General features: G+C 36.7%; 1 protein-coding gene across 1 annotated transcript; it reads right to left on the reverse strand.

Moving 5' to 3' along the window:
* Nucleotides 1-20,461: 20,461 nt before the first annotated feature.
* Nucleotides 20,462-108,891, reverse strand: LOC100346147 (sodium/hydrogen exchanger 2-like). Its single transcript, XM_070066351.1, has 12 exons — nucleotides 108,488-108,891; nucleotides 104,079-104,542; nucleotides 103,340-103,590; nucleotides 87,083-87,300; nucleotides 82,764-82,960; nucleotides 69,169-69,258; nucleotides 64,695-64,765; nucleotides 61,909-62,073; nucleotides 55,519-55,630; nucleotides 49,699-49,830; nucleotides 26,280-26,346; nucleotides 20,462-22,505 (listed from the first exon to the last, which is right to left on the reverse strand). Exons 1-12 carry the CDS (start codon nucleotides 108,741-108,743, stop codon nucleotides 22,378-22,380), a joined length of 2,151 nt encoding a protein of 716 aa, XP_069922452.1. The 5' UTR covers nucleotides 108,744-108,891; the 3' UTR covers nucleotides 20,462-22,377.
* Between the last annotated feature and the right edge of the window lie 35,288 nt (nucleotides 108,892-144,179).

Consider the following 144,179-nt stretch of genomic DNA (forward strand, 5'->3'; position numbering starts at 1 on the left):
CAGACAAACCGTGTTGTATGTAAAGAGAGAAGGTTAATATACAGACAAACCTAATTCCGTTCTCCATTATCTTCATGGAAAATAGATATGTTATTTATTAGTGCAGGTAGAGACAAGAAGCGTATTTTAAAAATAAAATCCTTTTCTTGAGTTAGTTTTCTCTTCAAAAGCAACTTATCAGCAATCATAAATCATTTACCAAAAGCTGCTAGGTCAATTCTTTAGCCAGCTAGAAATCTGATTCCCAAAATGCAATAAAAATGGCTATAGAGGTGATAAAAGTTCATTTTCTGGTTATAACCAAATGGACAAAGGGATCTGGGCTATGGAATCAAGCTTAAGACAAAATTATCAAAATTAAATTAAGATAAAGTATTTTGGAAAATGGTAGGTATTAGTTGACACGTTATATTTATATTACTTAAGAATAATATTGCTTTTTATCATAAGAAGTGTCATGATTTAAATGTATTAAATTATTTAAAAGCAAAAATAGTAATCAGGTTAAGTCCAGTAAGTTTATCTACAGTAATCTCCAGCAGGAAACATGAATTAGAAAAGCAATGAAGCCAAGGCTCAGAACAGTTCTTTCTTTCCAACTAAGCGAGTTTATGGATGAGCTGCACTAATGCGATGAGCTCAAGATAAAACTGACAATCTCATGCTCCACATACAATCACACTGTGTTCCACACACATAGACTATATTAACAACAGTCAAGAATCTGTAACTGTAGACATAATAATGATTTTTTACCTTCAAAGGATAATATTAATATTTTAATACAGCAAACAAATCGTATACACAGCTACAGAACAGCAATTTTTTATAGACATTGTGTCCTTTTGAAGCATCATAAATCATTTCAGCTGAGTGTGATGTTTTGGCATGAACAGACCCATTTCCTTAACATTATAAATATAAACAAAGAAATCTCCCCAGCCACCAATTTATTTTGAGCTTTTTATATTCTTCACAATTTTTTAAGATTCAGGCATTGAAAATGTTCCAAATAAAGCATTATCTTTCTAAATAAGCTTCTGATAAACACTAGCATATGATTTGACTACATGATACCAAAGTACAGAAATTCAGGCTCACATTTAAGCTGAATTAATTATACACTCCTGGTGATGAGAGGCAGTGTCTTATTTTAAATCGTAAAGAATACCCAATAATGATAGCCAATTATTATTTATTCAATAAGTACTCACAGCTAAAGCACCATATGAAATGATTTACAACTGTTTATCTTTTGACACAAGCATAAAATTCATGAAAGGTGAGCCAACAACAGCAAAATACACATTCATCTGAAACATACATAGAATGCTCTCTAATATTGACCATATGGTAGGAGGTAAAACATATCTCAATACATTATTTAACTTTTATTTAATGAATATAAATTTCCAAAGTACGGCTTATGGATTACAATGGCTTCCCCCCCATACCGTCCCTCCCACCCGCAACCCTCCCCTTTCCCACTCCCTCTCCCCTTCCATTCACATCAAGATTCATTTTCGATTCTCTTTATATACAGAAGATCAGTTTAGCATACATTAAGTAAAGATTTCAACAGTTTGCTCCCACACAGAAACATAAAGTGAAAAATAATAGATGATTTTTTAAATGATGATGAAATCAGATCAGACCTATTGTCATGTTTAATCCCAGTGAGAGTCAAGTTGGGAATTGATAATTTCTTCTTCTTCTTTTTTTTTTTTTACAGAAGATCAGTTTAGTATACATTAAGTAAAGATTTCAACAGTTTGCACCCCCATAGAAACACAAAGTGAAATATATTGTTTGAGTACTCGTGATAGCATTAAATCTCAATGCACAGCACATTAAGGACAGAGATCCTACATGAGGAGTAAGTGCACAGTGATTCCTGTTGTTGACTTTACAAATTGACACTCCTGTTTATGGCATCAGTAATCACCCTATGCACCAGTCATGAGTTTCCAAGGCTATGGAAGCCTTTTGAGTTCTCCGACTCTTATCTTGTTTAGACAAGGTCATAGTCAAAGTGGAGGTTCTCTCCTCCCTTCAGAGAAAGGTACCTCCTTCTTTGAAGACCTGTTCTTTCCACTGGGATCTCACTCACAGAGATCTTTCATTTAGGTTTTTGTTTTTTGTTTTTTGGTTTTTGGTTTTTTTTGCCAGAGTGTCTTGGCTTTCCATGCCTGAAATACTCTAAATCATACAAAGTATCTTTGCCAAGCTAAATGGTGGGAAATATTCAACAGAAATGAAACTGGGAAATTTGCAAATGCAGAAATTAAACAATACAATGTTTTTAAAAATTTATTTATTTATTTGTCTGTTTATTTATTTTGAGAGAGAGAGAGCAAGTGAGCACTTCCAACATCTTATTCACTCCTCAAATGACTGGGAGCCAGAACTCACTTCAGATCTTCTACGTGGGTAGCACTGTTGCCTCCCAGGATGCACATTAGTCAAAACTGGGATCAGCAGCAGATCCAGGACTTGACCTGAAGTACTTCAATATGGGATGTGACATCCTAACTGGTGTCTTAATCAGTGAACAGAACACCCACCCACAAAACAACATAATGCTTATTTACCTTTGTAAATTTTATGGTTTTATTTTTAAATTAATAAATATATAAAATTATTTAAGGGGTGATACATATATGTTGCATAACATCAAATATATATATATTTTTTAAACATTTCACATTTCTTTATTTCAAAACATCTAAAATCCTACCTTTCAATTTATTTTCCATACAGAGATATATACTACATTAACATGATCTATATCACCCTACTATGTAATAAAACTGTAGAACTTCTTTCTCACTCCTATTTATAACCTAGTACTTGTTAACCTTTCCCCATCTTTAAATTCTATGACATCACTTTTTTTTCTTAGACTCCACATATAAGTGACATCACATGACACTTATCTTTCTGTGCCAGGTTTATTTCAGTTAACATGATGACCACAAGTTCCATCCATGTTGTTGCAAATGAAAAGGTTTCATCCTTTTTTACAGCTGAGTAGTATTGCACTGTGTATACGTATCACAATTTCTTTATCAATTCATTAATGGGTAAACTCTTCAGCTTTTTCTATCACATGACTATTGTAAATAGAATAACAATAAGCATGGGAGTTCATGTCTTTATGGCAGATGGGTTTAATTTCTCTAGGATATATACCCAGTAGTGGGATTGCTGGATCATATGGTAGTGTTTTAAGGGAACTTCGTACTGTGTTCTGCAACACCATACTAATTTACATTTCACCTAGAAAATGCAAAGATTCCCTTTTCTCCACATCCTTGCAAACACTTGTTATATTTTGTCTTTTTTTTAAGTTTTATTTTATCTATTTGAAAGACAGTTACAGAGAGTGGTAGAGACAAAGAGAGATCTTCCATATGCTGTTTGACTCCCCAAGTAGCCGCAATGGCCAGAGCTGAGCTGATCCGAAGCCAGGAGCCAGGAGCTTCTTCTGAGTCTCCCATGTGGGTGCAGGGGCCCAAGGACTTGGGCCATCTTCTGCTGCTCTCCCAGGCCATAGCAGAGAGCTGGATAGGAAGTGGAGCAGCCAGGATTCGAACTGGTGCCCACATGGGATGATGGCGCTGCAGACCAAGTCTTTAACCAGCTGCACCACAGTGCTGGCCCTTATTTTGTCTTTTTGATAATAACCAATCTATCTGGAGTGGGGTGCAAGCTCATTATAGTTTTTGAATTCATTTCCCTGGTGATTAGTGCTGTTGAACCTTTTTTTTCATGTACCTATTGGTAATTTGTGTGTCTTCGAGAAATGTTTTACTTGATCATTTTTAAAGCTTTATTTACTTATTTGTTTATTGATGTGAAAGGCAGGGGAAGCAAAAGAGAAAGAGAAGAGAGAAAGAGAGATCTTCCACTCTCTGCTTCACTCTTCAACTGGCCACAATGGCCAAATTTGGACCAGGCTGAAACCAGGAGCCAGGAAGTGCATCTGGGTCTCCCATAAGGATGACAGAACTCAAGCACTTGAGCCATCATCTGCTGCTTCCCAGACACATGAGCAGGAACCTAGATCAGAAGATGAGTAGCCAGGAGGAGGAGGGGTAGAAGGCTTGATGCTGTGGTAGAGTGGGTTCAGTCACTGCCTCTGACACCAGCATTCTATATCAGAGTGGCAGTTTGAGTCTTGGCTTATCTTGTGTGTGTGTGTGTGTGTGTGTGTGTGTGTAGGTGGGAGTTCTTGCATTCCTTTTTGGGGGACACTGGTAGTTCATGCATTCCTTATATGTTCTGGGTATTAATTCCTAGTCAAATGTACAGTTTGCAAATATTTTCTCCCACTCTGTAGGCTGTCACTTCTTTCTGTTGATTGCCTCCTATGCTGCACAGAAGCACTTTGGTTTAATGAAATCCCATTTGTCTCCACTTGCTTTTGTTTCTTGTACATTTGGGGTCTGCTGCAGAAAAATTTTCTATTCCTATGTCCCAAAATATTTTCCCTATATTTTCTTGCAGTAGTTTGAAAGGTTTAGTTCTTATATTTAGGTATTTAACCCATTCATTTTGAGTTGAATTTTGTGCATGGTGAGAAATAGGGGTCTTGTTTCATTCTTCTGAACATGGATATCCAATTTTCCCATCACCATTGGTTGAAGAGTATGCTCTTCGCAGTGCATGCTTTAGCACTTTTGTCAAAGATCAGAAGATGCATGTCTGTAGACATATGGGATTATTTATTGGTCTTCATTCTGTTCTGTTGATCAACTGAACTGTTATTATGCCAAAACTATGCTCATTCAAGTACTGCAGATATTTTTAAGTTAGGTAATATAAAGTCTTCTGCTTTGTTTATTTTACTCAAGATCACCTGTGCTATTCAGGGTCATTTGTGGTTCCATACAAATTCCAGTACTGTTTTCTTCTAATTCTCTAAAAAGTCATTGGAATTTTGATACTGATTTAACTGACTATAAACAGCTTTGAATACTATAAACAGTTTTGAACAGTTTTTGACTTCTTCAGAGTCACCCATGTGGATGCAGGGACTCAAGCGCTTGGGCCATCTTCCACTGCTTTCTCAGGACATTAGCACAGCTGGATCAGAAGTGGAACAGCCAGGACTCGAACCAGTGCCCATATGGGATGCCAGTGCTGCAGACCGGGGCTTTAACCCGCTGTATCACAGCACAGGCCCCATTGTTCTATATTCTTTCTACCCCTTTGGAGTTCTCAGACACTTCTTGGAGCCCAATAACTTGGAGACTTGCTTTCTTTCATGCTGTCCAAAATTTCCCATAACTTTTCTTCATTTTTTATTTTTTCTTCCTCAAATGGTGCATTTTCAAATGATATGTCTTTGAATTTACTAATTCTTTCTTCTGTTTGATCTGCTCTGCTCTTGATGCCTTATATAATGATTTTAATTTCACCTAGTGCACTTGGCAGTTGAGGGTTCCTGCCTGATTCTGTTTAATTACTTTATCTATCAAATATCTCTATTAGAATATTCAATTGTTTCTCTGTGTTCTCTTGAAGTTCATTGAGTTTCCTTTAAACAGCTTTTTTCTTGGCTTGGCAAAGTCTAATGCTGGCAAGTATTTATTGATTCATTTCTACAATACTTCCCAAACTCAAATTCCTTCTAAATCTGCAGTTCCTCTCTTGTTCATAATGAATTAGGTAAGTGCCTATTAAATGGCAAACTATCCCTACAAGTCTCTTCCTGGGTCTGTCTGTAGTAGTCTTTGGCTCCCTGTTCTGGGTCTACTGATGTTAAGGTGCTAAATCATACCCAGAGCCCACAGAACACCTAAACTACTTGCAGCCTGTGCATCCGAGCAAAACATGCAGACTCTGCTGCTGAGGTGAGCTCACTGCTTGTTGCCACACCTATCAGCAACTTGTGATGTCGGTTGGGGTATAAGACTGATCAACTGAGACCGAAGAATTCTTTTTGGCACTGCAGCAGATCCAGAACCTCTTTCTGTAGGCACTGTCTTGGACAATTAGGGTCTTCTAATCTGGGGGATTTACAAGTCTGGCACTGATTCTGAAAACAGTCCTTTGTTTTCTTCCTGCTTGCCAAAGGTTGTAGAAGATGCAGAGGATGCTTATAGTACCAGTTCCTCAGCTATGCCAACAGGAGCATTGTGATTCACACCTGGGTCTCACAGTCACCAGGCCCTATGCAATCTTGGGGGTGTACACCAGGCCTACATGAGGCTGGTATTGATACATGCCAAAAGAAGTATACGCTACCAGGTTTCAGGTCTCCCCTGATACTGAGGCAAGTCATGAGACTCCATCCATATATGCATGGCTATGTGAGGAAACTATTAGGACTGTCCAGTGTTGGACTTTACCAGCCCAGCACTGAGTTTCCAGTTAGGGTCTTGTGACTCCTTGATATCTGCTTAAGGTTGGTTGATGGTGACAAGGGCAGTACCATAGCTTTCCAGACTGACACTAGACCAGGGAATATGTGGGTCTCACAGTCACTGGGTTTCACAATGTCCTGGAGGTGTCTTTCAGGACATCCTGAGGCCAGTGGTACCACACACCAAATTCATCCCACTGTAATTTAGGTCTCTTCCTCGCTCCATGTTAGTCTGGATGCATGTTCTGCCAGTGGTAGGGTAGAGGTCTTTGGGCATTATCAGGTACTTAGTCTCAACATTATGGGCCAAGATCTTAGCTCTAAGGCAAGCTCTTAAGCTCCCTCTCCTGGCTTCTTTGCAGGGCTCATATTTTGTTCAAACTTTTATCATTGGCTGGGGGTGGGAGAGAAGCAGACGCTGCCTGGTAATGCGGTTACAAGTATTTAGTCTGCAAATACTGGTCTGGTGGTAGGGTTCGTGAAGCTCAGTCCAACTCTGATTTTGTTCATAATCATCCTGGCACTGAGATTCCATTCCCTATGTGTCTTTCAAGTGGGAAGCATTTTTTTCCAAGTCAGGCTCCTTGGGGCTAAGGAAGGGCTGACATAGACAACCCATTCCATCCTGCTTTCTTTAATGAAACTTTTCTTATTACTATACTAAAAGGCACAGTAAACTTTCACCTGGCTCCCAAAGCTCTTGTAAAGGTGACTTGGTGTGTTCAGATTGATATCTTTGTGGGGACATGGTCACTGGAGTCTCTTACTCAGCCACCATCTTGGCTCCTATACTCAACACGGTCTTTAAAAATAATCAACGATCAAAACAGAATAAAACAGGAGGTACTAGAAAATCATTGAAGAAAAACAAAAACACAACATACCAAAACTTAGGGGAGTTACTGAAGGCAGTTCTAAAAAAGACATTTATATCTGTAAATTCCGGTGTTTAAAAAAGGAGATAGCGGTGAGTTTTGTTAGGAAGATAGTTCTCTAGGAAGTTACAGGCCCACGCTCCCCTTGAAGGCACCAAATAAACACAGCTTTTCAAAGTACTTTAATGGAAACTCTATAACTCTCTGAATGCTCTACAGCAACCAAGTGAACACCCAAAGAAAAACTCATACACAACACGGCAGGATATTCCATGGCAGTTTTGCTTACCCTTTCCTTTATAGCTTTGTGAGATCAGGAAAAATCCATTCAATTTCTAGTTCCTTTTCAGGTGGACAGGAAAAGCAGAACTCGTTGGCGAACTTTGCCATTTTAGGGGAATGCTTTAAGGGGCTGAATTCCATCTCACCTGCTTTGGAGCACTGATGGAACTGGACACGAAGCTGGAAGTCACTGCAAGCAATGGAAGAAAGTGTGGCATGTGAGAACTGCAGGGGACTCTAGGCCGGTGAGGGCCTTAAGGCAGAGACTGGGGACACAGAAATACCGCAGAACATTCAATGCCTTGAGAAGCAGCACAAGCAAGACTATCAGGGAAATCGAGAAATTTAAAATCATCCCTGTGTTTGAAGTAATTGAGGAAAAAATGCACACAAGCCAACTGAAGGTACATTCTGAAGGAGAGCTATAGAAAATATTAAGGCTTCACATTAGCCCGAAAAAAAAGTCTTTTTCAGGTAGAGAGCCAGTACACAAAGTTAATGAGATAGATTTTTCTTCAAATTTCCAGTTTTCAATAAATATCACAAAGTGTATAAAGAAGTAAATACAACCAAGGTGTCCATCATTAGATGAATGGCTAAAGAAACTATGGCATATATACACAATGGAATAATATTCAACTATAAAAAGGAATGAAATTCTACCATTTGCAGCAAAATAGACACAACTGGAGGACATCATGCTGACTGAAATAAGCCAGACACAGAAAGATAAATACCGCATGTTCTCCCTTATATGTGGGACCTAATATTTTAAAAAGCAAATAAAAGAAGAAGAAAGAAAAAATAAATGTCCGTGTATCAGTATTGCTACAAATATTGCTTTGTAAAACTTTGTTTCATACCTTCTTCAAATCAATGGTTAAGAATGATGTATGTACCACTAGAGTTTTAATGATCTGTGATTATTGTAAAATTTACTGTGTCTGAGTGCAATGGTCATTTTCCTATTCAATTGTTGTTTATAACCATTGCCTATATTCCCAATAAACTAGGGTCTTTTTGCCTTTCTACTGTTAAACTTCTTATTCACTGAAATATTAAGCCTTTATACTGTAATGTAAATTTTTTAACTTTTATTTAATAAATATAAATTTCCAAAATACCGCTATTGGATTACAGTGGTTTCCCCCCTCCCATAACTTCCCTCCCACCCATAACCCTCCCATCTCCCACTCCCTCTCCCATTCCATTCACATCAAGATTCATTTTCAATTATCTTTATATACAGATAAATTTCTTATATACTAAGTAAAGATTTCAACAGTTTGCACCCACACACAAACACTAAGTGTAAAGTACTGTTTGAGTACTAGTTATACCGTTAATTCACATAGTACAACACATTAAGGACAGAGATCCTACATGGGCAATAAGTGCACAGTGACTCCTGTTGTTGACTTAACAAATTGACACTCTTGTTTATGGCATCAGTAATCACCCTAGGCTCTTGTCATGAGTTGCCAAGGCTATGGAAGCCTTTTGAGTTTGCCAATTTTGATCTTATTTAGACAAGGTCATAGTCAAAGTGGAAGTTCTCTCCTCCCTTCAGAGAAATGTACCTCCTTCTTTGATGGCCCATTCTTTACACTGGGATCTCACTTGCAGAGATCTTTCATTTAGGGTTTTTTGTTTGTTTGTTTTGTTTGTTTGTTTGTTTGTTTTGCCAGAGTGTTTTCGCTTTCCATGCCTGAAATACTCTCATTGGCTTTTTAGCTGGATTTGAATGCCTTAAGGGCTGATTCTGAGGCCAGAGTGCTGTTTAGGACATCTGCCATTCCATGAGTCTGCTGTGTATCCCGCTTCCCATGTTGGATCGTTCTCTCCTTTTGAATTCTATCAGTTAGTATTAGCAGACACTAGTCTTGTTTATGTGATCCCTTTGACTCTTAGTCCTATCATTATGATCAGTTGTGAACTTAAACTGATCACTTGGACTAGTGAGATGGCATTGCTACATGCCACCTTGATGGGATTGAATTGGAATCCCCTGGCACATTTCTAACTGTACCATTTGGGGCAAGTCCGATTGAGCATGTCCCAAATTGTACATCTCCTCCCTCTCTTATTCTCACTCTTATATTTAACGGGGATCACTTTTCAGTTAAATTTAAACACCTAAGAATAATTGTGTGTTAATTGAAGAGTTCAAACAATAGTATTAAGTAGAACAAAAAAAAATACTAAAAGGGATAATTGTACATCAACAGTCGAGACAAGAGCTGATCAAGTCACCGTTTCTCATAGTGTTCATTTCACTTTAACAGGTTTCCTTTTTGCTGCTCAGTTAGTTGTCACTGATCAGGGAGAACATATGATATTTGTCCCTTTGGGATGGGCTTAATTCACTCAGCATGATGTTTTCCAGATTCCTCCATTTAAAGCACATTATCAAAAACTAAAAAACAGAGAAATAGGGAAGGTGGGAGGGAGGGAGAGAGGAAGGGCAAGAAGGAATAAGGGGATATCATTATATTCTTAGACTTGTATCTCTGAATTCTATTTAATCTGTAAAAAATTAATTAAAATTAAAAAAAAAAAACAGAAGCAAGTGCATGTGTTTCATAAGAAGGTGAAACATAGGAGCTAGCATTGTGGTGTAGCAGGTAAGTCATTGCCTAAAACGCCAGCAAATCATATGGGGGCCGATTCGGATCCAATTGCTTCACTTCTGATTCAGCTCCCTTATAATGATCTGGGGAAAGCAGTGGAAGACGGCCCAAGTACTCCTGCCACCCATATGGGAGACTCGGATAAAACTCCTGGCTTGAGCTTGGCCTAGCACTGGCCACTGCATCCACATGGGGAATGAACCAGTGAGTGGAAGATTCTCTCTCTTTCTTTCTCTTTCTCTTTCTCTCCCCCCCCCCCCGCTTTCAAATAAATAAGGCATTTTTTTAAAAAAAGGTTAAACAAGACCTACTTTAAAATAACAGTTTCGGCCGGCGCTGTGGCATCCCATATGGGAGCTGGTTTCTAGTCCTGGTGGTTCCTCTTCCAGTCCAGCTCTCTGCTGTACCTGGGAGGGCAGTGGAGGATGCCCCAGGTGCTTGGGCCCTGCACCCGCATGGGAGACCAGGAGGAAGCACCTGGCTCCTGGCTTCGGATCAGTGCAGCGCACTGGCCATAGCGGCCATTTGGGGGGTAAACCAACAGAAGGAAAACCTTTCTCTCTGTCTCTTTCTCTCTCTCTCTCACTGTCTAACTCTACCTGTCAAATAAAAAAAATAGCCGTTTCAAATATGCTCAATGTACTAAAGGGAAACACAGATAACTGAAGGAAATCAGAAAAATTATGTAAGAGCAACATAAAATGTAAGTAAGGTGAAATGAGTTATTTTTTAAAAAACCAAGCAGAAAATAAGAAAGTTAAATGTACAATGACTGAGTAAAAATTTTCACCGGAAGAGTTTAACAGGGATGGGCTTTTGACAAAGTGGCTAAGTCAGCACTTGGAATGCCTGCCTCCTGCATTGGATTTCCTGACATAGAATCCTGGCTCTGCTTCCAATGCAGCTTCCTGCTAATGCATGACCCGGAAAGCAGCAGGTGATGGCTCAAGTTCCTACCAACTACGTGGGAGATCCAGAACAGGAGAATCAATTAAGCAACAAATATAATTAGTAAATTTGAAGACAAGACATTGGAGATTATTTAAGTTGAAGGGCAATAAGAATAAAGAAAAGTGAACGAAGTGTTAGGAAATTATAGGACACCTAAGGTAAATTTTATGCATATTTAAATACACAAGGAAAAGAAAGAAAAGTGTGAATAGCTTATTGTAATAAAGGGTAGCTGATTTCTTCCCCAATGTTTGGAAAGACATCGTTACATACATACAAGAAACTAAGTTAGAGATAGGATAAACTCAATGGAAACATTATGGTAAAATTTTCAAGTTAAAAGCTGGAGATGGCTTTTGACACAGCAGTTAAGATGCTGCTTGGGGCACCTGCATACCATATAAGTGTCTGGGTGCAAGTCCTGCTTCCACTTGGTTCTGCTTTTCAAATAAATAATGAGCATAAATAAATATATAAAGTTTAAGATAATTCATGACCAGAAGAGAATCTTGGAAGCAGAAACAGGGAACATATTCATCATGTACAAAGGACCTGCCATAAGATTATAAACCATGTCTCAGCAGAACTCTTTCAGGACAGAAGGCAGTAAAATAGCATACTTAAGTTGCTGAATCCTCAAGAAAATACCAGCAAACTGAATTCAACAGTATGTTTAAAAGATCATTCAGGGTTGTCACTGGCAACACTGGCTTCCCATATCCGAGTGCCAGTTTGAGGCACCCTGGAAGGCAATGGAAGTTGGCCCAAGTTCTTTGGCCAGTGCCACCCACGTGGGAAACCCAGGTGGAGATCCAGGATCCTGGCTTCTGTGTGGCCGATCCCCAGCCATTTTGGCCATTTCTGAAGTGACCTAGTGGATGGAAGAGCTCGCTCTCGCTCTCTCCTCCTCCTCTTCTGTTTCTGTCTCACTCTGTTACTCTGCCTTTCATTAAATAATTTTTAAGTGAAAGGTTAATAAACCATGGTCTACTGAGGTTTATTCCTAGGATTCATGGATGGTTCAATGTATGCAAATCAATAACTTAGATAAACCATATTAACAAAATGAAGCACAAAATCCTAATATGTTTTAAATATATGTAGAAAAATTATGTGAATTTAACATTCCTTCAATAAATAATGAAAAAATTAGGTCTTAACAAAATTAAAGGCCATAGGATATATGACAAACCTATTGATAACATCATGTAACATGGTGAACAAATGTAGATTTTTTTTTTTATCAAAGATCAGGAAAACACTAAATAGACCCATTCTCACCCCCCACGCGGGTCCAGGGGAACCAAGTACTGAGGCCATCTTTTGCTTCTTTCCCAGGTGCATTAGCAGGGAGCTGAATCTGAAGTAGAGCAGCTAGGTTTCAAACCAACACCCATATGGGATGCCAGTATCACAGGCTAGCACCAGTACCATAGATTCCAAACACAGATATTACAAAAGGAAAATAAATACAATGTGAAAAATCTAAAATTGCATCTATTTGTGCATAATGAGATCTTATTTATAGACAACATTAAGATTCAATGAAAAAACTGTTCGAACTAATAAGCAAATTTTGTAAAGTTACAGGGAAAAAAAATCAGCACGCGAAAAACAGTAACATTTCCATGCAGTAACAGTGCCTGAAAAGTAAAAACAAAAAAAAAAAGTAAAATAAAAGCACTATACTAAGTAGTAAAATTCCGTCCCTGATACAGACCACCTAAATAAGCCAGAAAAATGTGGCTGTATCTGAAAATGCATAAACAGCAACAAAAGGACAAAAATATTACAGAGACAAAAGAAATGGCATCTCCAATAGAAACTAATAAAACTCCAATGGTGAACCCTAAATAAAAAGAGATATATTAAATGATACAAAAAGAATTCAGAATAATGCTTGTATAAAAGGATATTTGTTATAAGGAAAACAATTGAAATTAAATTTGTAAAGCAATATATTATAAAACAATTTTGGTGAGAAAATGCAAAGAATCAAGAAAAACAGATATCCTAGAAATGAAGATTACAATAACTAAACTGACAAATGCTGAAAAAACTTCAATGACTGATTCAAACAAGTCGAATAAGGAAGCACAAAGAACATTTGAAATTATCTGATCAGAGGAGCAAAAATCAAAAGAAGGAAAGAAGCTTATGAGGATAATGGGACATGATAAACACTCCTAATCTATTCATAATAGAAATTTCAGAAGGAAAGGAAAAAGTGGCAAGAAAGATATTTAAAGAAATGCTTGATCCTCGACAGTAAGGACAATGAATCTTGATGTGAACGGAATGGGAGAGGGAGCGGGAGATGTGAGGGTTGCGGGTGGGAGGGAAGTTATGGGGGAGGAGCCATTGTAATCCATAAACTGTACTTTGGAAATTTATATTTATTAAATAAAAGTTTAAAAAGACATTGTTTCTCATAGTGTCCATTTCACTTCAACAAGATATTGTTCCTCATAAATAAGAGTGTCAATTGTTAAATCAACAACAGGAGTCACTGTGCACCTGCTCCCCATGTAGGACCTCTGTCCTTAATGTGTTGTACTATGTGAATTAACAGTAAAACTACTACCCAAACAGTACTCTATACTTTGTGTGTCATTGTGGATGCAATCTGTTGAAATCTTTACTTAGTATATACTAAGTTGATCTTCTGTATATAAAGATAATTGAAAATGAATCGTGATGAAGAATGGGATGGGAGAGGGAGCGGGAGATGGGATGGTTGCAGGTGGGAGGGTTGTTATGGGGGGAAAAGCCGCTGTAATTCAAAAGCTGTACTTTGGAAATTTATATTTATTAAATAAAAGTTAAAAAAATAAAAAAGAAAGATAAGAATTTCTTATAAGAACGATAAGAATTTCCATAATCAAAGAAGAAAGGCCAACATATAGGAAGTGCAAAGGTCTCTGATGAAACTCAATTCAAAGAGAAGTTCTCCGTTGCACATAATAAACTCTATAAAATGGAGACAAAAATTCTGAAAGCAGCAAGAGATAAGAAATACATCACATAAAAGGCATCCTGAAGTGATTATCAGTGGATTTCTAAGCATAAGACCTATAGGCAAGGAAAGCATAAGGTAATATATTCAAAGAGCTGAAAGAAAAACGCTACCAACCAAGAATAGTTTACAGAGAAATATTATTTTAGTAAACAAATTATGAATAAGCTTTCCAAAACAGAAGCTAAATGAACTCATCACCACTAAGGATGGTCCACAAAAATTGCTACAGAGAATTCTTTACATTGAAATAAAATGTTTCTAATTAATAACTTAAAGCTTTGGCCTATAATAGCTGTGCATAATTTTACCCCTAGTACAAAGGGTAAAATTATGAAAAAAATTATATCTAAAATAAATTGTCAAGGGACACATATTACAAAATGATGTATGTTCAGATACTAAAAACTGAAGGGACTAAAAATGTGGAGCAGTTAGTTGCATGCAGTGAAAATCAACTTGTTAGCTTGAAATAAACTATATTATAGGGGTATGCTGTTCTATGTAGATCTCATGGTAAACAAAAATCAAAAATGCATAGGAGACACATGAAACAAAAATATAATAAATTCAAAAACTACTAAAATGGGAAATCTTTGTAAAAATTAAGAGTGGGAATAGGAGAGGGAGGAGGAAGAAGGGTAGTAGCATGGGTGGGAAGGAGGGTTAGATGAGAAGTATTGTTATGTTCCTTAATCTGTGTATGAAATACATGAAATTTGTATATCTTAAATAAAATTTTTAAAATAAGTAAAATAAGAAATCATCAAACCAAAAAGGAAGAGAGAAACAGAGAAAGACACAAATTATAAAATTATAAATAAACCACAAAATAATTAATAGTTTGTGGTGCTTATCTATCAATAATTATCTTGACTGAACATGGATTAAATTCTCCAATAAAAAGACAGAATGAATGATTGGAATACAAAAAAGAAAAAAGCACCCAGGGGCCAGTGTGATGGCGTAATGGGTAAAGCTGCAGCCAGCAATGCTGTCATCCTGTATGGGCACCAATTGGTATCCCAGCTGCTCCACCTCCAATCCAACTCCCTGCTAATGGCCTGAGAAGAGCAGCGGAAGATGGCCCAAATGCTTTGGCCTCTGCTACCACATGTGAGAACTGGAGGAAGTGCCTGGCTCCTAATTTTGGCTTGACTCATATTCCTGATCAACCAAAAAGTCAATTAATAAATTAAGAGAAATTAAAAATATACGGTCATTTTCTTTCCCCCTCAAACTTAAGCTCAGAGATGGTTTACATGTATTCCCTAGAAATTTTGCTTAGCTACATTGTGTTCTGTGCCACCACAATTTTTTTGTTCCTATTGTTCTCCAAGAACACCTGAATACTCTCTTCTATGCTCTCAAAATTGCATTTACCATGTATCTTTTTTAAATTGTGTTAAAATTTCTTTCTATTCCACTAAAAGTGTGAACTCATCAAGGCACTTTAATTTTTATAAAGGGAAAGGATATTGAGTCATTGTTGAGAGTTGAATGAATCTCCAACAGACAACCTTCTGATTAATACAGCAATGTGCAACCCAGTCTATGTTAAGCAGAAAATGCAACATAGTATTCAATCTATATCTAAAGATAATTCTATACAAATTTTTGGAGATTATTTTCTTAAACAGGCACATAGACCATTCAATTACAGCATGATGAATTTCTCAACCAACTTGTCAGTGGTTAACTTCTTACTGAAATGAGTCATTAGAAAAACATTCCATGCAGAGTAATAACAATTCATTAAATATTCCCCTAACCTAGTACCCTTTCCAAAGTGCTGCATATTTTCCTATGGTAACATACAAACTTGGGGAATCTACTGCAATTTAAATGTGGAATATGTTACAACAGCTGTTGAAAATTTCACACTATTTCTCAGCTGTTCATTTTCCAGAATTACAGGAGGACTTGGGATCCCCCTACTGGGATTCATGTAGCCTTGGATCCCAGGAGTTGTTGGTTTTGTAAAATAAATAAATAAATAAGTCCCCCAATGAGCTCACTGAAGATAAAAAAAAGCAGAAAAATCATTCAAAACTGTTTATTTCCTGGAACTAAAAGGAAAAAATTTAAATCCAATTCTCCAGCATAACATTTCTTATTTCAAATTCTTTGGCCAGATTTTTCCTGCTCAGGTTTTTCTCTCATCTAGTTTTTCACATTTTTTTTTGTTAGCACTCATCTTTATTGCAGTTTCTTTTCTTTTTTTTTTTTTTTTTTTTGAGAGGCAGAGTTAGACAATGAGAGAGAGAAAAACAGAGTGAAAGGTCTTCCTTTCTTTGGTTCACTCCCCTAATGGCCACTACAGCCGGCGCTGCGCCCATCCAAAGCCAGGAGCCAGGTGCTTCCTCCTGGTCTCCCATGCAGGTGCAGGGCCCAAGCAGTTGGGCCATCCTCCACTGCCCTCCTGGGCCACAGCAGAGAGCTGGACTGGAAGAGGAGCAACCGGGACTAGAACCTGGGGTGCCGGCACCGCAGGCGGAGGATTAGCCAAGTGAGCCATGGCATTGGCCTATTGCAGTTTCTAATAGCTGTGTCTCCCTATGTTTTTGATTACATCAGCATTAGAATGGGATCACTGGAGCAAAATGATTAGTTGGACTGAACTTGCAAAATTTACATGAAGGATTTCTTTAGATTTATTTTAATTATTTGCAAGAGAGAGAGAGAGAAAGGGAGGGAGAAATCCTCCCTCTGCCATTTCTCTCCCCAAATGGCCTTATTGACCAGGGCTGGGCCAGGCTGAAGCCAGGAGTCAGCAGTTTCTTCTGGGTCTCCCATGTGCATACAGGGCCCAAGCACTTGGGCCATCTTCCACTTTCCCGGGTGCATTAGCAGGGAGCTGTATTAGAAGTGGAGCAGTTAGGACTCAAACCTGTATCCATATGGGTTGCCAGAGTCATAAGCAACCGCTTTATGCTATGCCATAATTCCAATCCTGAAGAATGGTTTTCAACAATAGGCGATTTATTCCTTTGTCCCTCAATTCTCTTTGTAAAATAACTCAAGCTTTTACAAGTTCTTCTCTCTCTCCTCTCTCTCCTTCTATCCTTCTCTCCTCTCCTCTCCTCTCCTTCTCTCCTCTCTCCTCTCTCCTCTCTCCTTTCTCTCCTGTATCACTATGGCAAAACTACTTTTTCTAATCAAGTGGTAGAATTGTTTACATAGCTCTTCTTTGCTGCAAATCTCTGCTTAGAAAAAGACATTGGTGTTTGGGAAGCCAAAAAAATCGATACAACAAAATGAACATTTGTTTATAAGCTTCTTTGAAGATTTGGCAGTGTAGTAAAATGCTGTACCAGCCATGTTAATGTAGAATGTGCTTTATTTCTCTGGGAACTATCACATTTGAAGATTTAAAACGTTGAATTTAGAAAAAATATTTCTCCAGTTCCTACTTTTGCAGAATTATATTTTGCCAGTGAAATAAACTCAATTGCCCTATTTAATATGCCATCAATACAGTCAGAGCTACATGAGATCAGGAACTCTTTTATGTTGTATCACGTGTGCAAACTAAGAAATGTATGGTTTAAATGGATTGCTATTCCTGTACCTTTCTCTGGTTTCACTGGATTAGTGTTTTTTTTTTTTTTTTTTTTTTTTTTTGTATAGTGGTTCTTTTCCAGGACTTTTCAATATTCCCTTTCTGTTTTGTTTCTTCAGAAAACATTCATACTTGTAGCAACAATGACCATTCCATTCAGAACAATTTACCTAGTACATCTCTACATTAATATTCTAGTATCAAATTATACTGGGCAAAATGTCTCCCTGTCATTTTACAGTATCTCTTATCATAAGCAATAACTTTTGAAGTCCATGTAGTGGGAACTATTTCAGAATCTTGCCATGAGTTTTGAGGCATTTACAATTTGCTACTGAAACTCCTAGGATTGGATTTCTTTTGATAGAAGGATGTTTAAATAGGCAAAGGAAAAAAAAAAGAAGTCAAGAGAGAAAAAAAAGACAAATAAGAAAAAGAGAAAAAAGAGAAGAAAAATAGGGAAAGAATCAGTGAAAGAAAAGAAGAGAAAAAGTCACTTTAGGGTAATCTTTTAGAAATGCTTACCATAATAAATCTATTAAAACATATTTCCATGGAACCATGCAGTCAACAATGACAGCATGAAACTATGTTTTAAATATTTTTAAAGAACTAAAACTCTGCAAAAAATTCATTATCCACACTGAAGCCCAAGTATTTAACTATTTTTTACTTAGCCATAGAATTCTAAGACCACCAAAAATGGGCTTTAGAAAAAAAAATGAGGAAATAAAAGTCAGAAATGTTATTTGGAATTGTATTAGTGTCATAAAGCATCTAGAAAATACTTCATGAAGTTGTTAGCTTCACTGAAGTACTCTCTAAAAAATCTTGTTTGCTTATTTTGTTTAGCAACCACAACTTTTGGAAGGTTATATTCAAGAGAAAAATAACCATTAGAAAACTATGTCCACTAGTGCCTTTGAGATATTCCGAGTCATTTACCCAATAAATCTGTGTGTGTGCTGTGTATGTGTGTGTGTATAGGCGACATTTTTACAAGAAACAATACAACATATAAAAATAAAAATGAGCAGAGAAACTTGATTCATTTACCAACATATTGAAAATATTTTAAAACGGAAAAATAATACCAAAGACGAATGTAAGAAAAGATTATAAGTCTTTATTAAGACTCATTTTTTGGCCCATATTCAAAAAATCATGAGTATATCAAGTAATTTGAGCAGATCCATGGTGTTTATTTCAGTAAGATAAAATTTAGTATTTAAGTGCTAGAAAGGTTTTTATAAGCTTTACAATACAACATAAGTTTAACATTAAAGAAATGCATTTTTAGTCTTTGTAAAATATGTTCATTTAGTATCTGATTTTCTACTCAAATCCTTAAGAGATAAACAGGCAAAAATTGTGCCTGAGGAATATAAAGTGACTCAGCCAATGCCAGAGAACAAACAGTGTCAAGCTTTAACTACAACTGAGTTCTCTTGATATCCAGTCAAGTATTGTTTCTCTTGTTCCTCTGCTTATCTAATAAATATGAGGAAACAGGAAGCTGGTGTCTTCAACCTAAGAAAACGTAATATGCAATAATTTATTTTTAAGTCATTATTACCTACTCATATGAAAAGAGTGTGTCAGATACCATGAACTGGCAGCTGCTTATTTGGGTATTACAACATAACGCCAACTATAAGCTTTGTTTACCCCCACCCTCCTTCCAAAATATTAAATGATCTAATATCTGCTACTTTATATCCATTTCCTTAAAGTAAAACTAGAAATCATAATTTCTACCAAGATTTTTCTTCCAAAGACACACAAATAATTTCACAAATCCCTGAAATTTTGTCCACATCACTTTTTTGGCACTTATATTTTATATTATATCAAAGTCATTTCCATATACCTATATCTCCCAATGGACTGTGAGCTACATGGTGGTTTATGAATAATTCAAATAACTCCTTCCAGAAATAAGCATAACTTTTGCATGTATTATGTGCTCAATAGTGCTTTCTTTAAAGCCTTAGACTTATTTTCTCCAAAGATAAATTTAAAATTATCATTTTAAATGTTTTCTTCTTAGATGCACATCCTTCTGTTTTGCCTTAAATCTTTTCAGAACAGAAAACATTTACCATATATCTTCGTAATATATAAAAGTCATCCATGACAACTCAAAAAATATTCTTGCCAAGCAAAATGGCTTACTATGTTTAAGGTGCACTGCATGATAACATTAAGTTCTTAGATTTTGCAATTATTTTCCATGATTTCCCTGTGAATGCCATTGTTAATTATACGACTCCAGATGTTATTTTCACTGGACTGTTCATTAACTTCTTTGTACTCAATCAGACAGATATTTTTTCTTCAAAATATCTTTTCAAATGTAGGAATATTTTAAAGTGGAACTACTACTGTATAAGATGGAAAACAATTTATGACAATGGGGGAAAACTCCTCACAATCTAGAAAACACAGTACTTACCTAGATAGATATGTCATAAAGATAAAAAAAATTATAATTCTTCAAGATCAGTATTATGAAGCCAAGCATATAGAAAGGAAAAAAATACCTGCCATAAAGTTTATGCTGCCTGTCATATCCAAATTCTTAGACTTCATAAGTCGACCTGCTTTTGAATTATTTCTATTACCTTGCACTTCCGTGAGAATTTACTAAAACTCCTTGTCTCAATAACGCCATTCAAACCCTGGAATAATAAAGGTAATTTTCTTTCACTGAAAAACCTGAGGTTTAGACATAAGCTAAAGAAGAAATAAAAATAACCGTGCAGCTTTGAGCATCAGTACAAGTTTTATGTTGGAGAATTATAGTAGCATTATATGCAATCAAATAATACAAGTACATACTTGATGGTTCCAACTTTTCACATAAAGCAGCAAGATGTGTTATCTTATACAAAAATTGATTTTAATAAGTTCTAATTCAGGACTTATATTTATTTAAAGATAAACAACTCAGAGTATCTGTTCGAAGTAATGTGGTTAGTCTATGAGTTTTTATTCCATTATACACAATGAAGTCTTATATATAAATACAAGGAAAATTTTACGTTAATAAGTAACAACCCATTACAAATCTTTCATCATCTTTAGTGGCAAAATGTGGACTGTATGAAATGGAATGCAGGAATTTCTTATGGATCAGAATGTAAATACAAAGCACTGGGGGAAGAATGACAGGGATACAGATGAAATGAAGTTAATTAAAGTGTGCTGGCACATTATTTTACATGGAAGTTTCATTTCTTCCCTAATACTAATAAGAAAGATTTTTTATTATCCATAACATGAAAGGTAATGAATTTATATTTCACTGTATATAATTTTCAATTTACAGAAAAATTAAAATATAATTTCTCAAATCATCCTTTAAAGTTGCATATCTTGATCTTGCTTCTATGAGTACAGAGAAAGTGACAGTATTCTGCCTTCTATAGACAAAATGGACCTGGCAAAATATAAAGTGCTTCATGAAAACAGAATAAAGAAATGGAGTAAAAGAGATAAAATTTCTTTTTTTATTTTTTATTTTTTGACAGGCAGAGTGGACAGTGAGAGAGAGACAAAGAGAAAGGTCTTCCTTTTGCCGTTGGTTCACCCTCCAATGGCCGCCGCGGCCGGTGCGCTGCGGCAGGTGCACCGCACTGATCCGAAGGCAGGAGCCAGGTGCTTTTCCTGGTCTCCCATGGGGTGCAGGGCCCAAGCACTTGGGCCATCCTCCACTGCACTCCCTGGCCACAGCAGAGAGCTAGCCTGGAAGAGGGGCAACCGGGACAGAATCCGGCGCCCCAACCGGGACTAGAACCCGGTGTGCTGGTGCCGCAAGGCGGAGGATTAGCCTAGTGAGCCGCGGCGCCAGCCAAGAGATAAAATTTCTGATGACTGTTTTTTAATAATCATTACACTAATGTTTAATCTATTTGATGTTTAAAAAGATGATTAAAATTATGATAGTATTTTACAGAAGAATAAAATGACCAAGTTTCAGAGAGAAAATTTGCTCTGTGACATTCCAAAATTATACTCAGTGCTTTTTGAGCGAGCCTCCTCTAGGAACAGTTAACTTGACTATCTCCTATTAGGTACTGATTGTATTGTCAATAGTTTTCACTACCCTGATTGTTTTGGGAGTTCTAAAATGTCTCTGAGTTCATAAATCACATTTTCTTCAATATTTTTTCTATATCTTACTGGAATGTTCTCACACATGAAAAATTTTTTAAGATACACTCATTTCTGTCAACATTTTCTCCTGGGCATCATATTACAAACTTTTGACTCTCTCTTTTGAGTTTCCATTATTTAATCATATGTTTTAACTTTGAAGATTAAAAAATGGATTTAAAGTTTAATACAGTCTCAACAAATGGTGAGTAGAATACAAATTTTTATTATGGTTACTAGGTGAGATGTCTCCATATTTGGTATTATTCTACTTGGTATTAAAATTAAATTTGTTTCTTACTTATAAAAATAATATAAAAGCCATATGCAAAATTAAACCTACTAATTATCACATTTAGCTCATCTTACAAACCAACATCACTGATTATTACAATTGCATTACTGTTATACACACAATACCTAAGAGAATGCCCAGTACATAACAGACTGAGAAAACTTTTATAGAACAAATAATTAGTTAATCCAATGATTGGTAGTTCCATGAGATAGCAAGAAGTCTCCAAGTTTGATTTTTATAAAATTTGATCTTTGTCTCTTTCATCTTCATTCATCCATTCCACACCACTAGCCTTCAGAGAAGGGATATAACATTCAGACTTGGAACGACTGTATTTCACCCCAGAAGGAGCTAAGGAATCACCTGATGGAATGTAGAGAAACGCAAAGAATAGTCAAGGTTATCAGAATTATACACAGTAAAAGGATAACTTTAAAAAAATGAAAAGTTATATTTGATATAGAATTATATTTGATTATTCAAAAATCTATTGTATTTTCATTTTTTCCATATAAGCATGAATTGGGTCAGGGAGATAAATAATAAGGAAAGAAATCTAGGTAAAAATTCGAACTACAAATGCAAAGAAACAAATCACAAGGATTGGTTCATACCAACCCTGTATCACAATAGAAATTTTTTTCTCTTTCTCTCAAAGGTGCATTTCTTAAACTGCCACTTACACCTCTTCCCTTTTCTAGAATGGTACTGGGAAAGATAATGAGGAAATGTTTAGAATATGATTTGAATTAGAAAGAGAACAAGCACATTTGACCTGAAATGAAGTTCCAAGTAGTTTTCAAAGAAGTTATTTAAATAGCCAGACACTAACAAATGAGAAAAAAAGTGTTTTCAGTATATCTGTGCTTTTGAATGTCAGTGCTTTAAGTGAAATATATTATTCTTTAGGAATTTGTAATTCCTTTGTTGATATTTCCTGGCAGCTGATGGAGCTGCATAATAGAAAACCATCATCTACCATACCAGAAATACTCATTGATTGTTTCTTAGACAACATAATGTGATGTCAATAGTAAGCTGTTAACGAGAGGAGGTCCTGACTGCTTGAATGAGTTATAACTACTCCCCTCTTTAAGGATATAAAGGAAACAAGGAATACATCCCTGATCTGACACCCGTTAAATCTCCACTTATTTCTCCAGGGTCTGTAAATTACTTACAGCTTAGAAGTCAAAGTGGAAATCTTGTCATTCTATACATAAAGCTGCCAAGAATTATCTTTAAATGTTAGAAATGGAAGAGCTCTTACAAAAACATTAAAAGATCTTACTCAGCATCTCTGGCATTGTAGGGATCCTCTTTAATCTTAATATAATAATGTGAGGATCCCCTTAATATAATGTGCCAAGCAGTGGGAGTGAACAAAAGTCAGCTGAAAAAGAAGTGAAACTTCCTGAATCTCCTTACATAGAGGGTGAGGAGAACAAGATAATTAATCATCATTTGCTTTTTGTCCTCTCTTATTTATTGTATGGTTTTGAAAAGAAAAACAGTGACTATTATAAAATATTTATTTTCAAATGTACCCATATGTCTTATACTTCTAAATTCTAACAGATTTATCACTGTTTGAGTAGCCACATAGTAAAAGAAAATTCTTAGAAGATAGAAGCAGGAGCTGGCTCTGTGATGCAGTGGGTTAAAACCTTGGCCCACAAGGTTATACTGTATACAGGTATAAATATGTTCAGGAGAGGGAACTAAGGTATTTAATTGTACAACAACCACCACAGTATGAGAGAACAGAAATCCATTCTGTGTTTCAGACTTCTCTCAAAACATAAAGTAAATGGCAATCTTCAAGGCCACAGAGGGCAAGAAATGTCAAGCTTATTACCAAATCCTACAATTAATAAGGCCAGGTTCAAAAAGACACCTAAGTCATTAATTTATTTTATTTTAAAAAATTTAGTTATTGGTTTGAAAGGCAGGATTACAGAGAGAAAGCAGGAGAGACAGTGAGAAAGAGATTCCATCTGCTAGTTCACTCACCAAATGGCCATCATGGCCAGGACTGGGCCAGACCAATGCCAGCAGCCCAGAACTCCTACCTGGGTGACAGGAGCCCAAGCATTTAGGTCATCTTCTGCTACATTCCCAGACACATAAGGAGCTATATCAGAAACAGCTGGGACTTGATCCAGTGCTCCTATGTGATACCAGCATCACAGGCAGCAGTTTAACCCGCTGTACCACAACACTGGTCCCTAAGCCACTATTCTAGTTCCATCAGATTTTGTAAACTATGTTGACCACACTTTGAAAAGTCAACAAGTCCAGGCTGTAATAAAAATATAGCTCATAATGCAGGCAAAATTGTCCTTCTCTTTTTTTCAAGATTTATTTTACTTATTTGAAAGGCAGAATTATAGAGCAAGAAAGAGGGAGAGACTGAGAGAGGTCTTCCATCCACTGGTTCACACCCGAAATGATCACAATGGCTACAGCTGGGCCAGGCAAAAAGTCAGGAGCCAGGAGCTTCATCTGGGTCTCCCATAGGGGTGGAGGGGCCTACACACTTGGGTTATCTTCTGTTGCTTTCCCAGACACATTATCAGGGAGCTGCATCAGAAGTGGAGTAGCCAGAACTCAAACCAGTGCCCAAATTGGATGCTGGCATTGCTGGTGGAGGCTTAACCTTCTATGCAACCACACTGGCCCCCAAAATTATATTTCCTTTCAGCACATTTACTTTGGGTATACTAATGCTGTAGATAAAGTAGTTTGTTTTCTTTCACTTATGTTCATAAAATATATAGATATCATCATTTCTTTTACACACAGGCACTCCAATGACGATCCTCAATAGTGCTCTTTGCAATTTTTTTTTTCATAATTTCTTACATGATTCTCCTTGTGACCAGTGGCTTACAACAATATTCATAGTTGTAGGATTGAAAATTTTCTAATTTTGCATATTTTACCTTTTATGTTAGAATCATTATAGTATGAGAAGACAGTGGCCACAGTTGTGGATATATTTTTTAACAGAGAGAGTAAAATAGACCCGCATGAGACTAAGCCACTGATCATGAATTCCATTAAATCAATTGATTGCACTAACCCAAAAAGGAGACATCAGTTAAACACACATATATTTCTCAGCCAAATTAGAATTGGCTCACATACTAGGACAAAATTTAGATTAAGTTAAGCATAAAAGAACACAGATTAAAATCACTATTGGCAAAACCAATGTTCAATTATCATCATTAAAGCTATAGTAAGCTATTGAATTTAGTTGCTTTGGAAAAATCATTTTTGGGGAAAGCACCATGCAATTAGCCACTTCATTATATGAATATGAACATGAGTCAGTTTTGCTAGGTGTTAGTAACGCTACCAAAACACACAATAATAAACAAAAACAACTACCTCCAACATAGTTATAATGGTGATGTGTATAAATAAATTACACAGATGGCAAGAGAGATTATTGAAAATTGACTCCTAATGTTTACATAATGCATCTTAAAACCTTAAATTATATGGCCCAGCATTCTGGTGCAGTAGGTTAAACCATCACTTTTGACACTGGCATCCCATATTCGAGCACAAATTCAAGTCCTGGCTGCTCCACTTCCAAGCCAGCTCTCTGCTAATGTACCTAGGAAAGCAGTGGATGACAGCCCAATTAATTGGGCCCCTGACACCCATATGGGAGACCTAGATGGAATTTCAGGTTCCCGGTTCCATCTGGCCTAGTCCCTGATGCTTTGGTCATTTAGGGCATGAGCCAGCATGGTGTATGTATGTATGTATATATATATATATATATATATACACACACACACACACACACATACACCCCACTTCTCCTCTGTCACTTTGCTTTTCAAATAAATAAATATTTTAAAATGAAAAACAGACTTTTATATGTTAAAGAAAAGCTTTCAATTATAAAGAAAATCTTGGTAGCAAGATTTTCAACAAATAACTTCTTGGTTATAAAAATATTTTTAACAAAATGCCCAATCACTGAAGGGATGGTAGGGAAGTAGAAATGTGCACCTGAACATGCCACACATAATATTGATAGAAATGTGTGGTTATTGTTGTCATGGTAAAAATACCGAAAGGAAGCAATATGTGTAGTCATGAATATTGTCAACTTACCAGTTAATGATTGGCACCGTATAGTCTTTATTTCAGAATCACCATGTGATGAGGAATAGATATGTTTCTAGAATGAAAACAATGGTTTATTTTACTCAATAGAAACTATTAACAATTATTAATATTGTTCATAATGTATTAAAACAAGTTTTTGCTTCACTGGCATCTTTTCATTTCCTATCTATGAATTGCCAAGAAAATAGAAAATTAAATTCCAATTCATAAGATTATGACTTCCAAGTACAATTTTGCAAAAAGTTTGGTGTTTTCTAAAACGTCTCTGAATCATGTAGACCCAAATTTACAAGTATAGTATGTAAGAAGCTCAAAACCTGGAGTGAAAAACAAGTCAATCTAGGGAAGAATAATTGGGCTAAGCTGCTTGTATTTAGTTATCCTCGTAATACCAAGCAAGAGATGTCAATGCACACATTACTGTACTTTTTCTGAAGGATTCATTCAGGTTCACACTTAATGATCTTTCTTTTTTGTTTTTTGTTTTGTTTTGTTTTGTTTTGTTTTGTTTTGTTTTTTGACAGGCAGAGTTAGACAGTGAGAGACAGAGAGAGTTATAGACAGTGAGAGAGAGACAGAGAAAGGTCTTCCTTCCTTCAGTTCACTCCCCTAATGGCCACCATGGCCGGCGCTGCGCCGATCCGAAGCCAGGAGCCAGGTGCTTCCTCCTGGTCTCCCATGCAGGTGCAAGGGCCCAAGCACTTGGGCCATCCTCCACTGCCCTCCTGGGCCACAGCAGAGAGCTAGACTGGAAGAGGAGCAACCGGAACTAGAACCCAGCACCCCAACCAGGACTAGAATCCAGGGTGCTGGCGCCACAGGCGGATTAATGATCTTTCTTAGAACATATTTGTTTCTAGGGGCAAACTGATGGTTGCCATCATCTATGGCTATAAAAGGCCAGATGCCCCAACCATTAAAATATTAACATGAAATAAACCACTTTAAAACAAAAGTGCTGTACCCTTACTTCATAGATAGAAATATATGTAGATGCTTTGGGTTCAACTAAAGACTTTATGCCAGAAATCTCATGGACTGGACCATCACATCTACAAAGTATTAAGAAAGAGGAGCTCACTGTATAATCCATTTCAATATAAATTCAAAATGCCATTCTCCAGACTATTTCCATAAACAAATGTCAATAGGTTATTGGCTCTGGCATTCTAATTACTTTTCTTAATCTGTCAAATATCAACAGCATCATCATTTTAATCCTCAGTAATGACCGAAATTATCGGACTAACATTTCTATGTCTTTCTACTTTTTCCCCATCATATTTATTCACAATAATTAGGTCATCAAAAATAAGAAAATGAGAAGTTATGTCCTGCTTTTGAAATTGAGAACTTCCTGTGTGTCAAGAGTTGCTCTTATTTAATTGGGTTTAACTCTTCTCAGAAAAAAATGTTAAAAATTCTGAATTTTAAGTCCCCTTCTTTTGTCTCAGAAAATGCAGAAAGATTGTGTCATAAACTCATTTAAAATAGATTAATAAAATACACTGTTTCATCTGTAAATACACTTTTGGATTAATGCAACCATATTTATATGTTCATAATATGACACAGAAATACTATTTTACTCAGTGATATCACATGAGGTTTATTGTATGCACATTCTCAGCACCTACTTATTCCGTTTAGAAGGCACTTCTTTCACAGGCCACTGTATGAACATGTGCTTAGATTACTTCAACAACTAATATATGCTCAATCTACTAAATCACACATTTCTCAGAACCATTTACCCAAGTTACCAACATTGTTAGAAGCTGGGTGCCAGGTGTTGGATGCAGTTTTGCTTAGATAATGCTTTCCCAAAAAATCAACTATAGCAATTGGACAATTGGAAAAATATTTATATGTCAGAAATATTCTCCAAACTTCTCAAAGTCACATGAATATCTGCTATCTCTAGTACACTCCTTCTACCTTTTGTTTACTAATTCATAACTACTCTTTTTTAAAATTATGGTATAATACACAAAAATAAATTTACTTCTTTAATCATTTTTAATGTACAGGTCACTAAACTATATCCACATCATTGTACAACTAATCTCCAGAACTTTTTCATCTTGTAAAACTGAAACTTTATGCAATTAAACAATTTCCATATTTTCTCCCCAGCCCTGCCCTTGGAAACCACCATTCTACTTTTCATACAGTATATGTCTCTTTGTGACTTAGCATAATATCCAAGGTCTATCCATATCGTAGCATGTATCAAAATTTCATTTTAAAGAGTTAATAATATTCAATTGTGTGTCTGTGTGTGTTGTGATTTGTTAATTCATTTACACGTTGATCGACACTGCATTGCTTCTACTTTTGGTTGTCGCCAGACAACATTGCAACAAGCATGGATATGTAAATATCTCTTCAAGATTCTGTTTTCAATTCTTTTGGATACACTCAGATTGCTAGATAATAATGGTAATTATATTTTTAATACATTTAGCTAGAACTGTTTTTCATAGTGGTTTGCAACATTTTACATTCCCACCAACAGTACACAAGGGTTCCAATTTCTCCACATCCTCACCAACATTCATCATTTTCTGTTTGTTTAATAGTAGACACACTGGGACCTGTCTTGCAGCACATTAGATTAAGCCACTGCTTGGGACAGCAGTATCCCATATCAGAGTGTCAGTTATAGTGCTGGCTACATTGCTTCAAATCCAGCTTCCTGCTATTGTGCCTGGGAAAGCACTGAAAGATACCCCAAGCAATTGGGCCCATGACATTCATGTGGGTGTTTCTGGCTCCTGGCTTCAGTCTGGACTTGTCTCAGGCTTTGCAGTAATTTGGGGAGCAAATCAGTGGATGAAAGATCTCTTTCCCTCCTTATCTCTCACTTTTTCTCTCTTTCACTCTGCCTTCCAACAAACAAATCTTTTAAAAAATCATTTTGTCAAATATGCAAGAGTTCATTTCTAGGCTCTTCAATCTATTCATAATTACTTTTGTTATGTTTATTTTTATCCTTTTTTTGTTCTTTTAAGAAATATTGTATTGCTTTTAGAGATAACATATTTTTGATTATATTATAGTCAAAGGCTTATTGACTCCACTAAATAAAGAGTTCAGCAAAGAAGAAGTAAAAAGACCATAGTCCAGCAGAAAAATACATATGGGCTGTATCCTTTAAGCAAAGGCAAAAATATTCAATTTTACCATATAAACTAAATGCCATTATAGTTACAAAATCATTAAAACTATAGCAATAAATAATTCCTATCAATTTGTTTGACAAATATGTAAAACAAACTTTGACAAAACACTGTATTTGCAGCAAAACCGATATACTCAGGCATTGCTCTGTTTCTTTTTTAATTTTAGCTCTCACATATAAGGGTGAACATGCAGTGCTTGTGTTTCTGTGTCTAGTTTATTTCATTCAACATAAATACTACCAGTTCCAATGGTCTTGCTCCAAAACTAGAATATAATTATTTTTATAGCTGAATTATACTCCACTGCACATATATATGTAGATATATAAAACATATATCACACTGTATTTATTATGGACACCATGGTTGATTTCATATCTTGGCTATTGTCAACAGCTGCTGTAAACATGGTAGATGAGGTATTTTTGGTACAATGAATTCATGTCTTTTGCATATATATATATATATATTCCATAGTGGGATTGCTGGATCAAATGGCAAGTCTATTTCTAAAGAAAATTCCATACTATTGTCCACAGTGGTTACACTAATTTTCATGCCCATGAATAGTGTATAAGTTTTAATTGAAAAAAAAAAAACCAGGATATTCAAGGAGAATTCAAAAAGATCATGGAATTTTAAAGTGAATTTATTGCAAAAAATTTGAAATCCAAGCATATGAGAGATCTTCAAAAAGTTCACAGAAAACAGATTTAGTCAAAAAACTATGCATGAATTTCAATTTTTTGCATTCAAATAAACTTCTTTTAATCTGTTTTCCAAGACCTTTTGGAATTTCCCTTATGTTTATGGTGTATGATTTTTTCATTTATGTATATGTTGCAAAATGGCTGAATCAACATAATTGCTATACATTACCTGAAATAGTTATCATATTTTTGAGAAAACATCAAATCTACTCAGTAATTTTCAAATATATAATGTGTTGCTATTAATGATATCATAACCTACAATAGAACTCTTAAAATTTTCCTATGTCTAAATAAATTTACATGTCCTTCAGCCAACATCTCCCAAATATCTGTAACCACCAGCTTCTGGTAACCAACATTCTACTCTCCGTGTTCATAAATTTCACCTTTTTACATTGTACATATGAATGAGTTCATGGAATACTTGCATTTCTGTTCCTGGCTTATTTCACTTACCATAATGTTCCCTAATTCCATCCATATTATCACAGATGACAAGATTATATATCACATTTTCTTATCTGACATTTAGATTTATCCCATATTTTGACTATTTGAATAATGCTGCAATGAACATGAAATTGAAGATATCTCATCAACATACTGATTTTATTTACTTTGAATATATACCCAGTAGTGGGATTGCTGGATTATATGATAGTTCTAGTTTAAATTTTTTGAGGAAACTCCACAATTGCTCTTCTAATTGATATTCCCACCCACAGTGTTCAAGGATTCCCTTTTATCCACATTCTCATCAACATTGTTAATTTTAACCTCTTTAATTATAGCCATTGTAGTAGGTATGAGATGACATCTTATTGTGGTTTGAATTTGCTTTGTCCTGATCATTAATGAGGTTAAGCATTTTTTCACATATTCATTAGGATTTTTATAACTTCTTTTGAACAATGTCTATTCAAGTACTTTCCCCTTTTTAGAGTATATAAACAATTATTTTCTCTTTTTGTGGAAGGGAGAGAGAGAGAGAGAGAGAGAGAGAGAGAGATTGAGAGAGAGAGACAAAGAGAGAGAGAGATTGAGAAAAAGAAACAGAGAGAAACATTTCTGATTGACTTTATAAATGCCCAAAACAAACAGGACTTGGCCAAGCCACATTCAGGAACCAGGAACTCAATCTGGATTTCCCATGTGGGTGGCAGGGACCCAACTACTTGAGTCGTTGTCTGCTGCCTCCCAAGGTGTATAATTAATGAAGTCAGATTTGAAGTGGAGAATCCAGAACTCCAGCCAGACACTCTGATACAGGATACAGGTTTCCCAAGGCAGATCTTAACCACTGTGCCAAAAACCCATCCCATTTGCCCATTTTTAATTGGGTTCTATCTTTTCTTACAAATGAGTTGAGTACGTTTTACACTTTGTTAGCCCATTATCAGATATAAGGCTTACGCATATTTCTTTCACATTCTGTATGTTGTCTCTTCATTATGTTGATAGTTTCTTTCATTTTGCATAAGCTTTCTTGTTTGAAATATTCCCACTTGTCAATTTTTTGGTTTTGTTGCCAATGACTTTGGCATTATATACAAAGTATCCTCACCAAGATCAAAATCAAGGATCTTATTCCATATCTTTTTTTTCCTCAGGAGTTTTATAGTTTCAGGCCTTACATTTAAGTCTTTAAATTATTTTGAGTATATTTGTATACATTGTGAGATGAGGGCATAATTTTAATCCTTTGCAAATGGATATTCAGTTTTAATAACACCCTTTTTTGAAGATGTTTCTTCCCCATGGAGTGTTGTGGGCATCTCTGTCAAAAATCAGTTAATTGACTATAAAGCATGGATTTATGTGTGAAATTGTTTTTCAGTTCCATTGGCCAGTGTGTCTGTTTTTATGTGAATATTATCTGTTTGATATCTCTGTAGGAGATATTAAATCAGAGGTTGTAATACCTCCAGCTTTCTGATTTTTGCACAGACCTACATTAATTTCAGGATTTTTTATTTCTGTGAAAAAATGCCTAATATTATAGAAATTGAATTGAATCTGAAGATTGCTTTGGGCAGTGTAGACTTTTTAACAATATTATGTTAGTATGGGCTATCTTTCCATTTATTTGTATCTTCTACAATTTATTTCATTAATGTTTTATAATTTTCAGGATATGGATCATTTACCCCCTTGGTTATATTTAGTTCTAAATATTTTACTTTTTGTAGCTTATTTTGTTTAGCAACCACAACTTTTGGAAGGTTATATTCAAGAGAAAAATAACCAGGTTTTTAAGGTTTATTTATTTTACTTGAAAGAGTTACACAGAGAGAGGAGAGGCAGAGAGAGAGGTCTTCCATCTACTGGTTCACTCCCCAATTCCTTGCAACAGTTAGAGCTGGACCAATCTGAAGCCAGGAGCCAGGAGCTTCATCCATGTCTCCCACATGGGTAGCAGGGGCCCAAGAACTTGGACCATCTTCCACTGTTTTCCCAGACACATTACTAGCCAGCTGGGTAGGAAGTGAACCAACTGGGACACAAACTGGTGATCATATGGGAGTCCAGCATCTCATCACAGGCGGCACCTTAACCCACTGCACCAAAATGCAGGTGCTTCAAATGACGCAATGAATATGCTGCTGAATTTATTTGCTAGTAATTTCTTGAGTGTTTTACATATATGTTCATCAGTACTATTGTCTTGTAATGTTCTTTTCTTGGCATTTTCCTGTCCAGCTTGGGTGTCCAGGTAATGCAGGTGTCAATAATTAATTTGGCCAAATTCCCATCTCTTTAGTTTTTAATTTTATATTATTTTTAGTTTTTAGAAGATTGGGAAGGGTCCAGCAGTGTGGAGTAGCAGGAAAAACCACCGCCTGTGGTCTCAGAATCTGATATGGATGCAAGTTTGTGTCCCAGCTGGCCACCTGTGATGCAGCTCCCTGCTAATGGCCTGGGAAAAGCAGTGGAAGACGGCCCAAGTGCTTTGTGCCCCTGCACCCATATGAGAGACTTGGAGGAAGCCCCTGGCTCCTGAATCCTGGCTCCTGGCTTTGGCCTGGCACAGCCCTGACCATTATAGCCATCTGGGGAGCGAAACAGTGGATGGGAGATGCTGGCTCCCTCTCTCTCTCTCTCTCTCTCTCTCCCTCCACCCCTCCCTACTCCCCTCTCCTCTCTCCCTCTGTAGTTCTGACTTTCAAACAAATAAATAAATCTTTTCAAAAATTGATTATGAGAGACTCCATAACTCTGACTTGATATTCAGAAACTAATAATGTCCTCATCCTACACAAGACTAACTGAAACCTAAGTTTGACACAGGTAAGCATGAAGTTCTGACATCCAATAAAAGAACTCAGTATAACAGTGAAGAATAAATTTCACATGTGATAACTAAATTCAGAGTAAAAATCTGATGATTTACCTAAAAAAATGTTTTTATCAGGAAGAACAAAAAGGGAGGGAATGAGGATGGTCAAATTAAGAAATGAAAGAAGGTGGAAAGGAAGCAGTGAGGGAGGAAACAATAAAAGAAAAGAGAAAGAAGTGAAAGAAAGAAAGAGAGAGAGATCCTTTGTAGCATTTGACAATATCCACAAAAGCAAGTGTAACATGTAACTATAGTAGTTCTATGCCCTGTAGAATATAGATTCAACATAATAATACATGCTCTACTAAGAGCCAACAATCTGTATCTTGTTCTCACCTTGACCAGCTACTTTTTTACAGCTTTTTTTTTATTTAGTAAATATAAATTTCCAAATTACAGTTAATGGATTACAATGCCTTCCCCCCCCCATAATTTCCCTCCCACTCGCACCCCTCCCATCTCCCGCTCCCTTTCCCATTCCATTCACATCAAGATTCATTTTCAATTATCTTTATATACAGAAGATCGATTTAGTATATATTAGGTAAAGATTTCATCAGTTTGCACCCACAGAGAAACACAAAGTGTAAAATACTGTTTCAGTACTAGTTATAGCATTACTTCACATTGGACAAAACACTAAGGACAGATCCCCCATGAGAAGTAAGTACACGGTGACTCCTGTTGTTAACTTAACAATTTGACACTCTTGTTTATGGCGTCAGTAATCTCCCTAGGCTCTAGTCATGAATTGCCAAGGCTATGGAAGCCGTTTGAGTTCGACGACTTCGATCTTATTCCGACAGGGTCATAGCCAAGGTGGAAGTTCTCTCCTCCCTTCAGAGAAAGGTACCTCCTTCTTTGATGGCCCCATTCTTTCCACTGAGATCTCACTCACAGAGATCTTTCATTTAGGTCTTCTTTTTTTTTTCCCCAGGGTGCCTTGGCTTTCCATGCCTAAAATACTCTCATGGGCTCTTCAGCCATATCCGAATGCCTTAAGGGCTGATTCTGAGGCCAGAGTGCTATTTAGGACATCTGCCATTCTATGTGTCTGCTGTGTATCCCACTTCCCTTGATGGATCATTCTCTCCCTTTTTGATTCTATCAGTTAGCATTAGCAGACACTAGTCTTGTTTGTGTGATCCCTTTGACCATTAGACCTATCAGTGTGATCAATTGTGAACTGAAATTGATCACTTGGACTAGTGAGATGGCATTGGTACATGCCACCTTGATGGGATTGAGTGAAATGGACACTATGAGAAACAGTGACTTGATCAGCTCTTGTCCTGACTGTTGATGTACAATGTAATACTTTATCCATTTTAGTATTTTTTTGTTTTGTTTTGTTCTAGTATTAAAGGTTGAACTCTGTAATTAACACACAATTATTCTTAGGTGTTTAAATTTTAACTGAAAAATAATCCCTGTTAAATATAAGAGTGGGAATAAGAGAGGGAGGAGATGTACAATTTGGGACATGCTCAATCGGACTTGCCCCCAAATGGTGGAGTTAGAATCATGCCAGGGTATCCCAATACAATCCCATCAAGGTGGCATGTACCAATGCCATCTCAGTAGTCCAAGTGATCAATTTCAGTTCACAATTGATCACACTGATAGGTCTAAGGGATCACACAAACAAGTCTAGTGTCTGCTAATACTAGCTGATAGAATCAAAAAGGGAGAGAATGATCCAACATGGGAAGCGAGATACACAGCAGACACATGGAATGGCAGATGTCCTAAATAGCACTCTGGCCTCAGAATCAGCCCTTAAGGCATTTGGATATGGCTGAAGAGCCCATGTGAGTATTTTAGGCATGGAAAGCCAAGACACCCTGGGGGGAAAAAAAAAAGAAGACCTAAATGAAAGATCTCTGCGAGTGAGATCTCAGTGGAAAGAATGGGGCCATCAAAGAAGGAGGTACCTTTCTCTGAAGGGAGGAGAGAACTTCCACCTTGGCTATGACCCTGTCGGAATAAGATCGAAGTCGTCGAACTCAAAAGGCTTCCATAGCCTTGGCAATTCATGACTAGAGCCTAGGGAGATAACTGACGCCATAAACAAGAGTGTCAAATTGTTAAGTTAACAACAGGAGTCACTGTGTACGTACCTCTCCTGTGAGATCTGTCCTTAGTGTGTTGTCCAATGTGAAGTAATGCTATAACTAGTACTGAAACAGTATTTTACACTTTGTGTTTCTCTGTGGGTGCAAACTGATGAAATCTTTACCTAATATATACTAAATCGATCTTCTGTATATAAAGATAATTGAAAATGAATCTTGATGTGAATGGAATGGGAAAGGGAGCGGGAGATGGGAGGGGTGCGAGTGGGAGGGAAATTATGGGGGGGGGAAGCCATTGTAATCCATTAACTGTACTTTGGAAATTTATATTTACTAAATAAAAAAAAAGAAAGAAAAAAATAAAAGAGTGAAGGTAATGAAAATGAAATGATAAAGACTTCTAGTATGTTTCAGAAAAATATCTATATTAGAAAATTAGAGTAACAAAATACAAAAAACAGTTGTTATAACATAGCAAAGAAATGTATTCATATAATTATGTAGTTAGACATGAGACTTTCTGTTAAGTGGTTTTCATGGAACATAAAAGGCTGAAATTTAGTGCTGGCCTGAATTTTAGATAATTAAGTAGTCTTAAATAAGTAGTCTTAAAATATGAGAAATTTAGGAACCTAAAATAATAAGTATAAAGAAGTCAATATTAAAATAATGAATAAAGTGTGTCCATTATTATTATTATAAAACTGATGAATGAAAACAAAATATCAATATCCTTAATCTACCTTTTCATGTAATTTGAAAAATTTAAGAATTTAAAAATAGGAGATAAAATAATTAGTGCCTTATGCTCACTTCCTTAAGTACAGAGTTCCCCTTCTCCTTTCTGATCACTTAGTTTAGACAATTATGTCCTGTTTCCTCTCCCACATCCAGCTAGTGCTTCCTTTTCAGAAAAGGCTACAAATGTTAGTTCAGTAATAATTTCTCAGCCAATGAAATGTTGCCTGAGACTGTTCACACACTAATAGAAATCTGGTGTCTTAAAGGTAGTAAAAATTCTGTTACTATAGTAGAAATAGACATCATGCACGCACATGCATGTTTGTCTTTATCATTATTGAGGATCGCCAGTGTGTAACGTTATCAAGGCATAAGCATAAAGCTATGGTTAGAATCATACTGTGAGAACTTAGAATTTAAATAGTTATTTGGAAATAGAAGTGCTTAGGTTTCAGAACATTTCTGTATCTTAAAATTGTTGTCTGCCTACATATTTTATTATAAAACTACCTATTTTGACATAACTATAATCAGCTGAAACAAAATTCTATGCAAGAAAAAATGACTTAGAATAACTCTACAGAATTATTAAAAGTAGTTGTTTTAGGGGCAGGTGTTCAGCTTAGTGGTTATGATGCAACATAGGACAAAGTCTCTGGCTTAAGTTCTGGGGTTTGCTTCCAATCCAGCTCCCTGTTAATATGCATCCTGGGAGGCTGCAGGTGTTGACTCAAGTACTCAAGTCCCTGCTGTGCACACGGGAGACCCAGATTGTGTAGCTGACCTTCAAATAAATAAAATAAATACATAGATAAAAATTTAAAAATAGAAGTAGTTGTGTTTACTTGGTGAAACTGAGAAAACTTTCTTCCTACTTCTTCTCTATTATGGAAATCTTATTTAAGTATGCATATTTGTGATAAATAAAACACATTCTGCAGGTTTGTATGTAAATATTGATTATGTCTATTATGACAGAAATAAAAAATCAATAAAGACGGATACAATGTGTGTGAATTGGAATACTGTGATGACGTTTATAAGCAATACTGAAATGGAAACTGAACATAAAAGGGACAAGCAGGAAAGAATTTGGGACCTGATATGTGTATGGTGATGTAGAAAAGTGTCTTATATTTGAAATTCTTCAGCCAAGATGACTTACATTGCAAATCATTTACTTCTCACCTCAACAAAACAAGATCATAGTTAGTAGGTTGAGCAATTATGTGTGGTTCATACATTCCAGATTTCTTCCCGATTTCTTCCCTGTGATATGGCCTTTGTCCTTGAACTACTAGCTGTCTTTTGTACTCACTAATTCATAGGGTAACTAATATGTGTTAGCTACTATATAAAATAATGCAGATGATGAACTGGACAGATACAGACAAAATGTCTGCCTTCATTTTACTTACAACTATAAGAGTCAGTGGCAGGGCCAGCGTTGCGGTGTAGCAGGTAAAGCCGCTGCCTGCCATTTCGGCATCCCATATGGGTGCATGTTCTAGTCCCAGCTGCTCCACTTCCGATGCAGTGCTCTGCTATGGCCTGGGAAAGCAGTAAAAGATGGCCCAGGTCCTTGGGCCCCTGCACCCATGTAGGAGACCTGGAAGAAGCTCCTGGCTCCTGGCTTCGGATTGGTCCAGCTCTAGCTGTTGCAAGGAATTGGGGAGTGAACCAGCAGATGGAAGACCTCTCTCTCTCTGTCTCTCTCTCTCTCTGCCTCTCCTCTCTTTGTGTAATTCTGACTTTCAAGTAAAATAAATAAACCTTAAAAAAAGAAATTTTCAAGTCAATAAAAAGTCAATTACCTTATAAAAAAAAAAGTCAGTGGCCAGCATTGTGGTGCAGCAGATTAAGCCACAGCCTATAACTCTGACATCCCATATGAGTGTCAGCTTGATTCCCATTTGCTCTATTTCCAATCCAGTTCCCTGCTAATGCACCTGAAAGAGAAGCAGATGGCCCAAGTACTTGGGCCCCTGCCACCCATGTCAGAGACCCAAATGGAGTTCCTGGCTCCTGGCTTCAGCCTGGCCCAGCCCTGGCCATTGCAGCCATTTAGGGAGTAAGCCAGTGGGTACAAGATATATCTCTCTGTCTTTTTGTCTCTCCTCTCTTACTCTGTCTAATACAAATTTGAAAATTAAAATTAAAAAACAATTCTAAGAGTCACATATAAAATATTTACATAATTATTTAATTATAACACTAATATATACAGTAAGGAGAAATACAAGATAATTTAGCATATAAGAGAGGGAATTAACTTAGTCTAAGAAGTAAGAAAAGGCTGCATTGAGGAAGATAATTTCATTTGATATCAGGATGGAAAGAAATGATTGAAATAAGATATAGATGGCCGGCACCACGGCTCACTAGGCTAATCCTCCGCCTTGCGGCGCCGGCACACCGGGTTCTAGTCCCGGTCGGGGCGCCAGATTCTGTCCCGGTTGCCCCTCTTCCAGGCCAGCTCTCTGCTGTGGCCAGGGAGTGCAGTGGAGGATGGCCCAAGTGCTTGGGCCGTGCACCCCATGGGAGACCAGGAGAAGCACCTGGCTCCTGCCATCCGATCAGCGCGGTGCGCCGGCCACAGCGCGCCAGCCAAGCAGCCATTGGAGGGTGAACCAACAGTAAAGGAAGACCTTTCTCTCCGTCTCTCTCTCTCACTATCCACTCTGCCTGTCAAAAAAAAAAGATATAATGGGTCAATGTGGCTAGACTTCAGCAAGTAAATGAGAGAGTGAAGGAACATAGAATATACAGTAAGATTATTAGGGGTCAAACAATGCTAAGCTTGAAATTTTGAGATTTGATTATTTTTTTACAGCTCTTTGCTATACTCTTGAGGAACAGTGGCTTTTCTACTCACTACTTGTTGAATTCTTTATTTAGTGGAGGGTTAAGATAGTAAAGTAAATTGGAATTACATCATCACAAAAATTAAAAGAAAAAGAGGAGAGAGGGTAGGAGCATGGGCAGGAGGGAGGGTAAGGTGGGAAGAGCCATTATGCTCTTAAATCTATTTGCATGAAATACATTACATTTGTTCACAACATATAAATAAAAAATTTAAATAAAAATTTTAAAAGTTTTTTTTTAAAAAAAGCCTTTTGGCCTTTATCCTAAACACAAAGTGAAGCCATTGAAGAGTTTTAATAGCTGGGCATTTTTAGAAGTTCACACTCACTATTATGTAGAGAATATATAAGGATACGCTATACAGTAGCCCCGGTTACAAACAATGATTACTTAGTAAGAGAAATGGAGATTGGTAAGCAAGGGAAGTGGGGGGGATACTTAAATGTGTCTTAAGTTTCTGGTACCATTTGAATATATATGTGATAAAGAACACCAGAAAAACAATGAATTTAAAGAAGAAAGTAAAGTACATACCTTGGACTTAAAAAGCATAATGTCTTGGACATGTCAAATTTGGGAGGTATTCAAGCAAAGAATACCAATAAACAGCTTGATACACTATTGGGAATTGGCTGGTAAGGTCTTCTCAGGAGATATAATTTTGGGACATTTACGATATTTACTGGCTCTCCTATTTCCATGGGCTTAAGCAGTCATACTCACTGATTTGTCTTGCTTCAAGTAACATTTCAATCCAGCTCTCATTCTTTTGTGGAATCATTTGCACAAGCGAGCTCTTGACCTCCATGAGAACAGTAGAAAAGGAAATTTGGACAGTTTTCCTAAAACTTACTGTGCTCCCCATTTTCCACTTGGGTATTTATTGGAAGAGATCATGAGCACTTCTAACCGGGGCTTCTGAGAAACATTAATTATCAAGGACAAACTTCTAAGGTCCCACTTGACCCAATCTTGCCTGATTTTCTTTGCCACAAATTTAAATAGTTTTCAGCAGCATATAAGACTTCTTTCATACTGTTACAACTGTATCTGTATCTGTGGAATACTCAGTTTGTTAAGGAGCTCTTACTAAATCATATTTAATCATAACTTTCATGAATCAGTTTTAATGAGATTGGATCTCTAGGATGCATAACACCTTTTATGACTATAAACAGCATAAATGAATGCCAGAGTTACACATACTCTTCAGGGAACTCGAATGCAAGTTGTTATTTGTTGCCTGCACCCACTACTTTTCAGTTGCTCAAGAAAAGTATCCTTTAGTATTTAAAACTCTGATTTAATCATTCACCTTCATAACTACCTATTTATTCACTGAAATTAGAATGCAAGGAACCTTTAGGACTGGGAAGTCAAAACAAACAACATCTAATCACTTCTGCACCAATCCTGAGAAATATGAGTTTAGGAATCTTAAGATGGAGTTCCTAGACCACATCCATACTGACCAAGACTTAACATGATGTTGAACAATATGTCTATGATGTCAAAGAGGCCCTCAACTAAAACAATAGGGTCCAACAGTTTCTGGAGTTCACAAGGTATTGCCAATTATCTCTCTTTTTTCTACTGCTCTCAATGACAAATCTTCTCTCAAAATGGAACGAGTATAATTCATATCACACCTCTAGCATTCTAAGAGTATAAAGATTATTCATTTTTATCTTCATTCTGATATATCAATAAACTTCAGCTTTCAGTTTTACAGTAGATGCCCCAAAACTGTGATTTGGCCAAATGTCTTACAAATGACTCAAACATGAATGATTTATACCTTTTTGTCTATTTCTTGAAAAAGTGGTTACTGAGTGATGTGAACTCTGGTTTGTAGCATAAATTATTGTCAGTGATAATAGTCACCATTGAAGTTTGAGAGAAATTCATGAAAAGATGCAAGGACTCAGTATTGATACAGTCTAATCATTACAATCCAGAGAAAATGGGTATAAATATGGACTTACATACCTAAAGGAAACACTTTAAACAAATATGTGAAGAAGAAATGTGTATACAATGAAAAGTAAAATGAGGATTTTATAACAAAATATCAGTCTAGACATCAGATATAAAACTCAACTAAAGAGAGAGGTATACTAAGTTTACTGCTTATCACCATGCCTAGATTATAGTTTATATTAAATTGCTGTTGACTCTCTGAATAGAATAAAAAACATATGAATGATGTGGAAAAAAATTAAAATTAGAATAAAATTAAGCATATTATGAGTCATATACCAAATATGTGAGCAGCTATTTAAAAAGGATAAATTAAGATTGGAGAAAGAAGTAGAAAAAATGTGAGAGTCTTTGCTGTATTAGAAATAATGCATGATAGTACCTTATACAGGAATTTTCAGTGAAGAAGGAGAAAATCATGAGATTCAAAATACAGTTTTAGTCACAAAATAAACAGTACATTACAATTAACTGAATAAATGAAGGTTAGAGAAAATAAGGTGTCAAGTTAGTCGCTAGATAAATAATGGTAATCTCTAAGGTATTTAAAAGACTTTATCTTTGACATTTCCCTTTATCCCATCCTCTACATCCCCAATAAGCCACTATGAAATGGGACAGAGAATGGTATCACCCAATGGTATAAGCATAAAAAGATATAAGTTTCTACTCAAAAAAGAATGACCATTCAGAAATGAAAAACATGAGGAAAATGTCATGTCCACATCACAGTCTTATGTCCTATGAGCGGTGAAATAAAACATATCCTCAGTAGAGAATTCTATGACTAATCTTATGAAAGAACAACGGTAAAATCAAGAAGAGGAGAAATGATTTTGTGGTAATGACTAAGAATATATAGGGATCTACTTACAATTAAACAGGATGATAGGGATGATGGTTAATTGCAGTGGTGAGAAGAAATGGTGCAAAGATGTGCACTGTGATAGGGAGCTATGAGTACTGGAACGTATCTTTTAGCAGATAACTAATGGCCGCAGAAATAAGAAAGCATGGGTGAAATTGATTGATCTTAAATAGTCTATCATTGTTCCACAGAGAAGTAGTAAAAGATAACAGGGTTAACCTGACTTGGTCTCAATATGGGTTGCTTTTTTCTGTCTATTCTAGACCCTGTGTAGGTGAGAGCTGTCCTTAGGTTACACAGGAGCAAAAAGAAGTGTACTTGTATGGATGAGGTAACCTCCAGCTTTGGATGCCACACCACCCATAAAATGAACAAAAGAAGACAGACAATTGAATACAAAACTGCATTTAAAAGTATTTTGAGATCATACTTAATAATTTTATGTTGTTGATTTTTCCATTCCTGCCAACTTTTGGCATTAAGGAATTAGAAATCCAGTGTTGTCATACCTTTTCTTTGTTAAGAGAATTTGAGCATTCAGAGTGTCAAGTAAAAACTTCAAAATCTAAAAAATCTACAACCTATAGCCCTCATGACACCAAGTTTTGGGATGTATTATAGACAAAAATCTTATTTAATAGCAGGGAAATCCTATCATATATAGAATGATAATGTATTTTTTTTTGACAGGCAGAGTTAGACAGCGAGAGAGAGACAGAGAGAAAGTTCTTCCTTTTTTTCTGGTGGTTCACCTCTCAAATGGCTGCCATGGCTGGCGTGCTGTGCCGATCCGAAGCCAGGAGCCATGTGCCTCCTCCTGGTCTTTCATGTGGGTGCAGAGCCCAAGCACTTGGGCCATCCTCCACTGCCTTCCCGGGCCACAGCAGAGAGCTAGACTGAAAGAGGAGCAACCGGGACAGAATCTGGTGCCCCAACCGGGACTAGAACCTGGGGTACCAGGGCTGCAGGCGGAGGATTAGCCAAGTGAGACAGCGCCAGCCAAATGATAATGTATTTTAATCAAACAAAAATAGAAGCTTTGTGACTTTCCCACAAGCTTTCAGGAACCCAGGTAAAAACTGGAAAATGAATATTAACCGAGGATGAGGAAAATGCAAGGCAAACTAGCAACAGATTCCAGCATGGAATATTATTATTATTTCTTTGTGTTTTCTTAAACTACAACCTTGCAATTGATAGATAATCAGTTTTGTCCAATGGTGAAAGAGGAAAATGAGGAACTATCTATATTATCTTGAATCAATTTTTTAATGTCATCCTTAAGTAATAAAAAGGCTCTTCGCTTCCCAAATATTTGGAAAAGCCAGCTTTTCAGCTTTCCTGGACTTTCTTAACCTAAAACATAATTGGTCCATTTATGTGAGCAAATAACATATAAGGTCCAACTATGTGAGCAAATCTTGAGTTTTTTTTCTCTTTTAAAAGTTAGAATAATCAGAAAAATAAAATAAAATAATATTACCTGTAAAGATCTGTCTCATGAGACTGACAAGTGTATTCCACTTTTTGAAGTATAGTGAGTATTTATTTTATCCATTTTATATAAAATCATATCAATGTCTCCTAAAAAATATTCCCTGAGTAACATTTACCTTCAGTTTTTAAGACAAAAGGCCTAGAACATGGAAAGGCTAAGACTTTTCTTCCATTCCAAACAATTCATGATAAATTCTTATTCACTATATCTGAGTAGAATGCAAAATGTATCCATTCATATAGCCTTGACTTCAAGTTATTATTATTATATTTTTGTCCTTCTGTGTGATCCAAATTCTGATGGTTCCATCTTGTGGTGAAAATCAGAATAGATTCTGCATATTTTGTATTATGTATTTCATCTATAAAATATATAAAATAAAATTATTGTAAAAATTGAAATTACATTAGAAACTTTGCTGTGTCATAAATGTTTTAACATACTATCCTTGTCCTCAAGAAATTCATATCTAGTAGGAAATAAAAGCACATAGAAATATATTTCATTATACTTTAATTGCTATGAAAAGAGAAGCTTGCACAAGGGGCAGTAACAACACAAAAGAAATGTCTGATCCCTTTTACTTCTCCTGCAGGTCAGGTAGGAAATGACACTGCTTGGTCCCTCAGGGCTTCTGTTAGGATGCTAAGCTATGGTTACATGAGAAATGAAGTTAACGTCAGAATTGCTGTTGAGGAAGAAGGACAAAGCTTGAAAAATGGGATCAGAGATAAGCGATTGAGACAAATATCGGGAGTCAAAGGTAAACAGGGATGATACCAGAAAGGAGTAACAGGTAGAGTTAAGAAAAAGGGAAGTAGTGTTGTAGAGCATTCCTAGAGAAAATAAAGAACTCTATAATTGGAAACTGGAAGGCTGAGCACGGGGCTTAGACTTCCAATAAAGATTATATTTTAACTTCATCCCTTGAGGCACTACTCTGGAGTAAACACATAATAATGTTGAAATATAAATAATGAAGATAAAGACACATTCTGGAAAAAAAAAGAACATTCTCTGTGAATTGTAAATAAAAGGAAAAATGCACCAATGAGTAAAACTAAAGCAATGGTTTGCTGCTCTCTGGGCTCAAGTCATGCAGTGGATCTAGGATTTAGTCTCCTATAAAGTCTGGGAATTGAAAGTACTCTATGTACATTTAAAGAATAGAGCCAAGATTGCTGATTAAAACCAGTATCTGGGGGCTGGTGCTGTGGTGTAGCGGGTAAGGATGCCGCCTACGGTGCTGGCATCCTACATGGGCACCAGTTCCGGTCCAGCTCTCTGCTGTGGCCTGGAAGGGCAGTAGAGGGTGGCCCAGGTCCTTTGGCCCCTGCACCCACATGGAAGACCCAGAGGAAGCTCTAGGTTCCTGGTTTTGATAGGCCCAACTCCAGCCATTGTGGCCATCTGGGGAATGGCCCAGCGGATGGAAGACTCTCTCTGTGACTTTCCCTTTCACATAAATAAATAAATCTCTAACAAAAAAAAATAAAAACTACAATATCTGGGATGATACACCCAAACTCATGAAAAATGATTAAAGCTTGGGCTGGCACTGAAGCACAGACCACGACCTGCAAAGCCTGAAACCCACATGGGCACTGGTTCAAGTCCTGGCTGCTTCACTTCTGATCCAGCTCCTGCTGATGAGCCTGGGAAAGCAGCGAAAGATGGCCCAAGTCCTTGAGCCCCTGCCACCCATATGGGAGACCTGGAAGAAGCTCCTGCATCCCGGCTTCAGCCTGACACAGCCCCAGCCACTGTGGACATTTGAGGAGTGGACCAGCAGATGAAAAATCTCTCTCTCTTTCTTTGCTTCTCTCTCTCTCTCTCTCTCTCTCTCTCTCTAACTCTCTCTTTCAAATAAGTCAATAAATATTTAAAATAAAAAAGGAAAATAAGATGCCCAAAAGAAGTATGGCCTAAACATTCACGTGGATGGTGTACATATATTTGATCTTCCAAAAGTCTTTATGGTCTATATTGTTTTCATGAAGATATTTTCATACATAGAACAACTAAGAGAATTTGCCACCTGTTAATACAGAATTCTTACAAATAGCAATAAATGACACTGTATGTGAAAGGAAAAATGTCTTAAATGAAATTCAGAAAAAGTATGTATTTTAAAACCATGATTTACCTAGCAAATTAGAAGCCTGAAAGGAAAAAGACTGCCAGATAGATGGAAGACATGGAGGTCTAGGATTGAAGTGTGTGCATATATGTATGGAAATAGGTACTAAGTGGAAAGATTTTTGCATCCTGTATTCATAAAAAGCATAAAGCATCCTCATGGAAAAGTCACTGAAGGGGCTCACCAGCATGGACTTCATCTCTCAATATTTTACCTATTTACAACAAAATTTAGCTCTGTAATGAAAAGCTCAGTCACATCACTTACTATATGATCTAGAATCAGACAGTTCCACAGAATGTAAGAATGAGCCACTGAAGTGACAGCTTTCATCCAATACTCTACAAGGATAGGGTTCTATCATTTGACATGTAGTACATACACAAAATCACAGACGTCCGATGTCCCCAACAGGGATGCAACATGGCTCTGAGGACCAAGGGTTGGAAACAGAGTGACTCTACTTACTATCCTTCCAATTAACCCACTAGAGAACTTTCTCTTCCTGTCTCCACAACTCTTAATTCTGTAGGATTAGGTGTCCTGGTTCCTAATGGATGTACTTTTGCCTCAGAAAAAAAGAAATGATACTACTAAACTATAGCTTATGGCTATTACCTGAGTACTTTGGACTAGTGTCAACAGAGTAGCAAAGAAGGAGTCAACACTGTGGCAAGGGCTATTGACTCTAATCAGCAAGAGGAAAGCAGCCTCTGATAACACAATGGTGGCAGAGAAAAAGAAGTGTGGAAATTAGGTAATCCATGTGACTATCTTTTGGAACTTTCTTGCCTATTTGACACACATTTCACCTGCAACAATCCCACTGTGAGAAGGGAATGATTATCAAGGACTCAGTTTCTGTAGGAATGAGTTGCTGGGTCAAATAACTGAGTAAGTCATCAAGACCTATTGAGGTCATAGTCAAGGTGGATGATCAGTAGTAGTTGTGGCATAAGATAAAATATAATGATGTAACATTAGTTTGTCCCACTAACCTCCCTCATCTATATTCTTCTCAAAGTACCATGGTGAAGATGTTCCACAAAAATATGTGGAGTAATATAAAAATGCTTATTTTGCTCTTTTCTTCTGGTTCTTTGAAATGAAAAGTTAGTGTATTTATTTCAAATATCTCTTATATCTTAATGTGGGCATTTAGCATTATAAACTATCTTCCTCTTAGAATTACTTCTGGGACCAGCATTAGGGCATAGCGAGTAAAGTTGACACCTGCAATCTCAGCAACCTATATGGGTGCCAGTTTGTGTCCTGCCTGCTCCACCTCAGATCCAGCATCCTGCTAATGGCCTGGGACAAGCCGTGGAAAATGGACCAAGTGTTTGGGTCCCTGCCACCCACGTGGGAGATCCGGAAGAAGCTCCTGGCATCTGGCTTTGGCATAGTTCAATCCTGAACATTGCAGCTATCTGGGGAGTGACCAAGTAGACGGGAGATCTCTCTCCCCCACCCCCGTGTGTGTGTGTGTGTGTGTGTGTGTCTGCATATCTCTCTCTCTTTGTAACTATGAATTTCAAGTTAAATAATCTTTTTTTAAGGATTTATTTTATTTATTTGAAAGAAGAGTTACAGAGAGAGGTAAAGACAGAGAGAGAGGTCTTCCATCCACTGGCTCACTCCCAAGATGGCTGCAACAGCCGGAGCTGGACCAATCCAAAGCCAGGAGACAGGAGCTTCTGGACCTCCCTCGCGGGTGCACGAGCCCAAGGACTTGGGCCATCTTCTACTGCTTTCCCAGGCCATAGCAGAGAGATGGATAGGAAGAGGAGCAGCTGAGACTCGAACCAGCGCCTATATGGGACGCGGGTGCTACAGTCTGGGGCCTTAACCCGCTGTGCCACAGCACCGGCCCCTTACATAAATCTTTTTTTCAAAGAACTATTTCTACTTCTAATAGTACAGAGAGCAGCGATAGTCACCACTATGTACTATTTTTAGAAATCTGCAAATAAATGCATTTAATACTCTCAATTAACCACTTAAAAGAAGGAAGGAACTTCACAAATCTGTACTTTGAAACACTTGTTGAAAATCAAAGAATATAGTGATATTTGTTGGTTACTTCTCCTTTTGTGTGTCAGTGGACAGAGTGATGAATGGAAAGAATGATTTCGGGTTGTGAGACAACGGTGGAAAGAATATAAAGTTGGAATGGGTCAAATTTACCCATTTGGAGCCACTAAACAGATATTATGTATAAAATGTTGCAGCTTGGGGGGTTAGAAAAGGGGAAAGCAACTTGATTTGTTGACTGAAACATGAACAAACTGGAGATGCACAATGTATCTTATACTAATGTAGAGGAAGAAGAAAGGGGACCTTCCCATTTGATTCCATATCGTGGTATACTTTGGAATATCATATAGTTTTAAAAACCAGGTCCTGCTTCAGCATGTCCGGTAGCCTTCATGACTCATTCCCATTCTGGTATGGAGTGTAAACTGCCAAAATCACTTCATTCGTTCACGCACTAATATTGTCATAATATATTTCATGAGCACTTGCACCAGAAGTATTTGAATCTTAGTTACCTTGCTGTCCTCATGCTCAATTATTTTTCATCTAGAAAACATGCAAAATAGCTACATCAAAGTAAATTGTGAAAATTACATGAGATAAGATAAAATGCTTAGAATGGTGACAGAACAGGTAGCAAAAATTCAATAAATGTTACACATTACTATAACAGCATCATTATTATTTGTTACTATTTGCTAGGCACTATTGCTAGGAGATGGAAATAGAATGGTAAACAAGACAATCATAGCCCCTACTTTATGTAATTTAAAAATATACGTTGAAACCAGTGAAAGATTGTCTGACTTTCCTGGTAATTGTAATGTTCTACTGGCTGCAAACCGATAGCTTGATTTTTACTTAGAAAATCCAAACCTCAGGCCAGCGTTGCGGCACACCAGGTGAACTTGCTTCCTATGACTCTAGTATCCCATACCAGAGTGCCAATGCATCCCAGATGCTCTACTTCTGACCCAGCCCCCTGTTAATGGCCTAGAAAAGCAGTGGAAGATGGCCCAAGTGCTCGAGCCCCTGCCACTCACATGGGAGACCCGGGTGGAGTTTCTGGTTCTTGACTTCATCCTGGCCCAGCCCCCAGCCAATGTAGACATTTGGGGAGTGAAGCAGTGGATGGAAAATTCTCTCTCTCTCTTTCTCTCTCTCTCTAATAAATAAATAAATAAATAAATAAATAAAAAGAAAATAAAACCCAAACTTTGAACTTCATCTCCAGGTTTGGCCACTAACATTGCCTAAGGGACCTTCAGACATTTGCTCTTTCTTCTTCCCTCATCTAATCTTTAATCACTATGGTAGCAACAGATGGTTTTAGATGAGTGTATGACAAATACAGCTCTTTTTTAAAAATTATTTATTTGAAAGGCAGACTTATGGAGAGGCAGAGGCAAACAGAGAAAGAGAGAGAGCAAGAGAGAGAGAGCGAGAGAGAGAATGTCATCCCTTTGCTGTTTCACTCCCCAATTGGCCAATCCGAAGCCAGGAGCTTCTTCTGGGTCTCCCACATGGGTGCAGGGGCCCAAGCACTTGGGCCATCTTCTACTGCTTTCCCAGGCGCATTAGCAGAGAGCTAGATCAGAAGTAGAGCAGCCAGGATGTGAACCAGCACCCGCATGGGATGCTGGCTCTGCAGGCAACAACTTGACTCACACGCCACAGCGCGGGCCCCACAGCTCTATTTTAATACATAGTTTGCTTGGTACCCAGAGCCCAGTGCTTTGTTCTATGGGAATATATATTTCTAATGCTGAAATTGTGATGTTCCAAAGCTACAAAATTTCACCAGGCCTTCCTCTTGTCCTGTGACAGCCTGCTTGAACTTTTCAAAAGTCCAAGTAATCCTGTTTGACTCAACAGAGTTCTATGGAGCAAAGTTGATAAATGAAGGAGGTTTACAACAGAACAACTGGAGGAACGAGAACACAACATTGACCAAAAACATACCACCTTTTGAGATTGATCAGAGTCACTTTGAGAAAAACTCAGTCGTAGGCTCTTATGTCGCCGAATGAGAATTTCCTTTGCTTGTTCTGCTGTTCCCATTTCTCCCGGAAGGGTGTACCTGTTATATGCTGGAGCCTGGTCAAAATATAGAACACATAGATTTCAGAATGAAACTGTGAATAATTTGAAAATAAATTTAAATGAATGAATTCTACCTATACATAAGTAAAATTTATATAATATGCTAATATATGAAAGGTATTAGAGTTCTTAAAAGGTTCAAAAAGTAAATTTATTTTGAGCTTTATATGTGACTATTGGATTAGACACATTTCTCAGGTCAAAAACATTCAGAATTCCTCCAACTCCAAGAGTCAATAAGATTGTGGCTGACGCCGCAGCTCAATAGGCTAATCCTCCACCTAGCGGCGCCGGCACACCGGGTTCTAGTCCCGGTCGGGGCACCGGATTCTGTCCCGGTTGCCCCTCTTCCAGGCCAGCTCTCTGCTATGGCCCGGGAAGGCAGTGGAGGATGGCCCAAGTGCTTGGGCCCTGCACCCCATGGGAGACCAGGAGAAGCACCTGGCTCCTGCCTTCGGATCAGCGCGGTGCGCCAGCCGCAGCGCGTCAGCCATGACGGCCATTGGAGGGTGAACCAATGGCAAAAAGGAAGACCTTTCTCTCTGTCTCTCTCTCTCACTATCCACTCTGCCTCTCAAAAAAAAAAAAGAGTTAATAAGATTGTAATTTTAAAAACTATATTTTAAACAAAGCTATATTTATTTTATAAACATCTTTAGAAGCTTGATGTAGTTTGAAACTATATATAGATATAGATTTTGATAGCTTAATTAAATTACTGTTAAAATTAATTATTGTTTTGATTATCTTTTCAAAAAGGAATAATGGAAGCATTAGCCATAAACTAATTAAAAAATTCACTACCTTTAGATGGAAGAGGACAGCTGAAGGAAACGGGGATGAAAACTAGACTTATCTGAATTATCTCATGCTTTCAACTGTAGACCCAAGTCAATGTCTTAAATAATAAAAAGAGTCCTAAATGGGAAAAACTGAAAACAATATGAGTTTCATCAAAGATAAAGTTACCAGAAGTTAAATATAAGCTCTTCTGAAACAACTAAAATATGGACAAATCATAGGAAACGATGGTTTGTAAAACACTGTAGATCAATGAGAGAAAACTACGAAAAATGAGAAACAAATGAGGTAAGCTCTGAAATTTCCCCAGCTTACTGTCTTGAGAGAGTTCCGATATTGTGGTACAGGAGGCAGAAAACAGGGATTAAATGGGTTATTTTAGGATGAAAAATGTATGACTCACTAAAAAACATCAGACTGTGTTTAAAAGATTTATCTATATAAAAACAAAGCTTCAAAATATATGAATCAGAAAGTGAATGCACTATAAGGAATAATAGACAATCTAAAATACAGAGATTACAATTCTTGCTTTCAAAATCTGATAGAATAAGCAAACAGAAAATCAGTTAGAATAGAGCAGACTTGAATATCACTATCAGCCAGGTGACCTAATTGACATATGTTGATTACTCCATGCAAAAACAGCACAATACACTTTGTTTAATGGGGTACATGGAACATTTATCAACATATGTAAGATTCTAAAGTACAAACTATTTCTCAATAAATTAAAATCATTCAAGTCACATAAAGCATGTTCTCTGATGACAATTGAATTAAAATGAAAATTAACAACATAATGATAGCTGAAATAATACCAAATATTTAGAAACCCAAAAACAGATTTTAAATAATCTATAATTCAAGGATATATTATAAGGAAATTTGAAATTACTTTGAACTGAATGAAAAATTAAAATATAACATCAAAATTTGTGGTATGCCATCAATTCTATTCTTAGGGAGAAATTTCTGGCACTAACCACCTAAAATAGAAAATAGCAAAGATGTAAAATCAACTACCATAGTTTCTGCCATAAGAAAGCAGACAAAATGATCAACTGAAGTCAAAGGTGAAAGAAATGAAACTGGAGATCAAAGTGGAAATCAATGAAATAGAAAACAAAAAAAGGTACAAAAAATCAATGAAAACAAAAATTTGCTCAGTGAAGTTAGTGAAATGAATAAACCTCTAGCAAGATTTATCAGGAATGAATAACAAAATATACAATTAACATCATTAGGAATGAAAGACTTGACATCACTATAAATTCTTCAGATATTAAAATCATAACAAGGAGATATTATGAACAATTATATGACAAAAAGCTTTATATAAAGCTGGAAAATTTCCCTAAAAGCACAAGCTCTCAAAGTTCACTCAAGAGCAAACAGACAACCTGAAAAACACTCGATAGAATGAGGAGTTTAAAATTTTCTAAAAATAAAACTTTGGGACCAGGTGTCTCATTATTGATGTCTACCAAACACTTATGAAATAAAGCAAATTCTACATAAACTGTTCCAGAAAAATAAAGAAAGAATACTCCCTATTCATGACATAATATCAAAATTACCCTGATACCAAAGCCAAAGATATTGTAATAAAATAATAGCTTATAAATATCCTCATGAACATAGATGCAAAATTATTTTTAAAGTTTTTATCCAATTGAAACTAATAATGTATTAAAGCAATAATTCCTCTTGACTAAATGGGGTTCATCCTAGGAATGCAAAGGAGATTTAGCATTTGTAAAAAAATCAGTCAATATAATACACATTACTTACCCAAAAGAAAAATCAATATGATCATCTCGTTAGATACAGAAACAACATTTGACAAAATTCAACATTCTTTTTTTATAAAAAATCAGCCATAAGAAACAAAATAGAGCTTCCTAGACTTGATAAAGGACAGCAATTAAAATGTCCAGATAATGCTGAATATATTGCATGCATTCCCGCAAAGGATTCCCTGAACTATTTAGCATCATTCTATGAGTGTCTAATGAGTTTTGAAACATATACAAAGCTATAGTAATTAAAACAGCATGTTACTAGAATAAAAACCATTGCATAGATCAATGGAACAGAATAGAGAGTCCATAAATTAATACACCTATATACAGCCAATTGATTTTTGACAAAAGTGTTCAAACCATGAGGTGGAGTAAAGATTATTTCTTCAACAAATATACCAGCAAAACTACATGTATACACGTAAAAGAATGAAATTAGATCCATACCTCTTACCATATACAAAAATCAACTTAAGATGCATCAAAGACCTAAATTTAATACCTGAGATTATGAAATTGCTGGAAGAAAATGTAGGGAAGGTGCCAGTGCTGTGGCGCAGAGGGTTAAGTCCCTGGCCTGAAACTCTGGCATCCCACATGGGCGCCGGTTGGAGACCTGGCCGCTCCACTTCCAATCCAGCTCTCTGCTATGGCCTGGGAAAGCAGTAGAAGACGGGCCAATCCTTGGGACCTTGCACCCATGTGAGAGACCTGGAAGAAGCTCCTGGCTCCTGGCTTTGAATCGGCACAGCTCCAGCATTTGCAGTCAATTGGGGAGTGAACCATCAGATGGAAGACATCTCTCTCTCTCTCTCTCCCTCCTCGCCTCTATTCTCTCTGTGTAACTCTTTCAAATTAATAAATAAATCTTAAAAAAAAAAAAAGAAAATGTAGGGAAAACACTCTAAGACATTGGTGTAGGGAGTGATTTCTTGGACAAGACTCCCAAAGCATAGGCAACAAAAGCAAAACTAATCAAAGTGAACTATATCAAACTCAAAAGCTTTTGCAAAAAGAAAAGTAAAAACTCAATAAAGTGGGAGCAGGCACTGTGGCATAGCAGATAAAGCTGCTGTCTGCAGTGCTGGCACCCCATATGGGCACTGATTCGAGTCCTGGCTTCTCCACTTCCGATCCCACTCTCTGCTATGGCCTGGGAAAGCAGTAGAAGACGGCCCAAGTCCTCAGGCCCTTGCACCCACGTGGGAGACCCGGAAGAAGCTCCTGGCTCCTGGCTTCGGATCGGCTCAGCCCCAGCCATTGCAGCCATTTGGGGAGTGAACCAACGGATGGAAGACCTCTATTGCTTTCTCTCTGCCTCTCCGTCTCTCTGTGTAACTGTGACTTTGTAGTAAAATAAATAAATCTTTAAAAAAATCTCAATAGAGTGAAGTGACACTCAACAGAATGGGAAAAAAAATTTGCAAATCACCTATCTGACAAAGGATTCATATCCTGAATATATCAGCAACTCAAAAAGCTCAACAGAAAAAAAAAAAAAAAAAAAAAAAATCTAGTTGAGAAATGGGCAAAGGACCTCAATAGAAAGTTCTCAAAAGAATAAATACAGATGGCCAACAAATATGTGAAAAAATGCTCAACAACCTTAGCCATCAGGGAAATGCAAATCAAAGGCATAAAGAGACATAACCTCACCCTGTCTGAATGGCCAAAATCCAAAACACAGAAAGTAACAAATGTTGGTGAGGATGTAGACAAAGGGGAACACTTTTACACTGTTGATGGGAATGCAAATTAGTTCAGACACTGTGGAAAGCAGTGTGGGGATTTCTTAAAAACTAGAAATAGACTTGACATATGATCCAGATCACATCACTGGGTATATAACTAAAAGATTCAAATACAGTCTATCAAAGAGATACCAGCACCATGTTCATAGCTGCACTGTTCACAATATCCAAAATTTGGACTCAAGGTGGCCATCATCAGATGAATTGATAAAGAAAATGTAGCATACATATACAATGGAATCTTCTTCAGCTATGAAAAAGAAAGAAATTCTCATTTGCAGCAAAACAGATGCAACTGGAGGACATCATGTTGAGTGAAATAAGCCAGAAGCAAAGACATTTTCTCCCTTATATGTGGGAGATAGAACTTAAAAAACAAACAAAACAAAAAAAGAAATATCTGTGTATATCAGTATTGACGCAAACATACTTTTTTAAAATTTGGTTTATCCTTTTGTTAAACCAATGGTTAAGAATGTTATACTATTGTAGTTTCAATGACCTGGATTACTTTAAAATTTGCTGTATATGGGTGAAATGGTCATTTCTCCACCCAATTATTGTTTATAACCATTGTCTATATCCTCACTGGAGTCTCTTTGATTTTCACTTGTTACACTTCTTATTCAGTGAAGTATTAAGACTTTTCACCTTAAGGTAAATTTAAACATGTCATCTCAAAAACTAAAAAAATAAAACAGAAAGAAAGTGAGAAGGAAAGTGAGTAGAAGGGAGAGAGGAGAGGGAGTAAGGGAGGATGGGAATATCATTATGTTCTTAGAATTGTATCTACAGATCACATTTAATCTGTTAAAAACTAATTAAAAATTAAATTAAAAATAAAAAATAAAGAATTCCTGTCAAATGTGACAAAAATTTTCTGAATTATCAAGGAAATATTACCTAATATTCAGTCCTGGACTTACTGGGTTTAGTTTATCATAGCATAATTCAGTACAAATATGAAACCTGTCAAATCTCTAAAGCAAAAAGATTTTTTAATCCTAAAACATCTAATATTTGTAATACACTAAGAAAATAGTGCTCACTCTAGAAAAATGTATACTTAAGGAAATGTCATCATCTTTTAGGACCCATGGGTGCCACATAATGCACTATATCAGCAGTTAAACACAAACTGTTGCAGCACATTTCCATGAGTGAAAAGTCTGAATGTGACTTAAACACTGACTTGTCTTCTCATTTACCCTGTCAACATTCCTGTGACATATGTAGGGGTCAAGTTTCATTGGAAACTATAAAAGTGACTACATACATTCCAACTGGGTGACTAAATAAAGTGATTTGTACTTAATAAATCTTACCACTCTCCTAATTTTATAAAGGTTTGTAGTCAGTATTTCTTGAATATTATCCATGATATCTCGATTTGTAGATGCTGGAGATTGGATTGACACAGCTGTCTCACGGCTGCGGCTAGGAAGAAAATATCAGGGTTATCTATAGGCATACAACACATAAATAAATAAATTCAATATATTCATGAAAACTAATGTGTCCATCAATATATGCATTCCAAAGACATTTTAGAAAAGCTAATTGAGTAGGGGTGGTGGGTTAGGAGTGCAGAAAGGTTCATTGAAAAACAGAAAGCTGAGTTTTAAGGTTAATAAATCCAACCATTCAGGGAATTTGATTTTTTTAATTACTTCATTTAAGTAATTCAGAAAAACTGATTGCAATGTTAAAATTTGCCAAAAGCTTTCTTTTTCAAAAAGTTACAAGAGAATTTAGATATAGACATAATAACAGAGCATATTGCATTGTTCCTGCTTGAATCAAAATGTTTCTCATTTACTTCCAGAAAGTTTTTGATTTCTCTTTTGATTTCTTCTATGACTCAGTGTTCATTCAGGAGCATGTTGTTCAGTCTCCATGTGTTTGCATATGCTCTAGGGATTCCTGAGTTGCTAATTTCCAACTTCATGCCACTGTGATCTGAGAAGCTGCATGGTATGATTCTAATTTTTTTAAATTTGCTGAGACTTGCTTTATGGCCTAGAATGTGATCAATCCTAGAGTAGGTTCCATGCACTACTGAGAAGAATGTAAATTCTTTAAATGTAGGATTGAAAGTGCTGTAGATATCTGTTAGATCCATTTGGGCAATAGTGTCAATTAAATCTGCTGTTTCCTTGTTGATCTTCTGTCTGGTTGATCTATTTCTGAGAGTGGAGTATTGGAGTCCCCCAGTACTATAGTATTGGAGTCTAAGTCCCCATTTAAGTCCCTTAACGTATCTTTTAAAAAAACTGGTGCCCTGTAATTAGGTGCATATACATTGAAAATAGTTACATCTTCCTACTGAATTGAACCCTTAATCATTATATAGTGTCCCTCTTTGTCTCTCTTAACAGTTTTTGTGTTAAATTTTATTTTGTCTGATATTAATATAGCTACACCTGCTTTTTTTGGTTTCTTTTGGCATGGAATATCTTTGTCCAACCTTTCACTTTCAGTCTGTATGCATCTTTGTTGGAAAGATGTGTTTCTTGTAGGCAGCAAATAGATGGGTTTTGTTCCTTAATCCATTCAGCCAGTCTGTGCCTTTTAACTGGAGAGTTGAGTCCATTAACGTTCAATGTGACTATTGATAAGTAGTAACTTTGCCCTGCCATTTTCCCAAAGATATTTCTAATATATGCTTTGAGTTTCCTTTGAACTTTTACTGGGAGGTTTTCTTCCTTCACCTTCTTCCATATTGATAGCCGTGTTTCCGTGTTTCTGTGTGTAACACATCCTTAAGCATCTTTTGCAGGGCTTGACGAGTGGCGACAAATTCTTTCAATTTCTGTTTGCTATGAAATGTCTTTCTTACACCTTCATTCACAAAGGAGAGCTTTGCAGGATATAATATTCTGGGCTGGCAGGTTTTTTCTCTTAGTACCTGGGGTATATCTCGCCATTCCCTGCTAGCCTGTAGGGTTTCTGATGAGAAGTCTGCTGTGAGTGTAATTGGAGATCCTCTGAGAGTAATCTGACGTTTCTCTCTTGCACATTTTAGAATCTTTTCTTCATGTTTCACTGTGGTGAGTTTTTTTTAATCTTTTTTTATTTTTTAACTTTTATTTAACAAATATAAATTTTCAAAGTACAGCTTATGGATTACAAAGACTTTTTCCCTCCCATAACTTCCCTCCCACCCACAACCCTCCCATCTCCCGCTCCCTCTCCCATTCCATTCACATCAAGATTCACATCAAGATGCTAATATTAACTGACATAATAAAAAAGGGAGAGAACAATCCAACATGGGAAGCAGGATACACAGCAGACTCATAGAATGGCAGCTGTCCTAAATAGCACTCTGGCCTCAGAATCAGCCCTTAAGGCATTCGGATCTGGCTGAAGAGCCCATGAGAGTATTTTAAGCATGGAAAGCCAAGACACTCTGGGAAAAAAAAAGAAGACCTAAATGAAAGATCTCTGCGAGTGAGATCCCAGTGGAAAGAACGGGCCATCAAAGAAGGAGGTACCTTTCTCTGACAGGAGGAGAGAACTTCCACTTTGACTATGACCTTGTCTAAATAAGATTGGAGTCAGCGAACTCAAAAGGCTTCCATAGCTTGGCAACTCATGACAAGAGCCTATGGTGCTTCCTGACGCCATCAAACAAGAGTGTCAACTTGTTAAGTCAACAATAGGAGTCACTGTGCACTTTCACCTCATGTAGGATCTCTGTCCTTAATGTGTTGTACAATGTGAATTAATGTTATAACTAGTACTCAAATGGTACTTTACACTTTGTGTTTCTGTGTGGGTGCAAACTGTTGAAATCTTTACTTAGTATACACTAAATTTATCTTCTGTATATAAAGATAATTGAAAATGAATCTTGATGTGAATGGAATGGGAGAGGGAGTGCGAGATGGGAGGGTTGCGGGTGGGAGGGAAGTTATGGGAGGGAAAAAGCGACTGTAATCCATAAACTGCACTTTGGAAATTTATATTTGTTAAATAAAAGTTAAAAAAATGTTTCTCAATTGTGAACATGCCCCCATCACTTCAGTTGCTAATTTTTATCAGGCAAATGCTTTGTTATGACATAGTCCCTGATTCAAACAGGATAGCAATGAAGTGGAAGAAGAGTCAGTTCTACTTTAAAACCCATCTGTCTCAATATTTAAAAACATAATTGTATATCTAAAACAGTAGATATCTAAAAGAAGACATTTAAGAAGACAGTTCTTTTCATGAGTGTTAAAAATTTTATAATCCAGGAGCCAGTGCTGTGGCATAGCAGATAAAGCCAACTTCTGTGATGCCAGCATCCCATATGGGAACCAGTTTGAGTCCTGGTTGCTCCACTTCTGATCCAGCTCGCTGTTGAAAAGCAGCTGAGGATGATCCAGGTCCTTGGGCCCCTGTACCCATGTAGGAGATCCAGAAGAAGCTCCTGGCTCCTGACTTCAAACTGGCCCAGCTTCCACCATTGCAGCCATTTAGGCAGTGAATCAGCAGATGGAAGATCCCTCTCTGTCTCTCCTTCTATCTAAGTCTGCTTTTCAAATAAATAAATAAATCCTCAAAAATAAACTTTATAATCCAAGCCACTGTATACTTTCTATATAATCAAATATGTGTACATGCAGTGCTGATAATGCATTCCCCAAAATAGCTTTAATAAGTCTAAAGATGGGATGATTATTGAAATTTAAATAACTTCTTCTCTGTGCAAACACAATGGCTAATAAGATAAGTATGCAAATGCTAGCTGATAGAATAAAAAAGGGAGAGAATGATCCAACATGGGAAGTGAGATACACAGCAGACACATAGAATGGCAGATGTCCTAAACAGCACTCTGGCCTCAGAATCAGCCCTTAAGGCATGCGGATCCGGCTGAAAAGCCCATGAGAGTATTTTAGGCATGGAAAGCCAAGACACTCTGGGGGAAAAAAAAAACTAAATGAAAGATCTCTGTGAGTGAGATCCCAGTGGAAAGAACGGGTCATCAAAGAAGGAGGTACCTTTCTCTGAAGGGAGGAGAGAACTTTCACTTTGACCATGGCCTTGTCTAAATATGATCAGAGTCAGTGAACTCAGGGGGCTTCCATAGCCTTGGCAGCTCATGACAAGAGCCTAGGGTGATTACTGAGGCCATAAACAAGAGTGTCAATTTGTTAAGTCAACAACAGGAGTCACTGTGCACTTACTCCTCATGTAGGATCTTTGTCCTTAGTGTGCTGTACATTGTGATTTAATGCTATAACTAGTACTCAAACAGTATTTTTCACTTTATGTTTCTGTGTGGGAGCAAACTGTTGAAATCTTTACTTAATGTATGCTAAACTGATCTTCTGTATATAAAGAGAATCGAAAATGAATCTTGATGTGAATGGAAGGGGAGAGGGAGTGGGAAAGGGGAGGGTTGCGGGTGGGAGGGACTTTATGGGGGGGGGAAGCCATTGTAATCCATAAGCTGTACTTTGGAAATTTATATTCATTAAATAAAAGTTAAAAAAAAATAAAAAAGATAAGTATGCGGACTGAGGTTTTACTTAAATATTTACCATTCATCATAATTCAACTAATTTTCTCTACATACTACTTATAACATAAAAAACATTATTTTATAACAATCATGTAATTAATTCTTTATTCTTCATTAAAATTCTGAAATATTATTAACAAAAATGTGCCAAAACCTAAAGATTTAGTATATATCTTACCATAATATTAATGTCAGATTTATATTATTAAATCAAAGGGACATTTAAGTAAATTTATGGTCATTTCAGGTAATAATGAGAGCTGATCTGTATAACTGATATAAAGTGAAATTCACACTTGCTTTCCTGAATTAATCAAGTTTGCTGTCATGCTTTTCAAATACAACAAATTTATATTGTTCTCCCATTGTGTTTTATTTTATAGCTCTGGTTTGATAAACATGAAAATATGGATAATGATATCCTTCCCAAGTGTATCCAATCTACTAATCTACTCAAGGATTTACAACTGACAAAATAGTCATTGCCCACTTATCTTTTCTTCTCTATAGCTAGCCTCCTCCTCAACATGTAGAAGACCCAGTTTAGATAATTTATAGCAGAAAATACGTAAGTAGTTTATCTGGTGCACCTCACATTTGAAAAGCAAGACAAAAATTCCCAGCAATAAAATTATATTCTACCCTAATTTAAAATCCCTTAAAAGAAAAAATTCATAATATATATTGATATTCTATTACAGTGTATATTTGCTAATCTATTCTTGAAATGACATCCTTTAAGATCAGTTCATTATTTGTTGTTCCCAAATGATTCCTAGTCTTATATTTGGAGTGTGTTGTTTTTTCTTTCATTTTTACTTTACATCTTGTTTTACTTTCAAATTTGACAATATCCTTTCCCGAATGCCATTGCTATCTTTCTGGTTATGACGTTAATATGCACATACTACCAAAAATATAAAGAATGATAAAAAATCAACTAGTTTTACCACTAGAGAAAACTATGATTAACCTGTGAATGTATGCATTTACAGAAATTTTACACAGATACAAGTATATAAATTATGTTTTCTACAAAAAATGACCATACCATACTTTCCACTTCTTATTCCACTCAACAATGCAACCTATATATATCTTCACACTAAAATACAAGGGTGCTTCCAAAACTCATGGAAAATATATATTGTAATACATATACATTCGTTTTATGCCTATACAGCTCTAACAGTAGATCCTCAGTGATTCTCAAGGTGATACATTTTGCCCTTACCATGAAATTAGTAAGTCTTTATGTGACAAAGTAAACTTTACTTTTAATTCCATTCTCCACAAACTTTTTGGAGTACCCTCATATACTACATGCATCTGTGAAACTGTAAGTGTTGTATAGTATTCTAGTCAATTACTAACCCCCGAGTATTGAACAAGGCCTAAATTGTTAGGTCTCTGCTTCTGAACAGAGAATGGAGAAATGAGCTACCCATCTGTGAAATATATCCCAGTTAAATTAAGTACTAATTGACTAATAAAGATCTGTCCAATCATGTTACTTAGTTCTTTTGTCCTGGGCTAAATGCACAACTACAGTTGCTTCATACTAGTTAAAATATACTTCAAGAACAAAAATGTTCTATAAAAAGTTAACTAAAACAAAACTCCCAAATCCCATGATGCAAATGGCATATTCTTACTCAAATACAATGTACAGTAAATACTTATAATAATATTCTTCTATTCGTTTATTACTTTTTCTTTCTACGTTTTCCTTCTTCAAAGCATCTTTTTTCCTTTAACAATTGCTTACAGACCTACAGCCAAGAAACCCACAACTTACATTTTTTCTAAACCCCTATTAACACCCAATTATCTGTTTTAGTCAATAACAAGTTATTTTACTTAACATAAAATTATTTTACTTGTCTTTAAATGAAATAAAAATACAAATATGTGTTTTTGGGAGATAATATTTTTAAAAGTTTTAGAGCAAAAGCTTCATAGCAGAATTTATTTCGTTAAGATCTGTCTACTGCTACAAGCTAAACCATTCTGCCTATGTAACCCAAAAAATAATGTTCAATTTTGTCTTAGTTATTTGTGTTTTTCCAGGAGGTGGTGTAAGGAAAGGCAAACTATACTTTAAATGAAAAACACTTTGAAGAACTATGCAATTTGTCTGTGGTATCTCATTAAACAGGTTAAAACACACACATATTCACACACACACACACACACTTACAGCAAAGATGTACTAGATGGTGTGTGTATTAACTGGCCTGCTTCTGCTAGTTCAATGGCGTGCTTTCTCTCAAGTTTTTCATAAAGAAGCACAATGCTTGATTTGGGCTGATCATATTCTCTGAGCAAAATCTTCTGCAGATATCTGCTATTGAAATATTCCAATCTGTTCAAGGAGCAAATAAAAGAGAAATTCCAGAAGTTCATTGCCTTTTTTCCAAGACTTTTTATTCTACTCAGAAGGTTCCAAACCTGGTTGACCTACTATCAATACACAATATACTTTATTTACATGGAAAATGTAATATCTGATGGAGGGAGAAAACTGTACAAGAAATTTTAATTTAGTTTCAAATACATGCTAATGATGAAATTAAAGCTCCATTTAATCTGTCTGGAGTCCATCAGACCAAGGGAAACTAGATTATGAAGACAAAACTAACTCTTAAATAAAAGAAATACTAATCAAGCAAAGTCTACAGTTCAGAGAAAGCCATGAAAGAAGACATTTAATACTGTTTATTTTCAAAGGATAGGGGGAAAAATTGGGCACCTTTGTTAAAACTTTGTTTACTGAACTTGAATTCAAACTTACACAATAAACTCACAAAAAGGAAAGGAACAACATGCTAATTCACAGTTTAACAATATCCAAGTGAAAATGTTTATCTAAATATAAATTTATGGTGGATAAATTCACATTTTTAAAAAGCTATACTATCATCTGGAAAACTTACTGAAAGCGATCTCTATTGCAAATCTTTGCATGTTAAAGGGTATATTTTGATGTTTCAAGTGTCTGAATTCTAGACTCAAGCTGTGAACTTACAACGTGCTTCTGAAGACAACAGGTGACATTAATGATCTCAGAAAAAGAAAAAATAGAAACAGTGTACCATTTTACATAATAGTTTTTACTAACAATAAAAATTACCCAGAAATTTATGGGAATGGCTAGAGATACTATACTAGGGGAAGGGAATATTTATATAGAAAAGATGAGAGTGAGGGGAAGAAAGAAAAGAGAATTTCAAATTTGCATTTTGCTTTAAAAGGTTGTGTAGCACTCCACAAGCAAACCTCCTTGTGTAAAATCCCATAGAACATACAGAAACAGAAATCTAAGTAACTAGATCAAACTGTCCATTACAAAAATATTTTGGGTTTTGTTTATCAGACAAGGCAAGACATTGAGTATAGATATTCCTATCCATGGTTTTTATATCTTTTTCCTAAGATCAATAATAAGCATCCAAGTCAGACATATGGAAAAGATCTAATTTTTCAGATATTTTAGATTTGTAATTAGGATGAAAAAATTTATTTTTAATGTCACAGTGTTTAAAATACAATTTCTTTGTGAGAGACCACTATCCTTATTTTCCTGATTCTTTGACCTTAACTTCAACTCAGAAAACATCACTTCTGGAAAATGACATAAAACTATGTCTAGAAATTATTAACCCTACCATGTATACCAGGTGTTTGCTGCTAAAATCAGATATGATATTTTACAATTTCTCTCAGGACTCTAGGTAGAAGCAGCAGAATTTAATATGTATTATTATCAGAGCACCTAGATTATTTAAAATAACTAAAACATTAGGTTGAAATGTAGTACTAGATTCAATATCACAGGAAAAAATCCCTTTTGAAATTCATTTTTATGAATTGAAAAATATCTTAGGAGTATCCATTATGTGGAAGGTACTCTTCTAAACACCACAGTTACAGAATTTAACAAGACAAACATGTTCTTCACTCTCATGCAACTTATATTTTAGTGAGAGAGAAACATATAATAAAAGTAATGATATATTTATATTAGTTTCTTTAGAATAACAATTAAGAAAATATTTCTTAATTTTAACACATTAAAATATTAGAGTTATATGTCATTAAAAGAATTACACTACTGTGATATATATAATTAAAAATTCTTGGGTATTGAGAAAAGAACTCTATGAAGACATGAAATCAGTCTTGATTGACATAAAGACTGGACATGCAAGGATCAGGTAGAATATTCCAAGTGGAGAGAACCTTAGGCAAAGTTGTTAAGGTAGGGAGGTGATGAATTTAATGCACTGAAGAAACAAGAAGACAATATGGCAGCAGTGCAGTAAATGTCAGGGAGACTAGTATGAGATGGGGTAAGAAATCTTAGCGGCAGCCAGTTAATGTAGGGCTTTATAAACCAAGATTAAAAGTTGGGATGTCTAGGTGGCAAGATATTAGATTTAACTAGGATAGTAACATGATTTGACATAAAATCCCTTTATCTGGAACTGTGCATAATATAAAAAAAGGATAGCCTGAGAATTCCATGGTACATTATTTAATTTTAAATTTTACATCAGTCATGTCTTTCATGGTGAAAGAAGAAAGAAGAAACAAAGAGAGAAACAAAGAAAGTAAGAAACAAAGGAAAGAAAAGAAAGAGAGAGAGAGAGAGAAAGAAAGAAAGAAAGAAAGAAAGAAAGAAAGAAAGAAAGAAAGAAAGAAAGAAAGAAAGAAAGAAAGAAAGAAAGAAAGAAAGAAAGGGAGGGAGGGAGGAAGGGAGGAAGGAAGGGGAAGGGAGGGAGGGAGGGAGGAAGGGAGGGAGGGAGGAAGGGAGGGAGGGAGGAAAAAGGAGAGATGTCTTTGTTTTAATTGTCATCAATTTTAAGACATGGAGAAGAATAAAGCTCAACTATCCCTAACAGAAACATAAAAAAAGAGAAAGAATCTTTTTTTTTCTTTTGGTTTCTAAACATATATACAGTTACACTTTTGGTAAATCCTCACTTGTCTTTCCAGTAATATTGTCCCCAGTGTCCTGATATATCTTCTATGCCAGCCAGCAAATGATCAAAGAACTGAAACAGAACAAAACATGGATCTGAGAATACAGCATATATGAGGAACTTGATCAGTTACTGCCAAATAAGTGGATCCATCAAAAATATCTTCGAAATTCTTGTTTTCATCTGACTTATTTCTTCATCCTAAACTCTTTACAGGGTAAACAAATAAATTAAATGATCCACGCTTATATGTGAAGATTTTTTTCAGTATCGATAGTTTTAGAATTAAAAATTGTCTATTTCCAATATCACTCAGCATCATATGACAGATCCATTTATCCGTAAAAGGTCTCAGATGGTACTTTGGAGGAAGCATGGACACCGAAGAACTTAAAACCAAATTGGAGGCTGGCGCCGCGGCTCACTAGGCTAATCCTCCGCCTTGCGACGCCGGCACACCAGGTTCTAGTCCCAGTCGGGGCGCTGGATTCTGTCCTGGTTGTCCCTCTTCCAGGCCAGCTCTCTGCTGTGGCCAGGGAGTGCAGTGGAGGATGGCCCAAGTCCTTGGGCCCTGCACCCCATGGGAGACCAGGAGAAGTACCTGGCTCCTGCCATCGGATCAGTGCGGTGTGCCTGGCCGCAGCGTGCCGGCCGCGGCGGCCATTGGAGGGTGAACCAATGGCAAAAGGAAGACCTTTCTCTCTGTCTCTCTCTCTCACTATCCACTCTGCCTGTCAAAAAAAAAAAAAAAAAAATTGGAGAGGCAAGACTTAAACAAGGAGTTAGAGATAAATTTCAAACTTGGCATGTGTATATGTATAAATACAACAAGAAAAGAAAACTTTAGAAGATAGGTAGAACAATATGGCTTAGAGAATGCTTATACAAAATAGTATTTTGTGAGATCAGCTCTGATAACATGGGGGTATGTATAGAAAAAAGAAGTCATTCTATATTATATGAACAGTACAAATAAAATGTATGAGAGAAAATAAAGTATCTCAAAAAATTACTTTATATTTTTAAAAAGATTTGTTTATTTTAAAGTCAGAGCTACAGAGAGAGAGAAAGGGAGAGACAAAGAGAGATCCTCCACCACAGGTTCTCTCCCCTGATGGCCTCAACAACCAGAGCTGGGCCCAGCTGAAGTCAGGAACCAGGAGCTTCATCTGGGTCTCCCCTGTAGTTGGCAGGGGCCCAAACACTTGAGCTGTCCTCCAGTGCTTTTCCCAGGCCATCTGCACGAAGCTGCATCGGAAATGGAGCGGCTGTGACACGAACCAGTGGCTGCATGGGATGCTGGCAGCCTCACAAGTGGTGGTTTTATCAGCTACACCACAACACTGGTCCCAAAAATTATTTTTTAAAAAAGCTTGAATAGACATAGTCAAGGGTGTAGAATATTAAGATTCAAATTTTAATTTTACAGTTCAAAAATATAAAACATAAATCTATTTAAAGAATATGATCGATAAGCCCAGCTTGAACGATAGTCCACAAAAATATATTTAACATGCCAAGTTCTTGAAAGAAAATAAAAATCTGGAAACGTTATGTTAAAAGCAACTTTAAAATGTAACAACTAGGGGTGAGTGTTGTGGTGCAGCATGTTAGGCCACCTCTTGGGACACCTTCCTCCCATACCAAAGTGCCTGGTTTAAGTCCCAGCTATCTGCACTTCTGATCCGACTTCCTGCTAATGCACATGGGAGGCAAAAGATAATGACTAAATTACTTTGATTCCTGCCACCCAAAAGGGAGGACATGGATAGAATTCTTGTCTCTTGGCTTGAACCTATCTTAACTCTAGTTGTTGCAGCCATCTGACCAATAAACCAGCACATGGAGGATTTCTCTCTCTCCCTCTTTGTATCACTGTGCCTTTCAAATAAATAAATAAATACCATTAAAAACATTAGGACAGGGGCCAGCGCTGTGGCATAGTAGATTAAACCTGCAGCACTAACATCCCATTATGGGTACCTGTTGGAGTCCCAACTGTTCCACTTCTGATCCAGATCCCTGTTAATGGCCTGAGAAAGCAGTAGAAGATGAGGCAAATGCTTGGGCCCCTAAATCCAAGTGGGAGACCCGGAAGAAGCTCCTGGCTCCTGGCTTTGGATCAGCCAAGCTCTGCTGTTGCGGCCACTTGGGGAGTGAACCAGCAGATGGAAGACCTTGCTCTCTGTCTCTCCCTCTCTCTGTGTGTAACTCTTCCTCTCAAATAAATAAATAAATCTTTAAAAAAAAACAATAGGACAGAAAGAATTTGGATTAAAAAACATAGAGAAAGTTAGGTGTGGTTCATTAATTGTGACAGTTGCATTATAAGAATATGAAATACTAATAGTGGGGGAAGATGGATGTGGTTTATTAATCGTAGCAAAAGTGCCATACTAATGTAAGACATTAATAATGGAGCCAACATTGTGGTGCAGTGGGTTAAGCCACCACCTGCCCCACATTGTGCTGATTCGAATCCCTGCTATTCCTGTCTGATCCAGCTTCTTGTTAATGTGCGAAAGAAAGCAGTGGAAGATGGCCTAAGTCCTTGGGCCCCTGTACTCACGTGGGAGATCCGGATGGAGTTCAAGGCACCTGGCTTTGGCCTGGTCCAACACCAGCCATTGTGGCCATTTGAGAAATGAACCAGTGGATGGAAGATATCATGCTCGCTCTCTCTGTCTCACTCTCTCTCTCCCTCCCTCTCTCTGCAGCTTTCTTTGAATTAAATAACCCTTTTAAAAATACATTAATAATAGCAGAATCTGTAAGTATATGAGAATTCTTTGTACTACCTTACAATATGTTTTGAAAATTTAAAACTAATATGAAATTAAAAGTTTAACAATTTTTTCAGTATGTAATTACATTAGATAACAAAATGTATCGATTTTAGCCTTTCTGAATTGGATAACTTGATTATGATTATATACAAGAGTCTCCTTTCTTAGGAAATAGCAATCCACTTTGAAGTACTTAGGGGTGAAAGCTCAGAATGTCTGTAATTTAGTTTCAAATGATTTTAGCAAATGACATCAATAACATATAACATATATAAACTGAGATAAATCAAAGATGGCAAAGGTAACTAATGAATTCAGATAAAGCATATATAGGTTTTCATTGAACTCTCATTGCACCTTGTATCTTCGCAACTTTATTGAATTGTCTTTGTAGCAGTAATAATTTAAAAACAAAAAGTTGGAAAATGAAAACAAAGTTTGATTTAGTCCTATATTGGTTAAATAAATTGTGTCCTATTAATTTAATATACTATGATCATTAAAGTCATTTTTCATATGACAGGGGTAATGCAGTAAAATATGATTTTACCCCCAAATAATCTAAATGTATCATTCAATTATAATAAAACAGCAACAGATTCTTTTACAAGTATTAAATTTTGAAGAAAAGAATGTAAAGAGTTGAATTAGTCATGGCTATACTTCTAGGCACATGATGATTAATAAAATGTGTGAATTTTACAAGTAAAAAGCCAGTGTCTGTGCTGAAAATGGGTCTCAGAAAATTATGGAGTTTTTCAAATGGATACTAAAAGCAGGACATTCACTGAATGCTTTCCTCCTTTTAGATTAAAATTCATAGATTTTTCAATATTAATAAGTGTAATGGTACCTTGAAATTGTACTTAATACTCTGTATTTTATTGTTTCATTCTGTATTAATTCCCCCTCTCCCCCTCCTCCCATTGATATGATAATCAATATATCAATTTCTATTTCTATAAGGAGATAAAAACAACTAATATAGAGTTTACACCTTTAAATTTTTCTGATGTTCTCTTTATTTCCAATGTAGAAATTAGAAATTATCATTTCAACTCCAGATTCCTTTTGAAAGACAATTTCAAAAAGTACATTTTACAATGTAACTATCAAAATCTTTAACTTTCTTAACACTCAGTGATATAAAAAAAAAAGTACCAAAGTATAAAATATCTCAATAAAATTTCTCAACTTAAATCTGGCTTATTCAAGTCACCTTATAAGCAATTGTATTATAATATCAAGTAGAAAATGAACTGTTAATGGAATACTTTACCATGTGTTAATAATTAACATGATATAGAAACAAAAACACTCAAATTATTAAAAACAGTTGTAGTTCATGATTATTCAACCTGGATAGACTCTTGGAGACCATTTAAGCAATCACTTTAATGTACTGATTGTGAGACCAAAGTCACAAAGAAATTAAGTCTTTCCCAAGATAATTTGGAAAACTGAGAAGTAACATAGAAAAGAATACCATCCAGATTATAAGTGTTTTTACTACCTCATCAGAAGAACTGGTTTCTTGATTCTTCAAATTGCCAATTATCGCAAAACACAAACACCTATTTGGAAATCAGAAAACTACGTCTCCTTTTGAATGGAGAAAAATCTAGGCATAAAGAGACCTACATGTAAGAGTTAGTTCCAGCCAACAAAATCACCTTATAGGCCGCTTACCCTAATAAGAATTTGTTCACTCACAGTTGGAGAGGTCTCTCTTCTTCTTGTTACATCTAGTAAGTCGACAAGAGGACGGATGGTCATCCCCTACAAAATAACAAAGCAAAAATTTACATTCTTTTTACAGAAAGTTAGTGCTTCAATATGTTTCTGATGTTTGTATTTGTGTGAGAGTGTACGTAAATCTGACCATGATAGAAATGGGTCTTAGAACAATATTCTAAAATTCAGAGGACTCATTGGTCATATATATATATATATATATATATGTCATACAAATTATTTGTCACGTAATAAAAATCTTTTTTAAAATGCTACTATTTTGTTTCAAAAATAGAAACAAGTAGTCCAATCACAGAGCCAAAGTGCTGCAAGAGATTTTCACTTAAATTCCTGCCAATTACCTCAAAGAAATTAGTCTGTCTTTATTTTTTCTCTTCATTAAAAAATTCTCCAATACCTTATCTCTACAGAGATCATATTCCTGTTGGCTTGTGACTTAACAATTTTAAGGGAGGGCTATAAAAGAAGCAAACCTTTTACATTAAAAAATTCATTATTTTTGATACAATATTCATTGAGTATGTGTTATAAGCTGGATTCTATATTAGGTACTGGGGTTACAGTGGAGAACTGAAGTTGAATAGATACACGGACTTGTGCAACTTAGTGTAATATCTCAGGGATACAGGCATTAGTCAAATTATTAAATTGTGAACAAACAATAACAAGCTGATGTAAGTGTTATAAAAATTGAAGCATTTTATGACAAAATAAAACATTTTCCATTGAAGCATAAGGAAGTGACTCCTGATATAAGACCTAAAAGATGAATTTCATTAACCACATGAAAGGGAAAGAACCACTCTAGATTGAGACAATAGCATCCGTGAGACAAGGGCAGGAAGAGCAGCAAGATTGCAATTGAGTAAAACTTTCCAGTGACCATCTACACAGAATACCAATTTGAACTGTGATTCACACACTAAGCTACAGAAGCCAGGTGAGAGACACAGGGCTTCACTTTAGTATAATATTAAGAAAAGTTCCACTGAATAAAACAAGAAGAGTTTTCAGTATTCCCCCAGCTCACAGTTTCAAGTAGTGTATCATGAAGATATTACTTAGAATTCAATTCCAAAAAAAAAAAAAAAAAATTCAATTCCAATGAAATGTCCCATGTGATAAAACTCAGAGTGGGATAGGGTGCCATGGCCCCGTCTGCAAGCCTACAACTGCAGACTGAGTATTTGGACTCTTCACTGAGAGCCAGGGGACCACCTTTGCCATCCCTCTACTAACCGCTGGCAGAATGCAGAGCAGGAAACCAGACACTGGAGTAGGACGGGAAAAAAGAGGTTAGGACCTTACCATGGAGTGCAGAACCACATCTATCTCTCTGTGACCAAAGTTCAAAGACATCTAATCCCATCTAATCCCAGGCCAAGGATCACAGGTAAAACCTCTATGTTATGCTCTGGTTGGACAACTCAGTTTGGTATGTATCACCACCAGCATCACGTGGGCCTAGCATGCAGCTGTAAATCTCCTTGTACCTGCCTGGGCAGCTGCCTTTATCAACCCTCCTCAAATCTTGGGCAGACAGCGAGGAACCACAGGACTGTTGTAAGACTCAATGACTGACTGGTAAATTCCAGCACTAAGCAAATCCTAACGGTTACTGACCCTAGACCAGTGGCTACAAACAAAGCCTCTGGAACAGCTTCTGTGCCACCATACATTTCTATGTCCTCAGTTGATCAATTTTATACCACACCCAGCATCATCAATGATAAGGAGGAGCAGCAATAGGTAGTGAGTCTACCGCAACAACATACAGACCATAGCAAGTTGGGCTTTGGTCCTACCTCCAGTTTGTGCTGATCTAAATGGGCTATAGGCTCTGGATAGCACTGGTGTCATGCTGTTGGTGGCCATAGGGCTAAGCAAATGGTCTTAAACCTACCCCAGGAACAAGCTTGTAGGGAAGGAGTATCTATTTTTAAGCACTTATTTGGTTCATTCTGCATAACACATCTACTGTGGATTTGGTACACATAAAATTTGAGACTATTGGAACATGGAACACGAAACAATAAAATCAGAGCAGACTTACAGCAAACCTTGTCTTAGGGCGCCATCTAGTGTTGAAATAGCAGAGGTGCCCACAGGCTCAGAAAACACACAGGCTGATTAGAATTTCTAGAATGACAAGGAACCAAATTGCTATAACGAATCCCAAAATGCACAATGAGGTATACTGACAAGTGTCAAGAAATTCCAGGGAATAATGAATTCACCTAGCAAGTAAAATAAGGTGCCAGAAACCAGCCATCTAGAAACTGAAATTTTCAAATGTTCTCATGAAGATTCCAAAATCGAAAAACAGTTTAAGGAAACAATGAACTTTAAGAGAACATGGAGAAACAATTTAATACCCTAACAGACAGACTTGACAGACACTGAAATAATTAAAATAACCAGAAATCCTGCAACTGAATAATATAAGAAGAGAGATTGAAAAACATAATGCAAGGGTCAATAGTGGAATAGATCAAACAAAAGAAAGAATCAGTGAGCTTGAAGACAGGCTATTTGGAAATACACCGTTGGAGGAGAGAAAAACAAAAAGAATCAAAAGCAATGCAGAAAGTTTGTGGGAATTTTGAGACAGCATGAAAAGAGCAGATAACCAAATTATTGGGGTTCAAGAGGGACTTGAGAACGCCAAATGAGTAGGGAGCATATTCAAAAATATAATAACAGGAAACTTCCAAAATATACAGGAAGATGCAAGTACCAGGTACAGGAATGTCAAAGACCACTGGCTGGTCATATTAAAGCCAATTAAATCTAAGCCCAGATATAATCAATCTAACTAGGTTAAAGATAAGGAGAGAATTCTCAAAGCTGCAAAACAAAAGAAACAAATAACATATAAAGGTTTCCCAATTTGCCTGACTGCGGGCTTCTCAACAGTAACCTTATAGCCCTGGAAGGATTGGGGTGAGATTTTTACAGTGATGAAGGGGGGAAAAAAGTGAGCCAAGAATACTGTACCTAGCAAAGCTATTCCTCAGAAATGACGACGAAATAAAAACATTCCCAGCAAACAAAAGCTGAGAGAATTTATCACCACCATACCTGCGTTAACAAAAAAGTTAAAAGTAATATTCAAACTGAAAAAGGTGATAATGAATAAGAAGAAAACATGAAAAAGTAGAAATCTCACTGGGAAGGGTAACTATACAGACATATTCAGAATGCTCTATTATTTTAACCATTTGATGAAAACTATATTTTTGTGTTAAGACTAAAAATAAAACAACTTGTGCCAGTGTTGTAGCATAGTAGGCTGAGACTCTGCCTGCAGAGCCAGCATCCCATATGGTCACTGGTGTGTGTTCTGGCTGTTCCTCTTCTGATCCAGCTCTCTTCTTATGGCCTAGGAAGGCAGTATAAGATGGCCCAAGTGAGAGACCCGGAAGAAGCTCCTGGCTCCTAGCTTCAGATCGGCCCAGCTCGGGTCATTGCGGCCATTTGGGAAGTGAACCAGCAGATACAAGACTTCTCTCTCCGCCTTTGCCTCTGCCTACCTGTAACACTGCCTTTCAAATAAATAAATAAATCTTTTTTTAAAACAAAAAGGAATGTACTTCAACATAATAGGGGCCATTTATAACCAGCCACCAGTTAACATAATACTGAATGCATAAAAGATGAAGAATTCCTATCTATAAAGTGAGACAAGACAAAGATTCCTACGTTCATCTGTCAATTAGACATCTGCAGTTCCATGTTTATTGCAGCACTATTCACAATAGCCTAGAAATGGAAAAAAACTGAGTGCCCATCCACTGATGTATGGATTTAAAAAAAAGTACTAAGGAGCCGGCGCTGTGGCATAGCCAGTAAAGCCACTGCCTGCAGTGGTGGCATCCCATATGTACACAGATTCGAGTCCCAGCTGCTCGGTTTCTGATCCAGCTCTGTGCTATTGCCTGAGAAAGCAGTAGAAGATGGCCCAAGTCCTTGGGCCCCTGCACCCATGGAAGACCTGGAAGAAACTCCTGGCTCCTGGCTTCAGATCGGCCCCAGCTCTGACCATTGCGGCTAATTGGGGAGTGAACCAGCGGATGAAAGACTTCTCTCTCAATCTTTGTCAACCTCTCTCGACCTCTCTTGACCTCTCTCTCTCTGTAACTCTGACTTTCAAATAAACAAATACATCTTTTTTAAAAAGTACCACATATACACAAAAGAATACTACTCAGCAATAAAAAAAGATTAAATGTTTTGTCATTGAAAACAATATGAATGGGACTGGAAGTCATTACATTAAGTGAAATAAACCAATCACAGAAATAAAAGTATTGTGTAATATCTCTCATATGTGGAGTCCAAAAACTGTTGATCTCACCTAAGTTAAGAGTATATAATTCTGGTTACCAGGGGGTGGGGTGGGGAGTGCACAGAGCTATAAGTATTAAGTAATAATTAGATGGAATTAAGAAGTTCTGAGATTCCATTGCAAAACAGGGAGACCATAGTTAAGGCTAATGCATTGTATATTTCTCTATAAAAAGAAAAAAATCTAGAAGATTGGCCTTGAATGATTTCATCATAAAATACTAAATGTTTGAGGAGTGAGACATTTACCATGTTTGGTCCCACCACAATGTATACATGTGTCAAAACATCACATGTATCCCATAAATATGTACAATATTTATGTGTTTCTTAAAATTTTTGTAATAAGAATGTTTTTAAATGACCCTATAGTCAGTTAAGGTATAGCACAAAATGAAGGTTTTGTGGCCAGATTGTATTATGCAGGGGGATCAGATTATTAACAGCGCTTGAAAGAAAGACTGGTTAAATCATGTAAAATTTTTTCAGGCCTTGTTCAATTTTCTTTTTTTACATTTTACTAAGTCTAATAAGAAACCACAGAAGTGGCTTGACTAGATTTGTCTCAAAAGGATCACTCTAGTTTCAGTATGAAAAAAGTGTTGAAAATGAACAGCAATGCATGTGAAAATATGAGGAAAAGTAAGCATAGAAACTAGGTGGGCAATAAAAACCAAAAGTTCAAATTTAATCATAAAACTTGATATATACAAGAACGGTTATTAAAAACCAATTATATATACAAATATACTAAATATATACACTATATATATATATACACACCATACACTAATGTCCTAGTGTGTATCTTAGTATATATACTAATATCAGAAGAGATATTTGGGCAGGAGAAATATATTTGCAAGTTATATGCATATAATCATTAAGAGAAATCATCTGTGAATGGATGAACTCATCATGGAAAAATGAAAAAGTGAGAAATGGAAAGATATAGAGCCAACTCTTGAAGATTCCAATATTTAGTGCCATAAGACTGAGAATAAGCTTGCAAAAGAGATAGCAAAAGAGTAACCAGAGAAATAAGAGGAAACTAAGAAGCTGAGACACAAAAAAGGAATAGCTCAAGAATATGGGAGTTTGATGACGAATGATGCTTGGAGTTCAGGTAAAACGAGGATGGGAAAAAATATCGGTAATCTTTGTGGCAGCAGCAAAGGTTAAGGAGAATAGAGTTTAGATTATTTGGGTTGTATCATATTGATTTCAAATAAAAGTATTTAGAATTGTTTAAAGCTGACGGGAGGGGCCGGCGCCATGGCTCACTAGGCTAATCCTCTGCCTGTGGCACCGGCACACCGGGTTCTAGTCCCGGTTGGGGCGCCGGATTCTGTCCCAGTTGCTCCTCTTCCAGGCCAGCTCTATGCTGTGGCCCGGGAGTGCAGTGGAGGATGGCCCAAGTGCTTGGGCCCTGCACCCCACGGGAGACCAGGAGAAGTACCTGGCTCCTGGCTTCGGTTCGGCGCAGCGCCGGCTGTAGCGGCCATTTGAGTGGTGAACCAACGGAAGGAAGACCTTTCTCTCTGTCTCTCTCTCTCTCATTGTCTACAACTCTACCTGTCAAATAATAATAAAAAAAATTCTAAAGCTGATGGGAAAGACCCAGTTGCAGAGAGTATTAATATACACAGGATAAAAGAACTGATTGATAATGTATGAGGATAAAGGAATATATTACAGAATATAGCTTGATAGAGGAAAGATGGGAGCACATGCAGTGGGGCAGGTGTTGGAAAATTAAAGGAACTCCATGGATGAATAAACTAAGCCAAATTCCTCTTTCTTCAATTGTAGGAATCTCAGGGCTGAATGTTATACAGGATAAGGTGGTTCTCAACTGTTCTGAACTCCACAAAGGATTTTTTCAAAATATTTAGGGAAGGCATGTTTGAGTTGTTACAATGGCACTTAATCCTGACATTAGCGGCCAAGAATAAGGGTTGCTAAACGATAAAGAATTGTCCTTCGCCAAAACACAATAGCAACTCCATTTAAAAGGGCCTGTGATGTTTGCTTCTTTGACTTTTAGAGACAGAGAGAAAAAAGCAAGAATGAGACTGAGAGAGAAAAGAAAGAGAAAGAATAAATGGAGAGTTAGAAATTCCCCAAATATTTAGCTTTGTTTTAGTCTTTAAAAATCAAAGTATGGTTGAATTAAAACTTAGAAAAAGAGAGTTGAGATTTGTCCTAAAGTTTATAGGTGGGAACAAGCTCTTTAAGAAAAAAAAAAAAAGCTATTAGCCAAAATAAAATCTCAAGGTAGAATATGGGGAAAATGACTACAAGTAGACAAAATTTACTGCTTTCAAATGGGCTTCCACACTACATAGTCATTTAAAATGCAACGCAACTCATAAAGTTTTTATTTTCAACTTATTTCAGAAGTAAGAAATGAAGCACACAATAATTTCCATTAATGTTAAGGTTGAAACTTAAAAGAAACTCAGGGCATCCTAGCCCTTCATCAGCTCTCTAGCTCTTTTAAGTGACAGGAGTGCCTTGCTATGCCCTGGGTTTCTTTAATGCACCAAAAGAGCATGTCGCCCCAAGAGTTTCCTTTCCAATTTGGAACTATGCAATTTTTTTTTGTAAATGCACCTGAATTGCCCAAAGTCAGGAGATCATATTATTCACGCAGTTTCCCTAAGTAATTTTGTGTAATTCTTGCCTTTTAGGTGACATTTGAGTTGTGATATTCTACTAAATTCATCCTGACATTTCAAAAATTATCATACAATGCTTTCATGGGATAGAACCATATCCTTTTAGCCATGCTTATCACAGGCAAAAAGCTTTCCAGTGTAAGCAGGTCTGCCTAATGACCTAGTTGTTTAAAAGGCTGACTTCATATTTGTATTTTTAAACCCATTCACATTACTCTCCATCTTCATTTACTTTAATTCATTCTACTCAATCTACCAGGGATAGAACAAAATTAATGCCTCTAAACATAAAGGTGTCAAACCAATAAGAATTGGTGATGGGTCCTTATACAATCTACTTTATGCACTTGCTAATCTTACATTCAGCCCATTTGAAAATGTAAAGTGCATTAAGGGACAAAATTTTATTCTGTAAGGGTGAATCGCTGTACTAACCAGCACATCTTGTTAAATGGAGTATTTATAGATCAAGGCCACAGTGTAAAACACACCCACACACAGTGTGTATGGAGTCTTCAGAAGTTCATGAAAAATATGTATTCTGTAAAAATGTATAGATATTCAATTTTTTTCACCAAAACAAACTTAGTTTTTAATTATATTTTCCATAAACTTTTGGAAATTGTCTTATGTGTGTATTTTGTAGCTTTACTACAATAAGCTTTGATAACTTATTCCTTTATTCTGTATTAACAACATTAACTATTTAGTAATATTTTATTTCACAGATGTTCATTGTATATTTCACTAGAGTCAGAAACTGAACTAGATATTGAGTATATATTGGTTCATAAGCTTTACATATGACCTGCATTCCTGAAACTTTCAGCCAGTAGAGGAGACAGATATCACACGGTGGGGAAGAAAATTAGTAAATAATAAATGATGGATGGTTGGATAGATAAATAGAGTGATATCGGTTATATGTGAGGGGGAGAGGTAGGGTAGTAGTATAAGAAAATATTACATAGATTACTGTTAACTTTATATTTAAAGGTTAAGTGATGGGTTCACATTTATTAAAAGTACAAGAACAGTGATGTCAGCAACATGGAAGAATAGGAAGACCAAACCCTCATTGTCCCACAAAAACCAATTTAATAATGATATGAGGAGCAAAATACCTTCATGGGAAGTCCAGAATCCCATTAAGAAGTTACAGTACTCCAGATGAGCACAAAATTGAGAACAGTCTGAAATGTGTATGAAAACCAATTTCACTTTGCTTGCATGAGCTTCTCCATCAATCTGGCACAGCTCAGCACTGATAGAGATAATACTAACCTGTGACGTCTCCCTTGTTGGGGAAAAAGAGAGGTTAGCATGCTTTCTATGTGCCTGGCCTTCCAGTGCATCGCCCAAAGATCCATTTTGTGTCTCAAGTCACACAGAATGCTGACAAAAATAGCACAGTTTAGATCCCTGGAGGTAGCTCTTAACAAAGAACAAGGAAGCTGGCTTATAATAGACAGTATGATCTGTAAAAGTTAGTGTTTCTTCCTAAGGTTGTAAGGAAAGGAGTTAAATGTGCCAAAAATGTCCCTGGATTTTCAGTGCTTTAACTAAGGGGCAAGTTTCTAGAGTGTTGACAGAACCCTCAGAGTTTGGTAGGGGCAACTAAGAACAAATAAAAAGGAGCAGGTGACCTGCTGAACCCAAAACAACTCAGCAAAATTAAGGGAAGCTGGGTAACTAAAGGTTTCTCTATAGCGGAGGCAGGAGAGGAGTGAAGTGTGCCTCAAACATCCTATCCCGTGGTACAGAAGACAGACTCCATAGAAAGCAAGAGATTGTGGGATCCTAAAAAACTAAAATAAACCAGTAACTCTCATTAAATTAGGAATACATACCCATAAATCCTACAAAGAAATATCTATAGGAAAAGCTTTAGAGTCTCACAAATTCTAGCCAGGCAGACTGAATAAAAGGCTTTTCCTCTTGAAGCCAGTTCATGAATACTGGGAAAGCTTGATTTAAATATGTAAATATCAATAAAAAACTAGGAGGAACATGAAGAATCAGGGAAACAAGACATAATCAAAGGAATCTCCAGTAATGGACCCTAATGAATGAATGAAGATTTATGAATAGCAAGACTAAAGAATTCAAAATAACCACATTAAAGAGGCTCAATGAGTTATAATACACAGATAGACAAATAAATATAATCAGGGAAATAATACAAGAACAAAATGAGATTATCAACAAAAGAAAGAATCCGTAAAAAAGAACCAAGCAAATTCTGGACCTGAAGAATATAGTAAGTGAACTCAAAAATTCACTAAGGAACTTCAACAGCAGTCTTTATCAAGAAGAAAAAAATCAAGCACAAAGGTCATTTAACATTAGGCAGATGAACAAAAAGAAAAATGAACAAAGCCTATGGGACTAGTGAAAACCATTAACTGAACCTTATGGAATTACTAGAATGAGAAAAAAGAAAGAATGGAGAAAAAAAATCTTATTTAAAGAAATAATGAATTAAAACTTCCCAAATATAGGAACTGAAATGGACTGATTCCTGAAATGTAAATGATCTTAAATAGGATAAACCCAAAGAGATCTGCACTGAGACACATTGCAATCAGATTGCTGAAACATAAAGGCAAACAGAAAATTGAAGGGGGAGGGAGGGAAATGTTTTGCAGCATTTGTATGGGAGCCTACATAAGCTTTTCAGTGGATTTATCAGCAGAAAGAACAGAAAAAGAGAGTGGACAAAATATTTAGTGTTGAAAGAAAAAAAAAGTGTCAACCAAGAATACTTTACCTGGCTAAAATGTCTGTCAAAAATGAAGTAGAGATAAAGAATTTATCAGATAAACAAAAGCTTAAGGAATTTATTACCAGTATACCTGCCTTATAAGAAATACTTTAGGTATTTTTCAAATTGAAACAAAAGATGCTCAATAGCAAAAAGAAAGCACATGAAAAGTATAAAACTCACTGGCAAAAGTAAATATGTAGATAAATAATGGTAGTATATAAATCGCTTTTAATTTCAATATAAAATTTTTAAAAATATTAATATCTGTAAATACAAACATAAGTTAATAGACATAAATTTGAAAAGATCTAACTTATAATAACAATAGCATAAAGGGCAGAATAGAGAAGTAAAAATGTAGAGATTTCACATGCAATTGAAGTTGTCAGAAATTAAAAAAGAAATTTAAAAAGGGACATTACAACTGATGCCACAAAAATAAAAATTACCAGGAGTCTACCACGAACTACTATATGTCAACATATTAAATAAACTAGAAGAAATGGAAGAAGTAGATTAATTCCTAGAAACATAACAGCTACCACGACTGAATCATGAAGATACAGAAAAGTTGAAAAGATCAATAACAAATAAGGATATCTAATCCATAATCAAAACACTCCAAACAAAGAAACCCTAGGACTAGATGACATCGCTAGCAGGTTCTATCACACATATAAATAACTAAGGTCTATCTTTCTTAAACTATTCCAAAATATTAAAATATTAGGAATTCCTCATAATTCATTAGGTGATGCCAGTATTATCCTGATACCAAAGACATTACATAAAAAGAAAACCATAGGCAAATATCTCTAATGAAGGAAATTTTAAAACATTCAAGAAAATACTAGCAAACTGAATTCAACAACATATTAAAAGAATCAAACACCATAATCAAGTGTGACTTACCTCTGGAAACAAAGTTCAACATTTGCAAATCAATGTGATATACAATTTTAACAGAATTAATGATAAAAATCATACAGATATCAAATAGATGCAGATAGAATTTAACAAAATTCAATATCCATCATGATAAAAACTCAACAAAAGAAACAAAATAGAAATATACTTCAGCACAATAAAGGCTATATATGACAAGCCCACAGCTAACAACATACTTAATGTTGAAAAACCAAAAACATTTCCTGTAAGATCAGAACCAAGCAAGGATACCCACTCATGCCACTTCTATTTAATATAGTATTGGAAGTTTTAGAGCAATGAGGCAATAAAAAGATATAAAATCATAAGAATTGGAAAGGAGGAAGAAAAACTAACTATTTGCAGATGACACGATTGCATATATATATATATATATTGCATATATACATATATATATATATTCCACATACACACAAAAAATGTTACAACTGACATTTATGAATCAACAGGATTTATATTGCATTTGAAGCTATTGGAATAAATATATCACATAGTAAAAATAATGTAAAGAAAATAGAATGTTCAGGACCAAATTCTGAGATCTAATACAGGAGAATCATTCTGCAAAGTATGCTCTGAGAAACAGAAACTCTTCGCATATATGATGACAAGAAAAGAAAAACAGGGAGTATTTCAAGAAAGCAGAAGCAGTCTACTGGATGAAACTTTGCTGAAAAGTTGTGATATTAGGACAGAAGAAAGTATCCTGACTGGACACTGAGGATCAGTGGTGACTTTGGTAGGAACAATTTTGGTTAAACACTGGAAGTGACAACTAGGGATACCATGTGAAGAAAAGTCTCTTGATTGTAGTCATCATAAAACTAATAATAATAATATAAATACAGAATCCTTTACATTTTATATTATTTTGCAATCTATATAACAAAACAATCATGAAAGACAGGCCCTGTAAGTTCTTTCTACAAATAATATTACTGAGTAATTGAGGACATAGGCAAGATTAGAACAAGAACAGAATCTTCACTGTGATTTGAACCCCAGTCTTCTGATTTCAACTCAAGTCCCCTTTTCCCATCAAGAAGAAACAAGGGAGAAGAATGACTGAATGATTACAGGATGTTCTCCACTATATCACAGACAAAAATTCAACACGCATGTTCTACTGATGGACCAGGTACTCATCTGCTCAAAATATATCATGACAATTCACCAAGCTCCGATAAGTAAGTAGAATATATCATTGAACTTTTTTTTTTTTGCTAATAGTTCTTCAGCCTTAAACAAAATGAAAATTTCTGCAAATATTTTAACCACTAGGTGGTGTTAAAATGACATAAGAGGTTCTCTATAAAAACGATCTGCCTTTGCTAACATCCAACCACCCTGCCCCACCTATCTAAAATACCCAGTCCTCACCAAAATACCCTAATCAAAATCTAAAATATCAGCATTATTCGAAACAACAGAGGAAGTGTAAGCTGTAAATAATGAGGTATCTGAGAGTAAGATGCATTTGAATACATGGAAGAAATGTAAAATTAAGTGAGGATGCAAATACTATTCATAAATTATCAGAGACATTAAGAATTTTAAAAGATGTGAAAACTGTAAAGCTAATTCTTTAAAATGCCTGCATTCTTAAATAATATTTTCCTACTTGACATATACATTAAAGTGAAAGTGAGTTAATACTTAGATCTTTAAAAATGATTTTAAGCTGGTTTTATATAATTCATTAATTTTAAACTGAGAAGAAAATAAATATCAACTCTTAGTCATTTACAAAAAAAGAAAATGAAAAATAAATAAAAATATATATAAATAAATAAATAAGAAATCATCTCATTCATTTTAGAGAAATAATTATTTTGTTTAAAGGAAAGTCTGCCAAACCAATATCTGCTGATTTATCTTAAACGCACACAGACATGCCACACACATCTGCTACCATTATTCTAGTTAAAAGTTTTAGTCAAAATATCAAAAAACTATCTCAGTTACTGAACATGCTCATAGACATTTTTTCCAAGGTTCTTTTTTTTTTTTTTTTTTTTTTTTTTTTTTTTTTTTTTTTGGCAGACAGAGTTAGACAGTGAGAGAGAGAGAGAGACAGAGAGAAAGGTCTTCCTTCCGTTGGTTCACCACTCAAATGGCCACTGTGGCCGGTGCGCTGCGCCCATCCAAAGCCAGGAGCCAGGTGCTTCTCCTGGCCTCCCATGCGGGTGCAGGGCCCAAGCACTTGGGCCATCCTCCACTGCCTTCCCGGGCCACAGCAGAGAGCTGGACTGGAAGAGGAGCAACCGGGACAGAATCCGGCACCCCAACCAGGACTAGAACCCGGTGTGCCGGTGCCGCAGGCAGAGGATTAGCCAAGAGAGCCGCGGCACTGGCCCAAGGTTCTTTTGACTAGTTTCAAAGTAAAGTGTGGGGAATAGGTAATTTGAGAAAGGTAGTAATATGTAGAAGCTAAAAGGATAATTCAAGATAAAAAGTAACTTAGAATTAAAATCCTATGATGTTCTTTATTTTTCCTTCTGTCCTCAGCCCAGATTTACATTTGTAAGTAGCTAAAATGCAGTTTTTGATGTAAAACAGTTGGTATCAACCGCTTGATTAAATGACACATCCTACCATTCCTCTGTTATATTAGAAATAAATCCTATCTCAACGTCCAGGTTGAATTATAGTAGAAGCTATTTTACATACTATAAGCGTCTCTCTTAAATCTAAACTACCTAATTTCAAGACTTAAAAGAATATTGATCCATTTGCTAACGTACAAGTGTAAATTTCAAATTGTACCATTTTAATGATTTGTTTACCTGTACAAAAACGGTAAAGAGGATAACAACCGTAGTTGCTGCAATGAAGAGCTTCTTTCTGGAGAATTCTGGGAGAAGAAAAACAAGGGAAAAACAGATTGCTCCCCTGAGGCCCCCGTAGGCTATAATAAACTGGTCCTTTCTGGTGACTGTATTCACATGACACTTGTTCACGAAGAAAGTCAGCACAAGAACTCCTAAATTTTCCAATAAGAAGAGAAAAATTGAGTAATTAATCATCAGACAGAAAAGTGTTACACATATGTTGTAATAAATTAGTGCTAAATTAGGTTGAAATTTAAAGGATTTGTGATGAATAATTTAAGTTTAAACTAAGTAAACCATTAAAAGCTTTATTTCATAAACTTACTTTCAGAGTATTTTCTTTAAATAGTTGTGTTTTATTTTGGTTGTGTTTTGATTTTTGCTTTTGATCGTTCTTTTGTTTGTTTTGTTTTGCTTTGTTTTGTTTTGTTTTGAATGAAAGCAGTACAATTCCCTTACTTAGGCCCAGGCCCATGAGAATTTTCTGGGATATTCTACAAAAGAAATCTCCAAAAGCAAAATGTAACATTTCTCTTCAGTCTCATATTACTGAGTTGACTCAAATCAGTGAACTAAAAGATATGTAATGTGACCTATGCTAGTTTAAATATTTAATGAGCAAGACTTAAGGATTGTCCAAGGCTTTGAAGAAAAGTCTGTTTTCTCTTGCCACCCAAGGCCAAGGGTTCTAAGACTTAAAGTTCAGCTAAAGCTTTCTGTTACTCATACTTGTCTGCAATCTCAACTGTGACGGAAGTATTCCATCATGTACCGATACAATTTTGTGCCATAGACCTCACCCCAGTGATGTGCTACATACTGCTGGACTTGAGTTTCATAGTACTCCGTTACTCTCTGCTTTCATTATACATTATATTTTGAACATCTGATTGTGAATAAGTTTATGATTTCCTCCAAGAACAGCAAGAGAATTTAAGGCCTGTCAACAGGTGGACTAAACATAGGCATACTTACACACAATTTGAGCTGAAATAAATTGTCCAACAGACAATTGATCCAAAATTGACTTAGGTGGAAAAAGAAATCCCACACTCTCTTTAAGTATATTGCACTTTTGGGTGCCATGTAAGTAGTCTTGCAGTCCCTTTGAATGAATAAATATTTTTGTTTATTTTCTATTTTGAAAATATTTTAATTCAATTTAAATATTTTACACGGTGCCAGAAAATTTAAGGGGCTGGTGCTGTGGCATAGCAGGTAAAGCCAACATCTGCAGTGCCAGCCTCCCATATGGACACCGGTTCCAATCCTGGCTACTCCACTTCTGATCCAGCTCTCTGCTATGGCCTGGGAAAGCAGTAGAAGATGGCTCAAGTCCTTGGGCCCTGCTCCTGTGTGTTAGACCCAGAAGATGCTCCTGGCTCCTGGCTTCGGATCTGCACGGCTGCGGCCACTGCAGCCAACTGGGAAGTGAACCAGTGGATGGAAGACCTCTCTCTCTGTCTCTCTGCCTCTCCTTCTCTCTGTGTGTGACTCTAACTTTCAAATAAATAAATCTCTTTTTTAAAAAAAGAAAATTTAAACATAGTCAAGCTACTGGAGTGGGCACAATTAAATCAAATCAAAGTCCAATTCACCTCAAATTCTAGATTTTAACTTTTCTCTTCAAAAATTATTTTCATCTCTTTAGCCCTTTTAGTTCTTTTTTATTTCTATAAAAGCAGAGGAAGCTATCAGAGCAAAATACAAACATGCAAAGGAAGGATGCAATACCCATAATCCCACCCATCCACTCTGGTACAAAACTTTCCAAAACCACATATATGTTTATATTATTGCTTTTCAAGCAGTTTGTTTTAACAGATTCCCTATTTTTAGGCATTTAAGTTGTTATACCAAATGTCTAAGTGTATATCATACCATTCCCAATCACCCTTATGCTGTGTTGAAATAACCAAAACTAGAAGCTAGTGGCAGCATATTCATTTTGGTCACTCAGCACACTGTCAGTCAAACTACATTTAGCCAACTCAGATGTGTTGCTCCAGTTAATCAACTGTTGATAGAATCCTGACTTTTCAGGCCGGCGCCGCGGCTCACTAGGCTAATCCTCCGCCTAGCGGCGCCGGCACACCGGGTTCTAGTCCCGGTCGGGGCGCCGGATTCTGTCCCGGTTGCCCCTCTTCCAGGCCAGCCCTCTGCTGTGGCCAGGGAGTGCAGTGGAGGATGGCCCAGGTGCTTGGGCCCTGCACCCCATGGGAGACCAGGAAAAGCACCTGGCTCCTGGCTCCTGCCATCGGATCAGCGCGGTGCGCCGGCCGCAGCGCGCCGGCCGCGGCGGCCATTGGAGGGTGAACCAACGGCAAAGGAAGACCTTTCTCTCTGTCTCTCTCTCTCACTGTCCACTCTGCCTGTCAAAAAAAAAAAAAAAAAAAAAAAAAAGAATCCTGACTTTTCAGCTTTGTTTTTCATAGAGCCCATGTAAATGTCCAAAGCAAAATAAATGAGGATATTCTGAGGCACCAACTACTGAAACATGCTAATCTAATAGAACTGCAAAAAGTGTCCTTTAAAATACCTAATGTCAAAAGAGAAAAGAATGCTACGATCTGCTAATGGCCTCTAGTGAGCTTACCTGACCCCTGCATATATAAGCACAGCATTGAGGCAAGGTGCAATGACAGGTCTATATAGTTGCAGACATCTGATTGACTATTTTATGACAGGAATTTCTTCCTCTTCTCTCCTACTACCAGAGACAATGATTATCTATACATTTTACTATAGAAATAAAATAATATTGGAAACAGGATCCATTTTGCTCCTGAGTTTTCACACAAAATCACATATACAAATCCATAGAAATGCTGGCCTTCATCTCTAATGCTTGTTCTTGCTAGGTGTAAACATTTTTTAGAGAAACGTCCTCAGTTATCCCTGGCATTTTTTTTTCTTATGTGTCAGCTTTTTTTCAGAACATATGGGCCAAAAGTGATCTTTTTGTCCAATTTTGTTTTAAAAGATGGTTAGACGAAAAAGAACATTTTACAACCCTAGTGAGATTTTTTCCAATTGGCTCAGAATAAGCTAGAAATAGCCTTCAATGAACCTGTATGACATTCAGCTGGTGGTTTTGCTGTTAATGGCCAACCTAAACGCATTTTAATGGATAATAAAGCATATCCTGGCCTGCCTTATTATTCATCCTTAAAACGCTAAGCAATTTTCCTAATGTGCCTCTCAGTATTCTAGAGCAAGTTTCATAGATTTCAAAGAAAATTCTACAATGATTCTGTTCACTTGTAGAAGAGAAGAGAAGTAGGGATATAAATGTCAAGAAAAGATGAAAAACTATAAACTGAATTCCTATGCAGACCATAAAATGTAAGATTAAAGAGACAGCTCAGTTTAACCAGCAATGGAGCACACATATGTATTTTACTTCAGTACAAATAGGATAGTTTTTTGTAAAGGTTGGACTAAGAAGAGCATTTATCTGAAGCCAACAGTAAAGTCATATAGCAGGTGTGGCTTGGGGGCACCAGATGTCATTCAGCCTCTGCCAGGATTTGAAGGAAAGACACAGATGGTATGTATTTTCCTGCTGGAGTCAGCATTCCCCAGGACACAGTCAGTCCTTTAATAACACTGATGCAGATAGCTAAGGTACACACATGGGTATGTTTCGATGGGAGGTTGGAACAACAGTGCTGAAGGCAGTAGTGACTGTTACTCCTCTTTCGTAAATCAGGGTGAGGCAGGCAGATGTAAACACTCAGAAAAAAAGAAACCACTCAGCTTTCATCCTAGCAATGGTAGTACAGGTTACTAATTCTTAGTATTAGGGACATTAGCACACTTGTTATATGACATTATGAAAACATTGTAGAAGTAGCAACAGATGCAGCCAAAGCCACAGCAGCAGAGGTGGTAAAAACAAGCATTTACTGAGCATTCACAATTTGCTAGGCTCTGTGCTATTTTTGATTGTATCATCTCAGGTAATTCTCACAATGGTGAGTACAAGTTGGTGGTATTACTACTCCTATTTTATAGTTGTGGAAACTAAGGCCTTGCGTGATTAGATAAATCTATCAGAGCCATAGTAAAGTTAGGATTTGAATTCAGGTGGTCTGGTTCCATAACCCATTTCTTAACTTTGCTATTAAAAACTCCATACACAAATGGGAATATATAATAGTCTGCCTAGAAGTAAAGCAAATACAGAATATTGGAATTTTAAATATCTTGCTTCTAGTACAGTCCCAAGTTCAGTTGGTATATTTTTACATAAACAATAATATTCACCATACCTAATGCTCTCCAAATAAGACAAAAAATGATAGTGAAACAAATATAAGGCCAATTCCATTCATGGTTATTTCCAATGGTAGAAACACCAAGGAAGATGAATATAAGAGTATCACTAACACTGCTCCACATCTTCATAAAGTACTTGATAGTAGTATGGGACTTCTGAGAAATGTTAGCTTCCACATAGCGTTTCATGCTCATGGCACAGGTAATAATTCTAAAGAGAGGGAAAAAATGTATGAGAGTAATACTTGTACTCAACTCTAAGCAAAAGTGATCACATAAATGTTCTTGAAGACTAAATCAGGAATTCTGTTACTTAAGGTGCCCTACTCTATTCCAGAATATGAAAACATGCCATTTCTCCAGAATTTGTACAATAGCATTTCCAAGTCTACCAAATGCTTAGTTTTCAAAATAAATGACCAAGTCTGTGTCTTGTGTGTTGAGAAGTACCTGTCTGCTTTATTATCTTCAACATTGTTTAATCTGTCCTTCTTAAATAGAGTTGCACTGACAGATTCTAATCATAGTTGGCTGCAAATCATGAAGAAGCAGATGCTAGGAATGAGAGATTCTTGTAGCCTCTGTAACACTAGAGTGTTATTATTCAAAGCAATTTTCAAAACCCAGGAAAGTTTTAACTGTTTTATTCTATTCACTATTCTTTCCAAAAATTTTAGCCTCCTGCTCAATAATCTTCTCCAGATCTTATTCAAAAGCTTTTAAATACATCTTTAAATTCACCAAAATAGTTTCTGCACCCCCTCCAAATTTCCTGCCTACACATTCATTTAGGGGTCAGATATTTATATATTTTCCTATAACTTTGGAGTGGGCAACAAGAGGCTGTGGTAGAAAGAAGATTGTAGGTGAAATAAGAAATAACTTGTCAACTCAATTCACCATGCCAAATTATGTTTAAATCGTTCCGGACTGAATATATAGGGAAGAATGATAGCCATTCATATATCAACACATTTCAGAAGCTACATGTGAAGACATATCTTATTCTACATTTAATTTAACCCTTTAAATTGCAAAACTTCCACAGAATGACTCATATTAAAAGCCAGAAGGTAAAAAAAAAATCAAACTAAGGATCTGGTGTAGAGACTAAAAATATGGATTAGCTTTGTTTAATCTTCAATTTTGCCCAGGGCCAGCTGAGGTTAAACAAACAACTCTAAGTCTCTAGGTTATAAATCCATAGGTTGCTAACCTTAAGTTTGAAGTAATCTGCTCTGGAAATCTACCCTGGAAACTGCCAGAGAATTTCCATACATAAGACCCAAAGTAATATGTGATGCAGTGATCAACAAAGCAGTAGATTAAGTTTCAGCTCTAGTTAAATCCAGACTCACAAAATGATCCTTGAAAAAAATCTGCTTTAGCTTCTGCAGTTTCAGTAATAATTTATAGACCATTTTTCCTGAAGTTACCGCAGGATCTCTGGGATTGTCCCACTCCAATTAAACGAAGGAAATTCAGTTAGAGGCAAACTAACTTAACACAGTTAATATCTTCAAAGTGCCATGGGATAAACTTAATCTTTGTACTTTTTTAACCTATAGATAAAGTTAAACTATGCATATACAAATTCATAGATAATTACAACTAGCACTTCTTATGTGCTAATTTTGAGATGAGTATGTCTACTAAGTGTCTTAGCCATTGTATCTCAATATGTTTCCATATCCACCTTTATGAAATAGATACTATAGATGAGTGAAGCATGGAGGTTAAATAATTATCTCAAGGTCACATAACTAGGAGGTACAGTGCTGTCTCCAGGTCTGTCCCCAAAGCCCATGCTCTTAACCACTTTGACATATATTTTAAATATACACAAGTTATTTTATTTCTGTAAATGATGGTTAAATGTTTTTTCAAGTGTGACATGTTCAACCAATGCAATGTTTTGCTTTTCCACTTCTTTTTTTTTTAATTTGACAGGTAGAGTTACAGACAGTGAGAGAGAGAGAGACAGAGAGAAAGGTCTTCCTTCCGTTGGTTCACTCCCCAAATGGCCACTATGGCTGGCACTGCACCGATCCAAAGCCAGGAGCCAGGTGCTTCCTCCTGGTCTCCCATGCGGGTGTAGGGCCCAAGCACTTGAGCCATCCTCCACTGCACTCCCGGGCCACAGCAGAGAGCTGGACTGGAAGAGGAGCAACCGGGACTAGAACCCAGAGCCCATATGGGATGCCGGCGCTGCAGGCAGAGGATTAACCAAGTGAGCCACGGCGCCGGCCCCGCTTTTCCACTTCTTAGAAGTTAGTTACATTTTCTTACTGACTTGCTCTCCCATTTTCTTTTATTACTTGAGTACTAAAAGTCACCGACTTTCAGTAGCAGTCCAATCTGATCTCTAGCCCACTATTTTTAAGAAACACTGGTGGTTGATCTAGTCTAAAAACAAGAAAAGAATGGAGACGCTTCTAGGGCTTTTTTCTTCCTTTTTTTCTCCCCCTCACAATTCACAATGATACATTCCATGGTGAGTTTTTCAATATTTATGAGCATCATTTCAAAGTATTTGTTACACTTAAAATTAAGCATTATTACCAATGTATCTTGTTTTATCCATCAAATTGCAATTTCTTTTCAGTACATTTATTTCTAATGAACTGCCTCTCCTGTCATTGTTATGAAGGTTCTTTGTTCTCTAAATGATTTGGAGTTTCTTCCAGAAGCTGGAAGGAGTCCATGATGATGTTCAATATTCCAGGGACAAAAAAACTTTGCATGTTTTTAATTGCATTTTCATTATTTAGCCTTAACTACTTTAAGTAGATAGGCTTGGTCAAGTAGTAGACCATCAGTCTTTCAAAAACGTGATAGTCAACCATCTGCTCTCAATCTGTTACAGATTTTTTGCTTTCAGTTATAGCTCTATGTGCAAATTTTGAAGGACAAAGCTGAGTTCCTGTTATAAGTGTATCTCTTAAATAATCAGTTATATTTGGCTAGTGGAATTTTAATTACATGTTTTATTTTTAAACATATCTAGATAATATTAAGTATATCTAAAAATAATGTTAGCATCAAAAGCCTTAAATGAATTGTCAGGTGCTAATTAACCTCCAGAGAATTCATTTCCTTATTATTTTCACTATGTTCAATAATCTCCTCTAATAAATAGCATTTGGTGACTCAATAATTATAATCAATTTCTTGTTTTCCCACCTGTTACCATGCAAGTTTTATTCTCATTTTCTAGTCTATAAAAAAAAAAGTTAGAGCTGTTCAGTAACCACAAATGTCCATTCTCTTGGGTCAATTTATGATTGAGGGAAATGAAATAATAAAATCTTCAGGAAGCAAGCTTCAAAATGACAATTTACTAAAACTTATGAAATACTGAATGCTGTATGGTGTCTTTCAGCCCAAGACAGTCCTTTGTGGCTTTTACTATCTTAGAGGAAATAATGAATAAATATATCACCCAGAACACATTATTACCATCATAAATTAGCTAAGACTGCATCATCACATGTGTGCTGAAGCAATTCCCCATTGTTGCTGTTTAATACTTCCTGAGCAGGCACAGTGTATTGTGGAATTTCCCTCTACAGTGTGACTCCAATTCTCAATCACTTTATAATCTAAGGTGATATGACATCACACTGACAGCACACATGTCAATCTAAACAACTATTTGTGTGCATGCTAACTATTTTTAAAGATTAATGATAATTTACTTTGTATTCTGTTTTTTTAAGTAAAGACAAACATGCACATTCATACATATTTCATAAAGAAAGTCAATTGCTAGATAAAAGAAGAATGAAGTATCTTTGGTTTTAAGACCATCCCTTGGATCACGACTAATTATTTTGTATAAATACCACTGAAAAAAAACAAAATTAAGAAAAGTCTAGAGTACAGATCAATTATGTAAAACCAGAAATATAACTTGGTCATTTATTTTAGCCAGGGAAGGAACAGCTAGTGAAAGTGGCAGGGTCAGGAAGAAGAAAGTTATTCAAGTAAAATTCAGCAATAAAGAAGGATAGAGACTCATTTTGATGTATTAACTATTAAATATAGTATGCTCCTAATAAAAAACACTTGCGTGTTAATATTTGAGTGTCTACTATAGTCCAGGTACTTTTCATACATTATTCCATGTAATACTCACAATAACCTCAGTAATATGCGAAGTGCAAATAAGTTAACTGGCCCAAGATAAAACAACTAGCAAATTACAGAGCAGAAATTTGTTTGTTTGTTTGTTTGTTTTTACAGAGCAGAAATTTGAACACAGCTCTTACTTCAGGGCTGTGGCCTTTCCTTTACACAATGTCATTTTGTTAAAATACATGAAAATTACCTTACATAGATATGCTTATTTTTCATATTTTAAAATGTTTTTAATATGCTTCTAACAAAGACAAGGTAAACATCACACAAAAAGAAACACACCAAAAGTTATGGTGGAATGGAAACATATTCCATATGTGGTTATGGAAACACAAAATTTTCTAGGTATGTTTTATTTCATACACAATCACATATGATTTCCTTTCATACAAGAAATTCTGTATGGTGCAATAGAAAATTGCTATAGAATTAAATAATAACTATTTAGTTTTTTAGATAATAGCCAGATCCATAATCAGTAATTATAATATCTATTAAAACGATTCATGTCAAATCAAATATGGTTCCTGTAGCCTCCAGACAGTGAAAATGAAGTAAGGTAAATTTGGCTTCTTATATTTTGCCACTCTTTGTGCTCTAATTTGGTGATGATTCTCATTTACTTAGTAAGAAATCACATCTCTACCATTTTCATTACTTTCCTTCCTTTACGAGACATCTTCCAGCAACTACAATATACAACAAGGTATTTTTCGTTCATGGGATCCTGACCTTTGCTGGCCCTTTTTCCTTTTTATTCCTCCCTCTTTCCACTGTGAAATTTCAAAATTTTCTTTCAGGAAAAAAAAAATTAAGTATATGAATGCTGGTGCCAGGGCTGTGGTACGGCAGGTCAAGCCTCCACCTACAACCCCAGCATCCCATACTAGCACTAGTTGGAGTGCTTCCAACCCATCTCCCTGCTAGTGCTCCAGGGAAGGCTGCAGAAGACACCCCAGACGCTTGAGCCTCTGTCACCCACATGGGAGACCCTGGCAGAGTTCCATGCTCCTGGCTTCACCCTGGCCCAGCCCCAACTGTTTCAGCCATTCAGGGGAATGAACCAGGAGATGGAAGATCTCTTTCTCTATGTATCTCTGTCTCTCCTCTCTCGGTCACTCTGCCTTTCAAACAAATAAATATTTTTTTAAAAAATATATGAATGCTATGTTTCTCAAGTAAAGTCACTTAAAACATATGGGATCAATCTTATTTTCCTCTGGATACATAACCAACTATGATAGCATCATTAATTAAATAACCCACCCCTTTTAAGAAAGAATCATTCTAATAGACATTTTTAAAGATATAACAAGACTTAATGAAAGTGAGAACAACTTTCTTTTTAGACTATTTATTAAACCCTCAGTTCACAGTATTTGTTTTCTCCATTACTATATACTGTTGAAATGTCAACAAGCTCTCATAACATAAGAGGGTTGTGTTGAAGCCAGCGTTGTGGCATAGCAGGTAAAGCCATTGTTTAAGAAGCCAGCATCCCCTGCCGGTCCTGGTTCAAGTCCCAGTTGCTCCACTTGTGATCCAGCTCTCTGTTAATTCACCTGGAAAAGTAGTGGAGGATATTCTAAGTCCTTGGTCCCCTGCACCCTTGTGGGAGACCCAGATGGAGTTTCAGGCTTTAGTGAACCAATGAAAGTGCTCGCTCTCTCTCCCTCTCTCTCCCTCCCTCCCTCCCTCCAACTCTGCCTTTCAAATAAAGAAAGAAATCTTGAGAAAAAAACATTAAATGTCTGTACTTTTTTAACATAGCACCTAATAATTTAACTTGAGCTGCTAGGCATTGAATCAAACCATCAAATGATGTTTCTACCAGACACAAAACATTTTAGCCTCTAGGAAGCATGCATACAGCAAATAATACCAATAAAATATATCTTCAATAAATATTAATATCTATGATATGTTGGCCAATGAGTAGAATAGAAAAAAAGACAAAAGACATTGCTACTGTTTTACAGTACCTCACAATCCTGGCGGGTGAAGATGGATAAAACATATTCACATACACCTAATTTTTTTTAATTATAGGGACAAGCATTTGGCTTAGCAGGTAGGATATTGGCATCTCACATCAGAAAACTTGTGTTCCATGCCTGACTCTGGCTTGTTCTTCCTACTTCCTGCTAATGCAAACCCTTGGAGGCAGCCATGATGGCTCCAGTAATTGGGTTCTTGCCACTCATGTCAGAGACCTGGTTTGGGTTCCAGTCTCCTAGTTTGTTGCAAGCATTTGAGGAGTGAACCAGCAAATGAAAGCTCTGTCTTTATGTGTGTAGTTTCTATTTCCCTACTCTCTACACCACCATTCAAATAAAAAGATAAAAAAATCAATATTTTTTTAAAATAAAAACAGTTATGTACTTTATGCATACTTTCTGGAAGATTTAATGAATAGCTGATTAGAAATTGCCCTGGCCGGCGCGGTGGCTCACTTGGCTAATCCTCCGCCTGCAGCGCTGGCACCCCGGGTTCTAGTCCCATTTGGGGCGCCGGTTCTGTCCCGGTTGCTCCTCTTCCAGTCCAGCTCTCTGCTGTGGCCCGGGAAGGCAGTGAAGGATGGCCCAGGTCCTTGGGCCCTGCACACACATGGGAGACCAGGAGGAAGCACCTGGCTCCCGGCTTCGGATCGGCGCAGCGTGCCTGCCGCAGCGTATCTGCCGTAGTGGCCATTTGGGGGGTGAACCAACGGAAAAAAAGGAAGACCTTTCTCTCTGTCTCTCTCTCTCTCACTGTCTAACTCTGCTTGTCAAAAAAAAAAAAAAAAAGAAAAGAAAAGAAATTGTCCTAACCACCTAAAATAGTTCATATGAATCATAAACTCTGTAGTATTTAACGACATTGAAGATTCAAATAAATTATTGTGGAAGGCAAAAGGAGAAAGTGGGAGGAAGACATTTCAGTGTTCAGGAAGCCATGAAGCAAGCCTCCTCTTATTTTTCTACCTACTTCCTTTCTGATTTCCTTTTAGGTCTCAGACCTTGCAATCTCAAAACACTCTGGCCCAGGCTTATGCCTTAGAGTGAGTTAATGATCTTAGTTATTACATATGTTTGCGAATCTCTTATCTTCCTTTGTTGTCAACCAACTATTCCATATGCGTGTTTGTCTCATTAAGCAGATCATGAGAGCTCATCACGTCCCAAAACAGTCAGAGGTTTCATTGAGTTGTGATTCCTAGATTATTTAAAAGCAATTCAATTAAAGTTTAAAAGACCAATATACTATTAAAGTATAAGATTTGCCTAATGTAATAAGTCATAATAAGCCTGATGTATTGTAAGTGTGTGGAGAAAGCTTCCTGGCCCTTTGTGAGGAATGGATGGCCTTTATAGATCTTGGCATACACAAGCCGCTCTACACTGGCAAAAGACCACTTTTAGGTGGTTCTCTACCTAAATATTAGTTTAATCTCACTGTCCTAAAAAACTTTACCACTGAGGATTGAAGGTAAGCATTTCCTTTCTCTTTTATAATGAGCTTTTATCCTAGTTTTAAAATGTTATAACAGGCCGGCGCCGCAGCTCACTAGGCTAATCCTCCACCTGCGGCACCGGCACACCAGGTTCTAGTCCCAGTTGGGGCGCTGGATTCTGTCCCGGTTGCTCCTCTTCCAGTCCAGCTCTCTGCTGTGACCAGGGAAGGCAGTGGAGGATGGCTCAGGTCCTTGGGCCCTGCACCCGCATGGAAGACCAGGAGGAGGCACTTGGCTCATGGCTTGGGATCGGTGCAGCGCACCGGCCATAGCAGCCATTTGGGGCGTGAACCAATGGAAAGGAAGACCTTTCTCTCTTTTTCTCTCTCTCTCACTGTCTAACTCTGCCTGTCAAAAAAAATGTTATAACAATACACAGGAAAAATAATCTAGGATATTCACCACAATATTGCTTATGGTTTTATCTTTACATGTTTGTTTATAAATGCTGTGTTTTAAAATTTTTCCTCAATTTTCTGAACATTTTGAAATGAGTATGCATAACATAAGCAAAAAATGAAAAAAAAAATTGTTACTTAGAATGAATTGCACACATCTGAAAGCACTATAAACCAACTCTATAGAAATCTGGATTAAAATGAAAATCTGAGAGGCAGGAATGGGTAAGATTGCTGTTCACTGCATTTAAGGGTGACATTTAAGGGTTAAAGGAAGATAGAAAATAACAACATACTATTAATTAAACTCTCATAAGGAGCCAAGTCCTAGGCTTGTATCATTTGATACTTACAGCAAGGTCACATAGCTAGTAAGTAGTAGAGCTGGAACTTAAAGCCAGATCTGTTTTTTCAAATACTGTTGTCTTAGCCATTATGCTAACATTACCTTCCTCCATATCTACCACAGTATTTTAAAAAAATATATTGTTTCTGAGGCAGGCTCTCAAGAATACACAATACATGAACACATAAACAAATGAGAGAATAAAACAATTGAATACAAATACTAATAAATGATCATCTATTTGTGACACAAAACTATACATATTCCTCAGCTGTACTTTAAGGAATTATATATGAGAAATCTACAAATTACAACTTTCTGAAGGAGATGAATGCCAAAAGTCTGTTATTTAGAATATAAAGATAAAAGTGTTATTGGCCGGCGCTGCAGCTCACTTGGCTAGTTCTCCACCTGCAGCGCCAGCACCCCAGGGTTCTAGTCCTGGTTGGGGCACCGGATTCTGTCCCGATTGCTCCTCTTCCAGTCCAGCTCTCTGCTGTGGCCTGGGAAGGCAGTGGAGGATGGCCCAAGTGCTTGGGCCCTGCACCCACATGGGAGACCAGAAGGAAGCACCTGGCTCCAGGCTTCGGATCGGCGCAGCACGCCGTCCTTAGCAGCCATTTGGGGGGTGAACCAACGGAAAAAAAGGAAGACTTTTCTCTTTGTCTCTCACTCCCTATCTAACTCTGCCTGTCAAAAAAAAAAAAAGATAAGTGTTCAAGATAAGTGTTATCAATGATGGCTTCATTCCCAGACGTTTACATAAAAGCTATTTAACCAAGAACGTAACTATTAATTAGTAATGGGTCAAATTACATATACTGGGAACTGGAAGTTCTACAGAGCAGAAGAAAGTTTTTCCTTTGATTTTATTGGATAAAATATTTCCTGAAGCAGAAGTACAAAATATGATGCTTTTAAGTCATCAGCCAACAGTATCTCCTCCAGCTATTTCATTATACCTCTTTTTATCACACAAATCCAAGGTCAATCTAGAAATTCAAAATGCCAACTAAGCTTACTCCCTTTGACTATACTTGACTAATTGGTCCTTATTCTTAAGTATACATGTGGTTAGTCCAATAGATCCACTTTTAAAGATCTCTGTATTTCCTATCTATCGACCCAATAAGGTTGAGGCAATCAACCAATCCAATGACTGGACTAAATGACTAAAAATATTTTAGCCAAATGTTTCCTTCTCTATGGCATTTCATTAATAAATCTCTAGAAAAATATGCAATCACTCACCTAAGTGAAGAGAAATCAGAGGTATAACAAATTATTTTTGAGTGGAGTTTTTTGTCACAAAGATTTTTCCAAATAGCTACTAATAATCTAATTAGCACCTCGAAAATCACAAAAATGGGGTGTACAAAATCAAACATTACCATTTTCTATAGCTTCCTCCAGTCATTGTCTTTTTGCTCAAATCATGTTCATCAAAGACCAACTCAAATATTTCCTTGTTTGCAAAGCCTGTATCTCTCATAGAAACTATTTGTCATTACAGCATGACTCATCATATGCTCTATATCTTAGTTCATTATATGCATGCTTCTCTCTTACAACTAATTGTTAATCTTCATTGAAAATATCCTGTATAGCAGGACTATTCATACCAACTTACATTCATTAACTTGTTTAATCTTCACAACAACCACATTACTTCGGCATTACTTATTATGTCCACTTTATAGATCAGAAAGAAAGATTAAGTAATTTGCATGTAGTTATGCACCTAACAACAATCAGAGCAAGAATTCACACTTCCACCAACTTTGCTACACAATCTAACGTCCTAAAAATAACACTATAATTGACTACCCTCGCTGTTCCCACTGGATGTGGTAGACTTCTATTCATTTTTGTTTGACCAGCACCTGAAATCCTGTCTCATATGTTTAAAAAAATACTTAACAAAAATGCTAAATGACTATTTCCACAATTTTCATTGGCCTAAGTTGGTGCCTTTCAAGCTATTTATAAAAAATGATCAATTTACAAGAAAAAATTAATAAAAATAAAATCTGTAGAACACAAGCCTCTATTATTATATTTCACATAGTATTAAATATATTTTTTTCTATTTCTGTACTGATCAATAGTTCATGAACCAGCATAGGTCCATGGATCACACTTTGATTATCAATAGTTTAGATCATTATGAAGCATTTTACAATGTCAAATTTTATTTTATTAGACTACTATACTCCCTTTATGCAAGAGTCCCAACAATGCATGGATTCTCTTGGCTATGCATGGGAGAAAATCTAACATTCAAGTAGCATAATTTTTTAAAGATTTATTTTATTTATTTGAAAGGCAGAGTTTAGGAGACAGAGAGAGGGAGGGATAGAGAGAAATCTTCCATCCGCTCGGTCACACCCCAAATGGCTGCAATGGCCAAGATTGGGCCTCGTAGAAGCCAGGAGCCAGGAGCCAGGAGCTTAATCCAGGTCTCCCATGTGGGTGCAGGATCCCAAGGATTAGGCCATCCTCTGCTACTTTCTGAAGTGGAGCAGCTAGGACTCAAACCAGTGCCCATATGGGATGCTGGTGCTGCAGGCAGCAGCTTAACGCGTTACACTGCAATGCTTGCCCCTCAAGCAGTATTTTAAAAAATAAAAACATAAATTATTCCTAAGTTCTCTTTGTCATAATACAATTAGCCTTGATTTGTTTGTGTAGCCTTTGTTTTTCATGTTTGTTTCTTGGAAGATTCCTCAGAGTCTTTAACACTAGACTTAACTTTAATTAAAATTTTAAGTATTGATTACCATATGAGTAAGAGTTTGTTAGTAATTAAATTCTAAAATAAAAGGTCATGTCTGTCATTGACTCATTACAGATCTTCAGGACATTCATTTTACCTTCTTTCTTTAGTATGAGATATTTAAGAATGTTATTTACTCACTCCCTTAGATCCACTTCTCTATAGGGCAGGTTGTGTGTGTGTCATAGAATAATGATTAATAAATGAACTTACTTTTACAGACATAACCAGCAAATGTCTTATCTAAAATTCTAGTCATTCATGCATTCATCTCCATATTCAAAAGTGACAATTGAGCCCCCGACACACCCTCTGTGTATAAGTCTTGCAACAGATCCTACATCTCATACAATTCCCAAGGAAAAAAAGCAGTTGAGAACATTGCTGGCTTTGCATTTCCACAACTAAGTGAATTGGGGAGGGACAGGCACAGAGTTCTGCTTAGGACCCATGCAGCAATATCTATCGTATATGGTCTTGAAATTTTGAATTAAAAAGAAAAGATGGCAAGTAAGCACAGCTTTGTGATTCTCTGTTTAATTGTTTGCTCTCATATAAGTGATTAAATATACCAGCTATTCCCAGTGAGTGCAAGAGGTATAGATTTGATAAATTTCAAAACAATTAGAGAGAAAATGTATTTTATGATATTCTATTATTCTGTTTGATATCTTTAATGAATGTTCTTAAATTGGTAATGTCTACCAGTAAAATGAAATATGATTTACACTTATAATTTTTGATTTTATTTATTTTGCACTAGGACTTTCAATTTAAATGTAAGTTTAGCATCTAATATGCATAAATAGGCTAGAATGTAAATATAAGGTATTTATCTGGAAAGCACAGGTACTGGAGATCATAGCTGCCAGCAAAAGCCATCTGTGTGTCAGTGGGATGAAAGACAAACACCTTCCAAAAGCGAAAGAGATCTATGCTCCACAGGCACATAGTATCCTATCATTTGCATTAACAAAAGGGAAATTCTACTAGATTCCAACAGTTTAGGAAAGCTAAGCAAAGATATGATACAATATATAAACTACATTATAGTGGGCATTGTTGTCCTAATTGATGCCACTTTCTTGGTTAAAACATTATCGTATTGCAAAATAGTTGAATTATAATGTTTATGAACAGATACTATTCAAATTCATCATAGAACTGGAAACCTAAACTAGAACATTCTTAAAATTCTAGTGCCTTGGTTTTATGTCTCACTTCAAATGGACAAAAATAGCTTTGTATCACTGATAGCATGAAAATAATGTTTATCACTGTACAAAAACAGCTTTCTGAGTTTTCATGTTCTTTAAGGACCTCTTTCTTCCAAAATCTATAAGGTTTTTTTCCCTTTTGGTGAGGGGGAAATGGTATATAAAAAAGAATACCCTTTCAATATTTTAACTATAATAAGAAATCATTTTTCTTTAGAATGTAAAATAATTTTCCAAGCTCCTGAATAGCAATCACAAATAAGCTTATTACAAAAATAATTTTCTGTAGAAAGCTTAATCCTTTATTCAACGGATGTTTATAAAATGAGGGTGGAATGTGAGAAATGAATTGGCCAGCTGCTTTATACACTGTAACTTTGATATAATACTGTCAGCAGAGCCAATGAATAGTGCACTTCATTAATTGTACATAGAAATGATACCAGACAAGAATAGTTGTTCCTCTGTCTCTTCTGCCAAGAAGTGGTGTCAACCTGACATTTCATAACAATGCCTACTATTTTCTGAGAGTCTCAGAAACAATCTTAGACAGCCACAGCTGTCTGACCCAACCATGTTTAATTAACGAAAATTGTCCTCCTACCTATGCCAGTAGGCAATCATTGCAAAATAGCAAGCAGTTTTTTGAATGAAACACAAACTAATTTGAAACTTGGGAAAGCAAATTTATATTTGTGAGGATTTTTAAAAATGTAACAAAATATGATGAAAAAAGACATATTTCAAGTCTATAAATAGAAATCTTGCCTTGGATATTATTCTCAAAAAAAGCATTAATAGTATTTAACTTACAATATGAACATGCAGAAATAAAATTTTTCATTATAATAGAAACTTATTTGATATTTTATACACAAATTTTATGTTATGAACTAATGGTGCTAACTGGTGGATTTTTTTACCAAAAAATTATCAAAGGTAGAAGGCAATTTGATATCATAAAATCCATCTTTGAAATATCAGTAAATGTGTGCTTATTGACTTCAGAAACAGTGCATTATGAGTTCTATAATGGATGCAATGTACCACTGTTACAAGCAACCATCATTAAGATTGGATGCTTTATGATTTTAGGCTGAAAACAGTGTTCAATCTGACAATTTTCCTAATACAGTTTCAATTACTTTTCACAGAGTAAGGTTGCTTCCTCATCTTCCCCTCCACATATACATACACATTAAAATCAGTGATGATATTGACCATTCTGGGAACCAATAATCCTTCAGGTAGAAATGGATTCATATACAGATCATTTCTGAAAAAGTGATCAACGCTTGAATGAGTGCAGGTGTTTCATGTCTCATTTTTCAAATTATTGCACAATGGTGGAACAAAATTAAAGGAAGAGAAATCTTCCACAGGGAACAATGTACCTAAATTTATACATCTGCTTCATGCATAACATAATGATTCAATCAATAAATAACTACACAATGCCCAAAATGCAATTTTCATCTTTCAATAGCATTCAGTTAATAAATCATTTTATTTTACATCAATAATATTTTGAAATGGGTATTATTATCCATATTAAAGCTCAAAATGTTTTGGAGGAACTTCTCTATTTCCATCACAAAAAAGATAAAATTTTAATTTTTAAAATTTATTTAATTTTTACAATCTAGTCATTAAATATTAGTTGAATCATTTTATCCATTAAAATATTTTTCAAAATGTCTGCATTATCTGTTTTGGTCATTTAGGTGACACAAATATCAGTACTTGATTTCCTAATAGAGTTTTCATACTAATTAAATTTCCAATTAATGCAAAGTCTTAGAAAAGGATTCTCAAATATTTTGAATCTTGCCTTTTCTATATTTTTCCAACATTCAAAATAATTACTTTAGGTAAGAGAGTTTAACACATAAACACAAAGTTTATACAGGTATATTTTTAAACGATTTTCACACAACTATTAAATGACAAAAAATGCACTAAATTTCTAGGGTAAAATGGTTCAAAAAATCTAAATTATTTAAAGGATTTTGCTAACCTATCCCCATAGAAAATAAGAGGACTTTTTTTTTCCCACTATATTTTGCAGTCAAGGGGCTAGCATTGTGATGCAGCAAGTTCAGCTGCCACCTATGACACCAGCATCCCTATGAGTGTCAGTTCAAGTCCCAGATGCTCAACTTTTGATCCAGCTCCCTGCAACTAAATGTGGGAAAAGTAGTGGAATATGGGCTTAGTACCTTGGTGCCTATATGGGAGACCAAGATAGAGTTCCAGGCTCCTGGATTGGACCTGGTCCAGTCACAGTTGTTGCAGCCATTTGGGGACTACACCAGCAGTTGGAAAATTCTCTCTCCTTTTCTCTCTTTCTCTCCCTTCCCTTCATCCCTTCCTCCCTCCCTTCCCCTCTCTGCTTTCCTGCTCTATCTTTCAAATAAACAAAATAAATCTTTTAAAAATTGCGGTAAAAAAGGTTAAACATGACAGCCTAAAGGATACTTGTAATCCTTATTCAAAATAAAAGATCTACACTTATAAGAAATTTAAGCATCAGGAGATTGTCAGAGGAAGCAAGTTGATTTGACAATACTGTTTTCCCTGTGTCACTTTCTTCAAGACCAGCAGACTCATGGTAACAATTTCCATATTGTCAAATTTTATTTTATTTTTTAGAAGCTCAGGGTTCTCAAAAGAAGGAAACCACTTAAAGGATACCATTTCAAAAGCTCTGGGCAATGCTTTAGATTAGAAGGTTGAAATTTAAATTGTTTCATCTAATCTCATACCTTTGTTGAATCTTTCTACTTGTCTTTTATAATACGCAATACAGACAATAATAATCAAAGACAATTTAAAGCACAAATTACATCTCTTAACAAGTTAAGCAAATTAAGACACAATCATGTGGGCCCCACATAGAATCCTTGTTTTCAACTTATAACATTTTCATCTAAAATTCTAGCAACTGTATCATGACATGAAATCATTTTAGTACTTGGAGTAACCTAAAGGTATTAGTTCTGTGAAGCTGAAATCGATCTTCTTTTTTGCTTTTTGAGCTTTCACAAAACCTGCAGCATTTGAAAAGCTATTTTTCAGTGTTCCTTAACTTTTTCTTTTGGAATAGTTTTAAATTTACAAAACAAATGTTGTGAAGTAGTGCAAAGTATTCCCATACTCCCCAAACCCAGCTTCCCCTATTACATTAATGTATTTGTCACAATGAATGGACCACATTCTTTATGTTTTTCAAATACATAAGATAGTCTATCTAAACTCTAATGTGAAACTTTTTAGACACTAATACTGTTTAACTTACCATGTGAACATTCAGCCTTCCCATCTTTGACATTAGACATGGAAGATGAACATTCGTGGTTACATGCCAGTGATGGAAAGGGAAAACATAGAATTTTTTCTCTATGGCTTACAAAAGAAGTAATAAAAATATTAAATTGTAATGGCAGAAAGTTCCTCTCTATAAGAACAGTTAATGCCAAGATCGTGTATATGGCATATCATCTAATTACTTACCACAGGAACAATATTGTGTTCAGACACACTAACCTGCTAGAATAATTCTCCCCTCCGAAGAGGGGACCCCATGCCAAGTTCTCAGAATTTTTGTTAAACAAAGAGAGTCATATTGCTTCACTCCACCTCCAGTATTTGGAATGTAGCCAATTAACCTCTACAAGGAACACAAAATCTTGTTACCAAATAACCCTTGTAGTACTGCCACTAAATGACTCTATAAGAGGTAATAGAAAATCCTAAATGAGCATAAAAGGAGGGTTCTCTTTGCAGACCTAAGAGATGCAATTTCCTACATTTCCAGTGGAAAATCAGACTTAGTTCCTAAAAGAAATTATTCAAATCAAAGATTTGGCCACATACTTACGCCACAATCCCTGAGAGATGGAACAATTCAGCTGTCAGGTAGGAGAGATAACTGTATAAGAAGACAAAGAGGGGTTCAATGACCCGGATTGTCTTGGTAAAACGAGTGGTAAAAGCAGCAAACACGCCAAACAGGAGCCCAATGAAAATTCCTCCTATTCCAACCAAAAAAAACTTTCCTATCGCAGCCAAAATATCCACTAGTTTGATAGATGGCATTTCACAGAAAGATTTGAACAGCTTATAGAGTACCTGCATAAGAAAAGATTAGAACAAATGTAAAATCAGAAAAGTCCCCAGTCGTGCCCTATCTATCCTTCTAATTTGAAATTCCTCAATTTTGAAGTCCAACTCACCATTCCCATGCTCAACATATGTTCCCGGAATGTTTACCCATTATCAAGATGCATTGTTACAGATCATTGTCAAATTATGCATGATTCTATTTGAAATGTTTCTAATGGGCTCTACCAATATACTTCCTGGATAAGATATTCTCATCTGGCATAAAAAATAACCCCATTGAGTCTAGAAGGGTGATAAGGGAGTAATAGTAGCAAGGAAGAATTGTCATTTTCTAAAACATATCAATGACTGTTAAATCACATTCTCTCAATTCATAAACTCACTTCTAGGAGTAACTTGTTCAATTATGGCCCATCCAAGTTCAGTTTTTATCTAAATTGCAGGGGTCAGCTTAAGGGAACCTAATTCATTGTTTGCATGCCTGAGATACTTACAACAGTAACAGCATCATTAAGGAGCGATTCTCCAAACACCAAAATGTGAAGTTTCTCATTCACATGTATTTCTTCAAATACAGAGAGTACAGCAACAGGATCTACTGCAGCAATCAAACTACCAAACCAAAGGTTATGGAGCAATGATACGTCTTGAAGGTTGAAGTACTTCACCTGACATATGCCATAGAGGGAAAGACCTATTCCAAAGGCATTCCACATGGTTCCAACTACTGCATACAACAGAATGGTTCCTATGTTCTCAAAAAAGGGCCGACTTGGCATAAAATATCCTGCCTCAAGGACTATTGGTGGAAGTAAGTACAGGAAAAATATGTCACTATCCATGACTGGTGGGGATTTGTCATTTAAACTGTAGATTAGTCCTCCCATGATGAGACCTACAAATATCAAAAGGCAGCTTTCAGGTACAACTGTGGGCATCTTATTATAGAGGTGAAATCCTGGAAAAGAGAAAAAAATAGAGTATTATAACATTTTCATTATCTATCACCTCCAGATGCCATCCTTCTTGTCAACCTTATGATTTCAGGAACATAGTTTCACATATTCACATATTCCATTGTAATAACGACTTAGAGATGCAGAAGCATGAATCGAGGCATTTGTCTCTATAATGGAAAAAATTTACTAATAGAATAAAAGTATTCACAGTTAGCAACAAGATTATTCATGTGACCACTGAATCATTTTCAAATGTGAGCACACATTTCAAAATGGAAACAATGCATTTATCCAATAGAAATATCCTTTTCCTCGTATGATGACCATAGTGATAGACATCAGTAGCCTAAAAATTATATATAACTGAGAATCATGATTCAAATGTCTTCTTTGAGTAATAAGAGCTGAAAAGACCATTAGTAATCATAACTAATTCCTTATTCATAAGAAATCAAAAATAATTAGTTATAAGGAACTAGAGGTCAAAGAAGCAAGGTGGCTCTTCATAGTTAAACAATAAGTATGTGACAGAACTGTCTAACAATCCGGCCAAGTCTCCTGACTCCTGACCCAGTGGACCCAAAAGTACTTCAAACTGTCACTTAAGCTGTTTGACGGGCTTGGGATTCCAATAATTCATACTAGTGGATTATGAAAATGCAATCACAATCATAAAGTTTGTTCTTGCTGAGCAGTACGTATTTTATCTTATGGGGAAAGCAATGGCCACCTCCAGCAACCTACATGGCTGCAGTTCTGTGTTTTACCCTATATTCTTTTTCCTTGACCTTGTGTAATATACCACATCATCATGCTCTAACTAACATGAAACCTACAGATAATGACTCTAATTATCATGAGCTCTCTCTGCTGCAGAGACAACCTCAGAGGTCTTCTAAGCTAATCAATTCCCTTTGTTACTCAGACGCTAACAATATACTGCTTAAATCCCTCTCTAATATACCTGTTAATTAATTTGATGACAAGTTTCTCATGAACTGCCACTAGTTTTTACATTTATCACCTTAGCACAGTGCTGTCACATTGAAATAGCTGAACAGATACTTATCAAAAAGTAATAAATACATTTTTAGAAAAAATCAACTGGCTCCTCAACTAGAATTTCTCAATAGCTGCAAAAAAGTGAGTGCTTTCATATATACGAGGAGTCTCCAAAGGTTCATGGAAATTAATGTCGGAAAAAAACTTTGCATGAAATTGAAAATTTTTCACCTCAAAATAATCAACTTTTAATTCCATTTCCCACGAACTTTTTGAAGTACACTTGGATTCTGCCATTTGATTATTTCATCACACCAACACAGGGTAAATACTACTATTCTCATTTTATAAATAATAAAAATGAAGAAAAAGAAGTATTTAATTCATCTAATACGTATTTATTAGTTGCCTACCATGTGGTAGTCACTACCTCCTAATTTGGCCCAAATATTAAATATGTCAAAGTAATTTGTTCACTCCACCTCAGATTGCTGCTTTCTTTATTTTTTTTAGGGAAATTTTTTTATTATTTTCCTTGAAAGTCAGAGTTATACAGAGAGAGGAGAAGCAGAGAGAGAGAGAGAGGTCTTCCATCCGCTGGTTCACTCCCCAATTGGCCGCAACAGCCACAGCTGCGCCAATCCGAAGCCAGGAACTAGGAGCTTCTTCCAGATCTTTCACATGAGTGCAGGGGCCCAAGGACCTGGGCCATCTTCTACTGCTATCTCAGGCCATAGCAGAGAGCTGGATTGGAAGAGGAGCAGCCGGTACTTGAACCGGCGCCCATATGGGATGCTGGCGCTTCAGGTCAAGGCGTTAACCCACTGTGCCACAGCGCCGGCCCCAGATTGCTGCTTTCTTCCTTACAGTCTACAGGATAATTTCCTCAAAAAATTGAAATAATTGGAAACTTCCTCATAGGAAAAATAGAGTCTGTTTTAGTTTTTCAGTCCATGGCCCAGCATAATATTTTACATCTAAAATATTCCCAGAAAATATTTGTTAAATAAATGAATGAATGCTAACAAGGGAATTTTTTTAACTAGCATTCTCTTACTAAGTTTATGACAAAAATTATCTGTCAGTGATAGCTCAATATAGTCCTACCCTAACAAATAGCAGTTGGGTTCTTTTTGCCCTATAATCCTGACATTAACATCTTTTTATTGTAATTAGTATATCTAGTATTGCAAAAAGTATAAAAGAAATTTATTTACATGTACTAATTGTTGTCACCCAAAACAACATGTATTTCTTTCTTTCCTTTTTTTTTTTTTTTTTTTGACAGGCAGAGTGGACAGTGAGAGAGAGAGAGACAGAGAGAAAGGTCTTCCTTTGCCATTGGTTCACCCTCCAATGGCAGCGGCCGGCGCACCGCGCTGATCCGATGGCAGGAGCCAGGTGCTTCCTTTGGTCTCCCATGGAGTGCAGGGCCCAAGCACCTGGGCCATCCTCCACTGCCCTCCCTGGCCACAGCAGAGAGCTGGCCTGGAAGAGGGGCAACTGGGACAGAATCTGGCGCCCCGACCGGGACTAGAACCCGGTGCCTAGTGAGCCGCAGCGCCGGCCACAACATGTATTTCTGATCAAGGAGGCAGGAGACTAGCATCCAAGTTCTGGTTCATGAAGGTGAAAAAGCATCTTAACTCCCTTATCCTCAGATATCCTATCTATAAGAGAATGGATGAAAATGAGGTGGTTGGACATGAATGATCTCTAAAGGGTTTTCCAAATCTGACAATCTATCATGCCGTGAACCTATGGATATTCTGAATATTAAATAATACATTTCGTTATTGCTAAAACCATCAAATTGATAAAATCACTTAAATAAAACGTCAGAATGTTAAACATGATTTATTTAAGAAGTGATAAATTCGTCTCAAAACAGCAAAATCCTACAGATTCTCCCAAGCTGCCTCACATTATTTTTGGTTCTCATCCTATAAAAATGGTCACTTAATAATGAACACTTTGAACCGTAAAAGGAGTGTTATAATTTTAATGCCACCAAGGCGAAACTCAGATAAATTATTAAAGAACATAAAAAGGATTAACAGAATAACTCTCCTTAAGAGATCCATAACACTAGTAATTCAGAGAGTTCATATAAGCTTAAAGGCTAAAAAACATAGTCATTCTTCTCACTCACTGGATTTATTCTTGGGTTGTGTTTCCCTTTGAATTCTTTGTTCATTAAAATTATTTTTGATTGTCATATTTGTGGGGTGCAATGTGATAATTTGAAATCTGTATACAATATGTAATGATCAAATCAGGATACTTAGCATGTCTGACTCCTAAAAATCTGTCATTACTTTGTGTTGGGAACTTTCAAACTCTCCTCTTCTAGTTCTTTATAATAAATATTTAACAAATTATTGTAAACTATAGTCACCCTAAAATGCTGTAATCCATTAGTATTTACTTCTCCCACTTAATTGCATTTTAGTACTCATCACTTAACCTCCCTCTAGCCCCTCTCCTCCCTTCCCCTTCAATTCTGAGTGGTCATTTATTTTAAAAATGGGAAATGTATTTTTCCCACTTTCCACTCCCTGGCAAACATAGAAAGGTTTCTGTGGGGGAAAAAAAGTGCCTAAAAATTAAGATCAGTTAGTATCTAGAATCAAAGTAGTAATATTTATGTCTTTGTTTCTGAAGTTATGCCTTCTCCCAACCTTGGGCAGCTGTGACATTTGCAGTGTAAATTTTCTTGTACTGGGCCTATTTCCACCACACGTTAATATAATCACAGGAAAGTGATAATTTAGCTGTGAAGAAAAGATTGTTTGGGGAGACAGAATGAGAAAGAAAAATGTTCCACCTTGCCTTTCTCTGGTCTTTTAAACCAAGGGATTCCTTTCTTAACATCTAGAGAAGTTTTGCAAGTTCTACTATTAGGCAACTCTATGCGAAAGCTTGGGAAATCCTTCACTTACCTATCTTTGCCAAAGAAGCTAACATAATCCAGAGTGTGATCTCAAAAGGGATTTGCACATGCTGGTAGTCCAGTGAAAAGAGAAGTGCGTGAGCAGATACCATTGAGCCATTTTCTGGTGTTTCTTCTAGTCCCCAGCTGCCATTGTCTTTCTGCAGACTCCTGTGGTGCTGTAAACTATCCCCAGAGGTTCCCAGAAGCTGGAAACAGAATTGCCCCAGCAGCAGAAGCAACAGGAGCCCTAGTCCAGAGGCCATCACCAGCTCTCCCAACTGCGCTCACTGAAGTAATTTAATATCCTCCTTGGATGCAGCTGCTCTCAAATGTGGTTCGATTCCCCTAACCCTTAGACTGGTGGCTAGCACTTAGCAGCTCAGTGGATACTCCAGCAGCTCTCTGGAGTCCCTGCAGAGAAATGGTAGGTTGTTATGCCCTGCAGTGAGACTGCAGCCAGGAGCCAGCGGAGGGGAGGGAGCTAGGAAAAATTCATTGATTGACATGGAAAATGATTTTACCCTCAGTCCTAACTCTCAAGAGAGAAAAACCATTGAGAACTGGATTCTGGCCATTTAACAGCCTATTTCTGACTGTAAAATTATTCCAGTTTCCTAAAGATATTGAAAAAGTGTTCAAGAAAACTTCCTAAATTTCCCAAAGACTATCAAATTTTCTGCACCCAGGGACTCAAAGTAGAATGTCAATTTAAATATGAATATTGCAGGAAAACACTAGTAGCAGAGCTTCTTGTTTTTACAAGGAGAGTAGAAAACAGTGACAAGTGTGAATCAGCTGCTCCTAAAAAACTCCAGGAAGATAATTCTTCATTCTGAGTAAATGGCATAATAGTTAAGAACAAGGAAACAGCATTTTTTTTACCAAAATTCTTATTGCTCATGAGATTTTTTTCAATGGAACTTCTGAAGACGTCAAGAACCTTCTACTTCTATTTGAAAACCATGAAAGCTACACTTATTTTATTGCTTTGTCAAATTACTTAGCTTTCACCATGACCAATAAGTATCAACTTGATAAATAGAAAACTCAGCTAGATTTAAACAGTGAAAGTGGAATCTATAAAAGTTGTAAATCCTTCTGCATAATCACGTCTTTTTAACTGTTAACCCAGTTTTATTTAGGTATAACAAATAAAATGCATACATTAAAGGTGTTTTTTGAAACATGTATACATTGTAAAATGATTTCTATAATTAAGCTAATTAACATAGCCATAAATTTAAGATCTATTCTCTTAGCATATTTTAAATGCATTGTTAACTAGCTATATATTCTCTAGAATTTATTCATCTTATAAATGCAATTTTGTACACTTTGACCAATACTTCCCCATTTCTTTCATCCTACAATCCCTGATCACCATCCTTCTAAGAATTCAGTTCTTTAAGATTTTACATATATAGGTGTGAATTTAAGCTTATTTTGGTTTCCTTTATCAAAATCTTTAGAATATATCCTGGCATATAGTTCACTAAATTTAATATAATCAAAAATCTAACATCTACAACTTTATCTTGATTGTAATCATCAGAGGATTTATGTAATTAAAGGTAGGATAAAGTGTATTGTTGGTTTCATGGAATAGAGCCAGTCACATTATGAAATCTCTATGTGACTTATTTCCCTGAATTTTCAATGAGGATTCCCATCATATTGTTATATAGTTAACTAAAGAATAAATAAAACATGTATGCGTGTATTATGTCTTATCTTGAAAAAATGATTATTTATTTTGGTCTATTTATTTTATAAACTAAATTTACAATATTTCTATGAGGAAGGAATAATAATAATAGAGAACCTTATAACAACACATGTCTAATACAAACATTTACAGTAGTTTAAAAAGGCAATGAAAACAACATTTACCATCTTTGGTCAGTATGCGATGGGGTATATATATATATGTGTGTGTGTACATATTCATATATTCACATGTGTGATATACATGCATGTGTATTTGTATATGAATTTCTATATATACCTATATATCACATAGCATGCTGACAAAAATGGCAAATTTTGTTGACTACCTTTGCATGTCTGTACTCTTGTATGTATATTTGTCTTATTACTATAAAGTCCTCTATTAGTCCCTTTCCTAAAATGTATTATATTTTTAGCTTCTAAAATTAAATAGGCCAGACTAGATCAAAATTTTCTCAAGGTAAAGATATTTAAAATATAGTAATGTTTGCAATAAATACTCAAGGAAAAAATTTACAGGGATTAACAATGAGTACACATTGAAAATTATATATATTTTGAGTATTATGGCAAATATACATATTTGTTATACCAAGGATTATTGTTCTTTCTTGGTTTTTATGCGAGTGAAATACTGCTGAATTACACAGTAGATGTGGGAAAATGTTTTTCTAGTAATTGCTGATTTTAATGATACTCATTCTTGCTTTTCAGACAGTAGACAAAAACAGGTAGAAAAAAACAAAATAAGTAAATACATATTTCACAAAACAGGATGTCTGGGTGTTAACAATGAGGTTGACTATTCACAGAGAACATGGGTAATTAAAACATCAGAGCCTGAGGCTATTACATAAATCAATGACCCATTTTTTTTCTTAGCTGCCGAAACACCATCCAGCCTAACAGCTAATGATAAATCAATGACCCATTTTTCAGCAAAGAGGAAAAAATTTGGAAACACATACTCACAAATATATATGCTTTAGCTTTGCCAACAAGAAGTCTGCCTTGAAAAGAAACCTAATGTTAAAAAAGTAAGGCATAATTTTAAAACCTGAGAACTTGAAATTAAATTTCCCTGTAAACTTCTGTATTTGCTATTTTATTTACCATCATTCTGCACTCCACATTTAGCTGTCCACTTTACTTTTTAGATCAGAGATGCTAATGTGACAATAACCACTATTCTCAGTAATTATTTTCTCAGTTTCCAGTAGACCAAATTCTAGAATAGTAACATTAATCCTGGAACATTCAATATTGATATACCTCATTAGGTAAGCCTAGCCTTTTATATCAGAGTCATATGTTGTGATTTTAGGATCTATGGACAGTCATTCCATAATCAGAAAAAATATCTTTCTAGTCTTTCATTTCTTTCATCTTTTTATTGATGTATAATTTACATTTAACAAAACGCACAGTCCTTAAGTGTTCAGTTTGATGGGTTTTGACAAGTCATATGCACTTTTGTAACTATCATTCAAAAGAAGACACACACATAAAACCTTTCTCTCTCTTTCTTTTTTTTCTCACCCTATTCCCCAGGCAATCACTCTTCTGAACTTTTTAAACATACGTTAGTTTTTGCCTGTTCATGAGCAGCACATAAATCCATACACTATGTACTTTTCTGTGTCTAATTTCTTTGGGTTGGTATAATATCAGATTTATCCACGTTTTTGTGTGTATCAGTGGTTCAATTTCTTTTAATTTTTAAGTGTGTCCCATTGTATAAGTATACCGCAACTCATTTAACTAATCTCAGATTAATGGACATTTGGGTTGTTACTGATTTTTGGGTATTGAAAAAGGAGCTGCTACGGGGGTCTGCCTTCTGGTATAGCCAGTGAGGGTGCCACCTGCAAATGCTGGCATCCCTTATGGGCACCTGTTCAAGTCGTGGCTGCTCCGCTACCTATCCAGCTCCCTGCTAATGGCCTGAGGAAAAGCAGCAGAGGATGTTCCAAGTGCTTGGGCCCCCGCCACCCATGTAGGAGACCCAGATGAAGCTCTGGACTCCCAGCTTCGGCCTGGCCCAGCCCTGTCTGGTGCAGCCATCTGGGGAGTGAACCTGCAGATGGAGGATCTCTCTCTCTCTCTCTCTCTCTCTCCTCTCTAATTGTTACTTTCAAATAAATAAATAAATATTTTTTAAACGGCTGCTAAGAATGCTTCTTAACAAAATGTTCAAGATTGCATATGGATGCATCATTTCTTTATTGTTAAATTTTAGACCACTAAAGTATAATTAATATACAAAAATGTACACATTAAGTTATATATTTTTTTGACAGGCAGAGTGGACAGTGAGAGAGAGAGAGAGACAGAGAGAAAGGTCTTCCTTTGCCGTTGGTTCACCCTCCAATGGCTGCCGCGCTGCGGCCAGTGCACCGCGCTGATCCGATGGCAGGAGCCAGATACTTCTCCTGGTCTCCCATGGGGTGCAGGGCCCAAACACTTGTATTTTTAAATATTTATTTGTTTATTTGACTAGCAGAGTGTCAGAGAAGGGGGGAGGAGATGTTTTCTATTTGCTAATTCACTCCCCAAAAGGCCCCTGAAGCAGGAGTTGAACCAGTTTAAAGCCAGGAGCCTGGAACTCTATTCAGGTCTCCCATGTGGATTGTAGCATCTTTTGCTGCTTTCCCAGGCACATTAGCAGGGAGCTAGATTGGAAGTAGAGAAATGGGAGTTGAACAAGTGCTTTGATATGGGATGCTGACACCACAGGCAACAACTTAATATGATGTGCCATAACACTAGTCCTTTAGTTTATACATAATGATAAGTGTGGACATGTGTATATGTCTATGATACCATAACCATAATCAAGGTACACAATATATCCACCACCTCCAAAAGTGTTCTTTTACATGGGTGTTAAGAATCTTAACATGAGACATACTTTCTTGATGTTTTTATTAGTGCACCATACCATAATTTTAACAGTAAGTACCAAGTTATAAGCAGATCTCTAAAACTTATTTATCTTGCATAAGTTAAACTGTATATACATTGAGCAAGAATTTTCCATTACCTCCTGCCCACAATCCCCACAACCAACATTAAATTCTCTGCTTCTATGAGCTTGACTATTTTAGATACCTTACATAAATAGAATCATGCAGTATTTGTCCTTTTGTGACTGACTTATTTCACTTAGTATAATATCCTGTAGGTTCATGCCAGTCATTGCAAAATTAGAATTTCCTTTGATTTATTTTAAACTGAGTAATAAGACATTTATTGTATGTAACAAAATTCTTTTTCTGTTCACCTTTGGATGGAGATTTGGGTTGTTTTCATATCTTAGGCATTGTGAATAATGCTGGAATAAATATGGGAGTGCAGATATATCCTTGAGATTCTGACTTCAATTTGAATATATTCCCTCAGATAAGATTGCTGGATCACATGGTAGCTTTATTTCTAATTTTTGAGCAACCTCCCTACTGTTTTCACTATTCTATATTCTCATCCTTCTTTTAGGTAATTACCAAAAAAGTAATTATCTAAAATATGTCATTGCAAAATGTTTAATCATATAGCCCACAGTTTTTAAGATTTATATAATATAGATATGTAAGCAATATAGTTGTGAGCTTAAATCTGTAGTAAAGGATTAAATGATTTAAGAGAACTGGATTATGAATCAAGAGATTCAAAATCCTGTCCCACTGTCATCTGAGCTCTATGACCTCAAATAGTTTATTGAATATCTGTGGACTTCTGTTTTCTCATCTTCAAATGAGGTTTTATGTTTAATATGATATAAGTTGAATCTCTGTACTATCTACTATAGGCCATAGGAGTAACACTGCTTCCCTGAAATCAATGAGTTTGTGCTTTAGTGGCAAAATAGGCATTAAAAACAGGTCATTAGGAAATAATACAGTTAATTCAACAAGTATGTGACTAAAGTTATATATTGGGTTCCCACTTTTCATTTCCTGCTAAGTAGTGATATTAAGTACTTCTAATGTGTTTTTGGAGCTTGTGGTACAGACAAATGGCTGATATGAATATAAAAATGGAGGAATGCTGATTTAGTGTGATTGGTGAGGGAGTATGTAACACATAGGAGTACAGAATCAAGTTACTCAATTCTGACTTAAAGAAGAAAGAAGACAAAACTTTTTTTGGGAAATTATACACACACACACACACACACATACACATATATATATACACATACACATATTTAAGCACAGATCCAAATGAAGAAAATTTGGAGGGAGTCTGATAAAAAAAAAAGAGATGTTTCACTAGCAAAGCAAAATAGGGACATAAATGGCCACAAAGAAAGATCATGGCAAAGACCAGGAATGAAAAATAAAATGTGGCTATCTCATCAATGAATGTCATGAATAGAGAAAGAATGACCCATTGAGAGATGATGGCAACTAGAATAGAAAAACAGCAATGAAAACATACAGCTGGCAATTTAGAAAGTTTAGAAACAAGAAGCTGCCAGTACTCCTATGCTTTGGGAACTAGAACAGGAAATGGAGACTCATCCACATGTCCAGAATCACTTGACAGAAACCAGAACCATGGCAGGCATGTTCGGTGGGAGATGGAGTCATGAAGAGCTGCTGCTTGAGATACCAGCAAGAGAGATAAGAGGGAGAGAAATTATCTGGTTTCTCCTTTCTTTTGTTTCCCCAGTCTCCCATCAGTTCCTGCAATTAGATAAGTCCCCCAGGAATCCAGCTGACATAGGACCTTAAGAAACGCAGCCTGGAGGTGTCCATCTCTCCATGATTAAAATGAGGGAATATCAAAGAATGGATCTAAGCACAAACAGGTCCAGGATTGTCACATAGTCCTAATGCTGTATTGCTATTCAGGCAGCGTGTGAAAAAATGAAAGAAGACAGAAGGCAAGAGAAGACACCCAATAAAACAGAGAATACACTAAATAGAAGTGATAGCTTTCAATCTCTTCACTTCTCAGAAATAGGAGAGAACTGACTGTACCCACACACAAACATCCCTTTCTCTTCTTCATCCAAGCAGTCAAGAGCATGATACCAGGGCAATGATTTATAACAAGGTAGTAGAAATAAACACATCAGGTACTCCAGACAGCATGTGTAGTATGAAGTGGTTACTCAACTTTGATGGATGTTTCTACACACACACACACACACACACACATACAAACATACAAAATCACTGCCCTGGAGCTTCAAGTATGGTGCCAACATCTTATTTTTCACTTATGTCATCACCCCCCCTTACTGAAGGAGATCAATACCAAAAAAAAAAAAATCCTGCCTGCCCTTTTGCTGTGTTGTTTTGTTATACAAAGAGAAATTCCTGCCAAGAGAACTAAGAAAATATGATGGAGCATCACAGCCAGAAACAAAAGTTAGAGGACAGTGGGAAGTAGTCACTTAGAGATCTATAGACCAAACATGCCAATGAGCAGTAGAATATCCTAAAGCAGATAAGATTTTCCAAGGATTCACAAAGGGAGAACATCCATGGGAGAAAAAGTTTCAGGTTGGCACTTGATACACTATGAAGGCACCAGATGACGAATTGCAATGTACTATTCCAGTATGATACATATTTTGTCACAAAACTCTCTTCCAAACCCTAGCCATCCTGTATGAGCTAAAGGTACCCAAATAAGTACAGGAGGAGGGTAAGGAAATTGCAAATCAGCCATCTATGCATATCTTTCTCTCTACCACCACTTCCCACCTCAGTCTTCCAAATAGCTGACTAGACTAGTTTAATACTCAGAATGAAACTGCTTGTTCACTCTGAAAATAATCAGAAAAGCAAAGGAATCTGAAAAAATACTCACATAATCCATGAGTTAAAAGTGAGGGCAAGCTAGACAGCAAATGGAGGAGTGAATCAATGAATATTTTTTTTTTGACAGGCAGAGTGGACAGTGAGAGGGAGAGACAGAGAGAAAGGTCTTCCTTTGCCGTTGGTTCACCCTCCAATGGCCGCCATGGCCGGCGCGCTGTGGCCGGCGCACAGCGCTGATCCGATGGCAGGAGCCAGGTACTTATCCTGGTCTCCCATGCAGGTGCAGGGCCCAAGCACTTGGGCCATCCTCCACTGCCTTCCCTGGCCATAGCAGAGAGCTGGCCTGGAAGAGGGGCAACCGGGACAGAATCCGGCGCCCCGACCGGGACTAGAACCCGGTGTGCCGGCACCGCAAGGTGGAGGACTAGCCTAGTGAGCCGCGGCGCCGGCCTGAATCAATGAATATTAATATTGACTTTGGACCGCTACAGCAGAAACACCAGCATGTTCTGTTAAGCTCCTTTGTGTATTTTGCAGAGAAGGCAGTTAGCTACCTCGTTTTAAACTTAATGGAGAGACAGAGAGATTGTCACTGATGCAAAGAGTGGATTCTATACAACACATCTCAGGACTAATTCACAGCGTCTCACCCTCACATATGATTCCACCCATACAAGATCAAAAAATACTATGCATGATTAAACCTCTCTTCATACTGACAGTGTATCATCTCAAATTGTCCCTGCATTTTCTCAGTTCCTGTCCCAGGCCTTCATTGGTATTACAGCCTGGAGTGACTATGGGATCCTACCCAGCATTCATGCATGCTCAATCTAAACACTTCCAGAGTTTAACACCTAATAGTACAATCCTCAATTAAACAGGAGCCATGAGTCAAAGAGCAGACAATTTTCTTTAGGCAGGGCATTCTGAGGTAGATTCTATATATTTTATTCATAGCAGTAGCCATCTTGATTCTAGGTTCCTTACACTGAATTTTTGTTCTTCCCTGTCTCATTCTGGCTGGTTCTTTGCAAATATATTTTCTTGCAAACCTTTTGAATCAGGCTCAGCTTTCAAGGTAATCCAGGATAAGGCATACATATTTTCATCTAGTAGTATTTTTCTCTCCCTTGTTCCTTCTTGTCTCAGGGAAGGATTGAAATTTACTACTTAAAGTAAAAGTAACTTTCAGACAATTTAATCTTCCTAATTTTCGTTTTTGTGGAACCTGAATTGATCAAGCTCAGAGCAAAGAATTGGATGTGTGAATCTGAGGAGGGAGAACCAGGAGCAGCAAAAGAGAATGAGATTTCTCAAAACCGAAAAAGGATGTTGTGGCTTAGAGTTCTGTAAGTGGAAGAGGAGCCATGCTCTGTTTTTTTCTGAGTAACTTGGAATGCTGCTATGACTTGGTGGTGGTGAGAATATGATAGAGGGATACAACTAGGGAATTTTGACCCTAAGCACAACAGCATCCAAACTCTTGTGCCAAATCTTGACATAAACAAAGCAAGACTTTTAAGGTACTGTGTAGAATTCAAAAAATGAACATGTCAGTAACATCTATGATGAAAAATTAACATTTCCAGGAGATACCTCCAGAAAAGTAAACTTCAGAAAGTATGTAACATCTAGTATAAAAAAATAAACATTTCCAGGAGCAACCTCCAGAATTTTGTGAGATTCTGAAGGAAGTAGAAGATTCTCAAACACACACAAACACACACACATACACACAAAACACATAGTGACTGAATTTTCAAACACTGCTTAGTTAGGATGAGGCCTCATAACCAACTTTAAATTAACTTTAATTAAACAACGTGATAATCATTGCATGCCTAAAACTGCTGATAAAGTCTTATTGCTATACATCCCTCCCATATCAACACAAAGCCTAGGTCTGGTTTATACATGCTGCTTATGTAAACATGTGATCATGTTTCTGTACACACACACGCACACATACACACACACGTAGACCGAACAAAAAATTAAATGCATATAAATTATTTCTCAAAAAGATAACAAGATTGAATCAGAAATATTTATATGAAGGAAGATATAAAATAGAAATAATTCATTTTTTAAAACATGATGCAATGCTTATCAACCCACATTTAAACTCTGCTAATCTAGAATTGTATTCACTGCTTCATACTTTTTGAAGTTTACTTTTCTTCCTATATTCTTTATATCAGCTAACAGTATCTCCCTGTTTCTCACAGTTGAAGCCTAGTAATTATTGTTGCAACTTCTCCCTCATTTGCGACATCTAACTTATCACCAAGTTCTCTCAAATTCATCTCCTATTCCTTTATCTCTTCTTCTCTATTTTCCCTGTCTCAGTTTATGGTCTCAACATGTCTCTCTAAGACCATTGCAATGGCCTCCTAATAGTTCTTTCTGTATCTGATCCTATATCAAGTCTTACCATCTTCCAAACAGTCAGTATATTGCTTGCAACAGCTATATTTATTTTTTAAAAGATTTATTTATTTTATTTGAAAAGCAGAGTTATAGAGAGGCAGAGAGAGAGAGAGAGAGAGAGAGAGAGAGAGAGAGGTCTTCCATCTGGTGGTTCATTCCCCAGATGGCCACAATGGTCAGAGCTGCACCGAACTGAAGCCAGGAGCCAGAGGTTTCTTCCGGGTCTCCCACGTGGGTAGAGGGGCCCAAGGACTTGGGCCATTTTCTGCTTTCCCAGGCTATAGCAGAGAGCTGGATTGGAAGTGGAGCATCCGGGACTCGAACCCGTGTCCATATGAGATGCCGGCACTACCGGTGGTGGCTTTACCCACTATGCTATAGCGCCAGCACTGTCGGAGCTATATTTCTAAAATATCAAATTGATAATGTCACATTCCTACTTAAAACCCTTCATTAACTCCCAATCATAGAGAATACAATTGAAACACGTGAAAACTGTTTTTCAATGCTTCAGTCATTTTTCACTCTCCACTCTCATTTCCTACCACTTATTTCCTCTAATTTTGTGCTTTCACCATACAAAAATGCTGTGGTCCCTTTCATACAACATGCTATTTCAAGCCTCCATACCTGTGGTCATATTGTTAATTGTTTCCACAATGGCATTCCTACATTTATTCTCCTGAATAATTCGCACTCATCCTTCAAGATGCTATTCAGTTGACATTTCTCTAGGAATTTAGATTAGATTATGTTCTCTCCTCTTGGTGCCTGATATCATGCTATGTATGCCTCCATCACTACAATTCATTTGCTATACTGATGCTTTGTGTTTTCTTGACTGTGCCACAAGCTACACTGTGAACACTTTCAGGGACCTGGCTATTACTCATTGACATATACCCAGTTCCTATACAGTGCCTGGCACATAGAAAATTTTATAAATACTTGTTGAATAGAATTGTTATATGATTTTCTTATCTGGACTTACCTTCTACCATCACTTTCAATATACACTGTATTCTAGTCTTGATAAATTACTTGTTGTTTTCAAGATTTTTGTGCCTCCTTGTCTTTATATGTTCCCTGCATGTGCTTTACCAAATGTGCTGGTTTAGAATATTTTGAACCTAATCATCCGTCTGGTGAATTTCTACCCATCCTACTTATGGTAAAATTAATTTTTGGACTATAGAGTCAGACTCCCTGACATTCGACTCCAGTCTCTGGCACTTAATCAACCATGTACTTTTAGGGAAGAAATATTACCTCCAAACCTCACTGTAACTCTGTTTCCTCATCTACAAAATCAGAACACTAGAGATACTCTTATAGCTCATATATGTTGCTGAGAGAGATCTTCCATTCACTGGTTCACTCCCTGAAGGACCACAATGGCCAGAGCCAGGCCAGTCCAAAGTCAGGGGCCAGGAATTCCATTCTGGGCTCCTACATGGGTGACAGGTTCCCAAGTATCTGGGCCATCTTTTGCTACTTTCTCAGGCACATTTGCAGGGAGCTGGATCAGAAGTGGAGTAGCTGGGACTCAAACTGGTGCTTATTTGGGATGCTAGCATTGCAGGTGGCTTAACCCTCTGCCCAACAATGTTGGTCCCCGTTCTATGTTTTCAATCTCATATTACATTCAGGTTTTTTTTTGATAGCTTATAAAGCTTGCATAAGTCTTTCCTATTCTAGAAATAAGAAAATTTCCACTCTTACCTTAATTCTGGAGCACCCCTCTCTCCAGCTGTCATCTTCTCTTTCTTCATTTCATAGCCTAAAATAGTATTTTAAGTTACTTCTCAATTCATCTGGCTCCTACCACCACCTCCTCTATCAAACTGTTCTTTCTAAAATTGCCCATGACCCTTTCACTGCCCAATCCAATAAACACTGTTCAATCCCTTTTACTTACTCTTCAGTAGCATTTCAGAGATAAATTATTTCTTCAAGAAGAGACAATTTCTCACTGTTCATGGTTTCTGTGATCCTTCTTCAATGTTTCTAAGCATTCTTTTCTGATATTTTCCCTTGGATAATTTCTCTCTATTTACTCCTTAAATGCCAGTATTCCCTCATTGTTATACTGTCTCATTCAAAAGGATTTTTCTGGGATTTTAACTACCTCTAAAATGCTCTTAACTTGAAATCTTGATCTCTCTTTCTCTCTCTCTTTGTTCAAAGGTCCAGATCCATACATTCTGCTCTGTCTTAAAAAATTCCATTTGTATAAATCATAGGCAACTCATCCATCTAAATAATAAGCTTATCAACCTCAATTGCCATGGTCTAACTATCGTCATTAACTTTAGTCCTTAATGTAGAAATAGAACCTGACATGAAACATGCACTCAATACTTTTGCAATAAAATTATGTAATAGTTTCTGTCACATGGAATTATATACAGCTTTCTCTAATTAAACTGTTTGGTCCTTAATATTAGCATCTCTCTTATTTGCCTCTTTGTCCTTAGTGTTTATTTTTTCGTAAAACACAAGTGTACAGTACATTCATGTTGAATTATGAATAAATGCTATTCTTATTATTTATTTTTCCATAATATTTATATGAAAATATCATAACTGATATCATACAGAAGAGACAATAAATATTTTAGGCATTGCACGCAAGTGATTCCTGTCACAATTATTTTACCATTGTATCATGAAGCAGCCATAGACAACGTGTAACAAAATGGGCAGCTTGGAATAAAACTTTTTTCAATAAAAACAAACAGTAGGCTGAAATTGATCCCTGAGTCCTTTAGTTTTCTTTAGACCTTTGTTTTTTTTAAATATTTATTAATTTAGTTGAAAGGTAGAGTTACAGACCAAGAGAGGCAGAAACAGGTCTTCCATCTGCTGGCTCACTCCCTAAGTGGCCACGATGGCTGAAGCTTTTCCAATCCAAAGCCAGGCAGCAAGAGCTTCTTCTGGGTCTCCACACGGTGTGGGGACCCAAGCACTTGGACCATCTTCCACTGCTTTCCCAGGCCATCGCAGAGAGCTGGATAGGAAGTAGAGCAGCCAGAACGTGAACCGGTGCCCATATGGATGCTGGCACTGCAGACGGAGGCTTAGCCCTCTACACCACAATACCAGCCCCCTGATCTTTGGTTTTAAAACAAGCATCATTTGTTCATGATTTTGAGAGTTAGAAATTAGAGATATATGTAATTACTGTAGTTTCTGGCACACAGTAGCTACTCTGTAAATGATGATTGTGTTGTTTTTAAATTAATATCTGTCCTTACTCAAATAAACTGTGTTCTTGGCAGCAGCAAACTTGCAATTGTCAATGAATAAGGCTAAGAAGCACCTGTGCCCACAGCAGCCTAGACACACTTAAGTAAAAGCTCCTGCTTTACTCCCTATTACAGAGAATGGGGATGAAAAGGTGAGGCAATGAGTAAGCATTGCTGTCCTTGACTTTTCCTCCCATGGCTGGCATAGCCCAGAAAATTAAACATTTTCTGTGATATAGTAGCTAAAAGGAAAGTGTTTAGAGGCAAAGAAATCTAAATTACAATATTAATTCTTCCATATACCGGCTGTTTGATTGTGGAGAAATTAGCTAACCTCAAGAAGCCTGTTATTCCACCTGAAAAATAAAGATAATAGTAATATCCACCTACCCAATGCCACGTTGTGAGAAATGAGGGAGGAAATGAATGTAAACCATTATATTAAGGAAATAGTAGGTATCCATAAAGAATGGCTTGAATGATAGACTACTCTTGTGAAGTCATGTATACTTTTATCATAGACAAAGTAATCATAGAATAAAAACTCTAGTATTAAGAAAACTTTATATCATCAAGTAGCTTACTAACATGTACTATTATGATGAATTCCAGTTTCCAGTTTCATTTGTAATGAACACAGAGAATATAATCTTTATCATTTCTGTGTTTGAAATACACTTCTCAGCATAGAGCATAGGTTCATTTCAAAGATAAATTTTCCTAACATAGTTTAGCTTATCTGTTTATGCTTATAGTTTATGCTTATCTGTTAAAGAACAGAGATAGCCTACCTTTCTGTTCCTCCATTTAAAAAGAAATAGAGTGATAATTAGATGCTACCTAATTAAGTGCTCACAATGGCCAGGCCTACCCAGGGAGCCAGGAATTGAACCCACCTTTCTCTTCTGAGTGGAAGGAGCCACATAACCACCACCATCCAGGATCTGCACTGGCAAGAAACTGGAGTTATGAGTTGGAGCCAGAAATGAAACACAGGTAGGCCAAATGCCCACTCTCAGTGAGTAATATCCTACTAGTATTTCAGGTTATTTTAGTCAGGAAATTAAGAGATTTTGCTAAAAAGTATAACTTTCTTTTGGCATTATAAAGTTTTACTTACTATCCTACAAAAACAGTGCATTAAGTATATAGAAAAAGATTGATAGTCTCTCATAGTTTTACCCAAAATTCATAAAATTTTACATTGCTTCCCATTTTCTCTCCCTAATCTCACCCACAACCAGAAGAATGAGCATAACCTAGGAGTTAAAAGAATTTGCTTTGGAGCCAGTAAGAACAGGATTCAGGTGTCTGATCTGTAACTCTCTACCCTAGAGATCTTGGGAAAGTCATTTAGGATCCATGAGATATACGTATTTTTTCTCAATTTATATATTCATATATATATATATATAATGGAGATTATTATACTATTGACTTAAATGATTAAAAGAGATTGTGAATTGTAAATACTCAATTAATGGTAGCTATTATTGTATAATTTAAAGTATATAATGAGGCAGGCATTTGTTGCACTGGTTAAGTTGCCGCTTGGGACAAATTCATCCCATGTTGGAGTGCCTGGTTCAAGTCATGGCTCATCCACTTCCAACGCTGTTTGCTTTTAAAACACACCCTGGGAATCAGCAGGTTATGGTTCAAGTACTTGGGTACCTTTCACCCACAAGGAGACCTAGGTTGACTTCCAGATTCTGGGCTTTGGTCTGACCTAGCCCTGGCTGTTCTGGCATTTGGAGAGTGAATCAGTAAATGGAAGCTCTCTCTCATCTTCTGATTTTCTGTCCTTTTCTATGGTTCACTTGCCTTTCAAATAAAAGGAAAAGAAATAATACATTAATACATTAGAATATACAGCACTTCCCTACTAATAGAGCCAGAGAATATTTCATTATGGAAAACAAAGAATGTTCCTGCAGTTTCAACATGATGACTGACGGAAATCCATACAGAAAAAAAAAAAACTGATGAAAATAGGACTATATTGATCATAATACAACTGCTTCGGTTTGGTTTATTTCTATTTAAAAAGTAATATGCATTCATCATGGACAACATGGGAAGAAGGTAAAAAAGCCGCACTCATAAACATTTTTCTGAGCATAAACCAACAATTCCCACTTTTCTCCACTAGATGACACTAGTGGGTAAAAGAGAGTCGACATTTTGCTATTATTTCGCAAACTGCAGGCATTTATCCGGAATATTTTCTGAGATTGGGCCAAATTTCAAAAGCAGAAAAAGAGACAGAAACAACACATGCATAGCCTTAAGGTACAATCACATGAGTGAATCTGCAAATTTTGAAACAGCAAAGCCAAAAGTGTCTGCTTAATGTAGATCAGGAGAGTAATACAAATAGTATAGATAGTGTGTTTGTGGATTTTCATTTGTACACACAGCAACAAAAATCAAAACCTCAAATTTCCTTGAATATGTATTTTCATATATGTTTGAAAATAAATTGCCAGATAATAAAAGTTTAATAATCCAACATATTTCTCTTTATCATTTCTCTGCCAAAATTCTGAAAAGTTAAGACAGTAATTATCCATATTTCCTTTTTCTATATTCTTTGTGATACATCCTTTAGGTTTATTGTAACATTCCATTTTTATTTAGTTTAATTTTAATCTACATAGAATTATTATTGAGAGTGCTTGGAGTTGAAATTATAGGCTTCAGATTATATACTGAAACAATGAAATTATTCCTAAAAAGAAGAAAAACAATTACTACATAAAATAAATCAATCTCTAAATTTCAAACATAAATTACTTCCCTTAGATTATTTTGTTTTGCTTGCAAAATATGGCTTGTTGTTTTATACTCGTTGTATCAATTTGAATTTTAAAACAATAACACCTAATATCTTTTATGAGTTAATGATAATAATGGCAAATTACTTGTCATATTATGAATATGCAGTTTTTATTCTATTCAACATTATTAAATGTATCAGAATACATAAAATATTCATTACTTGGGGTGGGTGTTTGTCACAGCAATTAAGTTGCCACTTGGGAACCCCTACATTCTGTATCAAAATGCCAAGCTTGAGTCCCTGTTCCACTCCTCTCAACCTAGATTCTTGTTAATGTGCACCCTGGGACACAGCAGATAATGACTCCATTATTTGGGTCCCTGACACCCATGTGGGAGACCTAATTGCATTCCAGGGTCCTTGTTTCAGCCTGGCCCAGCCCTGTCTGTTACTGACATTTGGAGAGTGACACCTCTCTCTTGCTCTTGCTCTCTCTCTCTCTGTGTGCACATGTATGTAAAACAAAATGAAATTTTGAAAAACTCACTGGACCAAGTATAGACTTGAGAAAGTTTCAAATGAGATCTACAATACAGATGGTGATAAGGTAGTGGAGCAAGTAGAAATTGGATGCAGTGGGAATATCGGAAAGTAATTCACTTGCAAAGGCTGCTCCCATCAAGAACAAGTCAATAATGTTGCAACAGAGAGGGTCCAATCTGGTGGTTGAGTTTCAAATATGAGAGGTGACAAGTGAAGGGCAATAAAGCAGGGAGGGAGATAAATATCCTTGTTATGGAATGGTTCCCACTGGCTCCACAGGAAAGTCTTTCCAGCTAATAAGCAGCATGGAAAATAAGGAGTAAGGTTTATTCTCTTACTCAAGGAAACCACTGACACAGCCCCCAAAGAGACAGGGTTCTAAAAATAGTGATATCCTACAAAGAAACTAGAATGCTTAACAAGGCAAGCTGTGTAGTTGGGTTCTAGATAAACCCCAGATCTAAGTACTGAAGAAAGATTGGAGATGGGTTATGCTTTTGTATGATTGCCTGTGATTCAGCACTTAATTCAGAGAATTCACAGAAGCGTGACCACTTTGAGTCCTACCAAATACTAGAGCTAAGGCTATTCACTTTCAGGTTCAATTGCAATAGATTCAGACACTCTGATACTTCTGAGAAGTGCAATATTTTTACACACTTCGCTGTTTAAGGTAAGTTAAAATAAGGGAATGTGGCCAGAGCTGTGGTGTAGCAGGTAAAGCTGCCACCTGAGATGGCTGCATCCCATACGGACATTCGTTCAAGACCCAGCTGTTCTTCCAATCCAGCTCCATGCTAATGTGCCCGGGAAAGTAGCGGAGGACAGCCCAAGTGCTTGGACCCCTGCACCCATGTGGCAGACCCAAAGGAATCACCTGGCTTCGACCTGGTCTAGCCCCAGCTGTTGTGGCCATTTGGGGAGTGAACCAGCAGATGATTCTCTCTCTCTCTCTCTCTCTCTCTCTCCCTCCCTCCCTCCCTCTGTGTGTGTGTGTGTGTGTGTCTTCCTCCATCTCTGTAACTCTTACTTACAAATAAATAAATCTTTTTTAAAAAAACTAAAGGGAAATTAGTCAAGTGCAAGCAACAGTGTCCTTTGATCCTTTTATCTCACTCCTGTAAATATTCACTTTGGGAATAATCCAAGAGAAGGAAAAGAAGAAGGAAGAATAGAATGAAACAGAAATAAATAGAACAAAGGAGAACCAATTTGTACAAAGGAAATTATTACAGAATTGACTACAGTGGTGAAATTCTAAAACAAGAGACTGGTGCTCTGGCATAGTAGGCTAAGTCTCTGCCTGAGGCACTTGCTTTTTTTCTTTTTTTTTTTTTTTTTTTTTTTTTTTGGACAGGCAGAGTTAGACAGTGAAAGAGAGAACGGCCTTCCATTCACTCCCCAAATGGGAGAACGGCCTTCCATTCACTCCCCAAATGGCTGCTACGGCTGGCGCGCTGCACTGATCCAAAGCCAGATGCCAGGTTCTCCCTCTTGGTCTCCCATGCGGGTGCAGGGCCCAAGGACTTGGGCCATCCTCCACTGCCTTCCCGGGCCACAGCAGAGAGCTGGACTGGAAAAGAAGCAACCGGGACAGAATCTGTTGCCCCAACCGACAGGGACTAGAACTCCAGGTTCCGGCGCTACAGGTGGAGGATTAGCCTAGTGAGCTGTGGTGTTGGCCCCTGCCTGAGGCACTTGCATTACATATGGGCACCAGTTCAAGTCCTGGCTGTTCCACTTCTGATCGAGCTCTCTGCTATAGCCTGGAAAAGCAGTAGAAGATAGCCCAAGTGCTTGCAGCCACGTGGGAAACCCGGAAGAAGCTCCTGACTCCTGGCTTCAGATCGGCTCAGCTCCACCCATTGTGGCCATTTGGAAAGTGAACCAGTGGATGGAAGACCTCTCTCTCTCTCTCTCTCTCTGTAACTTTACCTCTCAAATAAATAAACAAAATATTTTTAAAAAATCTAAAACAAACTAAAATGACAACAGAGAAATTGTTGCTTAGGGAACTCTTGTGTATTAACTCAACTTACTACTATGTAGCCATAAATAATTAATTTGAAAATGGTATAAATATAAGTGTGGGATATATTTTAATGTAAAGGACAACTTTATTAGAAAGCCATTAGTAGGCCAGCGCCACGGCTCACTAGGCTAATCCTCCGCCTAGCAGCGCCGGCACACCGGCTTCTAGTCCCGGTCGGGGAGCCGGATTCTGACCAGGAAAAGCACCTGGCTCCTAGCTCCTGCCATCGGATCAGCGCGGTGCGCCGGCCGCAGCGCGCCGGCTGCGGCGGCCATTGGAGGGTGAACCAATGGCAAAGGAAGACCTTTCTCTCTGTCTCTCTCTCACTGTCCACTCTGCCTGTCAAAAAAAAAAAAAGCCATTAGTAAGACCATCTTATGATCATTACATTAAAAAGCAGTTTACAATATCAAATTTTAGGTATGAAATTTGCTTTTCATAGAATATCCGAAAGTACATAGGATATATTAAGTGGAAAAGATATACTGTTAAAATATGTGCATTATGGCTGTCATTACATTAAAATGTATGAATGTAGTCAAAGACTACAAGTAAATATACAAACTCAAAACAGTCATTTCAATGTAATAATTGCATTTTCTATCATTGTTATATTATTTTGACAACGAAGTGTTTAGAAAACAAGATAAATGATGATAGGCAAAGTCCACAATAGACAGATTCAAACGTTTAATAATGTAAAGAAAACTCTGCAGAAATATATTGTATAGTGTGTGTATATACGTATCTATATGTAATGAACACTTCATATGGAGTTCTCCAGTGAGTTTTTAGGGGAGTGGGAAATGGAATGTGCAGGGAGGGGGCAGAGAAAGAAAATATGAACAAATATTGAAATTTTATTATACTATTAAAAATACAAAAGACACAAGGCTTATCTGGCACTTACAGTCTTGGAATCAGTATGCTTTTGTCCTAATTAAATGTTTTATGGTTACTTTCCATCTTTTCCTCTCCCTTACATTGCTAGCACCTGCCTGCTTTCCTCATTTCACAACCTCAGTTCTGCTGAAGGCTGTCATATCCCTTTATCTGAATAATTGGACAACTTTCTAAACAACATCCTGTAATTTTGCCTCCCTCTAGTATATCTACCACCCAGGGCAAAAGTTACCTTTGGCAAAAAATAAATAATAATAATAATTTTGCTTCCCTGCTTAAAAGATCCTGCAATCATTTGTCTCATCACATGTTTATCTATGTCTGTCTTTCTACTACATTATATGGATATAAATAATAGGGATCATATTAAATGCATCCTTAGGGTCTGTAAACATTTTTGCATTGTGGCATAGTGGGTTAAGCTGACAACTGCAATTCTAACATCTCAAATGAGTGCTGGTTCAAAACCCAGCCGCTCCACTTCCTATCCAGCTCCATGATGATGTGCCTTGAAAATCAGCGGAAGATGGCCCAAGAGCTTGGGCCCCTGATACCCACATGGGAGATCCAGATGAATCTCCTGGCTCCTGGCTTTGGTCTGGACTATCCCCTGCCATTGAAGTCATTGGAGAGTGAACCAGTGAATGGAAGATTCTCTCTCTCTCTCTCTCTCTCTCTCTGTAACAATGCTTTTCAAATTAAAAAAGTGCCTGATGTATGGTGTCTAGTACAGCACAGTTACTTATTCGAAGAAGATAAAATATGGCAAGAAATGGGCAGAACAAGATAGACCAAATTAACATGCGCTTTATTAATGTATTTGTATTATTGATTTGTCCTTAATATCTAAGCAAGAAATTAGTACAATGTTTGTTTAATAGAAAGAACTCCTGAAGCAGCAATATTACTTACAGAAAAAATAAAAAGGCTGACCAAAAAGCTGAAAAGAAAAATTAGGGAATGAGATTCCCACAGGAGTCTGCGAAGAGTTCTTCTATATTACTGCAGTCACTGTGAAAAACCATGTGGCGATGTCTTAAAAAAAAATAGAAACAGACTAGACTTGCCTTTTGATCCAGCAATCCCACTAATGGATGAATACCCAAAAGATCTGAAGTTTATCAAAGAGACACCTGCACCACCATGTTTATAGCAGCAGTGTTCACAATAGCCAAAATATGGCATCAACCAAGGTGTCCAAGGTGGATGAAGAAAATGTGGCATATATACAGCATGGAATATCACTCAGCTATGAAAAAGAATGAAATTCTACCATTTGCAGCAAATTAGATGCAACTGGAGGACATCATGTTGAGTGAAATAAGCCAGAACCAAAAACAAATATCACATTTTCTCCCTTACCCGTGGGAGCAAAAACTATTAAAAAAGAAAGAAATGTCTGTGTGTATCAGTATTGCTGAAAATATAGTTTTGTAAAGTTTTGTTTTATACTTTTGTCAAGCCAATAGTTATGAATGTTATACTACTATAGTTTTAATGATCTGTGATTACTTTAAAATTTACTGTCTATGGATAAAACAGTTATTTTTCATTCAATTATTATTTATAGCCATTGTCTATATTTCCACTAAACTAGAGTCTTTTTGCTTTTTACTTGTTAAACTTCTCATTCAGTGAAGTGGATGAATTAATACTGCACTTTTCATAATGGACAGAATAAGTATGCAGAGTAACAATAATTGAACAACATGGAAATTACCGCTAAATATATAGAAATAGAAAGTATTATTAGGAAACGATATAAACAACTTAAGGCTAAGGTATATCTTAGTATCAATTTGACAAGAGAATGAACTAAAGACGTTGAGATTAAAAAAATGAGAAGCAAAAACAATTAGAACTATTAAATTTCACAAGATTGTAGGACACAAGATCAATATTGGCAAAACCAATTGTGGTTCTACATATTAGCAGCAAAAGACATGAAAGTGAAATAAAGAAATTGCATTTATAATAGCATGAAAAATAAAGTAATTGAGGGGGCCAGCACTGTGGCTCGGTAGGTTAATCCTCATGCGGTGCTGGCATCCCATGTGGGATGCCCCAGCTGCTCCTCTTCAGATCCAGCTCTCTGCTATGGCCTGGGAAAGCAGTGGAAGATGGCCTAGATACTGGGGCCCCTGTACCTGCCTGGGAGACTGGGAAGAAGCTCCTGGCACTTGGCTTTGGATCGGCACAGCTCCGGCCGTGAGACAGAGACTTTCTGTCTCACCCTCTCACTGTCTTTAACTCTATCTCTCAAATAAAAAATTTTTAAAGATTAGGAATTGATTAACAGAAGTATCAAAACTTACAGTCAGAAAATTGTAAAATATTATTTGAAGAAATTAAAGAATACTTGAGAAGCAATCAACAGAATGGGAAAAATATTTGCAAATTATGCAACAGATAAAGGGTTAATAACCAGAATCTACAAAGAGATCAAGAAACTCCACAACAACAAAACAAATAGCCCACTTAAGAGATGGGCCGAGGACTCAACAGACATTTTTCAAAAAAGGAAATCCAGATGGCCAACAGGCACATGAAAAAAATGTTCAGGATCACCAGCCATCAGGGAAATGCAAATCAAAACCAAAATGAGGTTTCACCTCACCCTGGTTAGAATGGCTTACATACAAAAATCAACTAACAACAGATGCTGGCGAGGATGTGGGGAAAAAGGGTCACTAATCCACTGCTGGTGGGAATGCAAACTGGTAAAGCCACTATGGAAGTCAGTCTGGAGATTTCTCATAAACCTGAACATAGCCCTACCATGCAAACCAGCCATCCCACTCCTTGGAATTTACCCAAAGGAAATTAAATTGGCAAATAAAAGAGCCATCTGCACATCAATGTTTCTTGCAGCTCAATTCACAATAGCTAAAACATGGAATCAACCTAAATGCCCATGAACAGTAGACCGGATAAAGTAATTATGGGATATGTACTCTACAGAATACTATACAGCAGTAAAAAAAAAATATGAAATCTGGTCTTTTGCAACAAAATGGAGGAATCTGGAAAACATCATGCTGAGTGAAATAAGCCAGTCCCAAAGGAACAAATATCATATGTTCTCCCTGATTGGTGACAACTAACTGAGCACCTAAAAGGAAACCTGTTGAAGTGAAATGGACACTATGAGAAACAGTGACTTGATCAGCCCTTGTCCTGACTGTCGAGGAACAACTTACTATTTTATTCCTTTTAGTATTTTTTTTGTTCTACTTAATACTATTGGTTGAAATCTTTAATTAGCACACAATTATTCTTAGTTGTTTAAATTTAACTTAAAAGCAATACCTGTTAAATATAAGAGTGGGAATAAGAAAGGGAAGAGATGCACAGTTTGGCACATGCTCACTTGGACTTACCCCTAATGGTAGAGCTAGAAATGTGCCAGGGGATTCCAATTCAATCTCATCAAGGTGGCATATACCAATGCCATCTTACTTGTTAAAGTGATCAGTTTAAGTTCATAATTGATCAAAAAGATAGGATTAAGTGTCAAAGGGATTACATATAAGACCAGTGTCTGCAAATAATAATTGATATAATTAAAAAGGAGAAAATGATCCTTCATGGGAAGCAGTATACACAGCAGACTCATAGAATGGCAAATGCCCTAAATAGCACTCTGGCCTCAGAATCAGCCCTTAAGGCATTGGGATCTGGCTAAAAAGCCCATGAGTGTTTCGCAGACATGGAAAGCCAAGACATTGTGGCAAAAAAAAAAAAAATGACCTGAATGAAAGATCTCTGTGAGTGAGATCCCAGTGGGAAGAACAGACCTTCAAAGAGGGCAGTACCTTCCTCTGAATGGAGGAGAGAACTTCCACTTTGAATATGGCCTTGTCTAAACAAGATCAGATTTGGTGAACTCAAGAGGCTTTCATAGCCTTGGCAGCTCATGACAAGAGCCTCAGGTGATTACTGACATCAAAAATAAGAGTGTCAATTGTTAAATCAACAATGGGAGTCACTGTACACCTGCTCCCCATGTAGGACCTCTGCCCTTAATGTGTTGTACTATGCGAATTAATGGTAAAACTACTACCCAAACAGTACTCTATACTTTGTGTGTCTGTGTTGGTGCAGTCTGTTGAAATCTGTACTTAGTATATACTAAGTTGATGTTCTGTATATAAAGATAATTGAAAATGAATCATGATGAAGAATGGAATGGGAGAGGGAGTGGGAGATGGGATGGTTGCAGATGGGAGGGAGGTTATGGGGGGGGACGCTGCTATAATTCAAAAGTTGTTTTTTGGAAATTTATATTTATTAAATAAAAGTTAAAAAAAGAATACTTGAATAAGTGGAAAGATATCTCCTGTTCAGAAATTGGAAAACTCAATATTGATAAATGGCAATACTCAAACTGAACAACAATCCTTATCAAAATCCTTGTTGGCTTTTTGTTGTTATCGTTATACAGATTGAGAAGTTCATTGTTGGAAATGTAAAGATTCACAATAGACAAAACAACTTTGAAAAGGAAGAAAAAATTGATTGACACATTTTTTATTTCAAATCTTGTTGCAAAATTAAGGCTATTAAAATTCTACAGTACTGGCATAGACTGTACACTGATTTTCAACCAGAGTGCCAAAACAATCTAATGTGGAAGGGATATTATTTTCAGCAAATGTTACTTAAACAATTTGACACCCACATGTAAAAGAATGAAGGTGCACACCTATTTTACACTGTAAAAATTTACTTGAAATGGATCATATATAAGCTAAAATTTAAAAATATTAGAAGAAAACATAGGCATAAATCTTTGTGACACTAGATTAGTCAAAGCTTTCTTAGATATAACACTTAAAGCACAGCAACCAAAGAAAACATATAAATTTGGCTTTATCAAAATTAACTAATTTTGTGCATAATAGGTCATGTAAGATAATGCATTTAGGTAATTTAGTGAAACACACCAGTGATCATCTCCCCACAGAGACACTAATTTGAACAGCTATTCACCCACCAATTCACCTTCAGAAGAGGCCACAGAAGCCAGGGAAGTGCCTGGTTTTAATATAATAATTATAAAAGGCACAGGGAAGAAAGAAGGAAGGAGAAATGCCATGTCACTGATCCCCCATCTTCAACTATTGCATGTAAAAAGATGGCTCATTTCTTTATTGGAAGTCTTTAGACTTGAAACCCCATATCAGGTATGCCATGATAAAAACCAGTGCTGGACAGGGTCAGTGGCTTCGGCCTCGGGCCCATACCTGAACACTGAATCTTTGGACCCTCCTCTGCCAGATGGCTGAAGAACAACCTCCACCACCCTCTTCCAACTTCTGGCAGATAGCAGAAAAAGAACGCAGCTATTGGGGAGCAGAGTAGGAGACAAAACTTAGGAATTTATTTTGGAGCTCAGAGCCAAATGTCAGTGTAAGATCCAGTATCTGATTAAGCCTAATGCCCTCTACCTTCAGAAAAGGGCTCACAGGCAGAACCACTAGAACTGCCTAAGCGTCAAACGGAAAGCTGTATCCCAGCGAGTCAAACTAATTTCAGCATGGATTGCCAGCAGCTGATGAATATGTGAAGACAATGTGATACATACACCTACTGGAATACTATTCATTCACAAAAAGGATGAAATGTTTTCATGTACAGCAACAAAGATGGTACTTAAAATTATTATTTTAACCGAAACAAGCCAAGCACAGAATGACAAGTACCACACAATGTCACTCACACGTGGAATATAAAAATTTGATCTCATGTAAGTTAAGAGGATAGTGATGATTACCTGAAGCTGGAGAGGGCAGGGGGAAGGGAGGGCTGAGAAAAGGTTGATTAAAGAGGAGTAAGGATTTTTGTTGTGTTAATGCTCAGTAAAGTGACCATTGATATAATAATATACTGTATATCTTTAGATAGATAACTAAATGAATTTTGAATGTTTTATATTAAATACATCAAATATTTGAGGAGCTGCATATACTTAATCTGAATGGACATTATACAATCTACTCATATATAAAAAAATCACATGGTAATTCGTAAACATGTACAATTTTATGTATCCATAATAATTTTTTTAATTACCAAAATAAGAAGGTGAAAAACTAGAGATATTCTTAAAGATTATGAATTATCACAATCAAAACCCATTTAAGTTATAAAAGCAGTCAGTCATGAAGCATTATTCCAGTTTAGTTCTAGATAAAAAAATTAAATGTTTGATAAATGAATTCTAGGTAAATTATGAATTAATCAAACACTAGGGTAAAGAAGATTGGGAATTGTCCGGTTACTGGTATTGTACAAAATGCCATATGAAACTGATAAATCAATACATGTTTCAGTATACTAGAACTAGTGGATGTGAAGTGATATCATATTGTATTTATTTAATTTTCTTGATTCATAAACTCATAAATGGGTAAATAACATTTCATATCAATACAATTGAGTATTATTTTGTAGCAAAGGAATGAAGTAGTGATACATGCTACAACATAAATAAATCTTGAAAACATTATATATTGTGAAAAAGCCCATCACAAAAGGCCATATATTATTTGATCCCATTTATATGAAATGTGCAGATCGTCAAATTCACAGAAACAGAAAGCAGATTAGTGGCCTCCTAGGATTTGTGGAAGAAAGTAATGGGTACTGAAAGATAGTGGTGATGGTTGCACAACCCTATGACTATCATAAAATACAAATAAATGTTTAAACTGATGTAATTTATGGTATGTGAATAATAACTCTAACTTTGCTATTAAGAATTACTATATGAATCAATAAGCAAAATTATACTATAAATAATAGCTTTGAGAAAAATGGGAGCTAGTATAAGAATATGTCCTTCTTATACTTATTAAGTAGTCGATAAACATCAGAGAAGATGAATCACAAAAAATAATAGTCTGCATCTAGGTATTATTTCTTACAAAGGGACCCTGAGAACAGAACATCTGAAAAATGATATAACTTGTGTCCTTAGAGCTTCTCAGAGGTTCCCTGTCCCTGTATGTTATCAGGGACAGGGGGAAACTCACATGGTTCAAAGTGACACATTGGAAATAGTTCGACTTTGTAATTCCACCAAGAAAAATGATGGGGTGTGGAGAGAGTAAAAGGAGAGGGGATGGGGAGAGGCATAAGGGAGAGAGAGAAAGGAGAGGGGGCAGGGGGCAGGGAGAAGGAGAGGAAAGAGGGGCCAGGGAAGGGGGGCCTAGGGAGAAGAGAGAGGGGAGGGGTCAAGGGAGGGATAGAATGAATCCTGAAGGGCTGTGGTTTTATTTTATACAGTTTTTAAAAATATTTATTTATTTGAAAGTCAGAGTTACACAGATAGAGAAGGAGAGACAAACAGAGAAGTCTTCCATCTGCTGGTTCATTCCCCAATTGGCTGCAATGGCTGGAGCTGGGCCAATCCAGAGCCAGGAGCCAGGAGCTTCCTCAGGGTCTCCCACGTTGGTGCAGGGGCCCAAGGACTTGGGCCATCATCTACTGCTTTCCTTGGCCACAGCAGAGAGCTGAATCGGAAGTGAAGCAGCCAGGACTCGAACTGGCGCCCATATGGGATGCCGGCACTGGAGGCAGCGGCTTTACCTGCTATGCCACAATCCAGCCCCAGGATTGTAGTTTTCATTTGGAGAAGTAAATACTGCAGAAGGTGGAGATAGGGTAAACATAGATGAGTAAAAATTTAAAGGACAGATGTACTCGAAGCCATTTTGGCAGATGTGGAAAAAACAGAGATGAATTTGCACGTTTGGTGCATGCGAGTATGGATAGCCACTAATGGCTATGTGCCTCACCCAGGTGCCATGATGATATCTAAGCAGCTGGAAATGTCTTTGCCACACTAGGAGGAAAAAGATGAAATGAGGACAAATTCCGAAAAAAACGAACTGAACACTTCAATAACAGCAAACCAAAAAGCGAGGAGCTCATCCAGAATTGACTAATACCAAGCTTCTGCCAGCAGGTGGAATCAAGGTTCAAGTATGAAATTAAGTTTGATCAAAAAAATAATGACTTCCTGGAACATTTGCATAAACAGTTTATAAAAGTCATGGTTGATGCATAAAAAACAAACATAGGGCCGGCGCCGCGGCTCACTAGGCTAATCCTCTGCCTGCAGCGCCGGCCCAAGTGCTTGGGCCCTGCACCCGCGTGGAAGACCAGGAGGAAGCACCTGGCTCCTGGCTTTGGATCAGCCCAGCGCGCTGGCCGTAGCGGCCATTTTGGGGGTGAACCAACCGAAGGAAGACCTTTCTCTCTGTCTCTCTCTCACTGTCTAACTCTGTTTGTCAAAAAAAAAATAGGACATTTTATTATATTTATTATATTTAATTGCACAAACACTATTAATATTTCACCCCTTCATGTATAATCATCGTATCCCTTATACAAGGGACAGGTAACCCAATCCACAGTTGGATAAGATTTCAGAAAACAGCTAGTCCCATGCACTCTCCTTACTACACTGGGTCCCTTCACAAACCTCTCCAATCTCCTTAACTATATCTGGTCCCTTCTCAAATATCTATCTCTAATGCTTATAAACTGCTGTTAATTCTGGTCTCATTCATTTATTTATTCATTCTGTAAATATGTGATGGAAACATATGGAGTTGCAAAAGGAAACAGGACAGGCACATAATAGTGGGAAAGACAAACATTAAACATAGATCAAGTACCTTGATCTTTCCCTGACTTTTTTAAAAGATTTATTTATTTACTTGAAAGTCAGAGTTATACAGATAGAGGAGAGGCAGAGACAGAGAGAGAGAGAGAGAGGTCTTCCTTCGGTTGGTTCACCCCCCAAATGGCCGCTACGGCCAGTGCACTGGGCTGATCCAAAGCTAGGAGCCGAGAGCTTCCTCCGGGTCTGCCACACAGGTGCGGGGCCCAAGGACTTGGGCCATCTTCTACTGCTTTCCCAGGCCTCAGCAGAGAGCGGGATCGGAAGTGGAGCAGCCGGGTTATGGGATGCTGGCCCTGCAGGCAGTGGCTTTACCCGCTATGCCACAGCGCCGGCCCCTTTCCCTGACTTCTATGAAGCCATGAACTTACAATGGAAGATAAGAGAAAGCAAATACAACAAAACAACTTACCACAGCTTGTACCTGTTTGGTAAGATAATTATAGAAATAATAGTTTATGGAATCTATGATGGATGGGAAGAAAAGTAAGAATAAGAGGCAGTTACTCAACAGCAGAAACTCAGAGATGCAAATGGACTAGAAGTTAAAGAAAAATTATGGTGGGAGTGTTTGAGCAAGCATTCTGGGAAGATAGGGGACTGTGACAGGGAAACAGTGTGCTTTATGGGTCATTAGAACATTACAGAGTCAGTTCAAGTAATGCAGTCTTCAGAGTTAGTACTGCAGCTTGATCATTTCCAACTATTATGGACTGAATATCTGGGTCTCTTCCAAATTTGTATTTTGAAACTCTAATCTCCAATATGGTAGTGTCTGGAGGTGAAAACTTTGCAAGGTAATAAGGTTTAGATGAGTTCACATGGTTAAGTCGCCATGATAGGATTAGTGTCCTTTTAAGAGGAAGAGACAGGAGGAGCTCTCTTCACTATTTGGGAATAAATACAATGAGAAGGCAGCTGTCATCATGCTGGGAAAGGTCTCTCTCCCAAATTTAAATCTATTGTCACTGTGAATTTAGATTTGTAGCCTCCAGAACTGTGAGAAAGTGAGTGTTGTTTAAACTTAGAACCTGTCTTCTGGTCTACAACAAAAATTATAGCTTCTGATAGAATTTTTCCATCATTTGGATTGAATCAATATTAATATCAATTAATATTGCATGGCACATAACAAGCACTCAATAGATGTTAACTATTGTGATTAGTACAGTAATCTTTACTTCAATCTCTGGAATGACTCAAAGGACCCATAAAGACCCTTAGGAATTTGGAGGGAGGATCAATGTAAACAAGGAAAAATCACAGGAATAATATATTAACATAAAGAGTAATGTATTAACATTCATATAGTCCTTACAGTGAGTTTACAAGGCACTTCCAAGTATATCTTTGTGTGTGTATGTGTGTATTTATAAATATATTCAGAGTTCTCGGAAGTCACTTACTTCCCCATTTGTAAAATCAAGTTATTACCTGTTAACCTGATTTTACAAGTGGGGAAGTGACTAACGAATGCTCTGATATGAGGCAAGCTATGATATAAACCTGAGTCACCTGACTTCAAGATTGGTGTTCTTTATTCTCTTTTTTCTATTATTATCCTTTAGTAATAATAGAGCTGAGAAAGAAGTCTTACAAAGAGAACTAACTCAATCTAAGTTAAAATGGAAAGCAGGAAATCTAAAATCATTACTGAGAATCTCTTCGTTACTTCTTCAATGAGTTTTATAAAACTCGAAGAAGGCTTATCCTTGGCTTACACACTCTTCTCTATACTTATTCCTTAGAACTGCTATTTTGCTGTTGTTTTCAACTAAGGAGCTACTACTATGTTCAATTGTTTTTACCCCATGAGACCCCAGTATCTACTTATTGTCTATACCACACACTTCTTCCTGTGACAAGGAAATGTGGACTTGTTCTCAGAAAAATAACACATACTATTATAAGTCTTTCATTATGCTGATTTAACAGCAAATTCTGGACCTTACTGTAATAAAACTGTGTATATTCTTTCTCTCATATGTTATAAGGGTATTAAGAATTCAAGATTTCCTGAGTTATATGATTTTTTTGGCAGTGTATCCAATTAATACTAAAGATGGCTTACCTGCTGTGGTTCTGTCCAGAAAAGACTTTTCAGAGGGTGATTGGAGTATTTATTCTCAGATTAGAAAATTATAACAGCAATAGGTCAATAAAGAAGAATTTTTTCACTAGTTGGATAAAAAAATTTTCAGTGTAAAGCTAAAAATTTATGCCTTAAGAACTTTTAAAACAATATACAATAAAATAAGTACGGTGTTGGACAAATTACTTCGTCTTTAATCGACTTGAAAACAATACACTGGAAAGTATGACTTCTAACATCTTTTATTCTTTTTGTTGTAACTACTCTATGATTTAACCCAAACACCAATAAAGAACAGTAGTTCTTTGTATATAATGTGCCCTACCAATATTATTACAACCACTGTAGTCTCAATGTGAGAGTACAAAGTAATATTCATAATTCAAAAGCTAATGACTAAATGAGAGGAAGCAGGTTAAATGACTATAATTAGGAGGGCCCAATATAAAGTGACCTTAAGCTCAACATCAGTAGCCATCAGGGAAATGCAAATCAAAACCACAATGAGATCACCTCTGTCAGAACGACTATTATCCAAAAGACAGACAGTAACAAATGCTGGCAAGGATGTGGAGAAAGAGGAACACTTATACACTGTTGGCAGGAATGGAAATTAATGTAGCCACTGTGGAAAACAGTGTGGAAATTTCTCAAAAAACTAAAAATAGACTTGCCATGTGGTCCATCAACCTACTACTGGATGTATATCCAAAACACATGAACACGTTGTATCAAAGAGATTACCTGCACCACCATTATTACAGCAGCGCTGTTCACAATAGCCAAAATATGGAATCAACCAAGGTGTCCATTATCAGATGAATAAAGCAAATGTGATACATATATACTATATATGGATATTATTCAACTATAAAAAAAATGAGATTCTACCGTTTGCAGCAAAATGGACACAACTGGAGGACATCAGGCTGAGTGAAATAAGCCAGACACAGAAAGACAATACCACATATCCTCCTTTATATGTGGGAGCTAAAATTAAAAAAGAAAAAAATCAAAAAACAAAAAATAAGGGAATGTCTGTGTGCATCAGTATTACTCCAAATATACTTTTATCTTTGTCAAATCAATGGTTAACAATGTTATACTACTATAGATTCAGTGATCTGTGATTATTTTAAAATTTCTGTATATAGGTGAAATGGTCATATTTACATTTGATTATTATTTATAGCCCTTGCCTATATTCCTAATGAACTAGGCTATTTTTACTTTTTACTTGTTGAACTGCTTATTTAGCAGAGCATTTAGTCCTTAACTGTAATTTAAATTTAAAATGTTACCTCAAAGACTGAAAAATAAAGAGAGAAGGAAGGAAGGAAAGAGAGAGAAAGAGAAGGGGAGGAAGGGAGGATGGGAATATCATTATATTTTTAGAATTCTATCTACGAACTACATTATATTACTTTGTGTTCCTATCATATTAACGTGAAAAAAAAACAAAGTATCAGATGGTGATAAGGGAATAAAGCAGTCTTAAAATCATGGCCTCTTCATGTAATCAATTGAAATATACTATATTCAAAAAATCAAAAGTAGCAAATAAGTAAACAAACAAAATCACACATTTCAAAATCACAAATTGATTCTGATCCTTTCATGAAATACTACATGCAAGGTTCTGCAAAGCAGGGATGAATGGCTTTGTATCTATCAATATCCTTTAATATTGGAGTTCATATTTTTTTCACCTAGGCTCTCAATATCTTCAGGGAAAAGAAATTGTCTGGAGTTGTTTTCTGCTTGTTTAATGTGTCTTAGTCTTGTCTCCCCCATGAGAATGTAAATCTTTCTGGCATAAGGGCACCCTTCTGTATCACTTATTCCCCTCCTCCCTCGGCATTTACTGTTCACAGATAAAAGAGAAAAGAGGAAAAAGTGACTTTTAGCAAGACACCCTTTCTGATTCTGTTCCTTATATTTACAGTGAAGGAGCTGACTACATCAAATGTTCTTCACCAGATGTCCATATCAGAATTTAGATAATTTATCTACACCCAAACCTTAGTCACATATGATATATTTGGGGTGAAGGTCAAGACAGCATATTTCAGAGAAGTTCTTCATGTGGTTTAAAGGCAGATCTCAAATTGACAAATGCGATGTAAGAAATCTATCACTCTACAAACATATTACTGGCTAATTCAGCCAGTGTTCTGTATCTGTCAGTTATCAGATCTTATAATCTGGTCCATTCAGATGCCCAAATGTAACAAATAATGAAATTTAACTTATCCTCATTTTCTAGACATCCGCATTATTGAAGTGGATGTCCACTATATTTCCATACATTAAAGAACCATTTTAATGATCAAAATAGCAAGGAGAGAAGAAAGCAAATTTATCTAACTGCTTATTCAAAAATAATGCTGATCACATACATTTTTAATTGAATTCTTTCCTCTTTCAGAGATTATGTACTCAATGCATTTCATCTCTCTATTTTATGAGCTTTCTTTTGCTCATTTGACTATTATTTCCTTATCACCACTCAGTCAGCAAAACTAAACCAATGGGGCCAGCGCCACGGCTCAATAGGTTAATCCTCCCCCTGCGGCACCAGCACACCGGGTTCTAGTCCCGGTCGGGGCGCCAGATTCTGTCCCGGTTGCCCCTCTTCCAGGCCAGCTCTCTGCTATGGCCCAGGAGTGCAGTGGAGGATGGCCCAAGTGCTTGGGCCCTGCACCCGCATGGGAGACCAGGAGAAGCACCTGGCTCCTGGCTTCGGATCAGCGCAGTGCGCCGGCAGCAGTGCGCCGGCTGCAGTGGCCATTGGAGGGTGAACCAACAGCAAAGGAAGACCTTTCTCTCTGTCTCTCTCACTGTCCACTCTGCCTGTCAAAAATAAAAATAAAAAAAAAACCAATGGGAAAATCATCATACCTAAATTTGTTTCTTCGATTTGAGAAGTTCTTCCACAAATACATTAAATTCAAAAAGTACATGGTGTGTCAATTTTTATTCTTTTATGAAAAAGATTTACTTGCTTATTTATTTATTTGAAAGAATTACAGAGAGGAAGAGGCAGAGAGAGGTCTTCCATTTGCTGGTTCACTCTTCAAGTAGCCACAATGGCCAGGGCAGAGCCAGGAGAAAGCCAGGAGCTTCCTCCAGGTGTCCCATGTAGGTGGCAGGGATCCAAGCACTTGGGCCATCTTCCACTGCTTCCCCAGGCCATTAGCAGGGAGTTGGACTGAAAGTAGAACAGCCAGGACTCAAATCGGTGCCCACATGGGATGGCTTTACTCCCTACAACACAACACCAGCCCCTGCGATCTTTATTTTCATTTATCTGAGAGCAACAGGTGAGAAATGATGAGTGTAAGTCAGTGCCTATGTGACAGCTGACTGCTGTAGTGGTTGGAGTTCAACAGCAGCACTTTATGGCATCATTGGCAGGAGGATTTGAAAGCAGGATTTGTCACTTTACAGAAGCTCACTTGCTATGGCTGCTGGTGATGATGGTGGTGGCGATGATGATGATGATGATGATGATGATGGTGTCGGCACAGGTCCACGAAATCATCAAATTGCTAGTATTTAGAAGCCTAGTACTTACTTTGTTTGGTTTTAGAAGAAAGCAAATGAAATTGGGAATCAGATGACCTGGATACCAGTGACACTTTGTTCACTCACTAACTACTTGGGCAATTTCTTTCCCTTTCTAGAAACCATCCTTTTCATCTGTAAAATAAGAGTGCTGATTATAACAATAATTTTCAAGCTACTATTTAGGGACCTCCCTCTATGGCTGCCTAGATGTGTTAAGGGGAGCAGAAAGAATCTTGATTCTCCCTCTTTCAATCAGAGCAACTCCCAAATGGGCTTCTATTGTTTGTAATTTTATTGTTATTTTTTAAGAGTTTGGAATGGAGTGGCTAGAGAAACAAATTTCACCAGTTATGAAGTCTATGTCTTTATTTCAGCTGATATCCTGATCTATGCCAGCATTATATTACTTAGAAAAGCAAAATACTATAGCCACAGCATTTGCTGATGAAAGCTACTACTCCTTCAATTTTTCTTCCACAAAGATTCCCACCAGCCTTGATACACTTCAGTGTAATAGATTATCCTGTTCATTAAGCTTAAAAATTACTGTTTAGGAGCTTGCATTGTGGCATAGTGAGTTAAGATGCCACTTGTGACACTGGAATCCTATATGGGACTTGAACTGGTGCCCATATAGGCACTTCTGATCCAGCTCCCTCTAACTGTACCTTTCAAGTAAACAAAACATTTAAAAAAAATCCTTCTGTCTCAGAAATATCATTTTGTGTACACTCCCATCTCTTATTTTTCTTTCAGATTGTCCTGTTAAATAATCAGAAAGGATTTATTATAAGCATTAATTAGGTTGGCAGGAAGTAAACCTTTCCACTATCCAACCTTGAATATGATTAATTTGTTAGAAATGTACTCGTGCCTTATTTTGAATAAGCCTTATACCATTAGAATATTTTACCACTCACCAAATCTTTTCATCTCCCTAGACTCCTGTGAAATAGGTGGTGCAAATGTTGCTATACTTACCAGATAAGGACACTGAGACTCAGAGAATCCAGGTGTTAATGAGAAGCTAAATTAAAATTTCACTAAAACACAAATCTTCTCATTCTAAATTATTTGCTTACATAACAGCATTGAAGGAGGTATACCTTGTTACAGCTACCACAAGACGAAAGCTCCTCTTGGCCATAATGTCCCTAAGAGAAGAATTTTTCTCCTCAGCTACCCTTCAAGGTAATGACTAGAAAGTGGCAACTTCAATTGACAGCCTCCAGAATTCTTGTTCTTTAATCCCTTCACTAGCCCCTCAATTTTCCACCCACTGCCTTCATGCTCTACTCCTCTCTCACCTTCAACATTGTCTCTGCTTGTGTAATCACCATGGAAAAAGCAACAGGATACCAGCTTTGCCAGATAAGATATAGGATTGAATTTCAGATAAACAATGAATAATGTTTCAATGTTAATGAAACCAAAATGCTTCTTGGGGACATAATTTTAAAGTAATTCATTCATTGCTTTTCTGAAATTCAGATTGAATTATGTATCATGTACTTTCATTTGATAAATCTGATAAATCTAGATTAAAAGCGTAAGTTCTGATGTCAAAAATGATTTTGAGGCCGGCGCCATGGCTCACTAGGCTAATCCTCTGCCTGCGGTGCCGGCACCCCAGGTTCTACTCCTGGTTGGGGCGCCAGATTCTGTCCCGGTTGCTCCTCTTCCAGTCCAGGTCTCTGCTGTGGCCTGGGAAGGCAGTGGAGGATGGCCCAAGTGCTTGGGCCCTGCACCCGCATGGGAGACCTGGCTCCTGGCTTCAGATCAGATCGGTGTAGCGCCAGCTGTAGCAGGCATTAGGGGAGTGAACCAACAGAAGACCTTTCTCTCTGTCTCTACTGTCTATAACTCTCTCTCTGTCTCTCTCTCTCACTAACTCTGGCAAAA

This window comes from Oryctolagus cuniculus, chromosome X (genome assembly GCF_964237555.1).
Source record: "Oryctolagus cuniculus chromosome X, mOryCun1.1, whole genome shotgun sequence".
Lineage (NCBI taxonomy): Eukaryota > Metazoa > Chordata > Mammalia > Lagomorpha > Leporidae > Oryctolagus > Oryctolagus cuniculus.

Excerpts from the sequence above, each read along its gene's own strand:
- LOC100346147 (XM_070066351.1), bottom strand. The coding sequence starts at position 108,743 with ATGGCCTCTGGACTAGGGCTCCTGTTGCTTCTGCTGCTGGGGCAATTC. Across the intron at positions 55,631-61,908 it reads CCATCTAGTACATCTTTGCT|CCGCAGCCGTGAGACAGCTG; the intron begins GTAAGTGTGTGT and ends TTTTCTTCCTAG. Across the intron at positions 49,831-55,518 it reads TTTATAAAATTAGGAGAGTG|GCTCCAGCATATAACAGGTA; the intron begins GTAAGATTTATT and ends TATTTTGACCAG.